This window comes from Pseudorasbora parva, chromosome 11 (assembly GCF_024679245.1).
Source record: "Pseudorasbora parva isolate DD20220531a chromosome 11, ASM2467924v1, whole genome shotgun sequence".
NCBI classification, from domain to species: domain Eukaryota; kingdom Metazoa; phylum Chordata; class Actinopteri; order Cypriniformes; family Gobionidae; genus Pseudorasbora; species Pseudorasbora parva.
Window position 1 is genome coordinate 21,457,778 of NC_090182.1, and position 118,985 is coordinate 21,576,762.

The window sequence follows — 118,985 nt, forward strand, 5'->3', positions numbered from 1 at the left end:
CTGGTTTTGGTCAACAACAACCCAGAGCAAATCCCATAACTACGGGCTCGACTTAATTAGATGGTTTCTCAAAACGGCTGAGGTGAGGAAAACTGTTTGAGACATAACACATAATGAAGCCAAATATCTAAAAGCTGAAAGTTGTGTTGACATTTTCTTCCAGGAGTAGGCAATTCCCCTGACAATTCTGCACAATATTGCTGCTCATAATTATTGGCGGAAGTTAAATAAATGTGAAAAACAAGAATTTGGTGTTCCCACACAGTCAGCACTTTAGGGTTACACCACAGCTCTCTCCTTAAGCTACAAGGCATACAACTATCATGGTTTCAATAAAAGAATAATTAGAAGTTAGTCCCAGAGTAACGTCATTCAGATGCAGACCCTTTCAAGTTTTATGAATTTACATTTAAAATAATTCTGGCATAAAGTCCTGCAGGAGACATTTCCTACACAGACGCAGGCCCCAAATTGATTTGTTCAAAGAGGACGCAGACTAATTTTGATCCAATTTAGCCCCAGAAAGTGGATTCCATGCTGCTAGGTGTGCTACTCATGTGTAACAAAAAGGAAATGGATTGTGTTGGCTTCATTTAGTGTTATGGACAATCCACAATGGAGTGCACTGGAGAAAAACACCAGAATGCAGAAGCAGAAGACTATGCAGTTTGAGCCATCATGTCAAGTGTGCCATGTGAATCTTTATCACAATGTGAGAGCCGAGAGGAAATTAAACTTTCTCAAGAATTTTGCGTTGGCCATTGTTTAACAATTAAAATACACTTTCTGACTCACTGACTCAAAAAAAAAAAAAGAAGAAGAAAAAAGAGTCATGACAACTTTGAGTGATTTTATGTTCAACCAACACGCTACACTGAGTTCACAAGAGGAACTTGGTCGTTTTTAGCATAAACACCAATTGTATGTTGATTACTCAAAACAAATGAAGTTGCTCCAACTTGTGTTGTAGCCCTGGAACCAATTCATCTTATCTATTTAATTTCAAATCAATATGTTGCCTCAATTTTTTTTAAGTTAAGAAATTAAAAGTTTAAATAAGCAGAGCTTGCTGATTTTTTATTTTGTAATCATACATTTGAATTACTCTTAACTTGAAATAGTTTAGTACGTTCATTCATTTAACTTGAACATGTCATGTAATTTCAAATTTCTAGTTGTGGAAACTTGACTAGATTTAACTAGCTAATTCAATAAATGCCATCTTGGTTTCACACTGCCTTGGTAGCATTGGCATTTAGCATAGCATAGCACTTGCTGAATGAGGACAGCAATGTAATACATCAAACATAATAAACTAAGTCTACCTGCCAGCTTGATGGTTTCACGTGTAAAAACTTTTTTGCAGTACATGGGAGTTTTTGCAAAATTGCAAAATTTTGCGAGTATTTTCAATTCGCAATTTCCATTTGTGCAATTTGAAGGGTATTGGAAAAGCAGCTACTGAAGTTTATCTAAAAAACACAAGTCACAACAATTATTTTGCCATTTTAAAATGTTCCCTTAAATGCATTTGCTACAGTATAACTCTATAGCCTTTGCGACATCAATCAGATTGAAAAGCATGTTGGATTTTCCTCTTGGCAAGAGTAAGAATGGAGGTAAATTTCTATAATTCTTTTAGGATCAGTATTGCAGGTCATAGATTTCAACGTGTCCTATTTACCGGTAACACCACAGTAATGAACAGTTCTATTTAATTACTACAAGAGCAAAAGATCATTTAGTCTGTACAAAAAGTAGATTGCAAAAGGCCACGCTATTATAGTACAGTAATCATACATTCAAGGAGGTCATTTCTGTTCTCTGTGATGCTTTGGAGGACTGCAAGAGGGATCATGTATTGATCACAATATTAAAATTGATTTTTCTTAAAATATACTAGAGCTCTCTCACCTCAGCCTTGTAACTCTTCAGTGAAGGAGTTACAATGAGATCATTGTTAATAATGCTGGAGAGTAATAAAAAACAAACCATTATTGGAAACCATTTTCAAAGCAACCAAACAATAAGATTATAATTAAGACCATAATTTCTGAAGTTGCACATTTGACAGGCATCTTCATAAAGAAGAGCACTCAAAAGGGGGGGATGGTGTTGCAACTATCTTCCAATATAAGTTGGGTACAACCAGTTCCATCCAGACTAATGGCTTAGCAGGCAGTGAAATATAAAAAATTCATAAAGAACAAGAAAGGCCTGTGAAAAGGTAATTAGGCACTTTCCAGCGCTTTCAATCTGCAAATATAATGAGCAAAATAAATGTCACGTACACTAACACAGATATCTGAAACAATAAAGCTTATTTATTTCATCCAGTACGATAGGCTGATTGAACAAAAGATACTGATAAATCAGATCTTACAAACTACAATATAAGACATGCTAAAAACCAACAAATCACATTGAGGAGTTTCCTACCAATCCCTCTTGGTCAGGCTGACTCCTTTCCATTTTTATCTGTTATTTTATAACATGTCTATACATAAGCCGGAGGTGACAACCTGTTCAATTACATGGCACTGTGGCAAAATGAAATGTGATGGATAGGCATTTGGGCCCCAAGGTGAAATGAGTGGGCTGTGGGCCTCCACAATCCATCCTTTGAAAAACACAGCTGAGGTGGAGATAGGCAGTTCCTTCCAAGCAATGGAGCAAACATCAAAAGATTGAAGAATCTATCACTGCTGCAAACATGGATCCTGCAACACTACTGAAACCAGTTCTGTTGCCAGACCTACTGACTGGTCAATCCATCAAAAAGCCCAAGAAAAATTGAACTATGACATTTGGAGGCATTTGAACCATTGCTTTGGCTTTGATATAAACTACTGTGAGTGATATATAGTTTTTTATTTAATTTTTTATCATGGCTTTCTCCCGTGGTACAATAGTTAGTTAGATTAGTTAGATTGATATTAGGGTTACCCAAACTCTTGACATTTAGGAATAGGATTTTTTTTTTTTTTTTTTTTTTTTTTTTTTTACACAAATAGTCATTTTTTTTAGGCATTAACAGCAAGGAAATGCAGAATTTTATAGTAAAGCAATACCAGATTATGGACTGTGTAATGGATCATGCAAAGGCGCGCTACCAAGATCTTTCTTTTCCTGCATCTGGTGTATAGTAAACATTTATCTTTGAAAATAATGTGCATCTGATTATAGTCAATCAATCCAAATAAGATAAGAAGATAAAAAGAAATTAACAAAAGATCAAGAGTTGTCAGCAAACACTCCTACTGATGTTGCTGTTACAATAATGGTCAATTCTGTCTTTTAACCTTTTTCAGCGCACACATTGAAAGCACAGGAGATAAGGAGGTATACCAGGAGGTGTACGGACTAAAAAAGATGGTAGGACGACTGAATGAGTCTGAGATTGAATAGCATTCTAATATATTTCCACCTAACACCTATATTTGAAAAAATAAATGCAATTGACTCATAATGTAAGAAACCAGTGTTGTAACATAGGGTGAATTGTAACATCGTGTCTGTCTTTATTAAAAAAAAAATATTTTGTTGATGTTAAATGAACCAACTGAATCGAAGGTTCTCTAGTTTAATTTGATTTTTAACATAAAAAATAGAAATGTCATGACTGACATGTAAAGATACTGATTAATCAGATCGTAGGCTACAAACAACAATATAAGACATCAATCTGCCTGATCCATTTTTTTAGGTATAACATGGGGAGGTTATGCTCTCAGAATTATCGTAAGTACAAGTTTTAGGTAAAAATTGCACATGAACGTCCTCACGTTTTGAAACTTGAAATCAATTAGCTCGTAATCACAACTTCAAAAGTCGGAATTATCAAATGTTTGATAGGCCTAGCACACGAAGGCAGCATTAATAACTGTTTTGATAAAATTATGATTAGCCTACCATAAAATCATACGAAAAAATCTCACTCCTACAGGCTACAGCACACACTCTACATTATTTGTACACAGTTTAAGAGAGTTTAGGCTACATCCACAACGTTTGAGAAGTGCTGTCAAAACTCGGTGTGTTTAATTACTCAGTACTCAGAAATGTCAAGTTCTCATTATATGAAACAGACAAAATATTATCATAATTCAAAAAATAGCGCCAATAAATAAAATCATACATACATTTGTGATTTGTTTTGGTGGGAGCGTGCGTGTGCCGTCATATTTGCACCTGACTGATAGGCTACGCTGTGAACACGGAAGTGTAACGACCTGTTGCATTTCGATTTAGTCATTCATCAGCGCAAACTAACATGAGTGTCTCAAATATAGTCTTTATCGGGATAGTGTCTTTATTTGTCCATGCCTCGGCGCTGGATAATGGCCTGGCGTTAACTCCGACCATGGGCTGGTTGCATTGGGAGAGATTTATGTGCAACATCGACTGTGATTCGGATCCTCAGAACTGCATTAGGTGAGCGCGGACTGATGACTTCATGTGCATACAGAAATTATGTTTAGTATTTAGTATGTATTCTAATATATGGTCTGTATATGAATATGGTAATCATCCAGTACCATGGTATATGGCAGACTATGGTATTAAAATCACTGTATCATGATACTGCTCAGTCATTTGATTGAGGAATAAACAAATAAATTAAAAAGCAACACAGAAAAGAAACCCAAAAAGAGTAGTAAATGTAGTAAGCTTAATGTTCATGGTTTTTATAAACAAAATTTATGTGAATGATTTGCAAAATTGCTTGTAATAGGTCTGTTAACTGGCCACCAATTAAAAATATATGTTAAAAAAGTTCTACTCCAATAGTAGATGGAATAAAATTCCCCAAATTCTATTTATAGTTACACAAAAATTATATTTCCCTGCATCAAAGGGTAAGATTGGAGAATTGCATGTTGACTACAACAATAAAGAAGAAAACTTGATGTGTATAGTGATGTCACATGAGTGTCAGACAGCTAAAGCATGTGATGTAAGATAATTTTTTCATACATCTCATCCTGCACTCAAGAGGGCAAAGGGCAGTTATGGGTCTCATAAAGTAGTGTTTAGAACCGTTTAGAACAGATGCTGTTTTCGCAACTGCACACACAGACAATCTGGCCCATACAGTGGGCAGATGTTTGACCATGATACCCTCATCTTTATGCTCTTGTGCGTCCTGGCAGAGAGGAGCTGTTCATGGAGATGGCAGATGTGATGGTGAAGGAGGGATGGAAGGAGGCTGGATATGAGTTTGTGTGCATTGATGATTGCTGGCCCTCGCATGAGAGGGACGCCCAGGGGCATCTACAGGCTGACCCTAAGAGGTTTCCCAGTGGGATCAAAAAATTGGCAGATTATGTGAGTATCTGTTGGCATCATAAAAGACTAGAAGAGGCTGACATGTAGCATTGCCTAGAATTGACAGAATGTTTTTGGAGAACTGTCCTTTTATCCTCTACTAGCCCTTATTTCACATGATTTCCTTATGATAATCAGTGGAAAATAAAATATTTCATATTTTGCCCACACAAAGCATCATATCATATTGCCTCGAATATGACTTGAAGGCTCTTAAAATAATAATTAAATTAACTATTGCAATAATGTAATTTCATAATTAATAAATTTTTAGTGTTCCGTGATAGAAAAAAAACACATGATTACAGATATGGCAATTTTATGATTTGCATAATTATGTACTTGGCAGTTTTATCTCTTTAGTGCCTTCATGTCCACATACATGTCATAGCAAAGGTGAATTAGCATACACTTAATTTACCATCAGGCAATTACTATAATTTAGATTTAGTTGTCATTTAGCAATATGCCATAATGTGGCTGCTCCAAAATCTTTTTGTCAGTTATATATCGCCCCCTACTGTTGTCATGCTTATATCACAATAAAACTCCATTCTGACATTGTGTAATACAACTTGTAAAGTGAATGTATATTAATTTCATATTTTGTGTGTTCTCAGGTCCATGCCAAAGGTCTGAAGTTAGGAATATATGCAGATGTTGGCACAAACACATGTGCGGGCTACCCTGGGAGTTTAGGCTACTATGATGTTGATGCTAAAACCTTTGCAGACTGGGGTGTGGATCTGTTAAAATTTGATGGGTGTTTCATGCCTGACTGGCATCAGCTGGGTGAAGGTAAGTGAATGTGCAAAACAATGTTATTTTTTTTATTTTTTGCTAAGAAATTATTTTTTGTATTGCACCATTTGAATGATTCTTAGGTTATATGAACATGTCGAGAGCTCTAAACCAGACTGGAAGAAGTATTGTATACTCTTGTGAATGGCCATTATATGAGTGGCAACACCAACAGGTAAGACACATGGAGATATTTTAATAAAAGTAATTTTTACTTTCAAAACATTGCTACGTTAAGGGGATGGTCCACCCAAAAATGAAAATCATGTCATTCCAAATTTATAATCATGATTTCTTCTGTGCAACAAAAATTAATCTTGATACAGCTTAAGTTCCCATTGACCTTCATTGTATTTTTTTATCCATACAATGGAAGTCAATAGGAACTGTCTTGTTGCCAACATTCTTCAAAATAAGTTTTTTGTTGTTGTTTTTTTTACATGGAAGAAAGAAAATCATATATGTTTGGAACAACACAAGGGTGAGTAAATTATGACATGTTGAAATTTTGGTTGGACTCTCCTTTTTTTGTAAGTGGATTAAAATAATTCTTCATAAAGTAGAATTAATTTTCTTTCAACTAATATTGCTTAGCAGACAAGTTTTATGTATCTTATAATTCAGCCTGATTATGAAGCAATTCGCAAGACCTGTAACCACTGGCGGAACTATGGAGATGTCTATGACCAATGGACAAGTGTGACGGGCATCCTGGACTGGACAGCTGATCATCAGAAGATCCTGCTTCCAGTGGCAGGACCAGGTGGATGGAATGACCCTGACATGGTATGAAGTACCTCATCTAATCATGTTACTGGCAAATCACAAGTTTACATGGCTAATATAAAATGAGCTCAGTGCAAACAACTTTAAATCATATCATATTTCTGGTCATGATGCTTCCAGCTGGTCATAGGCAACTTCGGCCTGAGCCACGATCAGCAGCAGACTCAGATGGCCTTGTGGGCTATCATGGCTGCCCCGCTTCTGATGTCCAATGACCTGCGTAACATCTGTCCCAAAGCCAAAAAACTACTGCAGAACAAACACATCATTGCCATCAACCAGGACCCTCTGGGCAAGCAGGGCTATCGTACATTAAAGGTAAAGCATCTTAGCCCTTTTTAGTACCAAATTACAGTCTTAATGGGATAGTTTACCCAAAAAGGAAAATGTTGTCATCATTTACTCACCCTCATTATTGTTCCAAAACTGTATGAGTTTATTTCTTCTGTTGAACACAAAAGAAAGTATTTTATAGAAACTTGATTGTAGCCATTGATTTCCATAGTATTTTTTCCCTATGAAATTTTTTTCCCTATGGACTATGGAAGTCATTGGCTACTGTCAACTGTGGGATTACCAACATTTTTTAAATATCTTATTTTGTGTTCAACAGACGAAATAAACTTATACAAGTTTAGAACAACATGACAGAATTTCCGTTTTTGGGTGAACTAGACCTTTAACCTAACATTTGTTTCATTAGGGTATCTGTCTTTGAGTTGAAATGCATTTATTGCCTGTTCACAGGCTGATAGTTTTGAGGTGTGGGAACGGCCTTTGTCGGGCAACAGGCTGGCCGTGGCAGTGATGAATAGACAGGAGATTGGTGGTCCACGCAGATTTACCATTTCTTTGGCGACACTACCTAGTTGGCAGCTCTGCAATCCGAAGTGCAACGTATCGCAGATCCTGCCCTTGTACCAGGAAAGGGGTGTCCAGAATCTCTTATCAAAGGTGATGGTCAAAGTCAATCCTACAGGCACAACACTTCTCACAGTCAACCCCATCAAAAGCTATCCTCATGACACCCTGTGACATGATTTGCAAAGCAAAACAGTTTTAAAACATAGACAATTTTCTATTGCACTATTGTGATCAAGTTACACATCCTGATATTTGTTATTATTTTTCCTTTTGAATACTGCTATAGAATCCTTTTTTATGTTTTTTGTTTTTACTTTTTTTTAAAGTGCACACTAAGTAATCAATACAAAATTTGTAGTTGCGTATCATTTGCTGTACATTTAAACAAGCACAAAGCACTTTAACTCTAAAACCTACAGTTTACACTTTACACATCTTTATTACTCAGCATCAATTTTTTTCAGTTCACAAGAAATGTACTGTACTACAGAAACGCATCTTCATGTTCTCCCATGATCTGTTCTACCTTATATTGAAGACTTACAATGATTTGCTCTGTAAAATTCCTTTTTTATTTTAACATGCATTAAAAACCTTGTTCTGAAATATATGCAATTGACGTGAATCAAATAAAGCATCTGTGTAAGTTTCAGTGGTACTCTTGCATTTCTATAATCTGAAAAAAATTACACTCAATATATTAATCAATATGCTTCTGAAGCTGTACTTCAGTTCATAAATCCATCTCCACAATCTATTTCAAACTGGTCAAACTGGCATAAAACATAAGTTGGCCAATAACAAGATTTTCTGTTCCAATAAATGTTAAATTATCATAATGGAAATTACATTTTTAGCATTGTTAGAATTAAATGGTTAGATACTTTTGATTAATTAAAGCTAAATTCATCATAAACAAAATAATTGTTAAAAGTTCAAATTAATTCTTGATACATGCACACAATACCTTACACTCTAAGCCATTTCTATAGAGATAACATTTACACACTAACATTTATTTCAACAAAAAATTAAAACACCAAAATGTTCAATTTATATTTAAAAAAAAAAGAATAGCTCAATTCCTTTGCAATAAGTTTATGTTTAAATGGTTTTTAACCAAGTCATTCATATATATTAAAAAAAATTATACATTATGTAATAGCACCACCATGTGTTTTGGAGGCACATGACCTGTTTGCCAAGTGGGTTATTGGGTTAATTCTTGTCCACCACATTTGCATAAATTGGTATTTTGGCATTTGACTTCTGCACATGAATAGTTGACAAGTCAGTGCAAACCTAAGGTGTCCACTAAAAGCAAGCCATTAAGTACTTTAACTTATTTTATTGGTAACAACATGTATCACATCCAAACTATCCAAACTTCATGTACTGTTTTTAATATTTTGTAGCATTAAAATATGCTGTAACAATTTAGAGACCATCTGTAATTGTCTTACTCATCAAAAGAGTCAAAGCAGGCTTGGAATTAATCTTCAGCCTTCCCAAAGTAATTATCTTTTTGAGTTGTGCACAGGTCACTTATGCACAGTATGCAGCTTATATTGCATATGCAGTATCAACAGACTGTGCTAACAGCAGTGTTAAGTGTTAACAGCCGCCCTGCATGAACGACAGTATGAAAATTAGCAGGAAGCAGAAGGGGAACTGAGTAACAAGAGTCCTGTGGTTGGGTGGAGTTTTGTCCAGTGTTGATCACATTCACAGTCCAGTTTAATATCCTGCACATAGTCTGACTGGTTTCATCCTGGTGCCAGATCACAGTGGATAAAACACAACTCGGGTAAGATATCTTAGTTTTCTTTTATTAGTCGAAAACTGTTTCTCTGTCAAAGAGTAAAACTGTGTAATTTGCCATTAATTGTACTTGTCAGACGTTGAGAAATGTTGCTTCAAAAGATAGAAAGAGAACAACCAAAGCAAACAAATGAATGCCTGGTTTCACAGACAAGGTTTAAGACCTGTCCCAGACTAAAATGCATGTTTGAGCTGTTTTAATGAAAGTAACTTGCATTGGCATATTTTAAAATATGTCAGTGCCATTGTTTTGTCACAAGATGCACACTAATGCTTTCCCAAAGCAAGTATTAAAAAAGATACTTAAATGTCCTAATTTAACTAAGGTCTAATCCTGGTTTTATCTAATCCCTGTCTGTGAAGCTGCGCCCAAGTTATTTAATAAATAGGCACTTTTATGTTCAATTTCAAACACAATGTAATTGTGACAGCTGATGGTGTCTTAAATTGGCTTAACTAACCTTATTTTAACCTCCTAGCTTCTCATTCTTTTCTGTGCAAATGCTGTTTGCACCTTGTGCCTAACTGTTTGACTTTAATAATTTATGTAACTAAATCAACATTCCATTTTTAATTTCTATTTGTATTCAATTTTGTTATAGTGTCCACATGGACAACACATAATATACAAAACAGTAACAGGTTTTCCATCCCAGCATATATAATAATGTAATAATAATAATATGAATGGAAACACTTTATGACAAGGTCACATTTGTTAACGATAGTTTTAACTAACATCATCTAACAATGTGCTATTTGTTACAGTACTTATTCATTTTCTTCACAAATACAACTGTTCATTGTTCCTTCATGTTAGTTTACAGTGCATTAATTAATGTTAACAAATACAAATTTTGATTTTAATAATGTATTAGTAAATGTTAAAATTGACTAACTTAAATTGAGAATCAGTTGTCTATTTACCTCACAATAGAATATGATATTCGTTCATATAAAATGTGTTCACCCAAAAATGAAATTTCTGTCATTAATTGCTCACCCTCTTTCTAAACCTGTCAGACCTCTGTTCATCTTCAGAACACAAATTAAGGTATTTTTTAATGAAATCCAAGATCTTTCTGACCCCCCTATAGACAGCAACAAAACAGAAATAACGTCATTTCATAACATTGGCAATAACGTTGCTGTTTATAAGAGGGTCATAAAGCTCTCGGATTTCATATTCTCATTTGTAATATTCTCATTTGTGTTCCTATGAACGAAGGTCTTACGGGTTTAGAATGACATGAGGGTGCGTAATTAATGATAGAAATTTCATTTTTTGGGTGAATGAACCCTTAAAAATAGTTCTATCCACTGGTTAGTATGCTTTACACATTCTTTCTTTCTTCTCCTCACTCCATAATGTTACTGAATTATGCAAAAACAGTTCTGCAGTATATACCACAGTGGTTTAGAGATACTATTGTAGGGGTGATAACATTACTAATGAGAGTCATTTATATATTGTCCAGCTTTTATGCATTTATATTTAACTTCTTTTTAGCAGATGCTTTTATCCAATGTGAAATCGAAAAATAAGTAACCAAATACAAACAGAACAAGAATAAGGCTGGTGTTGTCATGTTGGAGACATGAGCTAATGAGCTGACCTCTTTCAGACATGAGCTGACCTCTTTCAGCCAGAATGTTTTAGTGTTTTAGCAAGAATGTGGCCAAGCATGGAAGATATGAGGGGAATACTTGTAAAAGTTTAAGAATTGGCCATCAAAAGCCTCATGTTTATCCATAATTATTTGAGGGAATCCTCTTCCATGTTTATAGTAGATATAGTCCTGTAACATTTATAACCAACATTTAAACAAATGATCATACTCCTACACACCTTTGTGGGCATTGAGTGTGCAAGACTAAATTCATGAGAAGATGCAGTCAGAAAATATCTAACATCTATGCTTTGCATTTGTACATCACACAATGAAAAGAGTTCATTTTGGTGGATGTCAGTGATGTACATGGATGCAAATTAAAATTCCATCGAATAACATTTACTGTCATATTTAAATAGCCAAATAAATAGTGTTCAACCTAAACACTTTGACTGGACTATTAGATGAGAACACAACTTGAAACTACACTGAGCTGGATGATGACACCAGAGCTTCTTTATACCTGAATAAACTTTGTTTCATAATTGACAAATTTATGACAAACTTAAAAAATCTCGGCTCAGGCAGCTACGGGAATTCTACGGGAGCGGTGTGGAGCAAAGTGAGTGTTTCAACTTCCAATGATTTCCTATGAAAGTTAAGCTTCCTAAGGCATGAACTGAAAACGCGCCAGACTGAACACGCACTGTGAATGTATGCTGCGCCCGCGCTTATATCAGCTCTCCTGATGAATGTAATTTGACACTTGCTCGGCTCACTCACATTATATTGAACAGACACGTTTCGTTTTTAATTGTAGTGTCTGTTCTCTAACTGAACTAAATGATTTTATGAAAATGAACACAATGGTAGGGGCATTGCCGCGGTGATCAAGTGATCCAGTTAGCGGTGACTTTGGGAGTGGCCGCAAAGCAAGTGCATTCTGGGAGTTGTTGTCTTTCATCCACATTAGCCAAAAAATACATTTTTGGCTTTTCTCAGTCTAGAAGGCACCAAATTCAAAAATAATTTCACATTTCTACTACATATATTACCTAGTTTAAATACACATTTATCTTCCCAGTCCTGAAGTACCCATTTAACTCAGTTCATAACTTTGCATAATGTTACTGAACTGAACCAAAACTGAACTGACTTCATCTGAATAATCACACTAATAATCACACGTGCCTTTTTTTTACATTAGAATTGAATTCTCTTCTCATCATTGATTGAAACTTTCCTGCAAAAGCTGCTTCAAAACAATCTGTATTATATAAAGAGCTATTTAAATAAATAGAAAATAACCAAATATTTATTTGCAAATGTCGCATTTGAGTTTTAATTAGCCAAGTGAATAAGCAAAATATGAACCATAAACCACAGAGGTGTAGATAAATTGTGGTTTAATGTGACAGACTATCTTTTGTCCAGTTCCCTCTCTCCAAACATGAGCGACACATGCTTATCATTCAGGAACCTTACAGACGTAGGACACTCTAGAAGGTTCCTGTTGCCCAACATCAATTTCAATGTAAAGCGAGTATTTAAACTGCTAACCACAGGGATTAATGTGTGGGTGAGTTATTTTTTGCAACAAACAAACAAAACGAAAACACTTCAGTTACGCGTCATAAACGTATGATTTGGCCTAAAATTAAGATGCACCTGCCCTGCCACTATTCATTATAGGAAATGATGGTCTTTTTAAGCAGTATAGGGTAAATCAACAACCTGTTACAAGTTACACTTGTGCAACATCTGCCTGAAAAAAAACCCTGATGTGAAACAGAGACAAGCTTAACAGTAATTATCTGACTCGTACTGCTTACTGATGCCGATACGAACTGTTTCCCCTTCCTCTGTATCACAGATCAACATTGATGCAACTTCCCTGTATGAAGTCTTCTAAGTCATTGCCCTTTGAAAAAGTTGTCAAGTTTATGGTAAACAAGGCCACTAAAACCAATGCATATGCACTGCGTTTCTGACATTCTTAACACCAAAGACGCACCATTATCATCCAGGTGTAGAGTGTGTTTAACAGCAGCAGATGCTTGTGGTATTTTAATAGTAGATAATATAGAGTTTCAGCTTAAATATAAAGAGGCGGTGATGTTCATATTTGTCACAGACTACAAGAAGGTTTGATCGCACACTTATTTAGGTGTTAAAAGCGTTGGTGGCAGCATAAGAAGAAACCAGGAAATGCTTGCATGGTGTTTAAAATAGGCAGTTTAGTTTCTCTACCACATGCACAGACGACTCAGCATTTAACAGCCATGTGAGAGAAGCTTATTGCAGAGACACTGAAAGTAATGAGGAACAGAACTAACTGAGATGTTTTAAAGGACACTGGCATACAGGTAACTTTACCAAATGCTTCTATATGGAGTAAAACATGTTATATATGGCACTTTCCTATTTTAATCAGAATACAAGAAACTAATCTTTATTGATTCATGTAAATGTGTTAAGTTATATAAGGTTAGTGATTATAGTGCAAACCTAAAAGCTGTGTTCAGTTAGAAAGTTCATCAACAAGGTCATTCAATGATTAACAATTTTTTTTTTCGAATTTTTTTCTCTTATCCATTTAATGGATTCAGTGGGACCTTTATGATGTTGTGTAATGATAAATGAGTGTGAAAAAGTAGCGTCCGGATTTTTTTGTACTGTCTGCGTTAATATTTCAACCTACAGTATCAATATGAATAAGAATATTGTTCCCAATACTTCTTGTCTTATTGCACTAAGACGCAGGCCTTTAGGAGAGAAGGATGTGAACGTTCAGTTTTGGTTTGTAGATAGTGAGAGTACATGATGAGTGAGATTGTGGGTTTACAGCTTAGATTAAAGCAGGAAGAAGCATTCATGATTTACAGGAGGAAATATTGGCAACAAAGGATGTCATTGACACTGACAGGAGGGCTCATGCAAACCATTTTAATCAGACATGGCTGCCTAAATCCATCTTCAGCTTTAGACATGCTAAATCATTGTATTATCTATTGGTAAAAACAGGACGTAGCATAAATGCTACCATTATTGTATACTGACATTTGGAAGCAGAGTGGTATGACTGCAGATGACTTAAAAACATATTAACAAAGCCAAATAAATATTTACATATTTAACAAAATCTCATGAGAGTTACTCATCACTCCAAAAGTTAAGATGAAGTTTTTGTTCCACAGGTTCCACAGATTTAAATGAACATGCCAGACAGCATTCTGGAGGAGATTTTTATAAAACGGTCCCAGCAGAAGAAGAAGACCTCACCTTTAAACTTCAAGGAAAGGTTGTTTGTGCTCACTCAGGATAAAATATCCTACTACGACTATGACGTCGAAAAAGGGGTATGTATGTATTTGACTTTTACTTACCATAACAGTAGAACAGTTAGGAAATCCTTTATTTTGCTGAAGGCATCGACATGAGTTGTCAATTTTTTTCTATTTTCAAAATGCATCTTTTTGATCTGATCTTCAATAATCCATTTCACGTCATAACACCAAGAAAACGATCTGACGCTACTTCCGTTACATTGTGACTAATATATTTAAACCACAAGTTGTAATTTTTCACTTTTGTGTTACCATAATCCTTTTGAATTTTTAGAAAAGGAAAAGCCTGAAAGGTTATGTGGACATTGAAAAGATCAAATGTGTGGAGGTTGTTATACCAGAAGAAAGCCCACCTCCTGACCGACAGTTCCCATTTCAGGTGGGTCCCTGCCAATAATAAGACATTAAAACCATCCAAGACTACGCATTCTTGTTCACCAACTTCAATGGGAACTCATATTTCTAAACATTTTAATGTGCATTCTATGTGTTTTTACTGTAATCATGTTAGTTCCACTTCCCTCATTAATATATTGTATATAATCCTGGATTTTTAATTTGAAATAAGTGTTGTCTTTGTTGCTGTATCTAAACTAAAAGTTTCAGCATTAGCCGTCTAGTATACACACTAACAAAATCCTGAAGGCTGGTCGAAATATTATTGAACTGATATAGTGCAAGAAGAAACACTGCTAAGGCTTTCAACCATGATAAGAGGCTAGAGTAATGAAGCAGAAGTGAAACCTTTCCTCTTCAAAGTCTGAAATCAGATGAACTACAGAACTCAACAGGTGCTGACTGTAAAACTACTAGGCAGACAAAAACACTTTACCTAACTTAGGTAACTTAAGCACAAAAAGTGAGTTATCCATCCTCAGACCACAGACAAACAGAAAAGGCTCCAGGAAATGAATGTGTCAAAACAACATGTTGTGGTTTTTTCAGTTTTTCAGTGTTAAAGCTTAAAATAATGAGCTTAATGTATGTATATATATTTATAATGTTACTTTTAATAACTACTTTGCAACTTTCAAAAATAGCACTAAAAATAAACTAAGAGCAACAGTACAGTAAATGAGCTTCAAAAGAAAAAGGAGATATTTGGCAATAGTAAATTATGTTGAAATGAAACAGTTGATTCATCTTTTGGCCTAGGTCATTTATAACTTTGCATTGTGATGTTTTTTCTTTTCTCTAACAGATAATCTATGACGAAGGTCCCCTTTATATATTTGCTAAGTCAGATCAAATTCGAATGCACTGGATACATGAGCTAAAAAATGGTCAGTATTTATTTTAAGTCATTATCACAAAGTCTATTCAAATTAGTAAGCCACCTTTATGTGGAATACATTATAGAAACGATAAAAGTATGAATGTTTCCCATAATGCAACAATTCCTATGCAAAACTCTGTGTTCCATGTAAATGGTTTCCAATGTACGTGTCTTAAAGTGGTCCGGTTCAACAAGGACCTGATTCAGAAGTACCACCCGTGTTTCTGGGAAGATGGCATTTGGAAGTGTTGCCAGCAGGAAGTGAAGCAGGCTATGGGCTGCAGGGTGCTAGAGACCAAAAATGGAGGTGTGTAAAACTAAAAAACACTTCAGCAATAGAGTTTAGAACGTTGGGATCCATGAACGGTTCTTACAGGTACATTTTTCCGTAGAATCTGAAAAAATATCGTACTGTGAGTGTTGCCTGCAGTGTTAAGCAACTACTGAATCAGTACAGTCGGTTCAGCTTAGTGATTCAAAAGCAAAAATTGCAACCAGTGTAGCCAATTATGAATTGTGCTTATGAGTCGGATCTTTTTTGGGTATTATTATGGCAAACTGCGTAGTAATTTCTGGATGAATGACTCATTCATTTATTAACTGCAGAGTTAATAAAGCAAATACAACTACCTTTAATGCTTTAATTAGTGTCAAATTGTAGCTGTAGCTAAAGATGCACTTTATGCGTTTTATAAGTTGAGGCCTATTATATAAGAGTAAATTAATGAAATTTAAATATAATGATACCACATTTTTGTTTTTTGTTGTTTAATACATAGCTAAATGGGTATGTATTTCCTAAATGATCCAATAATTGTCCTGCTTAGTTGGGGACACTTAATAATTTAACAATATTATTGATTTAACTACTCTGACACAATTGGACAAGAACTGAACTGAGCTGGACATTGACATCACTGTTTTCAGCAGAACTGCTTATTAAAATGATTTATGATCTTGACAACAAAACAGAATAAACGCCGAAATGACTTCAGTTAAACAGCTACTGTACTGCAGAACTGAACTCATCATTGAATCATTTCCTGTTATCACTATAAAGATGCTTTGAAACAATTTGAATTGTATGATGAAACGCTATATAAATAAAAGTGACTTGACTTGATTAAAGGAGTAGTTAACAAATTTTTAATTATGTCATCATTAAGTGTGTTTACGCCTTATTGAACGAGATTCTGACTTGTTGAAAAAGTGTACACATCTTTGTAGAATTTGTAATTACAATTTGACTTGTACCATGTGGCCACTGTACCACCTGACCACTGCAGTTACATATTGGCATTGATAATGTTACTATAAAAAAATATATAATTCTGAGTCCAAAAGCAGCTCAGAGTAAAACTGAAAGATGTGTTGACATCTCGTAATTATAGTAATTCTATCTTATGGGTAAAATGAAAAGACAGAATGTAATACTATTACTCAAAATATATTTTGTGTTACACAGAAAAAAGAAAGTCATACAAGGTTTGGAATGAGTAAATTATGACAGAATTTAAATTTCTAGGGTGAATTATCCCTATGAGGGCAACTATTGTTTTGCATTTATGACACCTCTAAATTCTATGTTAACACACTCTTTGAATAGTTTCAAATGTATTTATTATTAAAATGATCTCATCATTTGTCAAGGGAAGGCTCTTTCTTCCAAATATTTAGGCCTATTCCCTAGAAGTACTCAGAGAGTCCTTAACTAAACAACACTGCATAATGATGACACAATCTTTGTGATTTCCTTTTTCTTTATTTAGCGTCTAGGACAGGACATAGTAAGACAAGAAATAAAAAGACAGGATTTTAAATAAAACAGACAATCAAAACAATTAAGCAACAAAATTTGGTTTTATATGTGAAGTGTGCGCTGGTGTGTTATGCATACTTCTATATATACTCTCACCTAAAGAATTATTAGGAACACCTGTTCAATTTCTCATTATCAAATTATCAACCTATCACATGGCAGTTGCTTCAATGCATTTAGGGGTGTGGTCCTGGTCAAGACAATCTCCTGAACTCAAAACTGAATGTCAGAAAGAAAGGTGATTGTCAGAAAGAAAGGGAAAGAAAGGTGATTTAAGCAATTTTGAGCGTGACATGGTTGTTGGTGCCAGACGGGCGAGTCTGAGTATTTTACAATCTGCTCATTTACTGGGATTTTCACACACAACCATTTTTAGGGTTTACAAAGAATTGTGTGAAAATGGAAAAACATCCAGGATGTGGCAGTCCTGTTGAAGCTTTGCCCATCCCTTGTTGATGCTAGAAGTCAGAGGAGAATGGGCTGACTGACTCAAGCTGATACAAGAGCAACTTTGACTGAAATAACCACTTGTTACAACCAAGGTATGCTACAACAGATGGGCTACAACAGCAGAAGATCCCACCAGGTACCACTCATCTCCACTACAAATAGAAAAAAGAGGCGAAAATTTGCACGAGCTCACCAAAATTGGACAGTTGAAGACTGGAAAAATGTTGCCTGGTCTGATGAGTCGATTTCTGTCAGAATTTGGTGTAAACAGAATGAGAGCATGGATCCATCATGCCTTGTTACCACTGTGCAGGCTGTGGTGGTGGTGTATTGGTTTTCTCAGCACACTTTAGGCCCCTTAGTACCTATTGGGCATTGTTTAAATGCCACGGCCTACCTGAGCATTGTTTCTGACCATGTCCATCCCTTTATGACCACCATGTACCCATCCTCTGATGGCTGTTTCCAGCAGGATAATGCACCATGTCACAAAGCTCAAATAATTTCTAATTGGTTTCTTGAACATGACAATGAGTTCACTGTACTAAAATGCCCCCACAGTCACCAGATATCAACCCAATAGAGCATCAGCAATCGTGACCTGGATGTGCATCCCACAAATCTCCATCAACTGCAATATGGGCCAACATTCCTAAAGAATACTTTCAGCACCTTGTTGAATCAATGCCACATCGAATTAAGGCAGTTCTGAAGGTGAAAAGGGGTCAAACACAGTATCAGTATGGTGTTCCTAATAATCCTTTAGGTGGGTGTATAAGAGAATTTGAGAAAATAGGAGGAAGAAAATTAAGGAGTGATTTGTTTTTGTGATTTCCATTCCAACTGCATTCAGCAAGGCTCCATTGCTTCATCGATTCAATATTTAATAGTTAATGCTAATTAAACAGCATTTGTACTTATTTAATATGTCAATATCTCTTAACCTCCTTCTAAGGGTATTTCAATAGACGTTCCAAGAATCGTGATTCCAGAAAGCCTCTTCCACCAACACCCGAGGAGGTCAGTTACCAGTGACAATATATGCATAATGTACCATCAGATTTACCCTTTATAAATGATCTGTGTTACATTCCTGATTTAGGAAAAACCACCCAGACCTCTGCCCCCCCAACCACCCATGCTCCCCTCAGGCTTCAGTGTGGGCATGACTGTTGTAGCTGAATATGAGTATGCACCGATGACTCCCCATGACCTAGAGCTGAGAAAGGACGAGGAGTACACACTCTTAGAAATCAACGATCCCAACTGGTTTAAAGCTAGAGATAAATATGGGTAAGAGATTGTGAAATGAATACACGCATATGACTAGAAATGCAAAAGTGTTGCATCTGTACACTGTAAAAAATTATTTAGAAAAAAAGTTACCTGGTTGCCTTAAAATTTTTAGTTCACTGAAATTAAAATTTTGAGTTAATACACTGAACATTTTTTGAGATTCGACAACCTTTATTAAAACATTATTAAAAGATTTTGTAAGCATATTGGGTAATTGTGTGTGTTTTATTTCTGATGACGCAGTGAAACATGCCAAATAGTGCTATTTTCATGATTTATCAAATTTTTTATGTGGTTCAGATACAATAATATTTTGAGTTTCTATTTATTAAACAAATTTCCTTCATTGTATCAACTCAAAGTTTTAATTTCAATAAACTCACAATTTTAAGGCAACCAGGTTACTTACTTTTTTAAGTTAAACCAACAAAAACCAACCAAAGGTTTTTACAGTGTAGACATCAAAATTGTCTAAATATGCTAATAGAGAATGTATTTAATAAACACATGAACTACTGTTCAATTATTTGCATATCTGGGGAAACTTTACAGGCTGTGGGTAATAGGTAGTCAGGTGAAACTAGCTGTGCAATCAGGACTGTTCTTTTAGATATGAAAACCATTACTAATCTCCTATACTGTTTACAGAAAGGAAGGCTACATCCCAAGTAACTACATTGCTCAGGCCTTGAATGGACTGGAGAAATATGAGTAAGTATACATGATTCAACAAAACGGACAACAACAGCCTTCTACACTAGTTAGATAAGGTGAACAATTTTAAATCTTATGAACAGTCCAACTAGCCTGACAAGCCAGACCCACATCAATATGTTGGGTCTGGGAACTCACCATTGACAGGGCTCAATCTGAGGGGCAGGATAAACGGTTGTCTTTTGCCGTATCTGGTCGGCAAAACTCCAAACACATCTTCCCTTCTTAAGAATGACTTCAGTGCCATTCTTTGTTCTTTTTTCAAAGAAAATCTTAACTCCAAGTCTTCCAAATTCACGGCCAAAGCTGATTCGAAAGACCTCCGTTTGCCAGCTTCTTTGTTTAGTAACCAAAGTAGCACACCAATCTTCCGTCATTATGTTAATTTATATATAGCCTAATAAAACACAAATGTAATATGTTGGTAAAAAATTAGTATACCTTCAGGTCAGACTATTTTTTCTTTAATTCTGCAACTGTCCGTTCTGTCCCACGGACACAATTGACAGCAGAAGCAATACTTTGCCACTCGCACTGCTTCTTTTTATTAGTGACCCCAATGCTGTGGCAACCAAATAACACAGTTTCCTGAGCCTCCACCTCCCCTACAAGTGTTTCAATCTCAGTGTCTGAGAAGTGTTTTTTTCCCTCTTTTAACACCTGTCGCCATTATTCAAAGTAACAGAAATAAATGTTTTCACTTACTTGGACTATTTAATTTGCGGGTCGCATGCCAGTTTTCCAGGTATGTATGGGATTCCACTCTCATTTGCATGCCGATCAGCATTAATGAGGTGATTTACATTGACTATTTATGGTTAAAATGGGCATGTACAGGGCGGGATATGAGGCTGGTTCACATACGCACATCTGTGGGTGATCTGTGATTTATAAAGAGAACATTGCTTAGAGGTGTGCGTACGCATGGTTTTATAAATCGGTATATTTTTTGCCGTACGCAATTTTTGGCTTTTGGGGCGCACATAAACTTTTAGTAGGGATCCTATGTACAGTTTTATAAACGAGGCCCCAGAAGTGTATTGAGAGTTTATAGACTACACCGCTAGGGTGCGTCTATATTTCTAGGCTAAAGTCAAATCACATTTGAACAGATTATAACCAAGCGGCAAACTCCCACAGTTTTTCTTGAAGCTAATACGGAAGTAACTTAAACTGCAATTCCTCGACTGGTCACTAGGGACAGGCTCCAGAAAGGAGCACAATCTCATTGAGCCACATGTTAAAATTCACAACTTTACAGCAGAAAAAAAAAAACCTGTTTACAGCCTGGTACAAATTGTGGTTTTAGTCTATACGGCATTTTTTAATAACTCATTCTTTTACATTATATAAAGCTTTAAAGTTCTGAGTAAATAAGGGCGTGGCTACTGTGATTGACAGGTGGATAGCCATTTATCTGCTGTCTGTTAGTGTCACCTCAGCTCTGCCCATGTCCTGCCACTTTACCCATTTTCTGTTCTCCGGATGTGACGCGCGATGACATGCTGCCAAGATGGCAACGGCCAGCTCGTCTCCACTTTGCACTTCAAAACTGAACTTCAGAATCCTATGGGTGACGTCACGGACACGTCGTCCATATTTTTTTTACAGTCTATGATTATAACATATGTCCTATCTCTCCCATAGTTGGTACTGCAAGAATATAAATCGCAGCCAGGCAGAGAATTTACTGAAAACTGAAGTAAGTATAATGGTGGCAATCAAAAACATGATTTATCATTATAAACAAAATAATGTATAAACACTCTGATTATAACAAAATTACATCTATGTTTCATATATATTCACATATATACTGTATATATATATATATATATATAAATGAATATATATATATATATATATATATATATATATATATATATATATATATATATATATATATATATATAAATGAATATATATATATTTTTTTCTTTTTTTTTTACATTGAAATGATTATAAACAGTGGCACACCAACTTAAATATAACCTATAGTTATAATAAACAGTGTGCGTTCTGAAATGTTTTTTTTTTTTTAAACAGAATAAAGATGGAGGTTTCTTGGTGAGAGACTCTGGCAAATTCACTGGGAAATACACTGTCTCTGTGTTCTCCAAGGCTGGTGGGTGAGTCTGATCAAGCGTATTAAATTGAAAGTGAAACACTGACCCTATACGGAAGAGAGATGTAAATCTCTCTATGCAAAACTAGGATAAGTCCCATCACAGTTCAAGGTTCTCACTCTATAAAGTGTTGTGGCTCTCTCAAATTCTTTGTGAGACAGATTTAAGGTTTAACTTGAATCCTAAGTGATTGTGTGAACTTCATTTCTTGTCTCTCTTCAGGGAGACTGTTGGCAGTTGCAGACACTACAACATATGCATCACTGCAGAAGGCCAATTCTATCTAGCGGAGAAGCACAACTTCAGCAGTATCCCAGAACTTATTAATTACCACCAGCACAATGCAGCAGGTAAATCTCACCTTAACTAGTGGCTTAAGAATACACAATGGCAAATTATGGCTCTAGTGGTATTTAATCAATGCAAATATGTCTGTTTCAGGTCTAGTGAGCAGACTAAAATACATTGTGTCAAATCGAGCTCAGAACGCTCCCTGCACTGCTGGTCTGGGTTATGGTGAGTTTTTATTTTTTAGGGCATGGCACCAATAATGCCAAGGTCAAAGGTTTGATTCCTAGGTAATGCGTGAACTGATCAAATGCATACTTTGAAAATAAATGTGCATTTTGCATCTGTTGAGCATATAAATGTACAGATATAAGTGTAAATATCTGGCTTATGGTTATGAAATTTATGAATGGTGTTGATTTAAACTACTCGCTAAAAATGTAATATTTCCTACTTTTCATTCCAGGAAGTTGGGAGATCGACCCCCGTCAACTTACATTTATCAGAGAACTTGGCAACGGTCAGTTTGGAGTGGTAAAGTATGGGAAATGGCAAGGACGTCATGACGTGGCCATTAAAATGGTCAAAGAGGGCTCAATGTCAGAGGATGACTTCATTGAGGAGGCCAAAGTCATGATGTAAGTATAAGCTACCGTTGAAAAGTTTGGGGTCAATGAGGTTTTTAATTTAATTTAATTTATTTTAAATTTTATTGACTTATTTCAGCAATTATTTCACATAAGACTTATATAGTATATAGTAAATAGTATCACTGTTTCCACAAAAATAGCAGCACAGCATCAATAATATTTTCAACATCGATTATAAAAAGAAATGTTTCTTAATCAGCATATTACAATGATTTCTGAAGGATCATGATGTTGGAGACTAAATTAATGATGCTGAAAAATCAGCTTTGCATCACAGGAATATATACAGAGGAGATTTAGAAACATTAGATTTTCTTTTAGAAATATTGTTGATATTCATTGCTTCATGCTTGAAATTTTAAGGAAGATTAGCTGTGGGTATACCATTGTTCTGCTAGCATGTTTTACAAAATACCAAGGTACTTCAACAAAAACCTTTTATTTTGTCAAACACACCATGATTAAAATTAGAGAACAATAAACATAAAACATTCAGCACAAAAAACATTACAACTAAAATGTGATACTTACAGCAGTCAAAAATTAGTAGGAAGAAAGCCCTTGCTTTGAATGAGCTCAGCACATCTGCGGCCACAGGATATCACTAGATACTCATACTGCTCCGGTGTGATCTTGGTCCACTCTTCTTCCAGTCTCTTCCACAGTTCGGTAACTATAGTGGATTTCTTAGCCATAACTTTATCGCCAATGATTTTACATAGATTTTCAATGGGGTTTAGATCAGACTCTGGGCTGGCCATTTCATTATTTCAATGTTCTCACTTTCAAGGAACTGCTTTACCCGTTTTGCAGTGTGATCGGGGGCATTGTCTTGCATACAAATTGCGGGCTGATTGGGAGATGCTTGCAGTGAAGGAACCACATGTTGCCGAAGGAGGTTCTGATAAACAGGTTCTGAGGTTCTGCCATGTAGCTGTATAATAGGCCCAACTCCTGCTGCAGAAACATCCCCAAAACATTGCCACTTCCTCCACCATCTTTCACTGACTTCTTTGGGCACTGTGGGTTCAATCTTTCCCCAGTTTGATGCCGAACATAAAGTTTCCCATCAGAGCCAAATAAATTCAACTTGTATTCATCACTAAAATAAACTTTGGACCAGTTCTCCTCTGTGTCTGTTCACACAACATGCTCCTCAGAAAAGGTTAGTCTAGCCTTTTGATTCTTTCTGCTGATGAGAGGCTTGGTCACGGCAGAGTGAGCATTCGGTCTGAATTCTCTTAAATGATAAGACACTGTATGGCAAAACAGATCCTTACTGTGTTCAGCTCTGAACTGGCAAGTAATTCCTGCTGCAGTGTTGAACCGATTCTGATTCCAAAGTCTCCGCATTGTCCTGTCTTCTCGTGCATTGGTCTTGCGTACCCTTTACCCTTTTTGGGTACTTGAATGAATTAGTGTCTTTGTAAACCTTTAATATTCTAGAAATTACAGATTTGGAATGACCAACTTCTTTTGCAATAGCTGAAAGGGTCATCCCTTTGACCTTCACCAGGACAACCTGGTGTCTTAGGGTTTTAGAGTGGCTTGCCATCTTGCAAAGTCAGTGAAAATTGGAAAGTTTGCTTCAAGTTAAATAGGGTTTGCCAGATTATTATGGAAATTAGCACCAAGTGCCAGATTAACACCCAAAGCTTGAAGGTATCTGAAAGTGTTCTCTAATTTTGACCAGCATTATTTTTCAATTGTCTTATTTAAGTTGTATATACTGTACTTCAGAATATATTTAACTTGTGAAATATGTTTAAAAAACTGACCTTCTGCTCCTGTTAGGATCATTTTAAAAAGGACTAAGCAGTGATTTTTTTAGGAAATTGTAATATATATTTAATATATTGTAATATATATATATATATATATATATATATATATATATATATATATATATATATATATATATATATATATATATATATATATATATATATATATATATATATATATATATATATATATATATATAATGTTTTGCTGTATAACACTAGGAAACTCTGTCATGAAAACCTGGTGCAGCTCTATGGCGTCTGCACAAAACAACGACCCATCTACATAGTCACAGAATATCTTGCCAATGGATGTCTGCTGAATTACTTACGGGATGACCTGCAGCACCCCTCCAGTATTCTTCTTCTTGAGATGTGTAAAGATGTCAGCGAGGGCATGGCCTACTTAGAGGCCAATCAGTACATCCACAGAGACCTGGTTCGTGTAACACAAAAATATTGAAAGAGATATTTTACCATTAAAATGTCTAAAATGTTTTATTCTCTCATAGGCTGCTCGGAACTGTTTAGTAGACTTAAATGGAACAATTAAAGTGACTGATTTTGGATTGTCAAGGTAACTGAATGCATGGTGGACAACACTTTTTAAGCACAATTCGCTATACTTTGTCCCTGCATAGAAATTATTGCTGTCCATACAGGTATGTTCTGGATGATGAATACACCAGCTCTGTTGGTTCAAAGTTCCCAGTGCGCTGGTCACCTCCTGAAGTCCTCCTTTACTGCAAGTTCAGCAGCAAGTCAGATATTTGGGCATTTGGTACGTCTCCACTGTATTTCCAGCATAGCTTCTTTCAAAACAGCTGTTTCATTATGTCTTTTTTCTGACAGGTGTTTTGATGTGGGAGGTGTACACTCTGGGCAGAATGCCTTATGATCGGTGGAACAACACAGAGATAGTAGAGAAAATTTCTGCAGGTCACAGGCTTTATCGCCCACAAATGGCCTCTGACAAAGTTTATTCCATTATGAACAGCTGCTGGCATGAGGTACAGAGCTCTATACTAATAGTCAAAACATTTTTTTTTATTAAAACTCTTATTTGTTAATGCAAATTTAAACATGACAAAAGTCAAAATCCCTAAAAGTTTGTCATTCTCTTTTTATATAGAGACCAGATGAGCGGCCCACATTCGTGGATCTTGTCATGACCATCAAGGATTTGCTTTTCAATATGTAATAGACATAACTACTGTGCACCCTTGAACATTAAGGATACAGTCCACCAAATGCAATAGAAAGAATCATTATAAAACTTGTCTTGAATAACCTCATCAATTTCTTTCAACTTAGAACCCAGTAATGTGAATGCTGAGTTACATATGTCTTGGATAATTTTATTTGAGTTTAAAATGTTGTAAGAAAAAAAGAGATGATTGAAATGTGATTTCTCACTTGATATTGCAGTTTTAAAAGCTATGCTATATTTTGTCTAGAACATTGCCTTCAGTTTCATATATAAATCAAAAGCTATCTTTAATATTATTGCAATTATTTATAACAACCAGCAGCAACAATAATATAAACATTTAGGACTACATCCACAAATCTTTCAGGCTTGTTGTGTAAATATCTTTTATTCAAATCACTTTCTCTCCGGTGGTTGAAATCTGATGGATATTTAATTAAAGACTAGAGTTTGTCTTTTCATCTAGCTGAGTACTGAATAAAATGAGCGGTTTCCAGTATTCCTCTGTCTCCACTGATTTTAGTCATACTCTTTTATTCTTATTCAAATTATACACGTTTTTCACCATTAATGTCAGTAAACACTTAATTAAGAGGGATTCTTTTAGTTTTCAACATTTAAAAAATGTCTTAACCCAGCCTGCTCCAAGCCTCCAACATTAATTTCCATGTTAAACAAATGTAGTTATATATTAATATTTTTATATATTTTATAATATATATATATATATAAAATATTTTTATGAATTTTTTTTTTTTTTTTTTTTTTAAACCTAAACTGTGGAAAGGGATAGAAATTAAACACAGTAGCTTATTAATGCTAACACCTGGTTAACACACTTGAGGAGTTTCAAAAGCAGATTTTGACTGACACCATTTCACCAAATTCATTTATCACGTATGAGCCCTATAAAGTAGCATCTGTCTAAGAGGAGTTTCTTATAAAGAAAATATAAATTCCCCTAAAATGTCAAGGAACTGTCAAAGTTTGGCAATAGGGAAGTTGATATACTAAAAAAATAAAATAAAATAAAAAACATCTGGCAACCCAGTTTACATAGTCACTTCACCAGGAAGTTTTTTCACACGAGACTAAACTGCCACCGATGGATGATACGAATGCAAGGTTAGTCCGTTTAAGAATAGTTTATATTTCTTTTAAATGTAGTCGTAAATGTTAATTAATTTAAGCTACCGTCACATGAAACAACAACAGGTTTAAAGCGTATTACGCTAACGTTAACCAAAATCATCGTAAAAAGTAGCTTTCCCTCTGTGCTGTGATCATGCATTTGCTCTAACTTGTAAATGTTTGGAGCAGATGAACAATAGTCTACAATAAAATATCGTGTTTTATTATTTTGAAGAACTGGCGACGTGAAGCAGGAGTGAGTCACATGATCGGATTGCTTCCTATTCTATTCTGTGGCTGTTTTAACTAGTGTGCTTCATTCAAAGCTTTGCTATTATATGCCCAAAATGCTATCTAGGCAGCTTACTAGGTTTTTAGACAGACCCGTCGATGTAAATAAAATACCTAATGGCCAAATTTAATATAGTTCTTCTAATATAATTGCGTTCAGATGGATGCTGCAAACCGTTCTGACTTTTACACTGGTTTGGCACTGGCTGTAAGTTCCACTGTCTTCATCGGTGGCAGTTTTATATTGAAAAAGAAAGGACTTTTACGACTGTCAGAAAATGGCTCTACTAGAGCAGGTAGGTGACAAATTTACTGATAACTTACCATTGCACAACGCAGTATTTGAATTGCAGTGATTGACATTCATTTTTTGTGTTCTGTCTAATCAGGTCAAGGTGGATATGCATACCTGAAAGAATGGTTGTGGTGGGCAGGGCTTATATCAAGTATGACATTATCATTTTATGTATTTATTTGCCATTAGTAAACAGAATTAAAAGGCTTAACCAGAATATGGACTTTAATCAGATGTGCATGTAAATATGATTAGTGTATGTGTATTTATAGATAGATTTAGTAATGAAAGATTGCTATCTACACATTTAATGTCATGAACGCCCTAATCACAATCTTTTGTCTTGTCATGTATTTTATTTTAGTGGGAATAGGTGAGGCAGCAAATTTTGCAGCTTATGCATTTGCGCCTGCAACATTAGTAACACCCCTGGGAGCACTGAGCGTTTTGGTCAGGTAAATTTACCTAGTAGTGGACACCACAATTCAAAAGTTATAAATGTAATTGCAGTCACAGATAGAGATACAGTATTGTTCAAAGGTTTGGGATCAGTAAGATTTTTTCAGCAGTCATTATTACTCCAGTCTACAGTGTCACATGATCCTTTAGAAATCAAGTGTTGATTTGGTGCTCTGGAAATATTGCTGATTATAATTTTTCGGTTGTGCTGATTAATATTGGTCTGTGTATCATCTGATCATTTAATTTCTTGTTTGGAATGGAATAACGAGAACAGATAAATCATTGTGTTTATTTGGGGGGTTTTTTAGTTTAAAAAACGAAAAATTAGATTTTGGCTTGATTTTTCGTGTTTCGGTTGTGGTTTATAAATCAGTTTATTGGTACGATATTTAATTTCCACACGTGTAAAGCTCATGACAAATAAACATTCCAGGTGGACAAATATGGAGCCAGATCAGCCTCAATAATAATACATTTACAAAACAAAATTCATAAATGCATAGCACAATTCACATTTGTAAAATCGGATTCGTAAATTCAAAACACGATTCATAAATGCACAAGTTAAAAGCATAAATATTTCCCCAAATGCTCACACAAATGCATCTTACCTAAATAAATGTAAAATCTTTACACAAATATGTATATATCAAGGTCTTGAATGCATTTCCATCACACATTTATGAAAGATGTTGCATGCATTTATGGATCGTTGAATCTGCATTTGCGAATCGTCACACGTGCATGGACTGCATTGCATTTGTGTGTGGGATTTTTGAGACCTTCCTGGCAGGTTAGGATTCGTAAATATCTTTTTTTGGAGGACGTTCTGTTTAGCCAATCGTGGTGAGCTTTTAATCCACCAATCAAAACGCTCCTTACTGATCAGACTCAAGAAGCTCACTCCTGCCCTTTTTCTGTGCATTCTTTCATGATCGGTTGTTTCACGACCTTTATGTAAAGACATTTTAATGGGTACTCTTTTTTTTTAGCACCTATTGCAATTTCTACAAAATTATGATTTATATTGTTCGCACAAAATACAGCTACCCGGTTAGCCTGCTGTCTTATTCACCAAAGTTGCATACCGTTTATTCATGTTATCTTTGAAAAATGACTTCAATATAAAACAATATTATAACTGTATAGTAAGAGAAATAGATTAAGTGGTCTTTTTAGATCTCTTTATAGTTTATCATAGGCAAGTCACAGGTTACAATATTTCTGTAGATCTGAATATTCATCTTATTACTAGCACTTTTTACATTTCACCTTACCTTTAGGGCTCTCCTCTGGTTGTTGCTGATTTTATTAAACTACATTTACATATGTAGTCCAAATAATTTTTACTTTACACAAATTTAGTCACTCATTGTATTTATTCACAAAACATAAAAAGCAATATGACAGAGTTCACAAAAAAAGAATCATCCTTGGGTTATTCCTAATCTAAACCTGTATGACCTAATTTTCTCTGCTGAACACAAAGGGAGGTGTTAATGTTAGCATCATATAGAATTATTAAGCATAATAATCTTCCTTATTCACCATTTACTTTACATTCACCATTTACTTTTTTGAACCAAAGAAAAGTGAATGGTGAATAAGTAAAAATTATATACCGATAAATACAAATACACCAAAATAGTACAAATAAAGTACAGCACATGCAAATGATGCAATGATTGGCAAATTTAAATATAATAACATTAACCAATAGAAAAATACAAAACAATTTCAGTGCACAGTTGTTATAAGATACAACAGAAAAAAAATGCATTTCATCATTAAAATGTACATTCTCATTTGAAATAGTTACAATCATTAATTAGTTAATAATTAGTTTGCTGCAATTATTATAATAATTAAATTGCAATCTAAATATGTAATGTAAATGTAAAATGTATAATGGCTGTTATTGTTGAATCAATAATATTTGTTGTTTTAATGTGCCTGTGTTTTAGCTGTTTTTCAGCACTTTTATAGCAGGTTACATTGTTATGCCAGTAGGTGGCAGCAAGGGCTCTTCTAATGAGTTAGTAGGTTAGTAAACCATTCCATTCAATGCTGATCCATACAGAGCACCGCACACGACGTGCAAGACAAAAAAGTAAATTGTGCCTACGATTTACTAATTCGTCCCCTCGATTAATACATTTAGCCTACTATTTTCCCTGCACGTCATGCTCTGTAGATTCATTCTGTTGTAGTAGCTAATTCTGTGACCCTAGTTATAAGGTTAGGATTAGGAATAGGTTTAGTAGTAGGTTGGATTTGCTCAATATAGCGCCAACTAGGGTCACATGATTTGGTCAGTCACAGATTTTGGAAAACACCGGAAATCTGGCGCTTCATTTCATAGAGATCATTGTATTGACTAACGTTGACTTCTGTCATCTGAAAACCCCTTTACCACTGAAAGAATACTATGACAAAGATATAGTTATACAAGCAAATGTGGGGGGAAAATTATGTTTCACTGGTGCACTAAATAGATGTATTATAGCAAACAAAGTTTAGTCATGTTCCCGAGTAATATCTGCATGCACCTAATTCTGCAGAGGACACATAATACACCATTAGACAGCAATAAATATGAGAGAGAAGTCTGGTCTGGAAGGTGGATCTGGAACCGACTTCTGTCCAGGTTGTCACAACATCTCTTGTTAATCTGTCTTCACAAACTGCCCTGAAATACAACTCAAACATCAACAAGAATTGTTATAAATATAACGTGAGATTTGTACATTCACAATGCTCATTTGGCCTCTGTGGTGAAGTGTGCAGAAAAAAAGAAACAGTGGAACATAAACAATTTGTTACAGAGCCAACAATATGTGGTATACAATGTCAGGTTTATTAGAAATAAATAAACTAGAGCATAGGTGAAAATGCAGGGGAAAAAATAATATACAGGATATACAATATAATATCTTAAGATACCAGAATTTACGTTTAGGTTTTACAGATGCATGGTGATATACATTGTCAATACTGGTTCACTGTGAAAGATTAAAACGTGTCTGAAATCGTTTCAGGCCATTTTCACGCTTTGTGTGAGTGACGTCACCGATTAACAGTGAAAACTTTTAGGTTAAATAATTAGATTAACATTACTTCCATTCATGACACATTGCCAGCAAACCTATCAAAACCTCTTATCTACAGATAATATGTGATTAAGAGCCCAAATGTCCTTATGGCGCAAGGCTAACGTTAGCCTAACATTACCTCTTATATTTAACGTTAGCTTAATGGTTGAGACTCTAACAGATTTTTTCCGAAGACACTAAACCATTTCTCTAAAGTAAATATTTAACAGAAGCTTGCAAGAAAGTGTCAGGAACAGGTGTGTGTATTATCTGTGTAATTTTAGGGACTAAACTTACCTGAAGTGAAAACAACAGTGACAGCTCCATTTCCATGGTGATCGCAGGCTAACCGGGTAGCTGTATTTTGTGCGAACAATATAAATCATAATTTTGTAGAAATTGCAATAGGTGCTAAAAAAAAAGAGTACCCATTAAAATGTCTTTACATAAAGGTCGTGAAACAACCGATCATGAAAGAATGCACAGAAAAAGGGCAGGAGTGAGCTTCTTGAGTCTGATCAGTAAGGAGCGTTTTGATTGGTGGATTAAAAGCTCACCACGATTGGCTAAACAGAACGTCCTCCAAAAAAAGATATTTACGAATCCTAACCTGCCAGGAAGGTCTCAAAAATCCCACACACAAATGCAATGCAGTCCATGCACGTGTGACGATTCGCAAATGCAGATTCAACGATCCATAAATGCATGCAACATCTTTCATAAATGTGTGATGGAAATGCATTCAAGACCTTGATATATACATATTTGTGTAAAGATTTTACATTTATTTAGGTAAGATGCATTTGTGTGAGCATTTGGGGAAATATTTATGCTTTTAACTTGTGCATTTATGAATCGTGTTTTGAATTTACGAATCCGATTTTACAAATGTGAATTGTGCTATGCATTTATGAATTTTGTTTTGTAAATGTATTATTATTGAGGCTGATCTGGCTCCATAGACAAACATTAAATGCAAAAAACCAATGTGAATATCTTAAAAGACACTCAAGAGTGGCAAACCTTGAAACAGGGTTCAGGTTTTAAGTAGCTGTACAGCTTGATGTGTAAAGCTTGTTCTTATAGACAGATATGGCCTATTTATGAATGAAATTAATTTGTCATTTAAAATGATGCAAACAGGGAAAGTGAGTAGTAACGACTTACCGTATTATCCTGTCGTCTCCTCTAGTGGACAGCATAAATCATTACGGCCTTCATTGCTCAGATAAATAGAAAGTTTAAAACAACAGCATTTATTAGAAATATAATATTTTTTTAATGGATTTTTTTTAATGAAATAAAAGTCTTTATTGCTAATATTTGATTAATAACAATCCTTGCTGAATCCCCCCTCCCCCTAAATTTCTTTAAAAAATCGTACTGACCCACACTTTTGGGGTTGTACAGTCTCATCTGAACATTATTAATATACATATTAATATCTGAGTATCTAAAATAAGTTTTTATTGGATGTACAACTTTTATTCGTCAGCGCTGTGCTTTCATCATACTTTCTGAGTGAACGGCTGAATATCCATGGGAAAATTGGCTGTTTGCTGTGCATCTTCGGCTCCACAGTTATGGTGCTCCATGCTCCGCAAGAGGAAGAGGTGGCATCGTTAAAAGCAATGGCAGAGAAACTTAAAGATCCAGGTTTATTTACAAATTGATTAGTGATAATTTACAGATACACTAAGGCAACTTGTGAACTCCGTATTGTTTTTTTTTTTTTTTAAATCATCTTTTTTGCATGTATCACAGGATTCATCGCTTTTGCTGTCTGCATTGTCGTGAGTAGCCTGGCCCTGATCTTCTTTGTCGCTCCTCGCTATGGTCAGAAAAATGTTCTGGTGTACATTCTCATCTGTTCTGTGATTGGTTCATTATCTGTGTCCTGTGTGAAAGGCCTTGGCATTGGGATCAAAGAGCTGTTTGCTGGAACAGCTGTTCTGAAAGAGCCACTGTTCTGGGCTCTGCTCATATGTCTTGTGATCTGCATCAGTATCCAGATAAGCTACCTTAATAAAGCCCTGGACATTTTCAACACTTCTATAGTTACACCTATTTATTATGTCTTCTTCACTATATCTGTCATGGCTTGTTCAGCCATCTTGTTTAAGGAGTGGCTTCGAATGTCCACCGATGGGGCTGCTGGGACTGTTAGTGGCTTTCTTACCATCATCATTGGCATTTTTCTTCTTCATGCATTCAAGGACATTAACTTCAGCTTGGATTCTCTCCCTTTATATCTGCACCGCGGACTTCAAGGCAGCGCGTGGAGCCAACCGTATGTGGCTTTGCCAACCGACGAGAGAATTACTGTGGACAAAAGCAATCTGACTAAGGAAAGAAGCTCAAAGGGTTTTTTTCCTGCAAGTTCAGACAAGAGTTGCAATGGTACATTTTTTGTCTAGAATAATATTAGCACAAAAAAAAAAACCTCAATGCTCATGAGTGACTACTAAACTACAGATGTACTAAATGCTACTGTACAAGCCAACTTAAACCATTAATACTGTGAGAGTACTTTAATTAGCATTTTGTGTTTTAGTATACAATACTTGTCTTGCATATCTATAATTTTTCTATTTTTATCTTGTTTAAGTTTCATGCTAGTAACGATGAGTAACTTGTTTTAAATACAAAAATCCTGAAGTAGCAGCATAATGTTTAAAAATGTTCTGTACAATCTTACTAAATGTTACATTATTTATTCGATGACCAAACCAGCCTTGTTTAGGATATGCATATAATTAGATTGATATCAAGAACTTTAAATGTATCAGCTTAATATGCAATGCCTCATCTGTTCATGAAAAACATGATATTGTTTATATTATGTGTGCTTGACAACTGATAAAATGTCATTTCAAAGTTTGAGATCAGTAAGATAGTTTTGATTGTTCTGAAATATAGTCTTTTATGCTCACCAAGGCTGCATTTATATGATCAAAAATACAGTAAACAGTACTGTTTTCTGTTTTAATATATTTTTATTTATTCATGTGATGGCAAAGTTCAAGAGATCAGGATAGAATGTTTAAAAGCATTTATTAAAAATGTATATCTTCTGTAATATTATAAATCTCTTTACTGTCACTTTTGATCAATTTAATATATCCTTGCTGATTTAAATAATTACATTTTACTGACCCCAAGGCAACACGTTACATAAGGTGTCATTGTTAACATTAGTCAATGTATAATGCAATGCAAATACATGGTGTATTTGTTAATTTTAATAAAAAATTTCATGTTAGTTCAAAGTGCACTAACTGATGTTAACAAATACACCTCATGTTAAAATAGTTAACTAATGTAACCTGATTGTTAAGTGTTGACGGGAAGAAAAAAAATGAAGAGGTGGCACGTTGTTTTCTGTATGTGTATCTGGAGTACCGCTAAGCTATTTTAATAAATAGCACACTGAAACCTCTATGAAGTCTCATTACTATTTAAGGAGCTTGAGCAATTTGTAACTGAAACTTAGCTTTCTCCTGTCTATACACATCATGCGAATAACTGCAGAAAGTATGTTGTCATTTTATTTCAAGTTCACATTTCAACAGACACTGAATAAGCCACAGACCTTGAAACATTCCCAGTAAGACAAAGTATTGTATACTTGGTATGCACTTTGACGAAAGTGAAATGCAGAGCCTCCTCCTCAATTCCGGATCTGATTTGTAAAAAGGGACCTTTTGGATGATGTTCCACATTATGTACTCAATTTCAAACCAACGTCTTAGAACTGGGAAATGTCAATAATATCGATGGTAATGATAATCAGGGCTTTCTATGGGACTGTACATGCATCCATTTGATTATGAATATATGGCCTTCAAAATAATAAAGAGCAAAGAGGCACTTTTGTCTTTGAGAAATTTACTGAATCCTGTAAATAGCAGTCGCCTCACAGTTCTTGTTGGCATGACAAAGCCTCAATAAGAGGCTGAAGTTCTACTAGTCTGTCATGGTCTCTGAGAATGTTCCTCTACTCCTCTGAGTTTGCTCTAGTCTGTTGAGGATGAATTGACTTGTATCGATGAATCGTTCCACACAGTTCACAAAACAGACCTCTGTCCTGGAGTCAAGCTTTGGACCAGGCTTGTCCATGCACTTCTCCTGTAAAGACAAACACCTTGAGCTCCAAAGAAACCCAGAACTGATGGCATTGCTGCATTTAGCAAGTAAACAACATATAATAGTTTTGAAGGGCCTGTAATCGTTGATGGGTGTAAGTAGGTTAGTAATTAGTAACTGTAATTTAATTACTTTTCCCTTTAAAAATGAAAGGGATTACTCTTATTTGTGTAATTACAATTACTTCACAAGTAATTGAACTAAATACTGTGCATAGACTGTAGAACAATTATATATAATACAATAGTGGAATTAACATACAAATTTTAAGACTAACTTTAAAATGCATGTTTTTATACATCCATTTGTAATACGTTGCTCAGTTAATAAGAAAAATTGTAGCTTTTAGATGTATTTTTATATTATTTATTTGAATGAATTAAGAGGCATTTCGTGTCTATAGTTCAATCGCTTAGCTCAATGTTGATATAGGAATTAAAAAGTAATTAGAAATAATAAGTAATAAAATATTTTTTGGGGAGAGTAATTTGTATTGTAATCTAATTACACTATTGAAGATGTAACTAGTTACTAGTAATTCATTCATTTTTTAGATTAACTTACCCAACACTGCCTGTAACCTTATTACATTTTTAATTTAAGTGCACAACTGGATACAACAAAGATTTACACCACCACATATTACATGAGGTAAATTTGTATTATTGTGAAAAATGTAACTTTCGTTTCCACAAAATTATACATTTATTTTGTATATATTTTATAGTTCACCCAAAAATAAAAATTATGAATAATTTTCTCCCCATTAAACCATCCTAGGTGTATATGACTTTCTTCTTTCAGACGAATACAATCAGAGTTGTATTAAAAAATGTACTGGCTCTTCCAAGAGCATATAGAGGTATACACCTAGGATGACTTGAGGGTGAGTAAGTTGGATAATTTTTATTTTTGGGTGAACTATCGCTTTAAGAAGCACAGGTTAATAATCATTTGTCACAATAATACTACAGTTTGTATTGTAATTTTCTTCAAAATAATTTGGTGCTGAGAAACCCAAAGGGTCACAAACTCCATGACTAAAGAGGGCAGCACCTTAATTAAATTAATTACTTGAACTAACTTACATGAAACATCTTCCATATCCACAGATCATAAACATGCTAACACGCCAGGGTAGAGATCAGACAGGGTATACTGTGTATTGTCAATCCTCTCTATATATGTACAGCATCATAAAGTCGATGCATCATTCATCATGCAGTCCAAAAGGACAGAAACACACTCACCCAGCACACTTCTGTCATCTGATGAACTAACTGCTGAAACCTTTGCTTTTGAGACTCGATCTCGATAAATTGCTGCAGTTGAGGGTCTGCCGTGACTCCTTGGTTATCCATTGGGAAGAAGAATAGCAAAAGCTACACAAAATCGCTTAATGGTGATATCGGACTACTGTATACAATGTTCCAGCGCTATGCTGACCTTCACGTGTCTCGATAGCCAGGAACCAGTAGAGCGGAGCACCAATGAGAAAGCGTGGAATCAAAAGGAAACGGATATGACTTACGGTTGCACGCGGAAGTTGTAGAATCCACAGCAGGACAAGGGTGTTAAGGAGCAGTGAGGTTTGTGAGCAGAACAATCTTCCCTTGCATTGTATTTTGAGTTTAGTGAGTTAAAAATGACGGTATTATCTTAATTTAACGATAAAATGTATGTATGTGGAGTATAAATGTGTCTGTAAATAGGCTGCGTGATAGAGATGAAAGTCAAACAAGGTCTTAGAGAAAGCTGCTAGCCTAGCCACAATAACGCATTATAAATGTGTTATAAAATGTTCAGTGAGTTGTCTATGCACTCACTGTCTATTTAAGTTATGTTTTTAAGTAATTATTATATCTGTCTTTGCTAGATGATGTACGCGTGCGCTTCTTGTTAACGTTATGCAATATTGAATTGATCTAACCATACGTTACTTAATGAGTATAACCTTACCGTCTTGGTGTATTTAAATGATCGTATCATGACTCATAGAACGTCTTTTCGTGCCAATTTAATTCCCCATAGTGACATTTATAGGAGTTTTTAAAATGTAGAATTTATAATTACAGTTTTATGGTCTAAGCCTGATTTTGTACCTATACAGCTGATTTGACTTGTTATTGTTGAATAGTTTATTCAAATGAACGTATTCAGTCATTGTAGATACACTAAAGAATCAACTATTCCAGTTATTACATGTACTGTAAAATTTGATTAGATTAATACTGAAAAGTAAAATTGACTTAATTAATTAATACTTTAATTAACTATTATTTAAAATGTGTATAAAATATCAAAGCAGATTTGATAAAACATCACCCCATCAGTTAATTTAAACTATTTTCCTTTTTAAATATGTTGAATGCAATTTATTATTTCTCTCTCTCTCTCACTCTCTCAGATATTTTTTTCTGCACAATGGGTCGTCACTTTGGAGATTTAGCCAAGATAAGGCATGTGATCACCTACAGTATTTCTCCCTTTGAGCAGAGGGCTTTCCCAAACTACTTTTCCAAGGGAATCCCAAATGTGTGGAGACGATTCAAGACATCTGTATTCAAGGTTGCACCACGTAAGTCATTTTGGGCCTAAATTATTACTATTTTAAATATAGGTTAAAGCAAACATTGTGTGTGACTAAACCTCTGTATAAAACTCCATCTCTATTTACAGCCATGATTCTGATGTACCTGACCTACACCTGGGGCAATCATGTACATGAACAGGGCAAAAGAAAGAACCCTGCAGACTATGAGAATGACCAGTGAAATCGCCCTGCTGAAGGCATGTCCTTGTGTAACTTGTTCCTGTACAATTCATCAATAAAGACAATATTTATGGGAAAAATCTATTTCTGACTTGTTGCCAGAACTTGCTGCTTAATCACACTCAGTTTAGTAGCTTGTTCAATAAAGTACCCTGATTTGATGCATCACTTAAAGGGTTAGTTTACCCAAAAATTAAATTGATGTCATTAATGATTCACCCTAATGTCGTTCCACACCCGTAAGACCTCTGTTCATCTTCGGAACAGTTTAAGATATTTTATATTTAGTCATATTTTTTTATTTTTTATTAATTATATTTTATATTTAGAATCTCTTGAAGCATCAAAAATACATTTTGGTCCAAAAATAACAAAAACTACGACTTTATTCAGCATTGTCTCCTCTTCCTTGTTTGTGTTCAATCCTCAAATAAAGATTCAAATGGTTGTGAATAAGCATATTGATTCATGATTTGGATCGCGTGTCAAACTGCTGAAATCACATGATACCAGTGGTCCAAATCAATGATCGATTCATGACCGTTTGAATCTTTATTTGAGGTTTGAAAACAAACGCGGAAGAGAAGACAAGGCTAAATAAAGTTGTAGTTTTTGTTATTTTTGGACCAAAATGTATTTTCAATGCTTCAAGAGATTCTAACTGATGTCACATATGGACTACTTTGATGATTATTTTATTACCTTTCTGGACATGGACAGTAAAGTGTACATTTACTTGCATACACTCGGACTAAATATAAAATATATAGTCCTGTGTTCTGAAGATGAACGGAGGTCTTATGGGTGTGGAACGACATTAGGATGAGTCATTAATGACATCAAATTTATCTTTGGGTGAACTAATCCCTTTAAGATTTGTCCTCTCATTTGTATCAGTCATCAGAAATTTGTGACTGATGGGAGTTTACTGCCAAGTATTATTTACTCCTACTGGATACCAAGGTACTTTATGCAAAAGTGTATTCTATAGAGATTGTTTTTTTTTTTACTTTTTTTTTGGTTTATATATATTAATAACATTTGAATATGCAATTAACAACGGTGATTTTCAACTTCATTACTCTTATATATATATTATAAATAACATTTGAATATGCAATTAACAATGGTGATTTTCAACTTCATTACTCGATACAGTCTTCAGTGATACATGATTATTCAGAAATCATATGCTGATTAGGTGCTCAATAAACATTTCTCAACTTAAGTATATATATATATATATATATATATATATATATATATATATATATATATATATACAGAGAGCGAGACCCCAAACTTTTGAACTGTATGACTACCGCAAACGATACTAATTTATATTACTTCTCTGGCGCATTAATGTTACGCCGCTGCTTTAATGTTTATGTAGTGACGCTACGTGTTGAAACGCGCATGCTCCGTTAACTCGGCGTCATTCTGAACTCAGTTTACATCGACGCATTCTGTTATAAACAAACGCATATGAATACGAAGATGGGCAGCATAGATACACCTAAAGAGTTTATACCTCAACAAATCTAAGCAACGACACTTTATTTTTTTAAATATAATGTTTACAACAATGTACTGCAAACGGGTTTCCCCTACAGGTATATTTGCTGCTCTTCGTCGGTGAGTTTGTGTTCGTGAGCTCATGTAATTTTGATTTTACTATTTTCCTTTTTCAAATAAACCTGACTGTTACCTGTCGCATTTAAAAGCAAGTAAGTTGAGCACCCGGTATATTGGGAACGGGACTGACAGTGAAGGACAGTAATAAGCATGGGTAACTATGACTATTGTCCAGACTTGCTTCTGGGATTTACACACTATTGTGTCAATTCACAATGACTAAGCATTGGCTTTTACGTCCCTCCCCATTAGTTCAACTACTGCATTGGCCGGGGTGTTGGCTTCCTGCTTATGGAGATATTAAGCCCGCTGGCTCGACTGCGAGCGTCTTTTCTTACTCTTGGACGATCGCTGTCATCTTCTCGTAGACTAATCACTCGCAGCATGGCCTCTGAATCCGTCACGCGCTTTGATTTTCTGGTGATTGGGGGAGGATCCGGAGGGCTAGCCGGCGCGCGGCGAGCGGCTGAACTCGGTGCCACTTCAGCCGTGATCGAAAGTCACAAACTCGGAGGTACCTGCGTGAGTAAAGACCATACTGCTCCTGCAACACCACATTTTCCTTAGAGTCATATAGATGTGTTCTTTAGACGAGTTATTATTTACAGTAATTGGTCGCTGGATTAGTCACGTGTATAGATGTGTTTGGGAAGAATCCAGATCCAGCTCTTTTTTGTGTAAATGGTTTAGTCTAGCACCTATGCAAAAAAAGAAAAAGAAAATGTCTGCTGATATTTTTGACTTTGGCCATTAAACTTCTCTTCTGCTGCAGGTGAACGTTGGTTGTGTTCCTAAAAAGGTATATTTTACTTTTCTAATTACTCCTAATTGATTGCCTAATGTAAGCAGAAGTGTTCAATAACAACTGTGTCTTTTTGCATCCTTCCAGGTTATGTGGAATGCATCCTCTCATGCAGAGTATCTCCATGATCATGAAGACTATGGATTTGAGGGAGCAAAAGCAAATTTCAGCTGGCAGTAAGATAACACTTTCTTAAGAGTTTTCTTCCGGGTTGTTTGGCTGTTTTTTTGTGGATAGTATGTTGAGTTACATGGGTGTTGTTTCAAAGCAACAAAAAAAAAACCTGAGTGTGTCCTCTCTTAGAAAAATTGTATTGCTGTAGATGCCTTTTGCATGAAGTTCAAATAGCCTGCCTTGTTTACTAAACATCTGATTAGGCCAGACAACGATTTACTAACAGCAGCAATATTGTAGGGGTATATGGCAGAAAGCTTTGATGCAAATTTGACCTGAGGTTCGAATCTGCCTTTTTTCGAACTCGCTCTACTCCCTTTTCTCATCACATTGGAAAGGAATTTATTTTCAATAGAAATTAAGAAAATATTCGAAAAGTGGAAATAACCCATCTAACTTTTTAATACTTTTTACTTTTTACTTACTTAACTTTTTATCAGTTTGGGCAGTGTTTCACAACAGGGGTGCAATCTGACGAGAGCAGGGGTGCCGTGTAAAAGGTGGTGGCACGCACTTGCACCGCGGTTCGTCCATATCCGATGACGCATCTTTAATATGGGTTGTAACTTGAAACGAATGCTTTATGTATGTTTCTGTCGATAAATACACGTGCTGGCTGCTCAGTGATACATTACAACAGCGATAATAATAAAAGAACGTATGTAAACGTGTGCAAAATGGTCTCTCTTAGTAAACTTTGTTCAATGCATGTGAGTGCTGTCGTATCTTTGAATATGAATACAGGTGACGTGTAGTGTTTTATTTGAAAGTAGTACTTTTTTCCCTGAACATACCGAACCGTACTGAAACCGAGATACAAACCGAACCGTAAGCAATCTGCACCTTTACCCCCCTAAAGGCGGGTGTACACGGTGCGATTTTTGCTGTCGTACGAACTCGCAGACAATTTTTTTTTCTCGGGAGAAATCGCATGGACATCGTAGACGCTCATGGTCGCGGCTCGCACCGTGTGAGAGGAAATACGAGACGAGAACGTTAAGAGCACCTCCCGCCTAATTAGATAATTTTTAAACATGTTTAAAAAGTTCGGGGAGTCGGCCCGATTTTTACCAGCATATATGACTGTCCCCTATTGGCAAATCATGCACAAGCACGTCATATAGGCGCAATCTATGACTATTAGCTCATCGGCTGCAAACATACTGCGTACACACACATACACACTTTCTCTCTCTCACGTGCACTCTTCTCTCTCCCTCTGGTTGTTTCGGTTAAAAGGAATGGCTACTACTGTCCTCTGCTTTTCAACAAATCATTTGCACACATTTTTTCTTTATTTTTTTGTATCTGAAGCTATAGCAACAACATTGAAAGCTCTGGTGTCTGTGTACACGAAAACTTGTGTGATCGCGGCCGGCTCGCGGTGCAAACATTCGTGCCATGTACCAGCTGATTTGATGCGATGATCAAATTAAATGACTCAAAGCATCTGCAATATCTCACCTTCCAAGTGTCCGAATTCGCACAGTGTACGCACAGAAGGTTGGGAATCACTGGGTTAGGGATATGTGATCAGAGGTGCTGAATTAGAGACGGTAAAAAATAAATTACTAGTAATATCAGTAAAGACACAAATTTTAAGGGATACATGTAATAATGGCATGCCATAGAGAATATAGTTTCTGAAAGAAGATGTAGTAATTCTTGGCACAAAAATGATTTTTTACTCTTGTGATAGTTGAGGATAGTCATGTTCCTGTTCGATCTGTTACGTTACAACTTTTGGTATTTATTTTGCTTCCCTTTTGTGGTAATGTCAGTACAGCTTTGGGTAATCTTGTCAAACACAAAAGCATGGGGTGGAGTTATTTGTTTTAGTAAGAGGTGAGTTATGCTGTATAGAGTTCGGCTATCAGGATTTTCATGATATGACAAAGATAAATTAATATAATAAATGTCACTGTGGGTATGTGTATTTTCAGACTCATTAAACGCAAAAGGGATGCTTACGTTAGTCGCCTGAATCAGATTTACCGAAGCAACCTTGACAAGGTAGGCTGTGTTATGTTACTCTTAAGACAGCAAATTAATTGTAAAGTGATTTGTGGAAAATACAAGACCAAATTCAACATGGTTTTCATGTCATGAAGAATCAGATTTGTATAGTACTTGTACTACAATGCAAAAGCTGTACCCAGCAGACATTGAGGGAAACGATTAAATGGCGTTATGAAAAGGCTTCTTTAAACATTTAAAATTGGTATTGATTTGACTGAGAAGTTGTTTGTGGTTGTTTGTAGGCCAAAATTGAGTCAATTCATGGCTATGCAAGGTTCACAGATGGCCCTGAACCTATCGTTGAAGTCAATGGAAAGAAATACACAGCAGCCCATATCTTAATCTCCACTGGCGGCCACCCGTCCACTGTCAGCGAGGATGATGTGCCAGGTGGGCTTGTTTTTTCAAAATTAAACCTCTGGCTTTACTTCTCTATGCATCCTTTCTTGCACTTACCATTATAGGGATAGTTCACCCAAAAATAAAATACTCACCCTCAAGTTATTCCAAACCTGCATGAGTTTTTTCTTCTTATGTTGAACACAAGAGGAGATAGTTTAAAGAAATGTTGGTTATCAGACAGTTGATGGTAGCTATTGGCTTCCATAGTATGTTTTCCTACTATGGAAGCTAATGGCTACTTTCAGCTGTTTGATTACCAACATTCTTCAAAATATCTCCTCTTGTGTTCAACAGAAGAAGAAGAAAAAATTATACAGGGTTGGAACAAATTGAGGGTGGGTAGCCTAAGTGATGACAAAATGTCTGTTTTTGGGTGAACTATCACTTATATATTTGTCTCTTTTTTGAAAACATCTTCATTTTGTAAATTTCAATGTTACTGCAGGAGCCAGTTTAGGCATTACCAGTGATGGATTCTTTGAACTTGAATCTTGCCCTAAGTAAGTGATTCATTGCTAATGTCTGCTTAAATTATTGTGTCTTCTTAGCTTATTATAAAATAACAGATCACTGTTTTCACCTAGACGTAGTGTCATAGTTGGGGCAGGATATATTGCTGTGGAGATGGCTGGTATCCTTTCCACTCTGGGGTCCAAAACGTCCATCATCATACGACAAGGAGGAGTAAGAGCCCTATTATTTTTCACATGGTTTAATGCTACTATCATGCATAATACAAAGTAAGCAATGACTGTGTTCTTTTGTTTGAAGGTACTGAGAAACTTCGATGCCTTGATAAGCTCAAATTGCACCAAAGAATTGCAAAATCATGGTATTGACTTACGGAAAAATACTCAGGTAACTAGTACTCAGAAGTGTTAATTAAGGTAATAAATAGCTGCCTTATTTTACAGTCAGATGTATCAGTTTGTTTGGCAGATTTTCAGTTATAATTTTTCTCCACACTATATCTTGTATAAATATATCATAATATTCTTACATTGTTTACAGGTGAAGTCAGTGCAGAAGACTGACAGGGGCCTCACTGTTACGCTGGTGACAAAAGACCCTGACGACAAGGATGCACAGGAGAAGTTGGATACCATCCATGAGGTGGACTGTCTGCTCTGGGCTATTGGCAGGGAACCCAACACCGCTGGCCTCAACCTCAGTCAAATAGTAAAGCTTTATTTCAATTTGATTCATATTATTATTGATATTAGTATAAATATGATTGGTAAAATATTACTAGATAAATAATAATAAACAAATACCTAAGAAATGTGAAATGGTCCAAGATTATAAAACTACAAAATGTTGATTCTGGAAGGAAAAAACTGAACTTTACTGTATAATAATATTTTTACAGTACACCACTTGCAGATTTAAAAAATCTGACGGAAAAAAAGTTGACCATGTAATTTTTATAATCAAAATGTCATGACTCAATCTTCTGGGGAAACGAAAGACTTGAATCTGGTGACTTATGCCAGACTTCTCCAATTAGTTAGTCAACATTCAGTCTGGCATTCAGATCTGCCTTTGTCCAATCAACAACAAATGGATAGATGGATAGAATCTAGGGCTGGGCGATATGGCCCAAAAAAATTATCACGATATAATTTAGCATATCAGTCGATATCGATAAATATCACGATAAATGTAAAATCTTTATTTCTTTAAAGTTTAAAGGCATAGTTTTGCTCCTGAGTGAAAGATGTAGAAAACAGACAGTTAGCTGTGGTTTTAAACTATCCTTTATTGTCAAAACATGACAAACACTTCCCAAACAAGTGAACAATTTATTTAAACTGAGGTAGATTTATTTATTAAAATCTTAACTGTGGTCAGCATTTTTTTACTCAACACTATAAATCAATAATATATCATTATATAGGGCTTGAAATTAAGCATGTTCATGTGCTTGTCCTTCGAACAAGCAAATCGTTCAAGCTTGTCCAAGTAAAAAATTTGCTTGTCCAGAAAAGTGTGTGTGTGTGTGTGTGTGTGTGTGTGTGTGTGTGTGTGTGTGTGTGTGTGGTAAATATAATTTATTCTGAAGCAATATTCTCACCAGTGTTCAATCAGCTTTGACATATTTAAATCTGCATATTTGTGGTTTTTATTTTTATTGAATCATTTGAAATTTGTGATATTTTCACCTTTTATAAAGGGCATTTTCCCTTAATCTTGTTAAATATAGGCTAAGCTTCATGTTTCATTTTATATTTGTAATTTTGATCAATACATTAAATTAAAATAAAACACTATAAGGGCTGTTACCATTCAAATTAAATAATTTACACTGAAAAATTACAACAGCATTAAATAATGTTTTGAGATTTGTAGTTTTGAATAGACAAATAAGACATGTTGGAAAGTATGTTTAAAGATCCAATTAAACCACCAGTAGGTGGCAGCAGGTGGCCGTCTTAATGAGCGAGTCATTGAGTCGTTCATTCAAACGATTCATTCAAACACTGAATCGTTCATTTACCCACGTTGCTGTGAGACTCGTTGCGGTTCTGCTGTGAACGATTTTCGCAGCTGAAATAGAACAAAAACGCTCAATATAATTGTGTAAGTAAAACACTAAAAACGCAAACGGTCAAAAAAAAAAGCGTTTTAAGAAACATTTTGAGGCCCCTTCTCTTGCCTCACAGTGGATTGGTCCACCGTGCATCTCACCAGAGCCGGCCCTAGACCTTTGGGGGCCCTAAGCAAAATTTGGTTGGAGGCCCTTGACCGTTTTAAGTAAGGCCTAAAGAAAAGCAATGACTACCTTATAACTATACTGTACATATATCTACTATGTTACTTTAAAATTTTGTAGTCTATTAAATTATGTTTTAATTATTCTATGTAGCCTACTGTATGATAATTATCTTTTTTTTACGCTGCTGGTCCTGAGTACGTATTTCGTTCTTATGTGGTAACATGTACAGAACGTCAATAAAAGACCTTGAGTTCTTGAGTTGAGTTCCATGTTTGATGTCTAACAGGAAAATTATGATACAACTGAGCTGAATGGCAGTGCAGTGCAATGAACACACACGGATGAACTTGCTGAATAAAAAGACTGATAAAGTGATTTTCACTGACCATCAAAGAAACATTTTTAATTGACACCAGAGTTTAAAAGGCAAAGACAGCACACCATAACAAATTTTGCTGGACAAGAAATTGGTCAAGAAATTATTGCGATAAATGATAAGATTTTTCGTTCTAAACCCATTTTCATCTAAAATAATGATAATGGCATAATAATGCAGGTACACCTTTTTTAAAGATCAATAAACTTTTATCTCTAAAGACTCTGATACGGAAAACATTTTAAATATCCACAATAAATTAACAAAACAACCGAAAAACAAGAAAAGCAATGGACTCTCAGTCTGTTAACAAAAAATACACTTGAATAAATACCAAAAGCAATAAATAAAATTGATGAAAACTGCTTTAGGTACACATTAGCGGTGGCACGGTTCACAAAAGCCACGGTTCGGTTCGTATCACGGCTTTAGGGTTTAGCTTACTTATCCACAATTCAGGATACAGTATTAACACAATTGTTATATCATGTAATCATGCACAAACTGAACTTGACTATCTCTGAGGAAAGCTAGGTGAGATTTTGATACAGCAAGAGAAAGACATTGATGACATGCTTTCATTTATTTGGCAAAAAAAAAGGAGAATGTGTATTGCTATCTCTACAGGAACGTATGTCCCTTTTTTAGACACAAATATTGAACTGAAGAATTAACTTGCATTTATCAAACGGCCAACTTCAGTGTAGCTTTAAGCCTTGTTTATACTTGACGCGTCCGCACGCGCGCGGCAAAAATTGCGTCAACGAGAGTGCGCGAGACCCAATTTCGGTTGGCGGTGTGCACGTCAAATTTTGTAACTTTGCGTGCGGCTCCGCAACCGAAGAAGCTCGAGGCGAATCTGGCCGAGCATGACGTCTCATCACGCCTGCACCCAGTCTGCGCTTCGAGTATAATAAACACCTCCCCAAACAGATGAGGCGAGGTGCGTGCGCTCTCTAGGGGGCCCTCTGCAGGCCACGGGGCCCTTTGCAATTGCAAGGGTCGCTTAGTGGCTGGGCCGGCTCTGCATCTCACCGACACACACACACAAACACACCTCACCGACAGTGGGCTGGTCGGGAGAGAGAAAAGTTCAGTATTTGTGGATCTCCAGTAAGGGCTGTCTAGTCTATTTTATAAATTTTAAAGACCAGATGACATTATTTCTCTTTTGATACAGGCGATGCGGAGTCATTAATAACGTTACATCACCAAAGACAAACAATTATGATAGCGATGTACAAGTCTGATGTTTTAGTGATTATAGTTTGGTAACGTTAGCCTGTTGTAAATAAGTCACCCACTACAGCTAACAAGGTAATAAGCCAGTGTGTGAATGTAGTTAATGTAGATTCACCGCTGTGTTGGGCTGCATGTTATGTGGAAGAACTTAGAAGAAGCACGATCATTTAATAATTAAATTCCGCGTGGTGAACGTAAACCTATGATAAGCAGTCCACGCACGTCGCTCTGTTTTATGTCGGATGGGATCGCCAAAATATCTCCAAACCAGTGAAGTTGAGCGAACTAACTTGTCAACGATATCTGTGTCCTTCGAGCTGGCCGTGAGCTCTGAGTTTTCCTCACTATTGCTCATTTTTATCGCTCCACTTATCTCCGATCCTCCAAGCCTGTCAGTCACTGACTGTAAACATTACCGCGTGCAGCACCCAGAAGCCCGGTCTGCAATACGCATGCGCAGCATTACGCATAGCGCGTAAGCATTATATCGAGAATTTATCGACCTGTTGTTATCGTTTTATCGAGGAAAATTATATCGTGATAATTATCGTTATCGTTTTATCGCCCAGTCCTAAACATTTTTCTGTATTGATAATCAGTTTCACTTGGATGTACATCTTAATATAGAACACAAGTAGCAAGCAACTGGAAGCAAATTTTCAGATTTTGATTACTATGAAAACTTTTTTTTCTATGTTGTTATTCAGGGTGTGAGTCTTGATGAAAGGGGACATATCTTGGTGGATGAGTTCCAGAACACCACTCGCCCAGGCATCTATGCAGTTGGGGATGTTTGTGGGAAAGCACTTCTTACACCTGGTACGTTTTCAAGATCACATCCTTAAAGAGAAATTGATCCTACATGGATTTTTATCTTCCAGGTGTTTTGTATGTTGGGGGGTTACATCACGGGGCCCCCCAACTTTATAATTATATAAATAAATATACATATAATTTTAATTTTTTTAGCATCTGTTTTTTGGGAATATATATTCAGTTTATACTGATAAGCGGTTGTTGTTTCCTTTTTGTATGGATAGTTGCCATTGCTGCTGGCAGAAAACTTGCTCACCGACTGTTTGAGGGCAAACCAGACTCCAAAATCGATTATAATAACATCCCTACGGTTGTGTTTAGCCACCCACCTATCGGCACAGTAGGATTAACTGAAGGTGAGCTTACTGTATGTACACATAATGCTTTCTTATAGTATTTTGAGATTTTCTTCAGACTCTTTATGTAGCTAGTGTTATTTTAGTATTATTAGTATATAGTACTTATAATTTAAAATATCTTTTTTTGTATATCTTTTTAGTTTTAATTTCTTAGTATTATGATTTTGAGCATTTCTTGGTATTGTATATTTTCTACTTTTGTAATTTTGTATTCATTTTTCACTATAATTCAGGGCTCGACATAAACGCTTGTCCTGGACAAGTGGATTTTTTGAAGGGGCAAGTGAAAGAGAATTTTACTTGCCCGACCGGACAAGTAGTTGATTAAAATGTCAATAACAAAAAATAACTAAGGGATCACCAAAATGCAAGAATGAATCTGCATTCATTTAGTGTAAGTGGCGATTGATAGTGCATAATAATATACGTAATGTAACAAACTGACAGTAACAAGGTTGTGCTGTTGAGGCTCATGCAGCCTCTCAAGGAGAAATCACAACAAATGAGCAAGAAACTCACTAACATAGCCTACTGTGTAAAAAAAAAAAAAAACTTTTATACTTATAATGGATGATACAGTTAAGCAAAATCACAACCAAGTGCCATTTTCCTGAATACATCAAGATTGAAAATTGTGACACTGATTTCTTATGACAGGCTCAATAAACAATTAATTAACATTAAGTCACTTACATTTTAGATGCAACATTTGTTATTGTTCAATTTCAGCAGCAAATATTTGTAAACAATGATCACAGCAGAACCCTAACGCATCTCACGGAAACAGTGTTACTGATTGATTCAGTATTTTGAATTTTTCGGTTGAATCAAAGATTCAATGACCTATTCATAAACGACTGCCTCATTCGAGAATGAATCACCTATTTACTGGCTGTTTAGTTTCATGTTTAAACATACTTTCCAACATTTCTTATTTGTATATTAAAAATATATATTTAAAACAATCTCATAACATTATTTAGTGCAGTTGTGATTTATCACTGCAAATTATTTAATTTGATTTGTAACAGCCCTATGGTGTCTTGTTCTTATTTTTTTATATATATTTTTATTATAATTTATTGATCAAATTTAAGAATATAAAATTAAAATCAAAGCTTAAGCATAGGATATATTTAATAAGATTAGGGGAAAATGCCCTTTATAAAAGTAACAAAAAAAATCACTAATATGCAGATTTAAATATGTCCAAGCTGACTGAACACTGGGGAGAATATTGCTTTAGAATAAAGGATATTTACTACACACAAAAAAAAATATATCTGGACAAGCACATTTTTACTCGGACAAGTGAATGACCGAAGGACAAGCATGTGAACAGGCTTAATGTCAAGCCCTTTATTTTTAGCTTTAATTGATTTTTATTTCAGCTTTAGTTTTAGTCATTTTAGTCCTTCAACATACAGTGCATCTGAAAAGTATTCACAGCTCTTCACTTTTTCTGCATTTTGTTATGTTGGTCTTATTTCAAAATGGATTAAATTAATGATTTATTGCCGCAATTCTATAAACAATACCCCATAATGACAATGTGAAAGAAGTTTGTTTGTAATTTTTGCAAATCTATTAAAAGAGAAGCCATGACACTCAAAATTGAGCTCTATAGCACCTGTCTATATGAGGTCCCACAGTTAACAGTGCATATCAGAGCACAAGCCAAGCCATGAAGTCCAATGAATTCTGTAGACCTCCAAGACAGGATTGTATCGAGGCACATACCTGAGAAAGAGTACAGAAAAATGTCTGCAGCATTGAAGGTCTCAATGAGCACAGTGACCTCAATCATTTGTAAATGGAAGAAGTTTGGAACCACCAGGACTCTTCCTAGAGATGTTCACCCAGCCAAACTGGCCGATCAGGGGAGAAGGGCCTTAGTCAGGGAGTTGACCAAGAATCCGATGGTCACTGACCCGATGGTGACAGAGCTACAGCATTTCTCTGTGGACTGAGGCAAAGTTTTATATTTCAACAGGACAACAACCCTAAGCACACAGCCAAGATAACAAAGGAGTGGCTACAGGACAACTCTGTGAATGTCCTTGAGTGGCCCAACAAGAGCCCAGACTTGACCCCGATTGAACAAAAAAATGGCTGTCGAGTTTTTGAGGTCCGGAAATAAAAAATCGATAATGTTACACTTAAAACAACTTGAGGCTGTAATTGGTGCCAAATGTGCTTCAGCAAAGTATTAAGCAAAGGCTGTGAGTACTTATTTGATTTAAAAAAATTTTTTTTTTTTTAAAGATTTCAAACAAACTTATATCACGTTGTCATTATGGAGTATTGTTTGTAGAATTGAGAAAAAATATATGAATTTAATCCATTTTGGAATAAGGCTGTTATATATCAAAATGTGGAAAAAGTGAAGCAATGTAAATGCTTTCCGGATGCATTGTATTTTCATAACGTATTCATCTATTCCATCATTTAAAGTGCCACTTTTATGCTTTCTGGAATATTACCTTTCATGCTATGTGTAATATTGCCATTTATGAATGTAAAGGTATGCAAATGTTTAAAGATTGTTGAAGAATGTTTACAGACACAAGAGACAATAACTTAATTTGTCATGCACTTTGCCTCTGTTACATATCTATGTAACAGATTTGAATAATACCAGCCTATGATTCTTAATTGGCTGGCAGTGAACAACGTTCACTAGTACTTTGGCCTGCTTTCAAACAATGTAGTTGTTACTGAGGCCTGGAAGATTTTGGTTTCTTGTTGTCGACATGTCAAGAAAATGCTGTTTTCACTTCAAAAGTATCAGGACTCACGCTGAAATTGATATGGAAAAACTGACCAAAAAAAAAATACAGAGTTAATATTATTTAGCATTTTAATAAAACTTTAATTCAACATATAACCATCACAAAAAAACAAAACAAAAAATCTAATAAATAGGCAAAAGTCTAAACATTAAGCCACATTAGTCTTTAGTGCAGTTTAGCATTTAGAAATTTCAGATTCCTCAGCTTGGATGGGCTGATGCGATTTCTCCTCTCTGTGATTGTTTGTCCTGTTTTTGAGAAGACTGAGGGAACCAATGTTGCAACAATGCAAGTCTTCCTACACTTTGTTTATCCATGGATAGAACATTTATGTGGATGAAGTACAACATTGGGCTTTCTGAAACCACTGCACTGGACCAAGTCTGCGGCTGAAGATTCAGCTCTCCCTGATGGGAGTGGACTCTTCTCGTTCACTACAAAGAATCGGCTCTTAGAGCCAGCCCGTTCATGAACAACACACCACTTTTTGAGACTCATTGAGATATATGTGGATGTGCAATGTATATTATGAGAAAAATAGGGTTTAATATGTGTAAATGTATTGGAGACCTCTAAAACAAAATTAAGAACCTTTAATAGCATAAAAGCACTTTAATAATACAGTATTTAAATTATATTAACATATGCTGCTTCTGAATTGATGTCATGATTTTTAGATGAAGCAATCAAGGCCTGGGGAAAGGACAATGTGAAGGCTTATACCACTTCTTTCACTCCCATGTATTACGCCATCACCACTCGAAAGAGCCAGTGCATCATGAAATTGGTGTGTGCTGGCAAAGACGAAAAGGTAAGGGAGTAATCAGTCCATCAATCATAAATGGGTATGAAATATCAAGATGGATCATTATTTTTTATTTAATTGTATTTTAGCAGTAATGCTGTTACAGTACGTCATTTCTTAGCCTGTTTCCTGTTTTAGGTGGTTGGTCTCCATATGCAGGGTTTTGGCTGTGATGAGATGCTTCAGGGTTTTGCAGTGGCTGTTAACATGGGGGCTACTAAAGCAGACTTTGACAGAACCATTGCCATCCACCCAACGTCCTCAGAGGAGCTAGTAACACTCCGCTAATCAAGTATCCGTTTCCCAGCATGCCACTTCAGAACAGATTATGTTCCAATCCAAACAATAAAAATGTTTTTGAACTATTCTCCTAACATCTACATACCTAGAATTTTGTAACAAGAAGCATATAATTGGTTTGTTGTATCCCTGGGGTCATGTACTATTGCTAGTGATTAAGGCACAATACAGCAACCATTGATCAGGCTGTCTTGAACATTACATTGTTGTACATTTTCCAGGTATTATTGTTTCATTGGAACACGGTCAGTTGAAGGCTTGATGATTTATTATGCTTAAAGTCGAATTAAATTTGTTTATAGTAAAACTATGTTTCTGTGATCTTACATTCCTAGAAAGTTAATTCAGAGAGTTGCTTTGCTTGATATTTGTAAAATAAAACTGGATATGCACAGTTCAGCACATTTGAGTGTAGACCCTGAATACATTTACAAAATAAATTTTCATTTTTGTGTGGTTAATAGATCATTTCTTAATGTATTGACATCGTCAATATACTTAATAAATCTGTCACTTTTCATAAAAACATGAGGACTATCAATTCTTCCAAAACCTGGGGCCTATTGCACAAAACTAGGATATGGGATTAAGCTGGGATATCTTGATCTTGTCATCTGTGTGCAAAATTTAGTACATCACTGTCATGTAAACATACCCTGAAGGCACACGCACCAAGAACTATAACGATAACAAACGATAACTGTATATTACTGAATAAATTGAGCCAGGATCACCAATATATCCCGGCTTAATTCCTTATCCTAGTTTTGTGCAATAGGCCCCTGAAGTAAGAAACTCTTGATTCATGCATATGCTAAGATATATGACTGATATTTGCCACATTGTACTGACCAACTTTTAGTGTTAGTCATTCTATAATTACTGCTTGTTATCAGTCTGGCTGTCAGTCAGCCTTGATCTTTAAATACCAGCTTTTAATGAGATGGTAATTAAAATGTTTTAATCAGATATTTCAGTAATAGACCCTTTTCGCATATCTAGGTTTGTCTGTCATCATAAATGGGCTAACAGTGAATGAGTATACATGTGTCCCCATTTGCTCAAATAACAAAAGAACAACACCATAGTGATTTCACCACTTTCAAAAAGGGTAAAATAGACGGATACTTATAACAGCAGTGAAAAGAGAAAGATGTTTTTTTTTTACCATCGCTCTCATAGAGGCTGTATTATAAACATCACAGCAGTGGTAACTTCTATTTTGATGCAAAAGTAATTTAATACAAAGTATACGTTTTATAAATACACAAAAATAAAATTTTGCAGGATTTATGATACTGATGACCGTAAAAATGTGTCAGTCTGTGAAAAACACTTGGTTGAAACCTTGAATTTTCAACATCCATTACTTCAGGGTCACTCATGTGCTGATGTTGAGTTGCATAAGTGTGCAAACTGTAATAGTCAAATTTGAGCATTTGAAATCATTTGTAACTAGTTGTTACTTTCCATTTAATCAGTGAATACAGCAAATCTTGCAGACCCATAACTTTTGAACTGAAACTAAAAGTATTGTTTAAAAGGTCACATCTGAAAGTGGTTTGCATCAAAAATAGGAGACAAAAAGGACCAAACAGGAAGTTTATGAAAAAGATTTTATTAATGGTTAAAAGGCTTATTGGCCATCGTTGGATCAAATTAAATATACCTAAAAGTTGTACAAGAGGAACGGTATAATGGCATTAAAACAAATTAAATTACACTTTAAAAAAAAGAAAGAAAAGAGGTCATGAAAATGAAACAGCTGCTTAAATTTCATTACCCCTGAGATTCATCTCTAACGATGGACAGGCAATAAACCTAGATAGAACAGATCATCCAGAAGCCCACGTGGTGTTTTACAGGCATGACTTGGGTAAACATGACCACTTAAATCTAAACAAAGGAAAACAACGCGTCTGCTGGTACTGGTAATGGCACAGAGCAATTATCGAATTTACACCCAATACCAAACAAAATGGTTTTGAAAGTCCAGTGTCCACACAGTTTGCGTAAAAAAAGGAAAAAGAAAAAGACGTACAGCTTAGAGTCACATTAGTGCTTCTAATATCCACCATATCCACCTCTTCCATATCCACCACCACCACCGCCACCTCCTCCTCCGCCGCGTGGGTATGGCCCACTGCTCCTGCCGGAAAAGTAGCCCGCTTTCATGGCACCGTAACCAGAAGCCTGCTGTCCATAGCCCTCGCCGAAATCACTGTAGCCATTCCCGTTGCCGTAGCCACCGCTCATCTGGTCACTATAGCCTCCTCCGTAACCAGTTTGGGTTTCGTAGCTGCTATCGGTACCGTAGCCGCCATTCTGATAGCCGTAGTCGCCATAGTAACCACCTCTTCCGCCGCCATAGCTGCTTCCCCGGCCCATTCCTCGGCCTCCCCTTCCGCCGCGACCGCCGGTAGCTTGCATCTCCTGCTTGGTAAGCGCCTTTTTCACCTCCACCTTGTGTCCGCTGATGCTGTGGAACTTCATCACGACGGCTTTATCGGCAGAATCGTTGTCTTCAAAGTAAACAAAGCCGAAGCCTCGCTTTTTCCCGGTGTCTTTGTCGGTGATGACCTGAGCTTTCTCGATGGCACCAAACTGGGAGAAATACTCGTGGAGGTGATCATCTTCGATGTCGTCTTTCAATCCCCCGACGAATATTTTCTTGACCTTCGCTAGCGCCTCTGGTCTACCAGCGTCTTCCCGGGCCACCGCTCGCTTCAGATCCACGTTGTTGCCGTCCACGACATGAGGCCTAGCAGCCATGGCGGCGTCTGCTTCCTCAACGCTCGAGTACGTTACAAAGCCGAAGCACCGGGAGCGCTGCAGTGGCTGGTTCATCACCACCACGCAGTCGGTCAGCTGTCCATACTGTTCAAAATGTGCCCGCAAGCCTTCGTCGGTTGTTTGGACGTTTAAGCCACCAACAAATAGTTTACAAAGCTGGTTAGTCATTTTCTTACAATGGACGTACTGACGAAGATCACATGCAACGGAAGAAAGAAGGCAATGCTTTTGAAATGCGTCGTGGAGGCGTTTCCTTTTGTGCGCGTCAACATACACGCAGTTGACTCTGATAGGCTGTAAAGTAAATCACTTAAACCAATCCTTTCCTATCAATTAACATGTTGCATTATGGGCTGGAATTAAAATGATCAAATCCTATATATATATATATATATATATATATATATATATACGTATAATCCTATATATATATATATATACACGTAACATTTGTTTTAATTAATTAAAATAATTTAACATTTGTTTTAAAATCTATATACAGTCATCAAAAATTAGTAGAAATGGCATGGACTGTCCCATTGTAAATTTCCATACACTAAGAAACCAGGCAAAACAAAGTATACAACGCAATTACTTTAAATCCCCCTTTCAACTCTCTCTCTCTCTCTCTCTCTCTCTCTCTCTCTCTCTCTCTCTCTCTCTCTCTCTCTCTCTCTCTCTATATATATATATATATACTTACAAAAGAGGATTTAAAGTTGTTACATTGTATACCGGTTTGCCAATAAAGTTTATATAAACTATAACCTTTTAATTTTTTACTTTTAAAAGTTAAATCCTGTCTTAGTTCAGTCTGTTTTTAAACACAACATACCATATACAAATTAGGAAGATCAGACATGATTTTACTGATATTTACTGATTACCTATCAAATTATTAATTTAATTAATTTCAATTTTGGAATTTTTTTGCATTACCATGTATTTTGCAAGTGACAGAATGCACTTGTTTTTACTCTGTGCCAAAAGTCTGTACTTCTACCTTTTTTTCCCCAGCATGTGTACTCTGCTGTAATTTTTATTTTTATTATGCATATATTGAACATCAACAAAAAGGCAATCACAAATGAAAGACAGTATACACAAGGACTGAGATTACAATTAGTAGAATAAAGACAAAAAAAAAAAAAAAAAAAAAAGAGTAGGGGTGTAGGAAGAGTTTTTTTCCTAAGTTATAAAACCAAAATTTTACATTAAGGAGTACAGATACAATGCTTTGGGAATTTTCATTTCTCTCAATGTTTCTAGATAAACTTTTCAATTCCTCTTTAAAAACCAATAATCGTTGAGGAGTTTTGAAAAATTTACATTTGTGTATGTAAAATTTCAACAAGAGCAATAATTATTTATTACATAAGATACCTTTTTATCCTCAATTAACAAACCACATTTAATAGTTTCCCATGACATTGTCAATTTTATAGGTATTCCTTGTTGCATCCATTTGAATGCTTCTTTCCAGAATGTATTTACCAAACTACACAGAAAAAAGTGTTCAACCGTTTCTATCTCTACCTTGCATATTTGGCATACGTTTGAGTCTCCTACATTAAATCTTAATCTTAAAAATTATTTTGCAGGGTATATATGATTCATGATTTTGAAGTGCACTTCTTTACATTTTTGGGTTAATAGGAAATGAAAGAAAATTGGTTCTGATTTCATTTCTTTCTTTTCATAATGACATAGTACTCTGCTGTAAAATGTACTCTATCAGTCGAATCAATCATCAGAAAGCCTCCTCTATCAGATATCAATCATCAAATGCACAAGTACTCAACACTATTTGCATTTCTGTTGTAAAAAGAATCCACAATTTCGCCTGACTACTCAATTGGACCACCTGTTTCTTTAAAAAAAAAAAAAAAAAAAAGTTATTTCCTCCCCCCTAGTCATCCATACACTGTAAAAATATTTTAAAATAAAGTTAAATTAAAAAGGAGTTAATCCAATAAACATTTGAGTCCACCTTTATTCAAATATTACAAGATTTAAGTATATTGGGTAATTGTGTTTTTATTTGTGACAACAGTGAAATATCCCAAATGGTGCCATATTCATGATTTATCACTTATGTGGTTCAGATACAATAATATTTTGAGTTTATATTTATTAAACAAATTTATTTCATTGTATCAACTAAATTTTATTTTTAAAAAAACTCAACCAGGTTACTTCAATTTGAACCAACCACAAAAACAAAAATTATAATTAGTGTAGGAATAAATGCATTCCAAAACAAGACAAACAACAACAAAAAATGCAATGACTTAAAGTTTTTTTTATTAAAAATGTATACAAATGTATAAATGATATAAAAATATATATATTGTGTGTGTTCAGCCCAGCCAGTCCTTCATTATTAAAATAAAACTATGTGGATCATGCAGATAACCAAACTCCATGGCCACAGTTGATGCAGGAAGAGTCCAGCATCTAAGGTCACCTTGGGAGGAAGACAGGAAGAAAAGAGAACACATTAGTAATGTAACAAAACAGTTGAAAGTTGAGAAGAAAACAAAAAAACGTCAAGGCCCTAATAAGCCGCGGTGTTACAGACCTAAATTCCATCGCACCAGTTCATGTAAAGTCCACTTGATTTATGGATGAAGACCAATTAAAAACAACTTATGGAATAAATATGATCCATTTATGAAAAATTGCAATACTTGACCAACACGTAGTGAAGACAGGTTGATTACATACCTAGATCGCAGGATGATATCCTAATGAGATATTTCAGTCCTATCACAATTGAAGCCAGGTACTGAACAGGTTCCCTGTACAAACAAACTGCTACAGCTATTTTGAAGTACTGGAATAACTGAAAGAACACCTATATGTGGGAATCAAGAGTAAATATGAACCATAAACACTATATACTTGTATAAAAATCACTGAATGCGGGGCAGTTAAGTTTTTATTTATTTTTTATAAAATGGTAGTAGTAATGCATATGCTTTAATGACTATTTCAGGTGTGGTGGAAACCCATTAAAGTCTATCAGCCAAAACGCCGTCTGAAAAGTATAATTAAGTTGTGAAACTTTTATTTAAAAAGTAACATACATTTGCATATCAATGTTTAACAATACTGGATTGATCTGAAGACATAATATACAATACACAAGAGAATGTTGGAAGTAATTATGCTCATATACAGCGATGAACTAAACTTCATGAGTGCGTTTCAGCTCTAGTTTACAAAATAAAAGAAATAACGTAGTCTACTCTATCCCATCATGATAAACTAGATTGGAAAAACTCGGTGGGTTTACAAAGACGAACACAAACTCAACTGCATGCGTTAAATCCCCCCATGACACTGCTAAGCAACAATTTATAGAGAAAACAGGTCTACTGTGAATGCATTGACAACATATCGCCAGTGTTGAACAAAACTGAATTTAAAAACGAATGGGTTACGAACAAGTCGCATTTATTAAAAAAAAAAAAAAGTAAGGAAAAAATTGGGAGCGGGGGATATAAAGGAAGAAAACCAGGGTAAACTTGCTGCATGTTCTAAAACGTTGAAAATAAATGATATATAGATATATGATAGAACATGTCCTACTACTAAAGCTGGTCGAGCAAGTCAGGTTTCTGGGAAGAGATCTTCTTCCTACCTGTTAAGAACTGAGGTCTTTAAGGTATGCTTTCACAGTGTCCGCCATCTCTTGCATGGCAGGGTGAATGAGCCCAATGTGGAAACCGAGAGAACCTAGGGGGGGGCAGCTTTCCGAGTCTTTTCCCAACCTGCTTTAGTAGCCACCATAACCACCTCTGCCGTAACCAGGACCACCACCGCCGCCGCCACCACGGGGGTATGGGGCTCCGCTCCTTCCGGCGTACGTGCTGCTTCCACCCTTCATGGGCCCGTAGCCGGAGGACTGTTGGCCGTATCCACTGCCAAAGTCACTGTAACCGTTACCACCGCCATAGCCCCCCATCTGATCGCTGTAGCCTCCTCCGTATCCGCCCCCGTAACCTCCTCCGTAGCCTCCGCTTCCATAGCCACCGCCGTAGCCACCATCACTGCCGCCGTAGCCTCCGCCATAGCCGCCACCACCGTAGCTGCCGTAGCCTCCTCTCCCGCCGCCGAAGCCATTTTGATTCCGCCCCATACCTCTTCCTCCTCCTCTCCCCCTGCCGCCCCGGGCTCCACCGGCGGCCTGGATCTCTTGTTTCGAGAGCGCTTTCTTAACCTCCACTTTGTTTCCGTTGATCATGTGGAACTTGAGCACGACGGCTTTGTCGGCCGAGTCGTTATCTTCGAAGTGAACAAAGCCGAACCCGCGCTTCTTGCCGGTGTCTTTGTCAGTGATGACTTCGGATTTCTCGATCATGCCGAACTGCGAGAAATACTCGGTGAGATCGTTTTCTTCGATGTTCTCCTTTAGGCCCCCGACGAATATTTTCTTGACTTTAGCGAGAGCTTCGGGCTTCCCTGCGTCTTCCCGTGCCACGGCTCTCTTCAGCTCCACGTTTTTTCCGTCTACCACATGTGGCCTAGCGGCCATTGCTGCATCGGCCTCCTCTGCGGTGGAGTAAGTTACGAAGCCGAAACAACGGGATCGCTGAAGTTGATCGTTTTGGACCACCACGCAATCCGTTAGTGTTCCGTACTGTTCAAAATGAGCGCGGAGGCCATCATTTGTTGTTTGGACGTTCAAACCGCCAACGAAAAGTTTGCAAAGCTGCTCCATTCCTGACATATTTCGCCGTTAGACCGATGTGACGACTCAAACCTCAACCGCTCAGAAAGGGCCTTTTTTAAAACGACTGTCGTCATGACGCAATGTTCTCTCCACGCCCATTCTCTCTCGCTAAAAAGGCGGGATTGTGAGCCACTGAATTTTAAATAACCCCTTTCTAACCATATAAAAGTATATTAATATGCTTATTATAAAGCAAACATTTTTTACTCAGAATTTGATTTCAAACACACTTAATTTAAAGTAACGTTATGTAAAATGCATCATGTAGTAAATTATGTATGCTATTACCCTGTATAGTTTATGGAACAATGGTCTATTGGTCTACTAAAGTCTATTTTAATAATGCTAACTTCTTGTTTACTCAAGTCCAAAATTGACATTTTAAAAATGTTGAGGGAATATATAGAACTACAAACCTCGGTTAGCACCACATTCAACAATATTTAACTCTAAAAAGGTCAATACAAATATCTGACAATTAGGCACTTACAAATAAGATGCAATCAAATGATTAAACCTGTGAAGCAGATAAAGGAAAGCGAGATTCACTATGAATTCACATTTGACAATTTACTCAATTTCTCTTGGTAGCATTTTTGCCCCAAAGGACTGTAATTTCTAACAATAAATATAACCTGTATGATACCATCTGAATATGAATGAAAGTTTATTCAGTTATTCGGTTACTACTAAACATCAAACGAAATATATGCACAGCAAATTCATTACAAACAAGGAGAATAACCGAAAAGGAGGCTGAAGCCATGGCTTAAACCCTCAGGGTAGTGATATAATTACTATATAATATAATTAGTCAGTGAATGCAGTTTTATTAGTAAATTATTTATGAATTGTTTTATTGAATATAATACATTAAACAGTTAAACACTCCAATTTTATTGTGTTTCTTAATTTTATTTATATTCTCATTTGTAGGTCTAAACTAGCCTAAATGTATGTATTTACACACTCACAAACAAAAAGGTATTTTAATTTCAGGGCAATGAGGCTGGTGCATATGTTGTGACATAACTGGAAAACATGCTTGCAAAATCAAATTTTATTCTTTTAAAAGTGTTATTAAAGTGTGTAAGAGAAATTTCACTCGAATCAATCAAAACGTGTTACGTTTAATCATGACCGAAACATTTTGTTTTTTGACATTCATATTAAGTGTTGTTTCTGACAGAGAGATTGGGAAATGAGGACAAAAGTAATTGTTTCTAAAGGATGTTATCACAGTTTTGTTATCACAGTGTTGCTCAACAGAAGTTATACAGTTAATATATAAGGGTTCGATTTTAACTGTATTTTTTAAGTATATGGAGATGTTAGAATTTATCTAAAGGGCACTCAAATGCAAGGCCTCAGAAAACTACTGAGCACTTGCCCCCTCTTTCTGTCACAGACTTAGAAGCCTTTTTTTATTTTCTATCTGTTTCTAACTGTTTCAAGTTATGCTGTGAGAAGCAACTTGTGAATATGCCTCTTTCCGCAGCCAAGGTCTGGGGAGAGGAGTCAGATAAAATGTTTCTAAATCAAAAATATGAATGTAACTGTAACAGTTGGGCTTATTATGGGATGTTGAGGAAGACTAATGTGGATGAAGATGAACTGGAAAAACCTGGTATAAAAGGAAATAGGAGGCCTTATGATAATCGGTTCATTTGCTCATCCAATCAACTTTGAAAGTCTTTGCTCGATGATAAATAAATACGAGTTTACTAAATACATACATACATACATTCATACATACTTTTTTCTTTCTTTTTTTTTACTTAGAGCTCATTTTGTAGCTCTTTGAAATATATGTTGGTTGTAAGAGCTCAGAGACTACCCTGGATAGTGATTTTAGACAAATCATTTTTCTTTAATTTTTACCATTGAATGGCCTGACTTTAATTTTATTGTTGAATTTCCACCACATAGGGAGAGATGTGTGACCTATCACTCATGGGCAGCATGAGCAATAGAAACTGATGGTCGTGATCTGCATAACAGATGAAGTGTCTGGAGCCAGCACTTTAGATATTTGGTGATGGGCGGAGGTAATGTCTATGTATGAGAGTGTTCTTCTCACCTTTTCATATACAAAACGCATCCATTGTCTAAGTGTGAGTTAAAGTTTAAAACAGTTGTGGCTGCATATTTTGAATTGACCTAAATACCTTTTGTGATATAATTGGGTTTTAGAGTTTCACTTGATTCAATTGATATTGTCCCTATCTCTGCAAATAAATCGGTAAAATAACAGAAAAAGTACTGACAGCTTATTATATTATTCAGTAATTGTATAGACATTTTGCAATGATGTTCAAAATTCAAACAGGTAAAATCTGTAAAAATAAATATAATAAATAAATATAGACCATTTTGTTTATTGTTAAAAGTGATATTGTCTGTATGACAGTTGCATAGGTAGAAATTAATAAATGTTTTTCATTTTTTACACCTATCAAAAACACAAAGATGTGACTCATGAGTCCCATTTACACAAATGAAAACACAGATTAATACACAAATTGGTATAATTTCACCATGTCATTGGTAATCGGCTTAGTACGTGTGCTTGGGTCACCCAAGATGTATTTCAGGGTGTAAATGTTGTCTGCCATCTCAGTAACTAAAAGCCAGGGAACTGTTAACAAGCTCCCCAGGAACCGCATACATGCTGATTGATGTGTAACTCCCTCCACCTCACACTTCCCGAAGTTGAGCAACAATCTTCTTACTCTTTTTAAATGGCATGTAATTGTTGTCATGGCTAGTTTGAATACCTAGCTTATGCTATATTAAGCAGCAAAACAGTTTTCAAAATTGCTAATAATAATAATACATTTTACTTGAGCACTAAATCAACATATTACAATGACTTCTAAATTAGGATCATGACAATGAAGACTACAGTAAAAAAAAAAAAAAAAAAATTCAGGGTTGCCTTGATTAACAATGATTAACAATTCGGCGTATAGTAGCCTAAAGAAAATATTTATTTAAAATATATTTCACAATATTACAGTTGTAATATTTAGTTGCAATATTTACTGTATTTTTAATCAAATACATGCAGACTTGGTGAGCGCAAGAGGCTTCTCTGAAACAATAAAGTTCACATTTCTATGAAGAAGAAAAAAACTTAGCCAAATTGTTTAATGATGTATAAATTTTTTCAGGCATTATAGGCTATTTTAAAAAATAACACAACAGTCTTGTGTTTTATAAAGGATTGGTTAAAAAGAGCATTCACTTTTTTTTTCTGTGGATTTCCATAAGCTTGCTGCAGTCAGTTAAATGTTAGCAAATACAGCTAGGCTTAGCTATTGACACAAAACTCATGGTAGGCTACTTTTACTCAGTTATGTCAAATATCTCAAGATGAACCCCCCCCCCCCCCCAATAGGGAAGCATTGTCTGTTGTTGGTTTTGTTTTTTCAATGAAATGTAGCATATGTGTTACTTTTTATGTAAACAGGAAATGTCTATATTTGATATAGGTGTATATCATGTAACATTTACATTCAAGTTAGGCTATATTACATTAAAAATAATAAGTTTGATTTTTGTAGTAAAAAGTTTGAGGACCTTTGATCTAAACCAGAGCCGTTGAAAACGCAACTCTCTTTTTCTATGGCTCTGATCTAAACCGGTATGTCCACAGCATGTTCAACAGTTACGGAGGAGGGGCTATTATTCCGGATAGAGGACGACGATCATGACGACGATGGTTTGTTCAGGATTGGAAACCTCGCGTTTTCTCGCGATATGTGATTGACGACTGCTGCAGAATTCAAACCAACTTGCCGTTTGAAAGTACTGAAAGCAGGAAAGCGGTCGGTTGGGCTAGTTCGTTCTGCAGATATAAAATTGTTATCACCAACTGCCCTTTAAATCTAAAGGTAAACACATTTAGATATATACTCTGTTCTGTAGCTATCAATTATTTGTGGGACAAAGAAAACTGATTTCTTATGAATTCCAACGCGATGTTTTTGATCGAAGTTTGCAGCTAATACAGCTAACGTTAATATCTTAGTTGACAAAAACATACAATTCTGTATCTGTCATTTAACATTAACGTTACTCTCCCTCGTGTTTTCCCCCAGAAATGTATCACTTGGAAAATAGAGAATGACAGCCTTAGCCAACAATGACACACACACACACACACACATATATATATATATATATATATATATATATATATATATATATATATATATATATATATATATATATATATATATATGACTATTCAGGTATAACGTTACTCTTTGTTATGGGTATTTTAATATCTGATGGCAACATCTGAAATCCTTGATACTTATTAACGTTAACTTACTTGAGTTACTTTTGGTTCACGTGAGGATTTGGAAAACAGCTTCACCTGTGGAACAGAACATTTGGAAATCTAAAAATGCTGTTTTTAGTTTTCTGTGATGGGTAGGTTTAGGGGTAGGCAGTAGGTAATATAAAAATCATGTCTATGGAAAGACCCACTGAAAACATGGAAACCAATCATACATGTGTGTGTGTGTGTGTGTGTGTGTGTGTGTGTGTGTGTGTGTGTGTGTGTAAAAAACAAAAGTCTACACCTACACAATTAATCACATACAGTCCTTTCATCTCATTTCAGATGACAGATCTAGAGGATGAGAATAAAGTGTTGCGGCGGAAGGTACAGGAAATAGAAGAGGCTCTTCAGAGGGCTGGACAGTATGGACTTCAACTTTTGGATGACAAAATGGATCTGCACAACAAATTGGAGGAACAGCAAATTGAGATGTCCAGTGTCATTGAGGTACTGTCTCTGCATCATTTGACCGTCACAATATAACAACTGACAGTCTGCTTGATCAGTAAATTATTTCTCAAGTGTGGTAAAATATAATTTTCACAGTTTTCTGTAATTGCAGGCCCTAGAACAAGAGAAATACTCTTTGCAAAGGGAAGTTGAGTTAAAGGCTCGCATGTTGGAGAGTCTGCGATCAGAATTTGATCTAGTCAAAAACCAACAGAAACATCAAATGGAGCAGCAACAAACTGTGCTGGAGAGGAACCATGCTCTTGAGCTCAGTGACTTAAAGAATAAGGTTAGCTTATATGCTTTTTATGTACAGAAGTGGTAAGGTTTTCCCCATATTTATGTTTAAACTGGGTTTCTGTGGGTCTTAAAAATCAATTTGACCTTCCACAATTTAAGGCCTTAGAAATGTCTTAAATTGAATCAGAAAGTCTTAAATTCAGTATCATGGCATTGAAATTAGGGCACTAGGATTTCTGTGATGCAGAAAATGTGGACAGAATTGGACGAATTCATTCATAAAAAGATCAAGATGCATTTATTGACACTCAGAATGAAAAAATTAAGTGAGAAATTGAACAAAATGAACTGAAGTGAGTTAAATGCAAGATCTAAAGAGTGCTAAATACAAGAACAATCTGTAATTGAGTGTGAAAATTACTTACATTTAAATCATGTTGATTTTTTTATGAACCAATTGGCAGATATTTGTTCTTGTTATAATCATAATATTTCTTTTCTCAAACTTCAAGCTATTTTTTGTATAATTAATCATTTAAAAAAAAAGTAAGTCAATGTGTGCTTAGACATTTACATTAGATATGTGGGGAGAGTTTGGGATCCCAATCTGAAAATAATTTTAATTTTTGCATTTGGTGATTCATCGAGTAGCAATGAAATTACACACTAGGTTTAGGCATAATTTTAGCCATAATTTCAGTTATTATGCCTAAAGTTGCTTATTGTCCCGAAAAGGGACGTTATCTCATCTTTGGTGCTGATGAAATGCCTTTGTAGGTGGAGAAAATGAAGACCGATTTAGAGGAGGCTCAACTTGCTGAGAAGCAGATGAGACACAAGCTGGACCAGCAGTCTGAAGCACTAAACAGCAAAACCGAAGAACTGCGTGTCCTCACAGAACGTGCACATGAAACAATGTCCTCAGAGATACTTGAGCTGCAAGTGCAGAAGATGGATATGGAATCTGCAATGGTGGAGTACTTTCCAATCTTTATTTTTAATGGAAGGAAATTTGTAGAATGTTTTGTAGAAATAAGCAATTTCAAGTGTTCCCTTGGTGTTGAAGTGTGATCTTGTGTTGTAGGCGTCTTTGGAGCAGGAGCTTCAGGAGGCACGATACAAAGACGAGCAGCTACATTTGGCCAACACTACCCTCCAGAGGCAACTGGAGAGACTCACAGAAGAGAAGGAAGAGAGAGAGAAAGAGGCGGTGTCCTGCTATAATGCTTTGGAGGCATGTCTATTGATATTCTCAAGTAAACATGTTTATAAAACATGTATTTACACTACCTTACAAACATTTGGTGTCTTAAAGATTTTTGAAAGAAGTCTATTATGGCTTGCCAAAGCAGCATTTATTTGATCCAAATTTGTATATATTTTAAAATGTAATTTATTCATGTGATGCCAAAGCTTAATTTTCAGCAGACATTAACTCGTCTTAAGTGTAAAATGATCCTTCAGTAATAATTAGAATATGCTGATTTAATTAAATGTTTTATAAAAGTTGCATAGGTGAAAGCAGCTGTGCTGCTTGAAATTTTTGATTAAAAAAAATTCAGGATTCTTTGATGAATTGAACATTCAAAAGAACATCATTTATTTATTAAGTCTTTACTGTCACTTTTTATTAATTTAATGTGTCATTGCTAAATAAAAGTATGAATTTACCCAAACTTTTGAACTGTACTATATATTGATAAAGTTACAGTACTGCTGGTAAGTGATAAGTATATCCACATGGAATTCTGATCCACATTTTTTGCACTGCTTGAGGAGGAAAAAACTTAAAAATATTAAACAGTTTTGTTCTACCTGCTGTAGAAAGCTCGGGAAGCCAACCAAGACCTTCAGATCCAGCTGGAACTGGTGTTGCAGCAGGCACAAGATCCAAACAGCAAGGGCAATTCTTTGTTTTCTGAGGTACAGTATTGAGAATTACTTTATTTATAACTATGGCCTATTTATATATTGAATAACATTTTATATGAATGCAATACCATTTAAAAAACCAACAAGTTAGTAAACCTAATACATTAAGTATAAAGTTAATATGGTGATTTGTATTGCTTCATAATAATAAAATAGTTTTGTGATGTTTCACTTTCTTTTTTTGTACTGCAAAATATTTTGATTTGGACAGGTAGAGGATAAGAGAGCAGAGATGGAGCGGCAGCTGAACAGCATGAAAAGACAGCATGAGTATCTGCAAAAGCAGCATACACTCACCAAACAACATATGCACCGCATGAAAGTAAACAGGGTTTTTTTGACAAATGCTTTACGTTTTATTTATAATTTTCCTCATTGTTGTTTTACTTGTGTCTGCTGTTTTAGATGCAGATAGCTACCCTTATGCAACTTCAGGGGAACAGGGCAGATCCAGCCCAGCTTGAACGATTGCAATTTATGTTATCTGACAAGAACAATGAGATAGAAAGCCTGATGATGAAAGTAAGAGAACTGGAAAAAGAGAAGGTAAGATTAGCATATTACATCCAGCATTGAAATTAAACAATACAGAAATGTCTCTAACGACTCTGTCACCAACAGACGACTGTAACAGGCCAACATCCACCACCCCCATCTAAAGAAGGCGAGCTTATGGATGAAACTTACTACACGGACCTATTAAAAATGCAACTTTCAAATTTAAAGTAAGTTTTCTCTCATTAATTATTTGTACTGGTGGTGGTACTTTAGTACTTTTAATGCAATTATGACATGCATGCAGGAAAGATGCAGAGAAACTAAAAGACGAGTTATCCATGGCAAGAATGAAGTCCCTCTCTGAAAGTCAGAGAGTGTTGGAGTTGGAGAGGAAACTCTATGGCACAGAGCAAGCGCTGAAACAAAGACACAGTGACAATATGAGGCTCCAAGTCAAGCTTGAAGAACTAAAGATGAAATACACACCTAATGGTAAATTGTTTAATCTCTGAGCCCTAGTTTTCTACATGAACCAGTTTAGTGCAACAGTCATGTTCTGAAAGTAAAAAATCCCATTAATTTTTTTCTCATAAGGGAATTGATTTTTAATAATAACATATAAAGCTTTAAAGACAGAACTACTGTGAGCTACAAGGCTGTTAATCAATGGCATATGTCATCAGACTGCCTTTTTCTACTTGTTATTGACATTGTAATAGACTACATTACCCATGATGACTCTAAAGAAATCTCAACCAAACAGAAAACAAGCGAATTAACTCTTGCGCACACTCCCATGAAGCACTACAAATTTCATGATAGAGACAGTCTCCCTGCATTTACAAAAACTAATATTATTTTTTATGTGTGTATACATGCATATGTTGCAATAAATGCAAGTTAACGTGCATACAGTGAGGAAAATAAGTATTTGCACACCGTGCTATTTTGCAAGTTCTCCCACTTAGAAATCATGGAGTGGTCTGAAATTGTCATCGTAGGTGCATGTCCACTGTGAGAGACATAATCGGGAAAAAAATTCCAGAAATCACAATGTATGATTTTTTTTTAAAAACTATTTATATGTATGATACCGCTGCAAATAAGTATTTGAACACCTGAGAAAATTAATGTTAATATCTGGTACAGTAGCCTTTGTTTGCAATTACAGAGGTCAAACGTTTCCTGTAGTTTTTCACCGGGTTTGCACACACTGCAGGAGGGGTTTTGGCCCACTTCTCCACACAGATCTTCTCTAGATCAGTCAGGTTTCTGGCCTGTCGCTGAGAAACACAGAGTTTGAGTTCCCTCCAAAGATTTTCTATTGCGTATAGGTCTGGAGACTGTCTAGGTCATGCCAGAACCTTGAGCCACTCCTTGGTTATCCTGGCTGTGTATTTCGGGTCTTTGTCATGTTGGAAGACCCAGCCCCGACCCATTTTCAATGCTCTAACTGAGGGAAGGAGATTGTTCCCCAAAATTTCGCAATACATGGCCCCGGTAATCTTCTCCTTAATACAGTGCAGTCATGCACCCATGTGCAGAAAAATACCCCCAAAGCATGATGCTACCACCCCCATGCACAATAGGGGTGGTGTTCTTGGGATGGTACTCATCATTCTTCTTCCTTCAAACACGTTTAGTGGAATTATGACCGAAAAGTTCTATTTTGGTCTCATCTGACCAAAGGACTTTCTCCCATGACTCCTCTGGATCATCCAAATGGTCATTGGCAAACTTAAGACTGGCCTGGAGATGTGCTGGTTTAAGCAGGGGAACCTTCCGTGCCATGCATGATTTCAAACCATGACGTCTTAGTGTATTACCAACAGTAACCTTGGAAACGGTGGTCCCAGCTCTTTTCAGGTCATTAACCAGTTCTGGGCTGATTTCTCACCTTTCTTAGGATCATTGAGACCACACAAGGTGAGATCTTGCATGGAGCCCCAGTACGAGTGAGATTGACAGTCATGTTTAGCTTCTTCCATTTTCTAATGATTGTTCCAAAAGTAGACCTTTTTTAACCAAGCTGCTTGGCAATTTCCCCGTAGCACTTTCCAGCCTTGTGCAGGCATACAATTTTGTCTCTAGTGTCTTTGGACAGCTCTTTGGTCTTGGCCATGTTAGTAGTTGGATTCTTACTGATTGTATGGGGTGGACATTTGTCTTTATGCAGCTAATGACCTCAAGAATTCTAGCTGATAGACAGGTGTTCAAATACTTATTTGCAGCTGTATCATACAAATAAATACTTTTAAAAAAATCATACATTGTAATTTCAGGATTTTTTTTTTAGATTGTCTCTCAGTTGGCATGCACCTACGATGACAATTTCAGACCCCTCCATGATTTTTAAGTGGGAGAACTTGCAAAATAGCAGGGTGTTCAAATACTTATTTTCCTCACTGTATATATATATATATATATATATATATATATATATATATATATATATATATATATATATATATATATATATATAATACACACACACATACATACACTCACCTGAAGGATTATTAGGAACACCATACTAATACTGTGTTTGACCCCCTTTTGCCTTCAGAACTGCCTTAATTCTATGTAGCATTGACTCAACAAGGTGCTGAAATCATTCTTTAGAAATGTTGGCCCATATTGATAGGATAGCATGTTGCAGTTGATGGAGATTTGTGGGATGCACATCCAGGTCACGAAGCTCCCGTTCCACCACACCACAAAGATGCTCTATTGGGTTGAGATCTGGTGACTTTGGGGGCCATTTTAGTAAAGTGAACTCATTGTCATGTTTAAAAAATCAATTTGAAATGATTTGAGCTTTGTGACATGGTGCATTATCCTGCTGGAAGTAGCCTTTAGAGGATGGTTACATGGTGGTCATAAAGGGATGGACATGGTCAGAAACAATGCTCAGGTAGGCCGTGGCATTTAAATGATGCCCAATTGACACTAAAGGGCCTACATTTTACCAAGAAAACATCCCCCACACCATTACACCACCACCAGAAGCCTGCACAGTTGTAACAAGGCATGATGGATCCATGTTCTCATTCTGTTTACGGCTAATTCTGATTCTACCATCTGAATGTATCCACCAAAATCGAGACTCATCAGACCAGGCAACATTTTTCAAGTCTTCAGCTGTACAATTTTGGTGAGCTTGTGCAAATTGTAGCCTCTTTTTCCTATTTGTAATGGAGATGAGTGGTACCCGTTGGGGTCTTCTGCTGTTGCTGTCTTCTGCGGATGGCCTTAAGGTTGTGCGTGTTGTGGCTTCACAAATGCTTTGCTGCGTACCTCGGTTGTAACGAGGGGTTATTTCAGTCAAAGTTGCTCTTCTATCAACTTGAATCAGTTGATAGAAGAGCATACCTCATACCTCGGTTGTAATGAGTGGTTATTTCAGTCAAAGTTGCTCTTCTATCAACTTGAATCAGTCGACCCATTCTCCTCTGACCTCTAGCATCCACAAGGCATTTTCACCCACACGACTGCCGCATACTGGATGTTTTTTCCATTTTCACACCATTCTTTGTAAACCCTAGAAATGGTTGTGTGTGAAAATCCCAGTAACTGAGCAGATTGTGAAAGACTGGCCCATCTGGCACAAACAACCATGCCACAATCAAAATTGCTTAAATCACCTTTCTTTCCCTTTCTTTCTGACATTCACCTTTCTTTCTAACATTCAGTTTTGAGTTCAGGAAATTGTCTTGACCAGGATCACACCCCTAAATGCATTGAAGCAACTGCCATGTGATTGATTGATCAGATAATTGCATTAATGAGAAATAGAACCAGTGTTTCTAATAATCCATGTGTGTGCGTGTGTGTGTGTGTGTGTGTGTGTGTGTGTATGTATGCGTGTATGTATGTATATATATATATATATATATAAAATGATGGTTGGATAGTTGAAAATTAATGAAAATTACCCCATGATTTACTCACCCTCAAGCTATCCTATGTGTATGACATTCAATTGACTTTTTACATTTTTTGTGTGAGTTTTTTTGTGTGAATATGTCAGTGAAGAATAGCTCTTAGGCTGCCCTGTGTACATTCACATTTCCACAGCGTAATAGTTTTTATACTGTACAAACCGTATTTTCTATCCCCTTACACTGCCCCTAAACCTACACATCACAGGAAACATTCTGCGTTTTTACTTTCTAAAAAAAACGTATTCTGTATGATTTATAAACATTTTGAAAAGTGTATAAAGACATAAAGACATACCCATGTCATTATACATATTTGTGTCTGCATATTTCACAAAAACATGCTCCCCCCCATATATATATATATATATATATATATATATATATATATATATATATATATATATATATATATATATATATTAATTCTATCCATTATATAAATTAATATTGTCTCTTTAGAAGACTTGGACAAAACCATTCCGTTCATATGGATTTAATTTTACGATCTCTTTATGGATGCTTTAAATCGGCAAGAGTTTTAGGTGAATAGACTTTGAATTTTGAAACATAAATCTCTCAGATGTAATAAAAAAAAGTCTTAATTTGTGTTCTGACGATGAACAAAAATCTTGTGGGTTTGTAATGACATGAGTGAGTAATTTTCATTTTTGTTTGAACCATCCCTTTAAGTACACAGTTTTGTAATTTTGTCTTTCTATTTTCAAATCAAAGTTTGTATTGCTGTGGTTCAAAGCTGGTTTGTAAAAAAAACCATCTGAAAAAATACATTCCCTGAAAAAAATGGTTAGGTTTTATTTAATTAACTGCTTTAATAATTTTTAATCTGTGTGATGCTTATATATACTGGTCATAAATGTGGCACTGTTATATATTCAGAGGTGAACAAAGCCCAAGTACAGAAACGCCGCCGAGAGAAGTTTCCTGTAGCAGTTCCAGAGGAAATGTCAGTACCTAGCAATGAGGATACTGCAACCATGGATACTGAGCCGAGTAAGGGCTTGAGTGAAAATACAGAGGAAAAAACCCTGAGTCATCCCGTTGAGAAACCAGTTGTGATCCCGTTGCAGTCTGCACAACCCACAGAACCCAACCCTGTCATGCCCCGTGAGAGCAAGTCTGTTCGAATCTGTGAGGATCCCCCACTCTGCATTCCTGATGCGCCCAGGTCAGTGCCAACCTCTGCATGCCAACCCGTCTCCTTTCTGCTGCGCTGTGTCAACTTTGCAGTGTTTGTCATCTTCGTCTTCCTGGGTTTTATGAGAGCATTAACTCCTCGACCATCACTTCCTGCTCTACCGCTGCCTCTCAGGAATCCTGTTGCTCGACGGAACTTATTTTAACATTTAATCCCATGAGATCTTGGTTTAATGACTAGAATTTAAGAATATGAACATTTAAGGACTGTTAAATCATTGTGAAATATAGTCTGATATTTGAGTAATATAAGGATTAACCCTTTTTGCTGTCAGACCTTTTTAACAGTGTTATTTAAATTTCTTTTAATGAATTACTCCTATGGCAGTAATAGTAAAAATGTTAACTTTAAAATGGTCTTTTATGACATTGAATTTTAGCACTTAAGCTTTGTTATGAACGACCACAAACTGAATAATTTGCCTGTATGTCTCCTGTAAGTGACTCCGATAGCAAGAAAGAGGATCAAACCCATCATTGCAGTGAAGAGGAGGAGAACTGGAGAACTGAAAGGAAGAAGAAAAAGTACCAACAACCCACTCATGTTAACTCAGAAAAAACCATGGCAAACGAATGTGCACAACAGTAGTTTGGCTAATGCAAAATGTGAATATTTTTTTATAGTAAAAAAAGATTTTGAATAAGTATTTTGGCAGGTTTGTAATGTGCACAATTGATTGATTTGTGACTTGTCCTGTCTATGCACTTGATTTGTAGCACATTTTATAATTGTTTCCCCACATGTATTAATACCTCTTTAATATAATTAACTATTTGAGTCAGTTTGAATAATAATAATAATTAAAAATGTATCCAGTCTTAATAATGCATTATCTTGCTTACTGTATATGTTGTAATGAACTTCCTGTGTACCATTATTTCTGTGGTTAACAAACATTTAGATTAGATGTTTACAATTAGAGCTAGATTGTGATGGTCAGGGGTTTTTTTCTCTTCGGGACATTGTAATTGATGAACAGTTATTAGCCAATGTGTTGTAATTACTAGCATAGGCTACGAATAGCTGCTTAGTATTTGTACATTTGTGTTATTCTTGGACAAAAAGTTGTTTATAGATTTTTATTTTGTTATTTAAGTAATCCTATAACCTCTCATGAATTTTAATTTTAGACTGAAAAAAATATTGACACGTTATTTGCGGGTTATTTTTCGCCTACGGATTAAATACAAGCTGTGTCTCATTTCAGAAGGCTGCGTCCTCCGGAGGTCGCATTTGAAGGGTGCATACGTCATAAGGCCATCTCATTTCAAAAAAGTGAGTAGGACACTTCAAATGCGTCCTTTCGAGTGTGCATGAGGTGTAGCCTTCGCGGCTGGAGATAACCCATAATTCTTTGCGTCGCCGTTAACAACCGTCATAAATATATATTTTTTGTATTATATGAAAAAACGGCACCACTGCCAGATATACATGCGAGCGTAGGTGTGGTGTTTAAAATGTAAGTTCTAGCTGGTTTTTATTTTTAAGCTCTACCTCAAACAGATAGTTGTGGTTAACAGGATTACAACGTTTTAGTGCTTTTTAAACGTTTAGAACAGTACATTGCTGTCAAGACAAGAAACATTTCATAGTAATTTTCAAGTTATAAATAATTTTCATACTTATAAACTGGCGTGATAGCGCAACGAGGCTGAATGTGTTGGCATTGCAACGTGATACTTCCTGCCTGTGTGTCCTACAAAGGACGTCTCGTTTAATTGCGCAGCCTTCGAAATTTAACGAAATGAGACACATTTGTAGACCGTAAAAAAATACGATTGAACATGATGTTTAAACTGCCATTGATTGCGTCATGAAAATGTGTGTCTTCCAGCCAATTATTTAGCCCAGAGAGAATGACGTTATCCGAATACGCATACACTTGCTTTTATCTGATTGGTTCACGTATGTTGTTCAGGTGGACTGCGGAAATTCGCGTTTCTAGTTTCTTTCTGGATGGTACAGCCATAGACAGGGTACAGCCGCTAAACTCAATGTTAACAGATGGAATCAAGTCTATTTAGATATATTTACGGAAGAATGAGTTAATTTGGTAAATGTTTGGCAATGGGTTTTAGGTTCTGCTGGTCTTCTGGCAATGGATGACGTATAAGTGTTTATCAGGTTATTTTTACGCATATTGCCGGTATTTTATTTATTTTTTGTCCCAAGATATTGACTAGACTTATAATGCAAAACAAGTGGAATATCAAACTTGGAGTCGCAATCACTTTGGGGATTTTCAGTGTTCAGCTCATATTTGCCTACAAGGTGAGATAACTGTTTGGAAGTTACATTTTTAATACATTTTTTTTATCGTAATACTTGTAATAACAGTATAATGTTGTGGCTGTGCAGTCCCCAACAGCCTTGTCTATTAAAGAAGGTTCAGGTGATAACAAGAGAGAAGAAACGCAGATAGAGAATGAGGATCCTGAAGACCTGGAGGTGTTTAAACCTACAGACAAGTGGCAAACTCTCAAACCAGGTAGCTATATTCCCATGCCGACAGTTGTGTCCTTAAATAAATATATGACTAACAGATCTATTCCATGTTTATCTGTTATTCAATTTAGGTCATGCAGTTCCAGCAGGCTCTCATGTCAGACTGAATCTTCAGACCGGCCACAGAGAGGTCAAAATGGGAGAGGAGGAAGGTCTCAAATACTGGAGAGATGGAAATGGGTATATTAATAAAGAATGTAGTATTCTACAATAAATACTGTATCATATAGTTAATAATATTTTTTCCTCCTCTGTGGTGAAGGCAAGGGATGGCGAACGTGCCAGGACCTTCATTCACAGCTGAACAGTTGAAAGAGGCTCTGAAAAATTTTAAAGAAGGAATGGATGATCCTGTTGACACAAAACAAGTATGTTCATTTCAGTTTATCTCTAAGCATTTTTCTTGATTGCTTATTAAGTTTTTTTTTTAATCAAGATGTTTGAATATAGGATGATGCAGTGAGGGCCCAATTTCGCCCCATCGAAGAGCTGAAAAAAGACATGGAGGCACTCAACATGCTTGTAGAGACAGATGTTCAAGTTATGACTAAAATTTTAAACTTATTCAATAATACTAACAGCACAACTGATGAAAAAGTCAAAGCTCTTCTTGACCTGGAGTACCTTGTGCACCAGGTAACGCTTTGATTATAATTATGAAACAAAAAGTGTCCAAATTTTTTCAGTGTTTGAATTTCATAATATTTTCATATAGGTAGATAATGCCCAAAATTTGGTGTCCATGGGAGGAATGCAATTGGTTGTGAATGCTTTAAACAGTACAGACATTCGTCTCCAGGAAAGCGCTGCATTTGTGCTCGGATCTGCTGTTTCAAGGTAATTTCTCCAAAGCAAAATTGCTGCTTACACATCATTTAATGTGAAGTCATATTTAACATTGTTCAGTGAACTTTCGCGATTGAAATCCACTCATTTAAATAACAATCCATGCATGCAATTTTGAATAAGGGTGAAAGAGTTCCCCACACAGATTTTGTAGCAGGTTCAAGTTGGTCACATTGATCAACAGAAAGCTGCTTGGTTTAAAAGTGAATTCTGTGTAAGCTGTGCTTCATACAATAGATATTGGACCTTTTTACCTGTGTAATTCTTTGTTAGTGACCCCACTTTTACACTGATGCATTGCATCATCATCTTTTTTTTTAGTAATCCATCAGTGCAAGTTGAGGCAGTAGAAGGCGGTGCATTACAGAAACTGCTGACATTGCTGGCCACTCAGCGACCAATGGCAGTTAAGAAAAAGGTAAAAACCAACAAAAAAAGTATTGTCATTATGCTGTTAATAATTTAATTTTCTTCATGATAGTTCAATGAGTATGAATGAATCACCTACTTTTGACATTGTGATTTAATACAGGCATTATTTGCTCTGGCCTCACTACTGCGTCACTTCCCATTTGCTCAAAGTCACTTTCTGAAGCTCGGTGGTGTGCAGATGCTTAGCGAACTGTTTCAAACTCCAGGGGCCGAGGCCCTCCGTGTGAGAATCATCACGGTTCTCTATGATATGATCACTGAGAAGGTTCATATTTGTTTACAAGTTTAAACTTTGCAATACTAGTACCGTGCAAAGTTTGGGGTCAGTATGTTTTGTCATTGTTTTCGGTAGAAACATACTTTTATTCAGCAAAGATGCATTCAGTTGGTTAAAATGACATTTAAAATGTTTCAGAATATTTCAAATTCTTTTTAACTTTCTATTCAAAGAATCTTAAAAAAAAAATGATTTTCACAAAAATATTAAAAACAACAGATGTTTTCAATATAATGATAATAACAAATAGCCTGACAAGCCAGACCCACATCAAGATGTTTGGTCTGGGAACTTGCCATTGACAGGGCTCAATCCGAGCGGCGGGATAAACGTTTGTCTTTCAAACTCCCTCTGCACACAACTGGATAAGCTACAACCAAGCAGAGCAACGTGAAGCGGAGCTAGTTGTTAGATTAAATTGATAGATTTCGCCATATCCGGTCAGCAAAACTCAGAACACATCTTCCCTTCTTAAGAATGACTTCAGTGCCGTTCTTTGTTCTTTTCTCACAAAAAAAGCTTAACTCCACAGAGTTGCGACAAGGGCTGATTCGAAAGGCCACCATTTGCCAGCTTTTATGTTTATAAGTTGCACGCAACTCTGCTTTCATCATGTAAAGCCCGCCCACCGACTCTACACGATGTGATTGGCCTGACCAGAGTTTGGTTTTTCCAGCTCAGAAGTCAATTGAGAGTTGCTAGACTACACTTGCAGCAAATTAGATTAGCTTCCGCTAGGGTGCATCTAGATTTCTAGGCTAAATAAGAAATGTTTCTTGAGGATGTGATTGAAAATTATAATCACTGATGAAGAATAAGAGATTGTGACTTCTGTTATGTCTTCAGTTCACACTCGATGCTGGCACTGATGACTGTGTTGACCGTGGCTCTTTCTTGCAAAAAATAAATAAAATAAAGATAATTGGCTAATGTTCGTCTCCTATTCAGTAAAGCGAAGGAGTCAATTATTTTGCCATTACAAGCACAAAGTCAGCAAATTAGAATGATTTCTGAACACTGAAAAATCAACTTTTGCCAATTAATGACATTTTAAAATATACATTTTAAATTACAAAAAAATATTACATTTTAAAATGTTATTTTCAATTGTAATATTTCACAGTATTACTGTTCTTAGTGTATTTTTGATTAAATAAATGCAGCCTTGTTGAGCGAAAGATAAAACCATTAACAAACATCCATAGCCCCAAACTTTTGAATGGTAGTTATTTAGAAATGGTTTACATTGCAAACTGAAAAAGTAATTTCCATATTTGTCATTGTTAAAATTTCACTGATTACTTTGTTTTGTAGGAGCTGATATCACAGGTGGGAATGGACCTTATACCAGATTCCTCTCACCAGGAACGTTTACGACAATACGCTGAAGTCTCTCTCTTGCCCGTGTTGGTGGAGCAGGGGTGGTGCAAACTGGTACCTGAGCTTTTAGCGTCACCTGAGCACGACTGGAGAGAGAAGGCTCTGCGTACTCTACTTGCCATGATGGCTCAATGTCACACTCAGTATAAACAGAATCCCTCATTGACAGTGTTTCTTAGTGACCTGCAAAAACAGTATCAAGAACTGGTGCTCACAGAGCAGGACGTAGGGGAGGAAGACGGTTACTTTGGGGAGATCCTAGCACTTGTGGACTCCATGGTGGTTAAAATGCGACAAGTGTAAATGGAACTGCTGCTGCCTTGGAACATGGAGAACTAATAAAATTATAGAGTTCTGAATGGTGGATTTGTTTGGTGTTCTGTTCAGTTGATGCACCATGAATAATGTTTACAAAATTAGATGGGTCATTGAAAAGTTGTTTCAAATAAGAGCGTTTACAAAAAAGACAAGGACAACTGTTTTTAGTGTTTTCTTTCTCATGATGGTTTCATATAGTGATGATAATTTGATACCATTTAAAAAAAAGTGAAAAAAGTAAAATTAGATCTGACACAAATACACACTCGCCACCCTGTATTTATCAGGTTTCTTTTTTTCATCATAATTCTAATACAATCTTAGTACGGTTGTATCACCCAGATATTAACTCCAAAATATAAGAAAGATCCATTTCAGAAAATAACATGTTCATTAAAGAAAATATGAACTGAATTCACTGTATGAGTTGAATTTGCAATGTATTTTTGAATAAATTAATTGGTCCAAACACAAATGGATGTCAAAAATGTGATGTGCTACACAAAGAATGCTGTTGTGTTTTCAAGGACAGCAACAACAACTATGGAAGAAGAAAGAAGTTCAGTATGAATGTGGTTTATTTGAAAGTATTCTTTTTAATTATTATTTTCTTAATAAAATAGAACTCTTAAATGATTAACTGTATTATTGCATGCTAAATCAATGTCTGATTAAGTCCCAAATTATAGCATATGACCCCATATGATACTGATTAATATTTGACAGAAAATCATGGTGGTTGTTGCTGTAGTATCTAAATGGAAAGCCATGGATGCCAGCTGTAGCAGCAGTGAAATCAGGAGGTTGCACATATTCCTTCATGCTTTACTTTGACATTCGGGTTATGTTCCCTAAACAGAGAAGATGTGTGTTAGAAAATGCACAAATACTGATAGAATTGCTGGCAAGAAGGCTCACTGTATTGAAATAATACAAATCTCTTGCAAAACATGGCTGTTTACTAAATCTTGGCAGTGATTTAAAGCTGACATTGGGCCTAGCTTGAGAGTTCTCACATCTGCTGCTTCAGCCTTATCAAAATGTTGAATTTACATTGCATTAATGTTCAGTTGACGTACTTGTTTTCCCAGTGTAGCATGCACTCATTGGAGTATGTGTTACCATCGTCACCACACACTGGCGCGTAATTACGAGTACATCCATTTTCAAGATCAGAAGTCTATTATGGAGATATCAGAGAGATTCAAACCACATAACACTTTACCTCCACTGTCCTTTATTAAACACTACTGTTCAAAGGTTTGGGGTCAATAAGATTTGTCTAAAAAGAAATGAATACTTTTATTCAGCAAGGATGTATTCAATTGATCGAAAGAGATTTTTATTTCAAATAAATAAAGCTGTTCTTTTGAAAGAAATGTTCAGGGGTTCCACAAAAATATTAAGCATCTCAACTTTCAAAATTGATAATAATAACAAAAGGTTACTGAGCACCAAATCAGGATATTGTAATTATTTCTGAAGGATCATGTGACACTGACTACTGGAGTAATAATGCTGAAAATTCAGCTTTACCATCACAGTAATAAAATACATCAAACTAGAAAACTGTTATTTCAAAATGTACTAATATTTCACAATATTACTTGTTTTACTGTATTTTTGATCAAATAAATACATCCTTGGTGAGCAATAAGAGACTTCTTTCAAAAAACTTTTGGTTAGAAAAATTAAGGTTTTTACTATACTTTACTATATAACTTACCGCGCCTTGATTTGCCGCTGTGAAAACAACATTAAAAGATATATGATTATGAGAAATGAACCAGGAAAAACACTCATGTTTTCTCTACTGAAATTCCAGACAAGGCATAGAACAACAAAAAAAAAGTTGCCAAGCAAGTTTTGCTCTTTCTTTTCAACCTATTAATAGCTTCTAGGTACTTATGTGGTCTCTTTTTCCATTTATTCAATTGTACCATCTGTACCATTTCAACAAACAAGAATTAACATGTCAAGCAATACAACATATATTCCCGCAATACTTCAGAATAGGTTTATGTCAGAATGACACCCCAGTCAACTTCTCTTCAGTGTCTTGTGACAAAAAACATGGATCTCTAAAACATGGACCCATTCCAAAATATCACAAAATGGATCAGTCTGGGTCACAGGATGGCTTTAAAGAACAAAATGTAATCTTATAAAATGTAACCTTATCATATCTGGATTTTCAGGAAAGCAAACAACAATGTAAAAGTAATTAACAAAACATGCATATTATGACACGTCACGTCAGTGTCCACTGATGTATATTAAACAACAACATTAGCCTGAGTATAGATTTGGTTTTAATTAAGATAATTATTACAACATACAGTATTCACAGTTCAGTTTTTATACACCTAAACAAATGGCTATTTTGATACTTACCAGAGATGTAAATGAGAACAGAAACGCAGATCAGGATAGCCAACTTCATGGTGGTCACTGTTGTTGAGCGAGTTGGGAGTGAGAAACTTAGCAGATGTATCTTTGTAGCTGCAGCTCTGTAGTTATATAGCTTTCGAAATTAACCAACACTCCTCCCTCTCTCCCATTGTTTCTGCCTACCCAGGAAGAACCTGACTGGTGACATTCATGTAATAGTTCCACAAACAATGACAAAGGGCATTTAGGACTAAGGTCAGTTGTTTTGTGGTTTTGCTAAATGATTAGAGAAGCCTTGTCAACAAAGTGTATTCTAAGGAAACTATTGAATTATATTAAACAGAAATAACAATAGAGAACCATACGAGCATACAATCACTATTTGTTTACGAGAGGAGCAGAGATGGATAATCAGAGGTCTAAATAAAGGTCTCATTTTGCAAACATGATGTCTAACTTCATTAAAACTCGAAATGTTTGTTGCAGAAAATAATCTCTTATTACCTGTAATTGTTGACTTGTTTTCAAAATCTGAATGGGCTTCACAAAATGTAGTCATAGCTCATTTGCTTTATTTTGCAGATGGCCTCCTATCAATTTGGGAATGTTCCCATAACCCTTCCTCCCCAATATCCAGCAAGGATGCATTAAATTGATCAAAAGTGACTTTAAACACCAAAAAAAAAAGAAAGAAAAGAAAAAAAGTATAATATTACAAAATATTTCTATCTCAAATGGATGCTGTTGTTTTGAACTTTCTATTCGATGACAAACTGTTTTGAACATTGATTAATAATAATAATGCTTATTGAGCACCAAATCTGCATGTTAGAATTGTCTTTGAAGGTTTATGTGACAGAAGACTGATGATGCTGAAATTAAAATATTTTAAATATTTTAAAAGAGAAAAGTTTATTTTTTAAATTGTAACATTGTGTCATATTTCTGTTTTTCCTTTTACTGTCCTGTTTTCTAAATCTGCATGGGATTCACATGCAGTCATAACTCATTTGCTTTATTTTGATGGCCTCCTATCAGTTTAGAGAAGCTTTTGTTTTCTGAATGTGCTTTTGTCCGACTTGTCTTGAAACCTTCAATCAGGATATTAGGTATTAATTCATCAGTTTGACGAGCAGTCAAACAGAACTAAAACTATAATTAAAGCTGCGAGCAGCGATGACGGGCCCAAGCCGGTGGCACCGCCACCCCGGTGGCATCAGCTTAACTGTGCACAGCAGGCCATTAGGCATTTAATATGGGAAAAAATAAATAAAGGGACTATGTCAAAGTCAATTGAATTCACCTCATTAACTGCAGCAACTGGTGCTGCTATGACCAGGAACCACAACACTCACATCTCTGAGATCAATTACATTTTATTCATTAATTTTATGTCAGATGATGTCAAATGTCAATTTCAAATGAGTGCAGAATACTGTCCAAATGCTGAAGTTGTATTATCCTTACACTTCTCTTAAAAATAAATTAAGCCAAATCACAGAGACCGCAACAATGATTTTAATATCAGTGTCAGGTAAGAGTAATATGCGTGCATAAAATTTATGGAATTATTTTATCATTAAATAATTAGTTTAAAGAGGTGTCATACGTGATCTTTGCAAACACAGCACATGACCTTCTTTAAAGCCCATGTTATAGAAAACAATTAAAAGTATTGGGACATCACTTTCAATTATGTGCAAATATATTTTTTTGCAGCTCAAAATTTTGTAAGTTCAGAAGACCAGTATTTAATTAAAGATATAATATATGTTTTTGTTTTTTACTTATTTTTCACAATAAAGTGATATATATTTGTGATAGCCTATGATATGAAAGGGTTAAATTATGAAAACACAAGAGAAAAGGTGACACACACACAGAGTGAGAGAGACCCCCTCCACACACACACACACACACACACACACACACACACACACACACACACACACACACACACACACACACACACACACACACACACACACACACACACACACACACACACATAGTGATCCTAAGAGAGGGAGAGGGAGGGGGGAGGGGGAATGACAGACACAAAATCTAAACAGTGAGAGATCATTGTTTTTATTTCACTGTCTGAAAACACTGTTTTGCAATAACAACAATAGTTTTATCTTCAAAACAGTGTTCCCTAGGACATATCCAACCTGGTTACTAAATAAGGCTACACTTCCAACTTCTGGTTATTCTATATACCGGTAGCTCATTGGTTATCATTTTTGTCCTTAAACATTAATCTTCTCATTTTTAAGTTACACACACCAATTACTTTTTGTTGAAAAAGACAATTAAATGTGTTTTTTCCTTTGTTAGTAATTTTTTTTAAATATTTATATGTTTAATAATTATTTGTATTAACACAATTATTTAACTAATTATATAAAACAATATTGTCAATGCCCTACAAATAAACTGGTTTTATACATTTATTTTTTTATTCAAACCCAGAATAATATGTTTTATCCTTTAATGCAGGCCAAAGCACAGCATTGAGAGGTAATCTTTTTAGCGCACACACACACACACACACACACACACACACACACACACACACACACACACACACACACACACACACACACACACACACACTCATGTCTGGTTCACTATCTTTCTGGGGACTCATAGACGTAATGGTTTTTATGCTTTACAAACCATATATTCTGTCCTCCTGCCCCTACCCCTAAACCTTCCCATTTCACAAAACTTTCTGCATTTTTACATTTTCAAAAGAACTCATTCTGTATGATTTATAAGCTTTTGTACCCATTGGGACCTCAATTTAGGCCCCTACAGTGACATGTGTCCCCATGAGTCTGTGTGCATTCAGGTTGAAGTCCCCACCAGGCTAGAACAACACACACACACACACACACACACACACACACACACACACACACACACACACACACACACACACACACACACACACACAGTAGTAATGCTGAAGTATGCTGCAGGCAACTCAAATCAGCTCAGCCCATCCCCCCATCCACAACACCCCCCTTCACCCCCCCACCCCTGCCCCTGCCCCTCACACACACACACACACACACACACACACACTCATGTCTGGTTCACTATCTTTTTCTGGGGACTCACCATAGATGTAATGGTTTTTATGCTGTACAAACCATATATTCTGTCCTCCTACACTGCTCCTACCCCTAAACCTACCCATCACACAACTTTCTGCATTTTCACCTTTTCAAAAGAACTCATTCTGTCTGATTTATAAGCTTTTGTACCCATTGGGAAGTCCCATGAGTCTGTGTGCATTCAGGTTTAAGTCCCCACCAGGCTAGAAAACCATTCACACACACACACAGAGGTAAGGTTTTTTTTGCTTGAAAACTTATACAATATTGCCCTCTACTGGTCATTTAAGTGAGAGCATAAGTGTTGAAAAAAAAAAAAAAAAAACACAGTGTGATATAGAGAATAACCAGCAGGTGGGAGTATAGCCTTATTTATGAACCAGGCACTTGTGTTCTTATTTTGTGTTTTTTAGGCTTTTGCTACGGGACCACCGTTTGAGATATCCAATAACCGTTCGCATTTTAGCATCTTCTGTATATTTACTTCATGTTGTCCGAGTTTGGAGGAGATTGAATGAATCGCTTTTGAGGAGAAGGTAAAAACTCAGAGCTCGCTTTGCCACTTCTTGTTATCTTCCAACCAAATTATCTGACTTCCTGTTGGTCAGAGCTAATGACTGTAAATTAGAAAGTTGTCCGGCTCGAAATGTACAATATATATACCGAGTTTGGTGAATGTAGATAAAACTAACCCCCCACTTTGGACAAAAGTGACACACTTCCTGCTGCCAGTTGGTGGCGCTATAACTTTGACTCACAAAAGTCATATCCATGTGATCGGCCTCTTACAACGAACACACAGCTGAAGTTTCATCAAAATGAATTAATGTATGCAAAAGTTATAACACACTTCCTGTTTCCCTTTTCTCGCCATAAATTTGTCTCTTCGCCACGGCCAAACCGTTCGAGGTATCAAAAAGTTGCTTGCAATTTAGCATCCTCAGTGTCTTGACTTCATGCTGACCGAGTTTGGTGCTGATCGGGTGAATCGTCTAGGAGGAGTATCGCAAATTCCAGAGCATGCGTTTTCCGAACAACCCATAATAGCTCACTTCCTGTTGGGCTGACACATAACTTAGAGCACGAAAGTTGTTCGGCCCGATGAACTCTATATGTGTACCGAGTTTCATATGTGTACGTGAAAGTGTGTTTCATTTATAGACCCCGTTTTCAGACCCCACTTTAGGGGGCGCTGTCGAGCCCCCCTGCCACGCCCGGGTCCCAGCCTCAGCCCGGCCCTGATGGCCGCGCATTCTGATGCGTGTGCAAAGTTTCAAGAGTTTTCGAGCATGGGAAGGGCCCCCAAAATGCCCAAATAGTCGGGTTAAAATAATAATAATAATAATAATAATAATAATAATAATAATAATAATAATAATAATAATCCTTAGAAGAACAATAGGGCTCTGCGCCCTTTCAGGGCTTGGGCCCTAATTATTAAGGATGACGTTGCAATAACTTCATTGAGAGAATCCTCTAAAGGCGTGTAGTTCATTCAAAATAATTTACTCGCTGTCATGTTAAGGATTAACCATTATTTTAATTCCATCTCTTTTCTGCAACAACAATAAAGCGAAAGGTGACGGATTTAAAATGTTTTAAAATCTCTTTTTGTGTTCCGGGAGGAAAAAAAGTCAAACATGCATGAGGGTGAGCACCGTCTATTGTGAGCACATCGACTTATTGACACGTCTCTTTAAACCTCACTAGGTGGCATCAGTGAACCATGGAGCGTAGGTCACCAACGCACGTTAGTGCACAGTCATCGCGAGACGTGTAAATATTGAACTATTTTTATGGTGCCCTGCCAACGCCACAAATGAAAATAAGAAAGGCCTACCCAATCATTGTCTCTAATAAAATGCTTAAATAAACATTGATTTATTTATGCCGTGCATTCATAATATGGTATAAGACCACATTTGTATTAATTTCTGTGTCATAACATTAATAACATTCTGTGTCAATTCCTGAATATAAATATAAAACAGCTCCCTAAAAGAACATAAGTAGGGCACTGACTTTCCAATAAACGTCTGGAATTACCCTGCGCGCCCTCGCGTTTCTCACCGCGCATTCCCGCAGCCTCGCTGACATCACGCGTGAACCCCTCCCCTGCCCGCGGCGGCGCGCTTTAGCGCGGTCTCGCTCCTCTCTTCAGATCAGCAGAATCTGTTCATCCCGAGACGGACAAGATGGCGATGTGAGTGGGTTGCGCTTTGAAGAGAAAGCAGCGACTCACATAATTTCTTCAACATTAAAACGTCGGTTGTCTTGATGCACGTTTTAATAAGCTGGAAAGCGCTTCTTTAAGAAGAAAAATCGCCCCTCACGACGAGGTGATTCGAAGAGAGCGTCGAGGACATCGACTCCTCCGTGTCCTTTCAGGCTAAGCTGCTAGTCAGCTATTCGGGGACTTGCTCAAGAGAAAAAAACAGCCTCAACCTCAGGGGAAATAGTCTTGTTTTTACTCAGATGTCGAGGCGACAAAACTCATATTGAACCCAATGTCCGTTATCATCTCCTTTTCGGCGTTGTGAGTTGTTAAGGACACTGCCAGCGAGACCCGCTTTAGGCGAGCTAGCATTGTTTCTACTGGACTGAAGAAGAGGGAGCAGCCTGAAAACCTCACCCGTTCACACAGTTTCAGAGTAACTCGGATTTTAGGACATGGCCAGCAGCAGTGGCTCTAAAGCCGAGTTTATAGTCGGTGGAAAATACAAGCTCGTTCGTAAAATTGGATCCGGATCCTTCGGTGACATTTATTTGGCAATCAACATCACAAATGGCGAGGTAAAGATGAAATGGGTATTTAATTCATGTCCAGATTGACTGGGATAAGAAGATTGAGGGGTTTATACATATGTCATGGCTTGGTCTCATCACATCTGATTAACGTTACATAGACACACTTTATATGTCCACCGAACATATAGTTCTTATAGTCTTGAAAGAGTACATTATTTTGTATGACTTAAAGCTTTTAATATTTGTGGGAAGTCAATCATTAATGTATCATTGCGGATTTTAATAGACATGGAAGGTTTCCCCAGATTAATTGATAATGTGCACTCAAATAATGAACCAAATTCCACTACTTTGCACATCTATATTTAGGCAAATACTAAATAATTTAACTTAATTTTGAATATTTCCAGGAGGTAGCTGTGAAATTGGAATCACAGAAAGCCAGACACCCTCAACTCCTATATGAAAGCAAGTTGTATAAAATTCTCCAGGGAGGAGTCGGGATCCCACACATCAGGTGAGTACAGAAAGACTTATTATACGTGCAATTATAAGACTAAAGAATTGACTTTCCCAGACTTTTAGAAGGGGTAAAGTTAGCTGGACTAGTTTGATCTGGTGAGACTATCATGAAATCGAAGACTAGCATGAGCTCGAAAGCAACTGGTCGAGTACAAAGTAACCTACACGTCCGTCTACGTATTATCTACTTCGACGCATAATACGTTAACGTTACATGTCTTATTAGACCATCCAGTTATGCGTATATACTTTTGTTTATCGTTTTTTTACTTACGATAGCGTCGTCATGCTAACTAGCCCGGTCTTTGGCACTAGCGTTTCTATGAAAACTCTGGCGAAATGTCTTTTTTAAAAACATTGTTGTGTAAAATGTATACTATTATAGTTTAATGAATAAGATTTAATCACAAAGTGTGTGTTTGTGCGTTGCTGAGTAATGAGTAATGAGCGAGTGGGAAATGGCCGCTGCTCTTTTGTTGTGTTTGTTCAACATGTCCTCCCTCTCGATCAGAAAATGGCGGATGAGGGAAAACAAGTTTCAGGGCCTAGTGCGACTGCTACTCTCTTCTCAAGGTGACTGAACCATACGGGCGCTGATATTAGTTTTAGAATACATTTATAATTGTATAAAAGAGCGCATGTTTGATTGGATGCTTTCAGTAGTAACTGATTCTAGATGTATATTTGAATGAAGCAGGGTGGTTGCTTTGGTTTCACACAAAATGTCTTGAGTTTGTCACGTATTCTGACACGTTTTCGAATTGGCACGTTATTGTTGAAGGTAAATGTCGTCATACGCAGAAATCCCCTACAGGTTAAAGTCTTGCTGGTTGAGTTAGTCATGACTTTCTTAGCTGTTTCCTTGTGCAGATATGTGTGACTTTTATAATCTGTGTGTGTGTATATATATATATATATATATATATATATATATATATATATATATATATATATATATATATATATATATATCCCTTATCCTGGGACATTTGAGGGGGCCTAATCTTTCGTCAATCTACTCAGATCTGATCATTTGGCGTTTAGCGGCATATATAATTATCTAATAGTGACATGGTAGTTTGAGGTTACCAAACCCCATACCCACATACAAGTCTAGATAAATCTGCTTTCAAGTTTTTTTTTTTTAATCTTCTGAACCATTCAAAATGAACTTTGCTGCAGTCATAGTTGATGGAAAAGGCTGGCAACCTGCATGCACAAACGTGACCAATAACATTTGACCTTAAACACAATATAGATTTAGTGAATATTTCTATTAAACATTTGTGTGGGGAAATCTTTTGCCCTTGTTTATTTCCTAATTGCATTAAACGGTTCGTTCACCCAAAAATAAATTGTTGTTTATTCACTCATGTTCCAAGCCCATATGACTTTTGTTCATCTTAAGAACATGTGGAAAGTTTAGATTCAATCTGTTGTGATTATCACATAAAGTGATTGTCTCTTCAGAGAATTTGGACAACTGTAAAACTAAACTATTTGTATGATTTAGTTTTACAATCTTCTCTGACATTTTTTTGGAGCTTAAAAATGGTAGTTGTACTTGTCCATAGAAGTGCAGAAATGGCTCCAATTTTGTTAAAAAATAAATACAAAGTCTTGGAACAACATGAGGGTGAATAAAGAATGACCAAATTTATTATTGCTTACTAATAACCCTTTTTCCACTTAAAATTACTTGATTTTCACATTTAACTTTAACTGAACAATGGAAAATGTAACCACTTTAATTTTTAGAAACATTTCATATCAACTTGTTTGTTAACTGGTTTCTTTTCCTAAAGTTGTCATAAATGCTTCACCAGCCATGGTTTTTGTTAATCATTAGTTTCTCATTTCATTGTAGAACGGAATATATCATTTAGTAAACCAATCTAGTTGACAGAAGGTTTCCATATGTAATATTAGTAAATATTAATGCCATGCCTTTTCCATCAATGAACTGCCATTACAGATTGCATTCAGGGTGTCCATTTCTATGGCATCTCATGCTGACAGCAGCTTGGCTGATTAGAAATTGGAACTCCATAGCTAGTTAACCCTGTGCACTTAAGAGTTAGGTAACCCCTAATGCTTTTATGGATTTACCACACTTTTAAGGACCATAGAGACAGCCATTAGTTACAACAACCCAAAAATTCATAGAATATTAAACTCCCCTCTATTTACTCTATTGCTTTCAGGTTATTTATAATTACTAGTTGTAGGTTTCTCATCTTTATTTTTGTGCTATTTTTGCTTAAAGTAGTTTTTAATGAAAAGTTTCCAGCAGAAAGGATGTGTAAAAGTACTGGTTTCAGTCACTGGTTACTAGATCTTGGGAAAACCTGCCATACAAGATCTCCCTCCCCCACACTCCCTGAAACCACTCACTGCCTTTGCTAATGAAAGAAAAGAGCTTTGTGTGCTCTTCAAAGTCTTTTATGTAAGCTCAATCACAAGAAAGTGTCTGCGCTTTATTTAAACACATACTTTTATACCAACACCTCTGTGATTAATAAACTGCCTTGTGTTTGAAGTTAAAATGTTCGGGCGGACTACTGTTTTAAGTTTCCCCTTAGTTTTGCTTTGAAAAGAGGAAATGAGTGTCCCACAGAGAGGCTTGTAGTTTCCGTAAGCAAGAGATTACTGTTGGTATGTACTTTAACCACTGTGAATAACAGTAATACTTGTTAAACATGACTATGTCATGTACATTACTGGATTTTTCTTTTTAAGTTATGGGACAACTTTCCTAATCTTCATTATTTTTGCTTTTGTATTATAGGTGTCACTAAGAAAAATACATACATATTCATTGATTTTATATGAGCGTTTAGCATGGGTGCAATTGCATCCTAGGGCTTGTTTACACCTGGTCACTTCATGCGTTTTCTCTGATCGAATAGCTATCCGATTGTGAACTGATCAGGTGTAAATGCCCTTCGAAAAGCATCTGAAAGGGATTTAGATCTGCTAGGCTTCAGAAGATTGCCTGAGTCGCATTCCAGACTTAACTGCGATATTGGAAGAAAAATGTGATATGCGATATGCGATACGATATTGCTATTAGTGTGTAAAATCTATTTAATTTATATAAAAACAATTATTTAAAAACTTAGAATGAATCTATTCGTTTTTCACATTCTTTCTGGGAAAAGAAAGCATCACTACAACTTCTGAAAGTGACCAGCAGTTTTTTAGCAAACATTTGTCTCAAACGTTGACAAATGTTTACTAAAAAAACAAATTTGACAAATTCGTTCATGTTTTGTGTGTACTGTGTCAGACAGCGGGGGACTGCAAGTAATTGTTTTTCGCAAATGATTGCATTTAATAACTTTTTTTTTTACATCAAGTCCCATAAGTAACAGTTGTGTGCCCAGCCTATTTTCTGCTCTGTGTCGACCTAAAAAATACACTTTTAACAATGTTGAAGTAGCCTATTAAAATCATTCAGACATTGCTTGCCGTTGTGATATGTACATTTGCGATATTTCGGTAATTTCGATATGTTGCATAGCCTTACTTGACAAGTGTAAATGCATGTAAATTTTACTCGTCCCAAAATATTAAAGGTCCCATGGCATGGATTTTTAAAATTATTTTATAATGTTTCTTGAGGTGTAATTATATTGTTAGTATGGTTTTTACATAAAAAAGTCATAACTTAGAAATAAAAGGCATTTTTTTCTATACTGATATTAGCCCTCTGGCTGGAATGCTCTGTTTCAAGGGGCGTGTCTGCTGTGAGACTTAAGTGAAAACACCCACTGTTGTGATTGGCTGACATCTTTGCATTGAAATTACGTGCGGAGGGTGGGGGTGGTTTAGTGAGGCGCGAGCGGCAGTAGGAGCACTCACTGGAGACGGAGAGAGACGGAGTTGGGGAAAGATTGCTGAGAGGAACTGTTATTGTACCGAGTTGTTGAGAGCGTGAGTTTATTTTGTTTGTATCTGAGAGCTCTGAATAAACACGAGTGAACTTTGCAACGTTATTTCTCTCAAAATGATTTTGCCACAGGCTAACTGCAAATACACGACATGAATACAGTAAGAGCTTCTGTTGAGCAGTTTAACAGCGTCATTCATTATAACGGCAGTTTGGGCAAGTGTGCACTGCAGATATACATGTGATTGACAGATCCGAACATTATAAACAAATTTGTCGTGCTACTAACAGAAATGACGTGAAGTTGAACGTTTTAGTCACTGGCTTGATTCACTGATGCATCAAGACGGCCAGGGGCGGGACTGACAGTATTAAACGATTAAGAAAGAAAGTCTGTGTGAACTTGAATGATTAGCTACATCTCAGAAATCACAGATCAGCCATTAATGAACACTGTTACTCACTGTTTGTGGCGGTGCTGTCGAATCTATATGGTAAAGCCTGTGCTGACATCGCAAGTGATAAACTGAATCCACTCTACTAATTTTCTGGGTGGGCAAAGCAGAGGAAGGGGAGGAAACCTTTCCTGGTATGACATCATAACAGTAGAATTCAAGATCAGCTCATCTGGGCTCTCATTTTTTAAATCGGCAGAGAAAGACAGCTAGAACTCTGTTTACACCGATCACAAATTTTTGCCACTTGTGGACCATATTCAGGCTAGGGGAACTCGTATTAATGTTGAAAACTCATAAAATTAAAATGCCATGCCATGGGACCTTTAAAATAAGCGTGTGAGAGCGTGATATAGGCTATACAACATGTTATAGCCAGATTTGACAGTGCTACTGCAACATGCATCGGCGCAGATGAATAGCTAAGAATCTCTTCAGCAAGCCAACTGCTGCAAATGAAACTGAAAGTAAGTCGCAGATGCTCAAAAACAATTATCTTCATTAAAAGTAGAGACTAAATGATCTTACCAGTGCTGATGCTGCCTTCTCTCATACTGCAGCCTTTAATCTTGTAATTAGCTGACAATAAATAAAATGCTGCTCCTATCTGCTTTCGTTTACCTGAACACCTATAAATTTGCATATAGCATGGGAATTTTGAGATCGGATTTATAATCGTTTTGCAGAGACTCGTTTATGTGGTCAAGTGCATATGCAACAGTTTTAACAAATCAGATAGCTGTCTGATCAGTAAAAATGCATGAAGTAACCAGGTATAGACAGGCCCCTAGAAAAGCATCTCTAGGATTAGGATTCTGTGGATCAAAGTTCATTTTGTATTGTCACTATGAAATGGTAGATGTTGCTTTGCTGGCATAGATGGTCAAAATGAAACTAGTCTACTGCTGCACCTTGTGTCTCCACAATACCTCTTTGTTTATGAGACTCTCTAGCATGATGGTTGCTTGGCGACTGCTGTAGCAATGTGTTCACTAAATGCGCGACTCTTTTGAACCTCCACCTGCTGAGCTGTGTCTGAGTCCTGGTTGTCAAAGCTTTACTAATATTTTAAGAGGCATTTGGTTGATTCTGTCCAAGATTCAGCACTGCCCTAATACTCAACTTTTTTGTGTCCTGAGTGGCTCATCCATGCTAGAAGTGTGTCTAAAGGGATTTGTTAACTAGTGTAACGTGTTATATAGTTGTTACTGTGGTCGCTACACAGTCATGTCACCAAGCTGGATATATTAGATGCCATTGTCCACAGGGTGTGCTGCATAACTCTGGCACTTCCTTAACTGATAAGATTCATGCTTTATTGTCTCAATATAACTTAGTCAGCTATATTAATTTTTATGTGTCATGCAACATGGAATTGATAAAAGGATTAGCTCTTTTTGAGAGAAGCATAGCTTTACATAATTTGATTGCTTTTTTAATAATTATCATGCAATCTTGTGTCATCTGTTGGTGTTCATCTATGTGATTCTGTTTTTCAGGTGGTATGGCCAAGAAAAGGACTATAATGTCCTAGTGATGGACCTGCTGGGGCCAAGTCTGGAGGATCTCTTTAACTTCTGTTCCCGCAGATTCACAATGAAAACTGTCCTAATGCTTGCAGATCAGGTAATGACTGGTTAACTGGTTATTTGGGTTATTATAACAAACATTGAGTGGTTTTGTGGCATGATCTTAACCTGGTCGTTTTGCTTTCACAGATGATCAGCAGAATCGAATATGTGCACACAAAAAATTTCATCCACAGAGATATCAAGCCAGACAACTTTTTAATGGGTATTGGCCGTCACTGTAATAAGGTAAACTTTCTCCATATTCTTGTTTAGATAAAGACATTCTGATTTAAGTGACATGGAGGATTGACTGCAAATAAAACTGCAGGTCATTAAGGTTTCCTGTTACATTCTCATGGATGAACACTGGCTTGAGAGCCTGTGATAGTTAGGTTTGTCGCTTTGCTGATTCGGGATGGCTGGGTTGTCTAAAGAATATTTGGTGGGAAATTTCAGGATCAGATAAAACCGCAGTGAGTCCTTAGACACAGTGTTTACAGCTTAACTTATTGATGGTTTGAGAATCACCTGACGGTTGGGCTGTGGACATCTGTGGACATGGATTGTATGTCTTTCACTCCTCAAATGGAACTTGTGCATGATATGTGACTTGTGGTTGTTGTTGTTTTTTATTTATTTTTTATTTCTCCCTTCGACTGAGAGCCTTTGAAGTGCTTTGCACAGTTTTATTTTTCTCTATTCAAATGTACAGAAGTTGCCTGGTTTGTATTTTGTTTCAGATAACTCTTAATTTTTGAGCCCTTGCAGACAGGCAACATTTGGCAAAGTTAAAGCATCATCTGCAAAATAAAACAATGACCTTCCAGCTCTGATGGTCGTCTTAACAGTTCAGATCAGTTTCCACTACAAATTCTGGTACTTTTGGTACTTCAGTGAAGCCTGTATTACCATTTTTGGCAGTGCTGTCTGGAATAAATGTTTACCATTGTGTGTCTGTGTGAATGCCAGCCTCAAGCTTTTATTTTTATACATACTCATGAAATTGTCACCTTTTTTACTAAAACTCTGGATGCACACGCTCTGCTTTTGGATGTGTAGCTGTCGACATCCACACTGGTAAAAGAATCATAGTTAAGAAGTACAGTGTACTCAGCCGACGTGAAGATCTGATTTAGCTATTGCTTTGCAAACCCCCGCTGTCCTTTGGTGAGGAATCAAAAGGCCTATAAACTCTGATTATCCACTGCTCTCCACTTATATCAATCATACGATCATAGCCACTGTTGATCCAGGGCACAGTAAAACTTTTCAAATATATGTTGGGAAAAAGTTAAGCCTGTGGACATGTCTTGACCAAGAATGCTGCAGGCCAACATGTGACATCAATTCAACCCAAGAGTAAGTCTAAAAATGGAAGTGTTCAAGAGAATTGTTAATGTTTCATGCAGTAATATTTTCCTAGATTTACTTTAGTTCTGATCCAAATATTCCGGCATATAAAAGAATTATGCTTTGCAGCAAGTTTAAAATAGTCTCCTCACACACTCCCCACTCTCCTATCACATTGCGGATAACCGTACTCAGCTCGGCACCATTGTAAACTAATGGCTTGTTTTGTTGCTTTACCCTGGGCTGCTCTATTGAAATCTCCAATGTCACTTCCACTTCCGAAACTGTCCCATCTTGTCTTTTGTAACTAAACTTTTTTTTTTTTTTTTTTGCATTAACACGCAGGTTAAGTCATGCACCTCAAACTGCACGCATTTATTTTTTTTTATCCTTACCTGATTTGGCCTCTCCACATGCCAAAGTATTCTAGCCTCTTCCTTACTGTAGGTGGTCCAATGATCTGTTAAACATGAAATGCAATATTTATCCTTCACAGGAGTTTAAAGGGGTGGGGCTGTTTTGATTGGTTGCATTTGTTCTCAAAGCTTCTCATGCCTAATTTTTAAAACAAGTGCCCATTGTAGTGAATGGCCTTTAGAGTTTGCCCTTCTTAACCCTAGTTGTGCCATTTGTCTTGTTCGCCTTTTGCTAAGGTGGGCTTAGCTGTTATCACTGTATGGCACAGCTAGCGTTAAATGCTGCCGAATGTTTATGGATAAAGTCTTGGCAAAGTCAAAAAAGAGAATCAGGCTTGGGGACAATTGGTATAGATTTACATGTAGAATACTGGGTTGGGCGGCCAGAGGTGCCATGTACAGTTTGCCTCTGCAGCTCAAGAACCGATGAGGCAAGCCGGCCTTGCATTTATATGGTCTGAAATAAAAAATAAAAAAACATTGCTGGTATCTGAGCCTGGGCTTATGGAAAGACGTCTGCCATTAGCAGAGCCTCCTCTGAGTTTAAGTTAGGAAGCTTGCTGGTGGATGAAGGATTGCCTTAGGCTTTCTCTTCCCCTCCCTCTGCTCCTCCTCGCGTTCTTTTTCTGAGCCTTGGTGTTGCCTGTCTGCGCTGGCCGTGTGCGGTTGTCAGCAATACTGTTTGATGCACTGCACCCTCTATTGTCTGTTCAGTGTTTAGAATCTCCAGTGGGGAAGAGGAAAAGAAGCTTGGCTGTTAGTTCTTCTCAGGATCCATCTTTCTCAGGATTAAACCAGGTCTGAAACCACAACCACCTCCTAATCGCCCAAATTTGTTCTGATTTTATTATTTATTTCCTTTTGGAGTTATTTATCCCATTTTTTTTTTTTAACAATAACCATTGCAGTAGCAAACGTTTGTTGGCATTAAACCAGACACACATGCTAAACAGAATTAGAGCCTTAAACTCCTAATTTGGACTGAAGGGATATCTGCAAAAGCAGGTGATGGACTTGTCACTTAGAGGGAAAAAAAGGATGATTGGGCTCAGCCCTAGTCATTTCTAAAATTATTATCTGTCATAACATGGTACTTTTTACTTTACTTTTCTTTATCCTTGATTTTCAGTGCTAACGTTGTATTTGGTGTTAGTGAATTTACTGTTTTCGATGTGTAAATTTGTTGGAGATAGACCGTGCCCAGTGCTCTTATTGTGATTTATCAAAGATTTGAAGGAATTTGATTGGCCTAGTTTCACTGCATTGGGTGCTTGTTCTTGTTGCAGAATACATCTTTCAGTTTATTAGCAGTGCTTTGTGACACTGAGGCTTGCTTTCCTGATCCAGCCATCTAACATTGGACTATGCTGTCAGAATGTTGCCTAGCTTGCAACCATTTGCACAACAATCCATGTGAAAATTGTAGCCTGGTATTGACAGGGTTGACATTTTAAATGCTTGCTTTTTAAACTGTTGCTTAAATTGTTGCATGTTTTCTTTTTCCTGAGATATGTGCTGATGCTTATTTGAACGTTAAGTTCAGCTCAATAAAATAGAATATAACATTTCTTCTCAGAGCCTAAAGTTAAAGATCACAGCTATTTGTAGGCATCTTCAAGAGCACCGACAGGCAGTTAAAATAGCAAAATATTAAATGTTTGTGTGGGTGTTAACAGTGATAGTCCAGAGTACAATTACTTGGCTATTTCGGAGGAGAAGGATCTTACATAATTTGAAAATGTTTAAATGATTTTGGCCAAAAAAACAACAACACTTATTTAATGCTTCCTCCTTTAAGCATCATGTGTTATTGATACATTGTTCAGTCTAAATAGTTTTCCATCGCTGAGGATCTTTCATGTGTCCTTGCTTCACTGTGTTTTCTCGAATATCGTTTTTATACTTTAAAAAAGGAAGTTGTTGAACAAGATGTAAATTGATGTATTTTGGATTTCTAGTAAGCCTAGTTGTGTACCTCGTTTCTCCTGTCTTGACCTCTAATAGAAAGGTCTAAGTGGAATTGCTTGGTTGGCGTAACTAATTGTCTTGACGAGGAAATGCGTTTCAAACCCTAGGTGAGCCAAGCAAACTGTCACAGCTGAGTGCATATTTTACAATATGGCTGCTACCTCAGTGAGAAACTGGTTGGGTGAGTCGCTCTTGCTGGGACTGCTGCCTGTAGGTGTGTGTGGGACACTGGATCTGACTGGCTTTCTACTAATGAGAATATTTCAGTCAATGGCAGGCTCTTAGAGCTGACTTTTACATTGTTGCTTGGATAAAGGGTGTTTCCCCTTTCAGAGTAAGCTGCATTTGCGTTATAGACTCTGACCCCATTGCTTCGTTAACTACAGCCACTGGATGTCATGTTTTTGTTCTGAGGTACAGGTAATAGGTCAGACAGCACACAGAAGGAAGTTGGAAGAAAATTCAATGATTTTGCAGAATCAGTGATTGTCCTTTTTTTTATTCAGTTCTAAAAATTAAACATCAGTGTTTTGTGCTTCTCTGTTTACTTTATTTATATAGTTGTTCCTCATTGACTTTGGTCTGGCCAAGAAATACCGAGACAACAGGACACGACAGCATATACCCTACAGAGAAGACAAAAATCTCACAGGCACAGCTCGCTATGCCAGCATCAACGCACACTTGGGCATCGAGCAGAGGTGAGTGCTCCTGCCTAAACTTCCTTTTTTTTATCCTACATTTGTCAGTTAGTGTTGTTGGAATACTGGAAAACTTCCATATATACCCCACCATATAGGTAATTTGTTAATGTAATTTTGTTGTAATAGCTTAAACAGAACAGGGAGGCTTTATTTGCATTGTTTAACTAAATTTACAAATGTGATCTAAATAGCCAGTAATAAAAAAAAAATCAACATCGTAAACAATATCCGAAATAAATACAATATAAGAGACGCATGAAATAAACGTAGCTTTAAGTTTCACAGTTGGGATGAACAGTAGTATTCAGACAGGCCTACAACAGAGAAGAAAGTAATCAAATGTAAAATAACACTGGAGTTAATAAAACTATACTGAAACTTGCAAATAAAATTACAGAAGTTTTTCAGTCAATAGCAGCGAGTGATTTTTCTGTCATTTGTTCTTTGATTAACGTGATGGATATAAGCAGGCGTATTAGGCTGCAGTCACTTTAAAAACGTATGCACCGGCTCAATGTACTGTTGCTTCCCATGCGTTTACATGCCAAATATTTGTTCCAAAACTGACTATTTACCCGCATACTCAGCAAGTTGCATATTTCGACAATTTTATATGTATTAAACATTTAAAAGCAATAATCCACAAAAAGATTTTTGAATTGTCAGTTTGGTAGTCCCAAGCTGTTTGAGGTGGTTTTATGTGAGGATAGATAAGTGGTGGGCACGCAAAACCTGTGTGAATGAGAAATTATGCTCAACATGCAACCCCATGCCGAAATTCAGGCCAACCCCATTGCTATTCAACTGGACCAAATGAGATGAGTGCGTGAGAGGATGCAAGTGTGTCTCAATTCATCGTCAGAGAGAAGGGTGTGAGGACGTGCAGCTGGTATTGGTGTATCAATAGAGCAAAAAAGGAGCATTGGATCGTCTCATATTTCAGTATTGATGCATATCGACATATCAATATTTTTTAGAACACCTGTAATTTTATACATTTTGCTCATTATGCTTATTTGCTACATTTGTCAAATTTGTCAGTTTTTTTTGTCTAACAGTATTATTAATTGATAATCTATTATATTGTAAAAATGTGAAATCTACAGAACTTTTGAACCCAACGCCCACAAAGGCTGCATTAATCAAATGCAGTAAACTGTAATCTTAATATTATAAAGATTTATTGAACTGTTTTATATTTTAATGTATTAGTTAATTTCTTTGAAAAAAAAAAAACAACTTACCTGAGCCCTTAACTGAAGTCTTTTGCAATAATTTGCAGCAGCTTTAATTTGTGATCGTGATGTTTTGAGATCTTAAGTGATTGATAGGCCCTGCTTGCTTGCCCTTTACTGAAGGATTGGTATGTCAGTAGTCAGCAAGGTAATTTAGGGTTGCTTTACTCAATCACAATTACCCCTTTGCATTTAAAACATTAAGTTGTTTTTATTTTTTAAATGAACTGCCCTCAGACATGCTTAAAAAGCCCTTTGGCTTGACTTAATCTTATTTCGGCTTAACAGTCGTCGAGATGACATGGAGTCACTAGGATACGTGCTGATGTACTTCAACAGAACCAGTCTGCCATGGCAGGGACTGAAGGTAAGCAGGAAAGAATGCAAGTTTTCATTAATAATAGCTGGATTTTAGATTGGATCACATAGCATGCCTTTTAAGTTGATTACTTTTTTAAAAGCATTTCAGTGACTTTTCTGCGGTGTATGGTTTGAAAAAGGACCTGTTAAATATGGACGTTTAGAAATCCTGTTTGTAATTTGAGCAGGTGAATGTGAGGTTAATGTGACTGAATATTGCTATTGGATCCATCTTTTTTTACTGTACAGGGAAAAACCTTAAAAGAATAAACTATAAATTGCTAGGCAGTATGAAACAGGCCAACAGGTGGTGCCTAAAAAAGTACTGTAAATCTTTCAGCTGGGTTATTTATGGTCCCCAGTGCTGTGGGATTACACACTGATGAACAGTCAATACCAGATCATAGTGTACAACATTTAATTTTTTGTTCACAGGCTGCCACAAAGAAACAGAAGTATGAGAAGATTAGTGAGAAAAAGATGTCGACCCCCGTCGAGGTGTTGTGTAAGGTATGTTAATTTCTACATCCACACTGCAAGGCTTTTTCAAAGGTCTACTCATACTTTGCTTGTGGCATACACACTACAAACATTTGCTCAGTTTTAAAGTGGTGATACCTTTCTGAAACTCTAATAGTATGCAAGTTAGTTACCTCCAGAACATTGAATCCTGACAATGAGTATGATTTTAAAAAAACTGTTTGTTCTTGTCAGACTGAAAACTGTATATTAACCTTTGTACAAAATCTTCAAATCAAACATTTAGTTCTTTGTATGAAGCTCTGATCCTATGTGTATTACTCCCAGGGTTTTCTGTTTTACATGATTGTAATCTCAGACAACTGGTGTTGTAGTACTCGAGATCGGTCTTGGTCTTGAGACCACTTTTTAAAGGTCTTGGTCTCGTCTCTGTATCGACCACATTTTTACTCGGTCTCGTCTCTGTTTCGGGGGAAGATGACTCGGGATTTTGTATCAAGACCACAGCTAAGGGCATATAAAGCGCAGAGAACTCCATCCCGCGCGCACTCTTTCTGTCTTAAATATAAGCACCTTCTTAGCTCTCTCTCATATTTCACATATTAATCTAAATCAAAAGTTCAGAAGACCGAATTCATGTTGAACGTTGCGGATTCGGACAACGGTTTTGAATTACCGCTTGGTGTGAATTGTGCTCAAAAAACGTTGATCTCCTCTGACCAGCTAAACAGCTGACATAAATCATACTTTAAATAAACAGGAAACAAATTTTATCCAGTTATGAAGTGTTTTTCTGTGTGACAAACTGTCTGCTAATGTCCGATTCACGACCAAATGACTCATTTGAGCCGAATTATTTTAATGACAGTAGTAAGAACTGATCTGTTCAACACTGAACTGAACGAATCAGTTTAATCATTTACTCAGAACACCTCAGAAATGAGAACACAAGTGTGCTTCCTCAATTTAGCAAGAGTGGAGAGTAAGAATTATCATTTTTAACTTTCCACAGTATTTCAGCTTATGTATGTTGAATGTGTAGTAAAATAAATAGTCTAAAATCATTTAGTTTAGACTGGAGTGAGGTGAAAACAGAACAAAGTTATTTGTTACCTAGCTAGCTGATCATTTTATTAAATTGTATATGGCAGAAAATTTGGCTATTTGTTAACTGTTAATGCTATTTCTAATATTGATATGATTCTATACCAAAACAATTCAACCTGTTGGAAGAAAAGAAACATCAATATAAGAGATCATACATAATGAGATCAACATAAGCAAAAAATACAGTTTCGTTGCAGTTTTTAAGTTTATTGTCAGTATTACGCTCGATCACATGGTCAGGCTACTTTTACTGTGTGTGCGCGTGTGTGTGCGTGTGTGAGAGAGACCAGGTCTGTCAGCCACCACCACAGACCATTTTTGACCCAGGAAAAACCCTGAGATTTTTTTAAAATCAAACTAGTTCATTAAAATAAAATGCAAGTACAGGGTTTCTTTTCCTTGCTATTGTACAATAAATCTGCACAATAACATTTTCAAATTATAAATGAAAAATATGTACATATATAAAATTATGCTTAAGTATGCAGCATACTAATGCATATCTGTATGATACATATTCCACCTCCTGTTATTCACATTCATTTAAGACATAATGGACTGTGTCTGAGATTATTACCTAATCGAGATTAGCATTTAGATTAGGGAACTTGTAAATTTTAAAATCGGAGTGAGCTTCTTTCTTTTCACAAAACAAACACGGCCTCTGTCAGTGTCAGTTTGGTGTCACCATGTCCACCATAGACTGTAAACAATATGGACACGTCGTCTTCAGTGTCTCCCATTAAAGAAAAGATAAGTGTTATTTTCTTATAGAAGAAAAAGATTCATTCCCACAAAGCTGCAAAGCCTTTTGATTAGGGCTGCACGATTTGGTGAAAATATATAATTGCGATTATTCTGGGTAAAATTGCGATTGCGATTATTGTTATTATAATTTTTTACACATGAAAAGTGTGTATATAACATTTTGTGTCTTTATATTAATGTGACTAATAATAATTATGATTATTATTACTGCTAAAAATATTTTTTTTAAATAAGAAATATTACCATTACAATAACATTTTCATAATTACAAATAAAAGAGTATGTCAGAATGAATATAACAATATAATACTAATAATTATTATTATTTTTGTAATATTTTACAGAAAACTTATTTTACAAAAGAATAAAAAACTGCTGGGTTACCTATTAATATGCAGACAGCCTATGACCAAAAAACATTAGAAAGGTCTAAGCCTAAGGAGTTATTCTTAAAGTCTGTCTTTAATATGAAATATGAACCTCTTGTGCATCCACTGTGGGGGAAAAACTCCTGTACCTTGAAGAAAAACATGGATTGTCCAACAAATTTATAATTTTTAAAGTTTACTAAGTTTTAAAATGTATTAAGCATTATTTTCTTATTTTTGATTACTCAAAAGTTTTTAATTCATACTGAGAGCCAGAAGGCGCCCTCGAGCGGAAACCGCCACATTTGCCTCAGAGAAGTAATTGACGTTAGTTTTCAGGAAATCCATGATGTGAAGCTAACGCGGTGTAAACAGAAGATAGAGACGCTTTGATTAAACATGACGACAATAAACACGACTGCAGCAAAATATGGTGTATTTGAGTTCTTCAAGCCGTCAAGGGTATTTTCATAATAATAAAGTGTATTATAATGCAGTGCTAATTGAGATAGAATGCTATAAAATAACGCATCGTCTGCCTCACTCTGATGAGAAGCCACATCAGCTCACAAACACTCGCCTGACGATATAAAGTGAGGTAAAACATGTTATTAAACGTTGTCTTTTGTTGAACAGGTTTATGAACGCTTCACTAGTTTGTGAAGATGTTTGACTCGTGTTGCTTTTTCAAACGCACGTTATAAGCGACTCAAACTTGCAGTCTTTAAGATGGAGCAGCGTTTATCACAGATCCGCTCTTCGCTAACACACTGGGCATTTTTTATTTAATTAAAATCGCAGCCTTTGAGCTTTCATAATCACACACAAGCCAAATCGCGATTGCGGTTCGATTTCGATTAATCGTGCAGCCCTACTTTTCATAATTTGATCAACTTCTCTTATGGTACACTTACACACCCCAACATACAAGAGAAGTGCCAAACATATGCATATTCCACATTTTATCATAAGTGCGGGGACTTGCACTGGTCTTGGTCTTGACTCGGTCTCGGCCCTTCAAAGTCTTGGTCTTGTCTTGGTCTCGGTTTAGGTGGTCTTGACTACAACACTACAGACAACCTTTATGGTCTTCAGTAGTTTTGTAATTTTGTGCTTTTGTAACATGAGTTTGCCTCTTTCTCCAGGGGTTCCCAGCAGAGTTTGCCATGTACCTGAACTACTGTCGTGGGTTGCGGTTTGAAGAGGCACCTGACTACATGTACCTGCGTCAGCTTTTCCGCATTCTTTTCAGGTGCCTGATCTTTCCTACATTACCTCAACAATTCTAACTGGGCCAGAAACACCAGGACACAGCCTAGTCACAAGTTGCTTTCCACATATTTGTTACCAGTAGAGGCTGAGGTCACAACAGCAAAGGAAGTTGATTGGAGTCCTTTGGATGGTTTGTAGGGGTGTACTCACTCCTGCTTGATTTCTTCCAGGACTCTGAACCACCAGTATGACTACACATTTGACTGGACCATGCTGAAGCAGAAAGCAGCACAGCAAGCGGCCTCCTCAGGGGGACAGGGGCAACAGGCACAAACCCCTACAGGCAAGCAAACTGACAAACCCAAGAGTAACATGAAAGGTTAGTAGCAAACAGCCAAGCGACGTTTTCAGTGCAAAAACAGAGACACCAATTGCTTACATTTGTGTAAAAAAAAAGAAAAAAAAGTGGATTTGGAACATTCGCTCCCAAAAGATTCATGAAACATGAAATGGTGTTAGTTCAAGGATTCACCCCACTCGAGGAAAAAAAAAATCAATTGGTATGTTTTGCAAAAGCAAAGACGTCCTTGGGAAATTTGACTACTAACTTTGTACCAAAAAATGTCTTCTTCTCTGGGACGAAGGGTTGGCTTCATAATCTTTTCTGTGAATGTCAGATAACCATCCCTTGAATTAACCCCTTTCCAAATGGGATGCTCTATTTGACAAATTTCTCCCAATCATTATTCCTGGATCTAACACTTGTTAGTCTTGATTGTAATTATCTCTTCAGTATAAACATGGATATGTGGGAGTGATTTCTAACCACAGACTAACCAAGACTGTGTCGTTTTCACATTTCTTCTTTGACTTACTGTACTATTCTATATGTTTGGTGTTAAGGGAACTGTAATGGTGTGCTCTTATATCTGTGATTAATCGACAGTGATGTTTTTGTGATTTCTAGTTGTGAATCTACTTTCCAGCAAAATACATGCCTTTTCTAGGCATATAGACCTGGAGTTTTTTTTTTGCTTCTATTTTTTTCCTTGGGCAGCCTTTGACGTTTCCTAAGGTAGAAATGTTGATGAGGGATGTTAATGAGTGTATGTGTATAATGAGTCTGTTTTACACTACATTAATAAGTATTCCTGGTCAGATGGTGTAGGCTTTAATGTAGTCTAAATCGGTTGTGCATCTAATGCCGAGAGTAGGCTTGACACTTAGAAGGGCACAGTTAAGTGGAAAAGCTGCTTTCACTCCTCTTCCTCTGCAGTGTCCTTTTAGTGCCCTTTTAAAGTTGGACTACAGTGGTATTCGGATTTGGGCTGCATAATGCATTAGAGTGTCTCACTGTTAATAGTACATCTCAATGGTTTTAAACATTAGGATTTAAGATAGCATTTAGTCCGAAATGTTATGGATGTGCTATGAAATGAAAATGTTGGCCAATGTGATAATCCTTAATTTTTGAATATCTAAACCCACATTTTTATATAATTTGAACCTCATTACAAAAACTTGAAATGTACTTCAATGTTTCAACTTAATTCTACAAAAAATATATATATTTTGGGTTATAATTTCATGTAGCCTGTATGTCAGGCTTGTGCAGACTTTGTTACACTTAACTATATTTTCCTTTTCGAATTCCAATTATATTTAAAGCAATTAAAAACCATCATGGCAAACAGTGTGCATCTGAGGGGTCTCAGCTGAAGGAGAAATCCATTATTTATCAGTTTTAATATTTGCCAAATTTTCTTATGCTGATAATGAACATAAATCAGTCTTAACTATATGGTGGAAGATATATAGATTTATATTTGTGACATTATTTAAAGCTGCATCATGCTGGCAGCTTTTTTCCCCTGTTGAGCTTTGTGATTCATTTCCTCAGTTGTTATACATGGCTTTTAAAGTCTTTCTTTTCAGTCCCATGGTTCACGTTGTGGTGTTTGTTTCATAAATGCATAGTGAAAAGCAGGAAGTCTGTTTTACACTTAAGGTTCGTCCTGAATTAAGGTGTAGTACAACTGCTGTTAAAAGTGCCTGCTCTAAAAATAGCTTTGCTGATAAAGTGGTATTGGCCTAATCCTTTGTGCACAGTTTTAGTTTGAACACAGTCTTAGTTTGATTGAACACCATCCCCCTTTAAAAGCCAGTGTGTGCAATGTACCCTGCTTAGAAATATGATTTGTAACATTTACCATTATTGATTGTGATAACACTATCTGTTCAAAGATTTACACCGCTCAGAAATGTACTGATGTTAAGATCCCTTCATTGAATAGCCACAGCCAAGAATTTAAGTGGTATTTCTCAGGACTGTTTGCGCTTGAAATAACTTTATTTGAAGGGGATTGTTGGTTTCTTGGTTACCGTCACAACTTTGTTAGTTCTGCAACAACGGAGACCCGGACTTTGTGCTGCTGTGTTATTGTGTGATTTGTCCGGAGCGCTTTGTCAGCATACTTCCTCACTGTCGATAAATGCTAACTTGTCAAGCATTTAATTTTATTTTCTCTTTCCCTTGTCAATGTTCCATTAGTGTCCCATAGAAATGTCAAGGCTGTGGTAGCTAAATGCAAGCACTCAACTGTTAGCAGCTCAAACCCAACAGTCAGGTTACTTGTTAACTAGTTTAGATAATTTTTCCATTGTGGGTTAGTTTTATGACACAGTGGTCTCGATGTTTTTTTTTCTTTTTTTTTCTTCATTTTAGTATTTTTTTTGTTCTTTGTATAAACAAGGAACCTAGTGTATATTTTCTAAGCATGACCAATTTAGTTTTCACTAGAATAATGTTGCAGCTATAGTGTACTGTAGTGTACCCCCTGTCCATATTATCCTGTTTGATTTTGTGCTCCGTTTCCCTTAGGCAAAAGCACATTGATTTTTAGAAGCAGATCACAGTTGAGAGTGCTGCGCTGGAAACACTTCAGCTTAAATCAAAGATCTGTTTTTGTTTTTGTTTGGTTTTGTATATGTACATAATTTAAAACTCCTTGTGAGGTTGGCAATCACACTTTTAAATGATCAATTACCTTTTAAATCTGTACCAATGTTATTCTCAGGCAGTTCAATTCACATGAGCTTAAAGGGATAGTTAACCCTAAATTGAAAAAGGTAAATATCACATGCGTGCAACGGAAATCAAAGTGCTCCAATGTAGCATTGGGTATCAAGAGCTAGTTCCATTTTAGAGCCGGTTTCAAATTTCCAAAAAAAAAAACCCGATAGTCGATAAGATGCAAAATTAACTTTTTAAAGTTATAAAAATTATTCAGTATAGTGATTTTTGTTGGTGTTTTTTCGTCATTTGTTCTTTAACACCTCAGTATCGTATTAATTATATAATTGATTCCAATAGGTGCATTTTAATTTGATTTTCAGTTACTCTTATTTTGTACTGCTTTTTAAGTCCCCCTTGTAGTAAAGTTATCCCTTTATACCTCTTTGATCACCAAAATAACATGTAAACATTTTTCCTGTTAAAAAAATAAAAAAATCTTAAAATAGTTTTAATGTAGCACCACCTTTGCTTCATTAAGTATATACTACCCATAAATATACAAATGATCCCTGCCTTCACTATCATACAGGCTTGTCTGCAAGTCGATGTATTGGAATGGTAATGCATTTTATATACATTGTCAAATGGCTAATATGTTGCTAATGTTACAAAGCATGTTCCTGTTTACACATCTGTACGTCAGACAGCTGCCTTCTAAAAATATTCCTTAGAAACGCTTTGAACAAGTCAGTGGAGAAAGGCATATATAGTTCACAACAATGTTAAATAGATCATTCATAATTCATCTGCTAATTTGCTAAATGTACTTGATTTTTCATATAAACAGAAATATACTAGGATAATCGGTCTTCTCTTGAGACTATCCTGCTTCACAGCATAGTAATGATGCTGATTAATCTTTTAGAAGCAAAAATCATTAAAGGCAACAACAACAAAAGCAGATTATTAAAGGCAAGTCCACCCGTGTGTTGATGTGATTGGTCAAATAAAGGTAACTGGTTATGTATGAAACACCAGCGATTTAAAACCGTTTTTTTCCCCGCTGCAGTTTTAAGGAAAAAATACTATGCAACAGTTTTGACTTGTGCTTTAAGACAAACCATATGCTAGTTCATATTAAAACACCACAGTCAATTAAATAACATTAAAAACATGAAGGCTTCTAGCATGTTTTGTGAGTCTTGTCATGCCCCCTCTTTACGTTTAGCTCTTGACATGAATGATTCTTGAAAGGACAGCTGCTTTGCTCTGAGCTGGTTTTATTTAACTGTGCAGTGGCCGATCTTGCAGCAGCTGATGTGGTTGAGTCAGTCTGCTATAGTAGCATATGAACAAGTAACACAGCCATGTCAAACACCCTCAGCACACCCCGACTACCATTATGCAGTCCTTCAGACTTCATGTGGAGTAAATAGTAAGTCAGGCTGTTGTAATGAGAGTTTATCCACTTTGAGCTCCTGTGAGTTTGACATAAATGTTTTTCTGAGATCCTCTGCAGCAAGTCTCGACTTTACTGCAGAGAGGGACTGATGACTTTGCACTTTCTCTCTTCCAGGATTGAATAATGCTTTGACTGGTTTGGCCGCATTGATTACAATAGCTCAACCCCATTCAGCTCTGTGCCACTAACTTTTAACTCTCTCCTCTATATCTATCTGTCTCCCTGTCTTGCAGGTTTCTAAGCATTAAGACAATGTAATGAAGCAGAGCGGTCGTAGCAGGATTTGCCTTCCAATCACACCCCGGCATCTAGGATCAAATTCAACAGAACCTGCCAGGCACTGTGGGCAACCTTTTTCCTGTTAAAGAACTTTTGTTCCATATACTATATATGTAATCGGTATATATAGATAAGATGCTCCGCATATATCTATATATTGGTATGTATATACTATATCCACGCAGAGAGCAGGCTTGGAGTTGGAAGCTGTAGCCTTTTCTATTGTCCTGTCCCTTGAGACTTTTCGCCCCCTCCTTCTTTGAAATGGAAAACTGTAGAAAATGGGGATATCATTGTGCACATGCCAATATTTTCCCGAGTTTTCTCCTTCAGGAAAGCTGTTGGGGGTCCTTACTGAATTCTTGGTTGCCCATCAGAGCAATTTTGGCCCCCTTTCTCTTCTCATCGTCCTCTCGTCACCTGAGTGTGGCACGAACCCAGACACTCTTCTGTCAGAATGGAGACATCGAGACACAATTATTTTTTTTTTCCTCCTTTCCTCAAGAAAAGTGAAACAAATCTGTTTTTTTGTTTTGTTTCAAATGTATCCAAATGATTAAAAAGGCAAACATTGGGTTTTGTTTTTCTTTTCAGAAAAGGTAATTACGATTCTGCCTGCTGATATGTGCTAGAGAGCTTCTAATGTGAAGATTAAAAAAAACATTCTAGTGACTACTAGGTTTCTCTTTAGAGCGCTGCATTAACTATATTGTACTTGGTATTCTGAAGTCTAAAAAAATAAAAGAATAAACTCCACAGAATCATATTCATTACAAATTAGGCATCACTCTGAACTAAACCTGTATGTTAATTGCTTAGATGAAAATTGTATGCATCGATGATCTGGGGTTTTTTTCTCTTCAGAAAATGTTCATATTGATTGAGAAAGTAACCATTCGTATGATTAATTGCTAAAATAGGCTCAATGTTCTGTTTATGAGAGAAACACGTGCTCACTCCACCCTTCTCATTACCATTTTTATATGCATTTTCTTTCTTTTTTTTTTTTTATCAAAGAAATATATACTTTTTCAGTTTTATAGTTGTCTTTCCCTGTATTGAATTGATCATTTTGGGGAAAGGATTTTTTTTTCTTTTTTTTTCTTTTTTGCTTCTTCCTGTGGTGAAGCAGAACCTCCTTGTAAAATATCTCTGGGACTTTCTCTCTGCAACAATTTTTCGCTGCTGTTTGGTAGCGCTCATTTGCTCAATTCTTTTCTTCTTTTTTTTTAATGCAAAGAAAATGTTGGAGGGTTTCTTTTCTATAAAGGTTTGGGTCTTGTGAGGCAAGAGCATTTTGATTTCCTTTTGTTTCCCTTTAGCCACGACAAATGCACACAAGTAACTTGGCGTTCTCTTTTTGTTGTTTCCTTCCCTCCAAACTGTCCCTCAGAACCAGCTTTAAATACTTTACTGCTGGACATTCTATAAAAGTGTAATTTATTCCCTTTTAGCATGTCAGAATAAATTAAAATGACTTCTCAGAACTGCTGTCCCAGTCTCTGTAATTTTACGAGAATGCACATAAGTTGGATTACTGATAAATTTTCCCCATTCCATTCGTTCAGGTATCTGTCTCTAGTCTGCACAATTGTCTAAGTACCACACAACCAGGCATATATATATATATACTTTTTTTTCTCCTTCCTCTTTCTGAAAGTGAAAATTTTAATTACATGGTTTGACACTGAGAAAGCAAAATGCTTGGTCTCAAAAAATGAAAATCTTTGAATGATTTTGCTTCAAGTGTTGAAGCGAACACCTTTATGGAAATGATCTCAAGGTATTGCTGTATTCCAGGAAAGCGATTCTTGTGGGGGGTGATAGGTTGTTCTAGGTGCTTGTGTTTTAAATTTCCAGGATTTATATCTGTAAATATTAAAATGGCTTCAAATGGCAGGTGTGGAAATTGGTTAATGTGCTTCTTAAACTGCAGAAACAACCGAATCACATTTTTTAATACCACTGGATTATTCTTTTATGCATTACTAATTATAGATAAGTTGTTTTTTTTGTCTCTGCAGTGCAGCAGCATTTTCAGACTTGTTTCTTAGTCACCTGTAGGTGTTTCGAATCAAAGCTTAGTCATAACTCGCCTGTTATTAAATTCTGTAAAGGACAAAGTGGTTTAAAATGTGCTGAGAATAAGTCTAGACTCGAATGGGACACCTAAGGAAAAAGATTGTGAGAGAAGGGTTGGGGGCTGGGGTTTCAGCTCAACACATGGACGACACAGCTGCTGCTGCTTGCTTATAGGGGGAGGGAATAGGAAGGCCCACATAGCAAACCTGTTCAACAAAAAACATCAGTAGATTTTAAAATAAAAACTTACGGTTATACAAAAGAAAGTTACTTACTTGGTCATATAAGGTAGTTACTTTAATGTATTATTTAAATATCGCCTTTACTTCAGTCATAAAGTATGAATGACTTGTTGCCCACTAAAGGCTGCTCAGGGCCTCTTCCGTTTATGGAGGTGGAGTCCTAACAGGCAGTTTGAGTCGGGTGTCACGTGACCGCAAACCGTACTGCTGGAGTTGTGTAATGTTACACTACCACTTAATCTCCCTCAATTGATGTATATTCCTCTGTTGTAGTTGTACTTTTTTTTTCTTCATAAAGTATACCTAAAAACCATGTGGGAGTGGCAATATTTTTATTTTAAATGTTTAGGATAACGCTACATTTCGCGGTGCTGTTGTCACGAATATAAAAGTACAATTTAATTGCACAAAACTAGATTTTAAACGTTATTTCATATATCATCATCATCTATACAATCTAGAAAAATTATAACAATGGCCATTAGTTTGTCCAAGAATGTCATCGCTCATTATTAACCAATTTATTACAAAGCAAAGACTTTAAATTTATATTCCGTTTTTATCCACAACATTCCCCGTTACATTCGTGCGTTATTTATCTTTATGAGAGTATTCGGAGAATCGGAGAAGCGTCTGAGGCTTTGAAATTGATGTCCGTGTGTCATGAGGTGAGTTGACATCAGACTTAATCTCATCCAAGCAGCAGATTATCTCTCTGTGAACTACTGGATAAACCGGGAGTGGACAATATACAGCATGACACAGGCGTCCAGTAAAGGGCATCACTGTTTACCAATGAGAACACTCCTTATCGAGGATACACTTACATTCTGATCCCTTCCATTAATGACACATGCCAAACCAATAACCCGTTCGTTTGATTTATCCTGGAATATAAATGTGCGTAGGCTATTCCATAAATGCATCAAACAACGACTTGACAGACTTCCTCCCTAGTCAAACACACGCGCCACCATGTGGCATTAATAAGGTACTGCATCGGTTTCGACGATCATTTGTGACAGGCTGCTTCAGGAAAAGATCACATTTCCTCCTGTTGTTTGAGCGTCAGCTGGTGGGCTGGGTTTAGTAATTGTATGCTTGATTTTTAAATGCAAGCCAATCCATTTAAAATAATATCAATGTCTCGAAGAGCTATCCCAACTGAGGGGATTGTATTGCAGGACCCAAAGAACCATAGCCGTAATTAGTAGCTAGAATTAGACCATTTTTAATACCAGGGCAAACAGTGTAATAATGGTCTTTTACTTCAGGCTGTATAGTTATTTAGTTTATTAATCGCACTAAATAAAACAATGTGCCGTTTTGGCAGACAACATGCTAATTTTATAACGAGACTAGGTGTCTAGATATTGAATTAGTGTCTCATTACTGTAATGAAAAGTACAAGGCACCTTTACACATTCCGACACACCCAGAGCAGCAATACTCTGAAAATGCCCCCAGCATGTGGTGTCATTCACCTTCTCACACATTTCCGACACACCCTATCTTAAACTGGCATTTGCTTTGACGTTTCGCAATGCAAACAGCGGATGAATTAATTCCAGCGCAGAATACACCAGAGGACAATGTAGGGTGAGTCAGTGTGAATTATTCATGCTAAAGATTAACCTCTCCTCAATAGCCTAAATTAAGGCCCATATACCCATATAGCCTACATAGGTCTAGTCTTTAGACTAATGGCTTCAACTATCAGGTCTGTACATTTTCAGTAGGCCCACATTTTTTATGTCGTTCATCACTGTCATTTTCATAGTGACATACAATTTAAATCCCAGAATATCTGCAAAGTGACTTGCGTGAGTAGCTAGCCTAATGCTGAGATAAAAAACAAAACAAAACAAAACTAAAATGGTTCATAGTGAAACCAGTTAAACAACATATAGCCTATAGAGCACTGAGACCGATTGTCAAATGTCTTTTGAGTGGGCGAGTTATAGGCTATTGGCCTGTTGAAGAACAATAAACCAGTTGTGTACGGTTTATAGTGTCGTAGGACTTTGTAAACGTTTTTGAAATTTTACAGATACAAAGAGTGCCGAGTTGTTCATGAAGATTCAAAGATTCAAGGTTTAAAGAAAATTTCAGCAACAATGCTAACTTTTAAATAACATTCTATTAACATTGATACATTTTACATTCTTGTAAGGTACAAATCACAAGCTAGGCTTTAAGCTGCTGATAAAAATTACATTGAAGAAACATTTTGCTAACCTTAAAATAACGTGTTAACATTATGGAAACTGGATATTTGTTAGTTCTTAGACTAGTGCAAATCAATATTTCTAAAATGGTGAGTTGTTAAAAAAGAGGTGGACACTACAAAAACATTACACTCACTTTAAAATAATGTTCAATTAACCTTATGGAAACTGGAGATTTTCCGCTCTTGAATGATACAAATCAATATTCCTAATAGGTAGAGTTAATAAAATTGAGCAAAAGAACAGTATTTTAATGTTCTTGGAGTGTTGATTTGTTAAACTGAAGGTGAAAGAATGTTGCAGAAAACTGGGCATGTTTTTTCAAGTTTCTACAACCAAAATAGAATGTTTGAAAAAAATGTTTAAACAAACATTTGTTCGCTTTGCTGGGCCTTTGCCTGCTAAGTGAATTGCCTTTTAACGTAGCTAATGGTGGTTATTCCATAATGTGTCACAGATACACACAAGAAACACGCAATACTGCTTGCCTTACCAAACACAGTGTGGACAGTGTAGCAGAACACAAGAATTCTCACTCCAAATGGAGTGGCAGTGTGTGGTCCGGGTTTAACAGATGGCTAAAGACGTTTGGCCTTGGGAATGTTGGCATTTGAATGAGAAAAATGGAGGGAAGAGGAAGAACACACCTTGGCATGCCAGGTGTGCAATGATCAGATGAATCAGTTAGCGTGTGTGCGTGTCACATTTCCACACCATACCATGCAAGTCTCTCCACCCTGTAGATCTGTTCCGTCATATGTGCATGTCTGAGCCAGAACAGAGAGATTTGTGTAACAAGTAGGTCAGAGTGTGTACTAGCATTTTCAGCCAACTTTATTTAATCACATTTGTGTTTTACAGAACAACAACAGGTCGTTTAGAAGTAAACGTTTGATTAAATTCTAAAGGCTTAATCCTGTCCTAAACAACAGGTTTACTTCATACTTGCTGTTCACAATAATCATTTCTGAAACAGCATTTACACGTATACTTGTATAGCCTTTCAAAATGTTCATGTTGTTTGAGCAGAAAGTCATGACTCAGTCTTTTTATTGCTAAACTGCAATCTGCGAACAAAGGCATGAAAAATATCTTACCGTTTAGCATTTCCCTTAACCACAGCACAAACAGGCAGCGACTAGTCTGTGGAAAATAACAGATTACTTTTTCCGTCTCAAACTTTTCATAAAGTTTTTTTTTTTTTTAAATAGTTGTTACACTACAAACATAAACAAGAAAACCATAGCTAGTACTGTAATGTTGATTATGCACAGTGACAAAAAAAAAAGTTTGAACCTTTGAAAATATGACTAATTTTAACAAAATAAGAATTCATACAACAATGCATATTTTTTTATTTAGTATTGTCCTGAATAAGATATTTTATGAATAAGAAACTTTCCAGCAGTGACTGTAAGTAGTTTTGAGATTCGTCTTTTCACACTGAGGAGAACTGAGGGACATTTAAAGTCCCAGTGAACCGGAAGTAGCAAGTCAGTTTTCTTTGGTGCTGTGATGTATTTCCAAATGAAACAGAATATTGAATGAAGGGCAGGGTTTTACCTTAACGCTTAAAGGGGTCATATAATGGTACATGCACTTTTACAAGTTGATACAGCAATGTGTGTTGGTAGTGACTGTACACAACCATCCTATAATGAGTGTTTTTTTTTATGTTTTCACCTGTCTGAAATCAAGTCGTTCGATGTGTGACGTCACACGATTGGACACCCCTCCCACGATTGTTGATTGACATCATCGTTTCAGCTCAGACCTGCCCTGAGCCAGCGCAAGCTGTCCGCCATTGTGTTATGCTGGAGTAGAATGGCGTCTTAGCAATTGTGGTGTTCTGTTCTTGGGTGTAATAATAAACACAGCAGTCATTTTGATATATCTTATATATCGAATTGAGACGGTTGAACTTGCACAGATGTGTCCTGAGAGACTGCGTTGTCAAACTTTCTCCTGTTGTCTAAGCAACACTTCACACTCAAAGCCCCACAGAACCGAGGGACGGGGTGAGCAAAGCTCATTAGCATAAAAGACACATGCACAGAAATGGCTCGCTGACAACAGAGCTGTTTTTCACCAGGTTAAATGAGTGATTTCTTAGAATACTAAATCATTTTTTAAAATTAAAGTATATTAAAAAGTTTTAATTTAGACACTAAATAATCATATTAACTTGTAAAAAAAAGGGCATTATATGACCCCTTTAAATTTCTCGCTCATAGCAGACTAACAGTTGGAGGGGAGTGGTTAAGCATTTTCAAACCTAAGCAGTCAAACTGACATCTAAGAAGGATCGCCGTTTCCAGACCGGAAGTACCTTTTCAGACTTTGATTAGAGATTAAAATGTATTAGATTAATTGTTCACCCATAAGACCTGTAATATGTGCTAATAAAGTGTCAATTTTGATTTCATAAGGACTTTAAAGGGACCAATATCTAAAAAACACTAGAACAATTTTATATATTTTGTTGATTTTGTGTATTTACGTTATCCCAAATGCTTTCAAAAATGTTTCAATCCAGAGAAATAAGCCATTTTAACCAAGACACAGACCAACATCATACCTGAGTTACCCTTGATTTCAGGTTTTATTTTGAAGAAACCATGGAAACACCAAAGAAACTTAAATATATTATATGTTTTATTAGACAAACATTATATGTTTTATTAGAACAACTGTTTTGAGACATTAATAGACAGAAAACAAAACATTGTACAGTAATACAGCATTTTCTTCGCCAAACAATGTTTTAAAATGTATTCTATTTAGCAAAACAAGCCATCCAGTATTTATTATTATGATATTCTAATATCAGTCTAGTTTACTGCAATGTGGAATAAGTGTCTCATAGCAGCTTTGGACTGGACGCACAGAGTAACCGTTACTCAGTAACTTTATAACATAATTTTCAACACATGCAAATGTATCTAATGTGATAAACAGTGCTGCGTTATCCCACATCCGCTTGACCGGAAGAACCTGAAGCGGCCACTGTGGCATAATCAAAGCTCCACTGCTGTTGAGCCATCTGTCAGGCTCGTCTCTCATTTTTTAGCAAGCTTGTTCACCTTCACAGCACTCTGCCCTGCTCTGCTTCATGCTAGTGACATTAATAATCTCATCCATGAGCACAATTACTGCCCGCGTCCCACCCCGATTCTTTTCCACCAGATGTGATGTGAAGATTGAGAGACTTAAACAAAATTATTTAAAAAAGGTTGAAACATTCCCTGATGCTTCAGAAGGAAACACGATGAATATGTACTCATTGTAACCCGTATGAATTTATTTCTTCTGCTGAACACAAATTAAGATATTTTGGAAGAATGTTTCACCAAGATCTCGGGAGCCTTTGACTACCACAGTATTCATTGAATATCATAGTATTTCATTGCATTATAATTTGATGGTTTAACCTCTTTATTGTCATGTAGTATAAAAAAAGGAAATCATTACTTAAAAACATGCACATGAATAGTCAGAAAAATCTGACGGATAAATAATATTTTAAATTTTATATATGATTGATGATTGATATGAGTATATGATATCATTATGTATACAACTGTATGCATTATGTATACAACTGGGATTGGGATTACAACTGGGTTCCCTGTACACTATGATGGTTGTAACAGTGGACAGACTTTATTCAAATACATTTTAAAACCTGTACATGTGTCATAAACCCACTTAAATACATTGTTTCAGCAGTTGACAGATTTAAGTTTATAATAATAATTGGTTATTCCAGTATAAATGGTTTGGTGATGTATGTATGTATGTATGTATGTATGTATGTATGTATGTATGTATATATATATATATATATATATATATATATATATATATATATATATATATATATATATATATATATATATATATATATATAAATATATATATATAGACACACACCCACCTAAAGGATTATTAGGAACACCGGTTCAATTTCTCATTAATGCAATTATCTAATCAACCAATCACATGGCAGTTGCTTCAATGCATTTAGGGGTATGGTCCTGGTCAAGACAGTCTCCTGAACTCCACTGAATCTCAGAATGGGAAAGAAAGGTGATTTATGCAATTTTGAGAGTGGCATTGGTTGTTGGTGCCAGATGGGCCGGTCTGCTCAGTTACTGGGATTTTCACACACAACCATTTCTAGGGTTTGCAAAGAATGGTGTGAAAAGGAAAAAAAAAATTCAGTATGCGGCAGTCCTGTGGGTGAAAATGCCTTGTTGATGCTAGAGGTCAGAGGAGAATGAACCGATTGATTCAAGCTGATAGAAGAGCAACTTTAACTGAAATAACCACTCATTACAACCGAGGTATGCAGCAAAGCATTTGTGAAGCCACAACACCCACAACCTTGAGGTGGATGGGCTACAACAGCAGAAGACCCCACCGGGTACCACTCATCTCAACTACAAATATGAAAAAGAGGCTTCAATTTGCATGAGCTTGCCAAAATTGGACAGTTGAAGACTGGAAAAATGTTGCCTGGTCTGATGAGTCTCGATTTCTGTTGAGACTTTTAGATGGTAGAGTCAGAATTTGGTGTAAACAGAATGATAGCATGGATCCATCATGCCTTGTTACCACTGTGCAGGCTGGTGGTGGTGTAATGGTGTGGGGGATGTTTTCTTGGCACACTTTATGCCCCTTAGTGCCAATTTAATTGTTTAAATGTCACGGCCTACCTGAGCATTGTTTCTGACCATGTCCATCCCTTTCTGACCACCATGTACCCATCCTCTGATGGCTGTTTCCAGCAGGATAATCCACCATATCACAAAGCTCGAAATATTTCAAATTAGTTTCTTGAACATGACAATGAGTTCACTGTAAAATGCCCCCACAGTTACCAGATCTCAACCCAATAGACCATCTTTGGGATGTGTTGGAACGGGAACTTCGTGCCCTGGATGTGCATCCCACAAATCTCTATCAACTGCAAGATGCTATCATATCAATATGGGCCAACATTTCTAAAGAATGCTTTCAGCACCTTGTTGAATCAATGCCATGTAGAATTAAGACAGTGCTGAAGGCAAAAGGAGGTCAAACACTGTATTAGTATGATGTTCCTAATAATCCTTTAGGTGAGTGTGTGTGTGTGTGTGTGTGTGTGTGTGTGTGTGTGTGTGTGTGTGTGTGTGTGTACATATATATAAGGGACTCAAGAACAGCCGTCAAAGTTAAAACAATTAAATAATAATAATAAAAGAGTAATAAAAAAACAGCCATGGATCATCCAGGTATAAACTTCTGAATGAAAACTTATTCATAAATTCAGCTATTGTTTTGGTCTAGGGGAATGCAAACTTATTTTATGGAAAATATCTTATTCAGAACAGTACTAAATAAAAACTAAGATGAATTTTGTATGATCTCTCTTATTTTGTTAAAATGATTTACATTTTCAAGATGTGGTTCACACTTTTTCTTGCCCCTGTATAACAATATATATCTATCTATATGTAGAGTGGTTATGCTGTCATTTGTTCACCATCTCTCTAAAACTGTATTTGTATCAGCGTCTTTTTCCATTGTGGATTCAGAGGCTCAGAATCAACAGATCTGGATTCCACCAGGAAACGTGACGGTGGGTGCAGCCCATCAGATCCTCGTGCCTTTCCCTTTCCGCATGTAAGCAAACCATAATTTATCCAACTGATGATATCTCTGTGTAGCCTGGGAAAACCCAGGCAAATTTAGATCAATTCGATCAGTTTCTACTGAGAATGGTCTGGTTTAACCAGGCTAATCTCTGTGGAGACCTTGATAGGACAAATTGACGTGAAAGTTGTTTTGAATAAATCTCGAATCTCGTTTACTTTTCTTTAGTTACTAGTTTACTATTATCTTTAAAAATATACAACTGCCTTCGACCTTTGTCAGAGAGGAAAATGTGTGGATCCTTTTCTCCCACACAGTGTCACACGTTTAGTGGCAGCATTGATGAACAGCGAACACGAACAGTATAACAAATCTCACACAAATGTATGAGCCTCTACCGCCCACTTAATCCCAGTGACTCACTGCACATACATAGGTGCTCAAGTAGGTGCATAAGCATCCGTATACTGGCGTCCGCTCACATCTGTGTGTGCAGCTGTATTATTATAAACCAATATACAAATACATTTCTTAATGAATGGTCTCTTGACATTTTCACATTTCAACACATACAGGTGGTACTGTATATTGTATAAACTTTTATTAGAACTATATTCCACAGAGGGAAAAAACGTAAATTGCTTAAATC

The 118,985-nt window shown here is 36.2% G+C and overlaps 11 protein-coding genes and 1 long non-coding RNA gene across 20 annotated transcripts; 8 read left to right on the forward strand and 4 right to left on the reverse strand.

Annotated features, from left to right (window-relative positions):
* The first annotated feature begins 4,188 nt into the window (after nucleotides 1–4,188).
* On the forward strand, nucleotides 4,189–14,535 carry gla (galactosidase, alpha). 2 transcript variants are annotated; one of them, XM_067457393.1, is made up of 8 exons: nucleotides 4,189–4,434; nucleotides 5,154–5,328; nucleotides 5,949–6,126; nucleotides 6,213–6,304; nucleotides 6,754–6,915; nucleotides 7,036–7,233; nucleotides 7,663–7,869; nucleotides 14,411–14,535. In XM_067457393.1, the coding sequence occupies exons 1-8, from the start codon at nucleotides 4,274–4,276 to the stop codon at nucleotides 14,423–14,425; spliced, it is 1,188 nt and encodes a 395-aa protein (XP_067313494.1). In that variant the 5' UTR covers nucleotides 4,189–4,273; the 3' UTR covers nucleotides 14,426–14,535. The 2 variants fall into 2 exon arrangements, with proteins under 2 accessions (XP_067313494.1, XP_067313493.1); XM_067457392.1 differs by lacking the exon at nucleotides 14,411–14,535 and having other exon boundaries at nucleotides 4,190–4,434; nucleotides 7,663–8,409.
* btk (Bruton agammaglobulinemia tyrosine kinase) lies at nucleotides 14,426–26,664 on the forward strand. The gene is made up of 17 exons (XM_067457391.1): nucleotides 14,426–14,572; nucleotides 14,835–14,939; nucleotides 15,762–15,843; nucleotides 16,015–16,143; nucleotides 19,061–19,125; nucleotides 19,208–19,398; nucleotides 20,050–20,112; nucleotides 21,763–21,817; nucleotides 22,162–22,244; nucleotides 22,464–22,591; nucleotides 22,683–22,757; nucleotides 22,996–23,167; nucleotides 25,186–25,402; nucleotides 25,476–25,540; nucleotides 25,626–25,744; nucleotides 25,816–25,973; nucleotides 26,096–26,664. The coding sequence occupies exons 1-17, from the start codon at nucleotides 14,426–14,428 to the stop codon at nucleotides 26,162–26,164; spliced, it is 1,923 nt and encodes a 640-aa protein (XP_067313492.1). The 3' UTR covers nucleotides 26,165–26,664.
* Nucleotides 26,665–27,206: 542 nt separating this feature from the next.
* Nucleotides 27,207–35,314, forward strand: zgc:101583 (uncharacterized protein LOC494104 homolog). The gene is made up of 6 exons (XM_067457394.1): nucleotides 27,207–27,298; nucleotides 27,756–27,891; nucleotides 27,985–28,041; nucleotides 28,255–28,345; nucleotides 32,940–33,100; nucleotides 33,209–35,314. The coding sequence occupies exons 2-6, from the start codon at nucleotides 27,756–27,758 to the stop codon at nucleotides 33,859–33,861; spliced, it is 1,098 nt and encodes a 365-aa protein (XP_067313495.1). The 5' UTR covers nucleotides 27,207–27,298; the 3' UTR covers nucleotides 33,862–35,314.
* Nucleotides 34,971–37,095, reverse strand: timm8a (translocase of inner mitochondrial membrane 8 homolog A (yeast)). Its single transcript, XM_067457395.1, has 2 exons — nucleotides 36,841–37,095; nucleotides 34,971–35,572 (listed from the first exon to the last, which is right to left on the reverse strand). Exons 1-2 carry the CDS (start codon nucleotides 36,949–36,951, stop codon nucleotides 35,411–35,413), a joined length of 273 nt encoding a protein of 90 aa, XP_067313496.1. The 5' UTR covers nucleotides 36,952–37,095; the 3' UTR covers nucleotides 34,971–35,410.
* On the forward strand, nucleotides 37,055–38,447 carry uqcrq (ubiquinol-cytochrome c reductase, complex III subunit VII). Its single transcript, XM_067457396.1, has 3 exons — nucleotides 37,055–37,179; nucleotides 37,998–38,168; nucleotides 38,270–38,447. The coding sequence occupies exons 2-3, from the start codon at nucleotides 38,015–38,017 to the stop codon at nucleotides 38,362–38,364; spliced, it is 249 nt and encodes an 82-aa protein (XP_067313497.1). The 5' UTR covers nucleotides 37,055–37,179; nucleotides 37,998–38,014; the 3' UTR covers nucleotides 38,365–38,447.
* Nucleotides 38,448–39,766: 1,319 nt separating this feature from the next.
* Nucleotides 39,767–53,262, forward strand: gsr (glutathione reductase). Of its 5 annotated transcripts, XM_067457397.1 has the most exons (15): nucleotides 39,767–39,998; nucleotides 40,088–40,152; nucleotides 40,251–40,520; nucleotides 40,771–40,797; nucleotides 40,888–40,976; nucleotides 42,918–42,987; nucleotides 43,236–43,383; nucleotides 43,841–43,895; nucleotides 43,980–44,079; nucleotides 44,167–44,253; nucleotides 44,407–44,574; nucleotides 48,437–48,548; nucleotides 48,770–48,901; nucleotides 52,374–52,507; nucleotides 52,640–53,262. In XM_067457397.1, exons 3-15 carry the CDS (start codon nucleotides 40,290–40,292, stop codon nucleotides 52,787–52,789), a joined length of 1,503 nt encoding a protein of 500 aa, XP_067313498.1. In that variant the 5' UTR covers nucleotides 39,767–39,998; nucleotides 40,088–40,152; nucleotides 40,251–40,289; the 3' UTR covers nucleotides 52,790–53,262. The 5 variants fall into 5 exon arrangements, with proteins under 5 accessions (XP_067313498.1, XP_067313501.1, XP_067313502.1 ...); XM_067457400.1 differs by lacking the exon at nucleotides 40,088–40,152; XM_067457401.1 differs by lacking the exon at nucleotides 40,088–40,152 and having other exon boundaries at nucleotides 40,367–40,520.
* A 1,138-nt stretch (nucleotides 53,263–54,400) lies between these two features.
* On the reverse strand, nucleotides 54,401–55,839 carry hnrnpa0l (heterogeneous nuclear ribonucleoprotein A0, like). Its single transcript, XM_067457403.1, has one exon. It carries the CDS (start codon nucleotides 55,760–55,762, stop codon nucleotides 54,866–54,868), a length of 897 nt encoding a protein of 298 aa, XP_067313504.1. The 5' UTR covers nucleotides 55,763–55,839; the 3' UTR covers nucleotides 54,401–54,865.
* Nucleotides 55,840–57,876: 2,037 nt separating this feature from the next.
* hnrnpa0b (heterogeneous nuclear ribonucleoprotein A0b) lies at nucleotides 57,877–60,408 on the reverse strand. The gene is made up of 2 exons (XM_067457405.1): nucleotides 59,241–60,408; nucleotides 57,877–58,061 (listed from the first exon to the last, which is right to left on the reverse strand). The coding sequence occupies exon 1, from the start codon at nucleotides 60,327–60,329 to the stop codon at nucleotides 59,376–59,378; it is 954 nt and encodes a 317-aa protein (XP_067313506.1). The 5' UTR covers nucleotides 60,330–60,408; the 3' UTR covers nucleotides 57,877–58,061; nucleotides 59,241–59,375.
* A 3,605-nt stretch (nucleotides 60,409–64,013) lies between these two features.
* On the forward strand, nucleotides 64,014–73,907 carry spdl1 (spindle apparatus coiled-coil protein 1). The gene is made up of 12 exons (XM_067457406.1): nucleotides 64,014–64,228; nucleotides 64,966–65,130; nucleotides 65,246–65,422; nucleotides 66,151–66,345; nucleotides 66,458–66,607; nucleotides 67,198–67,296; nucleotides 67,517–67,627; nucleotides 67,711–67,851; nucleotides 67,927–68,030; nucleotides 68,108–68,295; nucleotides 72,645–72,933; nucleotides 73,404–73,907. Exons 2-12 carry the CDS (start codon nucleotides 64,966–64,968, stop codon nucleotides 73,549–73,551), a joined length of 1,767 nt encoding a protein of 588 aa, XP_067313507.1. The 5' UTR covers nucleotides 64,014–64,228; the 3' UTR covers nucleotides 73,552–73,907.
* Nucleotides 73,908–74,707: 800 nt separating this feature from the next.
* sil1 (SIL1 nucleotide exchange factor) lies at nucleotides 74,708–78,762 on the forward strand. The gene is made up of 9 exons (XM_067457404.1): nucleotides 74,708–75,234; nucleotides 75,322–75,451; nucleotides 75,540–75,648; nucleotides 75,731–75,836; nucleotides 75,919–76,104; nucleotides 76,184–76,305; nucleotides 76,636–76,732; nucleotides 76,847–77,011; nucleotides 78,338–78,762. The coding sequence occupies exons 1-9, from the start codon at nucleotides 75,154–75,156 to the stop codon at nucleotides 78,704–78,706; spliced, it is 1,365 nt and encodes a 454-aa protein (XP_067313505.1). The 5' UTR covers nucleotides 74,708–75,153; the 3' UTR covers nucleotides 78,707–78,762.
* Nucleotides 78,763–78,893: 131 nt separating this feature from the next.
* LOC137092883 (uncharacterized) lies at nucleotides 78,894–81,256 on the reverse strand. Its single transcript, XR_010908353.1, has 4 exons — nucleotides 81,116–81,256; nucleotides 80,448–80,464; nucleotides 79,801–79,901; nucleotides 78,894–79,572 (listed from the first exon to the last, which is right to left on the reverse strand). It is a non-coding gene; the product is annotated as an uncharacterized lncRNA (long non-coding RNA).
* Nucleotides 81,257–86,380: 5,124 nt separating this feature from the next.
* csnk1a1 (casein kinase 1, alpha 1) lies at nucleotides 86,381–110,784 on the forward strand. Of its 4 annotated transcripts, none has more exons than XM_067457407.1 (11): nucleotides 86,381–87,027; nucleotides 87,393–87,499; nucleotides 93,351–93,477; nucleotides 93,570–93,668; nucleotides 95,903–95,986; nucleotides 97,718–97,857; nucleotides 99,384–99,462; nucleotides 99,891–99,965; nucleotides 103,324–103,430; nucleotides 103,621–103,769; nucleotides 108,102–110,784. In XM_067457407.1, the coding sequence occupies exons 1-11, from the start codon at nucleotides 86,905–86,907 to the stop codon at nucleotides 108,107–108,109; spliced, it is 1,098 nt and encodes a 365-aa protein (XP_067313508.1). In that variant the 5' UTR covers nucleotides 86,381–86,904; the 3' UTR covers nucleotides 108,110–110,784. The 4 variants fall into 4 exon arrangements, with proteins under 4 accessions (XP_067313508.1, XP_067313509.1, XP_067313510.1 ...); XM_067457409.1 differs by having other exon boundaries at nucleotides 86,382–87,027; nucleotides 103,621–103,733; XM_067457408.1 differs by lacking the exon at nucleotides 108,102–110,784 and having other exon boundaries at nucleotides 103,621–103,774.
* The last annotated feature ends 8,201 nt before the right edge of the window (nucleotides 110,785–118,985 follow it).

Bases quoted from the DNA above. Each gene is read 5' to 3' on its own strand.
- gla (XM_067457392.1), top strand. From the start codon at position 4,274: ATGAGTGTCTCAAATATAGTCTTTATCGGGATAGTGTCTTTATTTGTC. The intron at 6,305-6,753 runs GTAAGACACATG...CTTATAATTCAG, and splicing joins ATGAGTGGCAACACCAACAG to CCTGATTATGAAGCAATTCG. The intron at 7,234-7,662 runs GTAAAGCATCTT...GCCTGTTCACAG, and splicing joins AGGGCTATCGTACATTAAAG to GCTGATAGTTTTGAGGTGTG.
- hnrnpa0l (XM_067457403.1), bottom strand. From the start codon at position 55,762: ATGACTAACCAGCTTTGTAAACTATTTGTTGGTGGCTTAAACGTCCAA.
- spdl1 (XM_067457406.1), top strand. From the start codon at position 64,966: ATGACAGATCTAGAGGATGAGAATAAAGTGTTGCGGCGGAAGGTACAG. The intron at 66,346-66,457 runs GTGGAGTACTTT...CTTGTGTTGTAG, and splicing joins TGGATATGGAATCTGCAATG to GCGTCTTTGGAGCAGGAGCT. The intron at 67,852-67,926 runs GTAAGATTAGCA...TGTCACCAACAG, and splicing joins GAGAACTGGAAAAAGAGAAG to ACGACTGTAACAGGCCAACA.
- zgc:101583 (XM_067457394.1), top strand. From the start codon at position 27,756: ATGGATGCTGCAAACCGTTCTGACTTTTACACTGGTTTGGCACTGGCT. The intron at 28,042-28,254 runs GTATGACATTAT...ATTTTATTTTAG, and splicing joins GTGGGCAGGGCTTATATCAA to TGGGAATAGGTGAGGCAGCA. The intron at 33,101-33,208 runs GTTTATTTACAA...CATGTATCACAG, and splicing joins AGAGAAACTTAAAGATCCAG to GATTCATCGCTTTTGCTGTC.
- btk (XM_067457391.1), top strand. From the start codon at position 14,426: ATGAACATGCCAGACAGCATTCTGGAGGAGATTTTTATAAAACGGTCC. The intron at 14,573-14,834 runs GTATGTATGTAT...TTGAATTTTTAG, and splicing joins ACTATGACGTCGAAAAAGGG to AAAAGGAAAAGCCTGAAAGG. The intron at 25,974-26,095 runs GTACAGAGCTCT...CTTTTTATATAG, and splicing joins TGAACAGCTGCTGGCATGAG to AGACCAGATGAGCGGCCCAC.
- gsr (XM_067457397.1), top strand. From the start codon at position 40,290: ATGGAGATATTAAGCCCGCTGGCTCGACTGCGAGCGTCTTTTCTTACT. The intron at 40,798-40,887 runs GTATATTTTACT...GCATCCTTCCAG, and splicing joins TTGGTTGTGTTCCTAAAAAG to GTTATGTGGAATGCATCCTC. The intron at 43,896-43,979 runs GTAAGTGATTCA...GTTTTCACCTAG, and splicing joins GAACTTGAATCTTGCCCTAA to ACGTAGTGTCATAGTTGGGG.
- hnrnpa0b (XM_067457405.1), bottom strand. From the start codon at position 60,329: ATGTCAGGAATGGAGCAGCTTTGCAAACTTTTCGTTGGCGGTTTGAAC.
- uqcrq (XM_067457396.1), top strand. From the start codon at position 38,015: ATGGGTCGTCACTTTGGAGATTTAGCCAAGATAAGGCATGTGATCACC. The intron at 38,169-38,269 runs GTAAGTCATTTT...CTCTATTTACAG, and splicing joins TGTATTCAAGGTTGCACCAC to CCATGATTCTGATGTACCTG.
- sil1 (XM_067457404.1), top strand. From the start codon at position 75,154: ATGCAAAACAAGTGGAATATCAAACTTGGAGTCGCAATCACTTTGGGG. The intron at 76,105-76,183 runs GTAACGCTTTGA...ATTTTCATATAG, and splicing joins TGGAGTACCTTGTGCACCAG to GTAGATAATGCCCAAAATTT. The intron at 77,012-78,337 runs GTTCATATTTGT...TTTGTTTTGTAG, and splicing joins ATGATATGATCACTGAGAAG to GAGCTGATATCACAGGTGGG.
- timm8a (XM_067457395.1), bottom strand. From the start codon at position 36,951: ATGGATAACCAAGGAGTCACGGCAGACCCTCAACTGCAGCAATTTATC. The intron at 35,573-36,840 runs GTGAGTGTGTTT...TTGTCTTTACAG, and splicing joins AGATGACAGAAGTGTGCTGG to GAGAAGTGCATGGACAAGCC.
- csnk1a1 (XM_067457407.1), top strand. From the start codon at position 86,905: ATGGCCAGCAGCAGTGGCTCTAAAGCCGAGTTTATAGTCGGTGGAAAA. The intron at 93,478-93,569 runs GTAATGACTGGT...TTGCTTTCACAG, and splicing joins TCCTAATGCTTGCAGATCAG to ATGATCAGCAGAATCGAATA. The intron at 97,858-99,383 runs GTGAGTGCTCCT...TCGGCTTAACAG, and splicing joins CACTTGGGCATCGAGCAGAG to TCGTCGAGATGACATGGAGT.